The following is a 144,179-nucleotide window of genomic DNA, read 5'->3' as shown; positions in this document are numbered from 1 at the left end:
CAATCAAACCCATTCAAGCACCTAAAGGGAACTTACAAGAAAGTTGGAGAGAGACTTTTCATGAGGGCATATACTGATAGAACAAGGAAAAATGGCTTCAAACTGAGAGTAGGTTTAGATTAGATATTGAGGAGAAATTCTTTGCTATGAGAGTTGTGAGGCACTGGAACAGGTTGCCCAGAAAGGTTGTGGACTTCCCATCCCTGGAGGTATTCAAGGCCAGATTGGATGGGTTCTGGGTAACCTGGTCTAGGGAGAGGTATCCCTGCACATGACAGGAGGATTGCAATTAGGTGTTCTTTAAGATTGCTTCCAAACTAAACCTTTCTATGATTCTAAATCACAAATCCTGATTCTGAAATCCTTAACAAATGCCATCAATGTTTGATTGGATTTATGTACATGGGACAACACCAACTGATATTCATTGCTTACTAATATTTTTACACCTTTTAAGAATGGCACTCCTTCAATTCTCTGGAACTGCTCTCAATTTTTAGGATTTCTTAAAAGAACTACTACTGGTATACAAATATGTTTAAAATACTTTTTAACAAGTACAATTACCGATGATAATCTGTTTGTCCTGTCCATGGATGGCATATGAGCTGGATGCAGACTCCTACTTTGTTCAAATAATAAAACAGAACTAGCTAATGCACGCACTTTGGTTGTACCTGAATTATTGAAACTGTTACCATTTACTACAAGGAGCTGACCTTTGCATGGCCAAAATAGACTTTTTTGTTCTTAATCATATAAAAGAAATGTCTTTGATATTTCAGAGTTGTTTAGCACCAACATTTCAATGATTTCTTTAACCTCCTTTATTAGTCACATAGGTTTATTTTTGTCTGTTATCTATTTATCTATCTATTTTGTCCACCACTGACCTGTTTTTTCTGGTTCTCTCTGAAGCATTTTCTTTTTAAATTCTTTGTTTCTTCAGCATTTTTTTTTTGCTCAGCAGAACTGCTTGGCTGCAGTAAATTTTTCTGTTTGTTTGAAAGACATGATTTCACAGTTTTTCCTGGAATGGCTTCAGATAGTCCCCAGGTTTTGTTAACAATTCCCTTTATAGGTTTCCTCTCAGTTATGCTGACAATAGGTTTAAGCTAGTGGGGATGAAATCAAATTGTGGAATATCAAGATCCTCCATAAAATGGATTTATCTTTCTCAACAAAGCTCTAGTGTGAAACCAAGATTTTATTGGAAAACCGATGCATCAAAATCTTAGGCACAATTCTGAGCATAAGTTAAGGAGTAGCGGAGCCGTAGTTAATTCCTAGTTCAGTCTTATGACAATGCTTAACTTTTAAGTGAGTAACTTTCTTCAGAAGTCTGTGTTTGTAAGTAATTTGTGTTTTTAAAAATCCATTCATGGAATGTAGTGATAGCTAATATAACCATCAAAGATTTTGATGGGAATTTGCCTGAGGTCAGTGCCATACATATGTTTTGGCACCTGACCCAGTATAGTCATGTAATGATGTTTTTCAGCCAAGTGCATCCTGTATTGTCTGCTGGAGGTTTTCAACTTGAGAGTACAATTGATGCTGTGCAATACAAAGCTATCTCAGCATTCTGGTTGCTTTCCAGTATATGGTAGCATTTCAATGCTAACATAAAAAGAGAACAAGAAAACAAAACAAAAATGTTCTCATCAGCTTTGCTGAACTGCAGCGTTATGTTTGTGTTTTTTCCCAAGTAATGGACTTGGATTTTTGCTGGGTAGGGAAATTCAATAACTTACTATCATTCCATGATTATCAAAATGAGATAACACTCAGAAAATATGAAAACTTTTATAATTTCTTACATAATAAATCACTCTTGCCCTATAGCACTGCACTGTGCTGCATAGCATTTCCTTCATCTTTGTGATGATAAGCTGCTTGATAGAAGAGAAATCCATAAAGTGCTGAGAAAAGCACCTGGAGCATCCTGTATGCCTTGCTATTTATTCCTAGCATGAAAATTGTTTGCAGCCTAGGGCTTTGGCACCCAGATGTGTTACAGCTGCTAATCCTAAGCAAGTTCCTAGGAAAACCAATCAGCCAATAAGTTCCTTTAGTGGATTTAGTTCACAGCTTTATGTTGGAGGCCATCTGCTAGAAAACTGGAGGATGAATATGGAGAGGTTGGGATGGAACTTAAAAGTTTCAGGAACTCATAGGCAGAGGTGTCAAGGATTAAGTCATATAGCAGTGTGATTTCTCATGAAGTCCATTATTAAGACTGGTAGAGACTGGAGGATGACTGTGGGTTCTCTTGCTCATAATATGAATATTAATCATTATTGCAGGGACAAACTGGAAAAGAGAAAGTCCTTTCAGTGCTCTACTTATTGTTCTTCTGGCTGAGGTGGTTCTTCAGCCCACGAGATCAGAAATTTAGAATTTTCAGGCTTTTTCTGAACAATCAGTCAAAAGAACTCAGCTGCCAAAAATTCCATTTACCCCCTGCTTACCCCACCACAGAATAACATAATCTGGGTTATATGAATCTGTGTAGCTAAGAAGTCATTCTCTGTAATACATCTTGAATGGGATTTTGATTCTTTGCTGAGAACGGCCTGTTTTCTGCCCAGGAAAGTTCTGACTGAAAGAATGTGCAACAAACAAATGAACTCAGGGCACACAAGAACAGACATTTTGTACACCCAGAGTTTATTTTTAAAGCTGAAAAAATAATGTAGTGTAAAAAGTCTTTATCCTTTCCAAACCCCATCTTTCTTGTTCGTAGCGAAGCAACTGGTATCAAGCTGGAATGTACCTAGTCAGGAAAAAGCAGATAAGAACTTAGATGTCAGTACTACCTTTCTATGAGGTGGCATAAAAACAAGCCTCTGTGAGCCATGCAGAGCAAGCAAAATCACAAGACCGTTATAGTGTATGGTAATGAAGAAAAATTATCTAGTTGCCTCTTGGACTAGTTTATTTATCGGGACATATCATCTGTTATCTATGCCTCTTATCCTTCATGCAAAAGAAACCAAAACATAAACCAGCAATGGGCTAAAGGAGATGACTTCATCAGTTTCTGCTTTGTTTGTGTGACCTTTTTCGCTGTATGGCATTTCTGAGTGAGGACTTTTACTGGGTCAGGAGTCCCATTGCAATCTGCTTTTATGAGGGTTTTTTTGAGAAATAGACACGGAGTTCTTTTTCTGCAAAATTTAACATCTGAAACAGAAACATCACTAGTATTATTAATTGTGGAAAAACTTATAGAGGCTTCTAAATTTTAGGTGTATGATATAGTCTCAATTACCTTAAAGAGAGTAATTCTAAAGACCTAATTAGGACTGCTCACATATTCCTATATTTAAGAATGGCCATTAATCTCTGCAGGATTAGGACCTGCATTTGTTCCTGTGTTCAGTTTGTTTAGTGTTTAATTGCATTAAGAAATAAACAAATGTTTTAGCCATCTATAAGTTTTTTGTCCCTTAACTGAGGTAGTTGTTGCTGCATAGAGATGATAATTGTTACAAGAAAAAGAAATAAAACAATCTATTTTAAGCATGGTAAAGAAAAGAAAAAGTCTGTAGTATTTTGTGAATATTAGAGGGGCTGAAAAATCTCTCTCAAACAAATTGTTTATGTAGGTGGATATTTGCCATAGTGCTATACTTTTCCATATATGCACCTGTGTGTTGTCAGGCAACAGATGATTCAGATAGCACTGTGTTTTTTATTAACCCTCATCTGTGTATCTCAATTTCATCTTTTCAGCTTCCTTACAGTGTAATGTGGTGCTGTATGAAATTTGAAGAGCTTTGCTGCTAATTTTTTTTTAATCTAAATTGTTTGCATTACTAGACTACAACTAGTGATGACAGCATTTGAGTAATTTAAATTGTTTAACCATATGATTAGTGTTCTTGCTATTTTTTCCTCTATTTCTTTCTCTTTTTTTCTTCTTTTTAGCCACTTTTCTTATGGATTAGTAATAATTAGATATTGTAGGCAACAAAATGCTGCATTAACTCACCTTGCATCTTTGGGAGATGTTCGAGGTAAATATACCTCAAATGGTGGAGAAGAACTTGGGGGCTCACATGGATGAAAAGCTGAACACGACTCAGCAATGTGTGCTCGCAGCCCAGAAGGCCAACCACATACTGGGCTGCATCAAAAGCAGTGTGGTAACAGGTCAAGGCAGGGGGTTCTCCCTGTCTACTTCACCCCCACGAAACCCCACGTGGAGTGCTGCATCTAGTTCCGGGATCTTAAGCACAAGAAAGATCTGGACCTATTGGTGCAAGTCCAGAGGAGGCCATGAGGAAGATCAGAGGCCTGGAACAGAGGCTCCTACAGAGACAGGCTGAGAGAGCTGGGGTTGTTCAGTCCGGAGAAGGGAAGACTGGGGAGATCTCGTTGTGCCCTTCCAGTACCTTTAGGGAGCTTATGAAAAGGAGGGAGAGGGACTTTTTATATAGGCAGATAGCGATAGGACAAGGGGAATGATTTTAAACTGAAAGAGGGCAGGTTTGTATTAGTTGTTAGAAAGAAATTCTTTACTCAGATGGTGGTGAAGCACTGGAGCAGGTTTTCCAGTAAAGTGGTGGATGCCCCATTCTTGGAAAAGTTCAAGACCAGATTGTATTGGACCCTGACCAACCTGTTGTAGTGGGTGGCATCCCTGCCCACAGTGGGGAGATTAGAACTACATGATAGTTATGGTCCCTTCCAACCCAAACCATTCTATGATTCTGTGTCATTCACTGAGTTTCTATAATGAACTCTTTTGTGTAGACTGAACTGCACATCTGAAAACTTGGAATTTTAAAATCTTACATTGTCAAAATGTTACATTTTGACTGAATGTTTCCCGAAGCTCTGGAAGCACTAACAGATTTCATTGTCCGTGAGCTGCAAAGTTTGTGAATAGGGGGTGCAGGTGATTGAAAAATATGCCAGATTCAGGTGTGAAGTCAAGCAATTATTCTTGGAAAAAATCAAAGTCTTTGAGAGACAAAATATCATTTTCAAGAAACATAAGCTATTTAACATAATAGCTCAGTAGTCATAGGCAAGAGATTTAAAAAGATAAAAAAGAAATTGAGAATGGGAAATGTAGGAAATGGTCTTGCAGTAAGACAGAGTAGGTTTTGTGTGTTTGCATAATAGGCAACATGACTTCTCCAAAAAACAGAATAAAATGAAAAGAGCAACACCACCCTCAGCCCCCAAATTAATAGGTGAAGCTGATATTACAAATTTGATTTGCTGGAAAGGCAGACATCGCAAACAGAAATATCTACCTTTCAACCTAATTGATGAGAAAATTATACTCTCCTGGTGTGATATTGAAGTTCTATAATTTTGGAATATATCTTAATGAATAAACTGTTAATAAGCTAGAAAAAGCACAACCTCACATCCCCTTTCCTTGGGAAGGAAGTAAAAGAAAGAGATAAATGGAAATATTATAAAGGGGTAATTACACATAATGTTAATTTGAAGGTTATATTTGTTTAAGAGGAATTTCTCACACAGTCTCATGTTATTTGTATCTCACTTTCTGAATACAGGGATTCCATAAAGGGTTTTGGTGATTGACAGGTCAGGATGAGATGTACAGGTGTATACTTTATGTTGCTGTGAATTAGTGATGAGTGAGTGTTTTTGCTTCAGAGTGGCTGTGTTGGAAATATATAAACAGCCTACTCTTTGTGCAAGCTTCAGAGATCATAATTCCTGTAAGCTGATTGACGTATTTTTAATTGGTTTTTAATCTGAAAAAAACCATGTCAGATGTTCAGATACGCTCTCAAATTTTGAATTTTAGGGGAAGATAAAGTGCAGATGTTCTTAAATTCTGTGTACAGATACTGAATATTTTAAATACTAAAGTAATTAAGTTTTTTTTCCAAACTGGCTCTAGTTAAGGATTACATGCCTTGGGCATCAGTAAATACCACCTAAGGCTTCAAAATCCAGTCTTTCTCTTGTTTTATGTCTGAAGAATTTTGAATTACTTGAATGACTTGTAAACACAAAGTAAAGAGGGATAAGGGTAAGATTTCTTTTTGTCGTAACTAAACAGATATTTGAGTTTATCAGATTAGTACGTGCAAGCATTCTGCTATCCAATAATTTTGTTTGGTTTTTTTTTTTAAGTATCTTTCTGCTTTGAAAGTGCTTTCCAGTACTTTACTGGAAGAGAACTGATAGTTCCTTGTCCACCTTGGCTTGCATCAAAAGACCTAAGTTCAACTCAATACCTTGAATCAGTCATGGATTCTGGCTCACATATGTACTGACCCATTGGAATGCAGCTCTGAATTGGTGTTTAAGGTGGAGCAGTTTGAATATAGACTGTGGGCAGCATAGAAGTATGAAACTTGTGCTGGACTGAGAACCCTAGTTATTCGCAGAAGCTTTGTTATCTCAGCCGTACTCCAAATTCTTATGGAGTGTACTTATACAGTTTCTTATACAGGTTTCTGCAATTTCTCAGAAAACTAAAGATCTTTCATTTCTAACAGGTTACTCTGACAATAAGTTAGGACGGAGGAGAGCTGTTTAAGATATGCATGGCACTAATCGGCTCATTTGACCTAAAAATTTCATGCCTCACAGTCCTTTTTGGTGAGTCAATTCAGCAGCCAGATCTCCAAAATCATGCAGGAGAAATACATGTCACTTCCACAGAGACTTTCTGCACACTCTTGAGAAGACATAACAGTAGATCCCTTCCTTTTACCGTTTCCCTTCATCATTTTGTGAAAGAATTCATATTGTAAGAAAAATGAGAATTATTGGAGTTGACCAAGTTTTTAGGTTGAATTTGGACATCTAAGGTGCTTGTATTCTCAAAGGTTCTTGGTCCATGTTGCCTCCCAAAAAACTAGGGGTTTTGATATCGTGGGTGTCAAGGTCTGTGTATGCCTAGGAGCAAAATCTCATGGAATGACTGGCACACTGAATTCACCCTTGCCAGGGTGCAAATGCAACTGTAGTTAGCTGTTGCCAACATAGCTCTGAAGATTTAGACACTACATATTATCTTGTTCTGAAGTAAGATATTTGATCTACTTCAAATCCTGAATTTCATGAAGTTTGGTATAACATCTTCATTAAGACTTATGACCAATCAGGTGGCCATCCTTTTTACATCCGTTTAATGAAATCCTAATAGTATTTATTTTTCACATTAATTTAATTATTTAATTGATTTAAAGATGGAATTTTGTTTCAATTGTTGAAATTTCATCCCATTTTAACAGATGTGTTTTTCCTTCTCAGTCAAATGTTTAAATATAATTCAGATTGGATAATATTTTCTTTATGTCTTGGTTTTGCATGTTAGAATGTTTAGATTAAAAACTGCTAAATGGGGTGCATTATTTCAGTGAATGAGAAGAATAGAGTAAATATTTGTTGCTTACTTAAAATGCCTAATCACATTTCTATAATTGCCTTTGGGTTTCAAAACATAAGATTTTTGATATAATAAAAAATTAACCTTTGTGAATACTAAAAGGTGGTGTATGAATCTGTTTAACTTCTTTGTGTGCTTCAAGTTGATATTTATATTTAATATCGACTACGTGAATCCTTCTGAATGTAGTGTAAGGTTCCCCAACATTTGGGAACAGATCTCTGAATTTCTTTTTACCTGGTTGTCACCAAGCTTTGTTGTATTATTTCCTTTTGTACTGATCAAGGACAGTGGGAACATTTTATTTAGGCAAAGTGTCTAGAAAGGAGTAAATTTCTGTCGTAGGAAATTATTGCTCCTACCATAATATTCTCTTTGATCGATCTTACATTGATATATTTCTGACTAATGCAGTTCCTTTTATAAATTATAAAGCAATTTAAGAAAGCCTTTTGACCTTATGGAATTGTATCAAAGACTTTATTAGTATTATGTTTTAATGCCTGTCCATTAACAATCTTTAAGAAGAATTTAACATGTTGAGGGTGCAAGAATCTATACAGAATGATATTAAAGTGTCCAAAAATTAATCATGGAGATCTAGGAGTAAGTGCAGCATGTTCTTAAAACCTGTGTCTTGCATATTAATGGATTATACCTTGATGGCCTAGTAAAAATCAAAAGACACTGTGTTCAGCAACAGTGGTGACACATTCTCCATGCCACAAGTCCTGAGAAGATGTTGGTCATTTTCCAACAATACAAAATCATCATCAGAGGAGACAAGCTAGACCATCTCAATATCTCCATGAAGACCAAGAGAAGGTAGTGTTTTGTCCTAATCACTTGGCCTTCAGAATTATTTTGCGAAATCTTCCCAATCTGATTTTTTGAAAAGAGACATTCTTTTGCATTTCTTTTCTTTCAGGCCAAGTCAGAATTGTAGTGTCAGAAAAAATTTTCTTTTTCTTCTATTTCATAATCTTAGATTAATCATTAGTTGCAAATTTTTATACTCTGAATACTCTTTCAAATAGGGTTTTCTGAATGTTCATTGCATAGACTCATGAGGGAGTAAAGATGAAGACTGTAGTCTTATACATTTCTAAACTACTGCTATTTACTGAAAAAAATAGTTTATTATAATTGAAAGTAATGGAACCAAATTAAGAAGAAAGTTTTTTTTGAAATCATACAAGTGGGAAGTTTTGAAACAATATATTTGGATATTTTATTATTTTTATATTAAATAAACCAATAGGTATCTCTGCTCAATGAACTTAAAGGTACGAATAGCAGTGACTGATGCCTCTGAAGTTAAAAGCACTAAAGTAAAGTAAAAGCAAGTAAAGTAAAAAAAGTAAAGTACAAATTGCTGAGGAAAATCTAGTAACACTATAGGTGTGATTATGTATTACTGCAAATAGTGATGCTAGTCCCTCCTCTTTAACATTTACATTCACTGCATTCACAGTCAACTATCTCTCAAAAATAATTACCTGCAAAATCATGGATAAATCTCCCTGATGGCTGGGGTTTTTTTGGTTTGGTTTGGTTTGGTTTGTTTTTCTTTGGTTTCGTTTGTTTGTTTTGTTGGGTTTTGTTTGTTGGTTTTTGTTTTTTTTTTTTTTTAAATGTGAAGTTGTTCCATGTTGGCGATGAATGCAAAAGTATTTTTTTCTTCCTAAATATATGCATATGCCTTGTATAAAGCATTTTAATAAAAACATAAGGGCAGACTGAGTTTCCATTTGAAGATGGGTATTACCTTGACTGTACAAGGTTAACTACATCAGCATGGGGATCTGCTGAAACTACTGAGTAGCTTTGTTAGCTGCATTGATCCCAGGTTTTCTTTTTCTATAGTTCACTGTATAGCAAGAACTATTGATAATTTTGGTTTTTATGCAGGTTCCTTAATGCCTAGTTCACCAATAAGTACACTGATGCAGTCTCAGTCTGTGGTGATTTTTCAGTTAGGTTCGTACAAGCACAGCCAAAGCATAACACTCTATAACCTTCACTCAGTCTTATCGTTTTGACTTCAGCATTTTTCTTTTGCCTTCAGGTAATCCATTACCCATGGACATTATGCATGTGGATCTTAGACTCCTAATATCTAGGCATGGTGATTTAAAAAGAAGAGCATTAATTTGTGCTTGTCAGGTCTCTTCTGTGTTTCTATCTAGAGGGCACAAGCTAGCACAGTACCAATTCCAGCTTAATTTTTATAACAAAATTTCATTCTCAGAACTTAACATAGTTATCCTAGGTTGACAAAAAACTGAGATTAATAAACTTTACTGCTTCAAAGATTTTAGTTTTGTTTTATTGGAATTATTAAATTTTAGTCGACCTTGTGAGCCAGTTACCCCAAGCACTACTTTAGCAAAATGCTGCAAATGAGAAGTGTATGTGAAGCCTGTTCTCAGTGAAAATGATGAGAACACTGTAATATGATGGCTGTAATATGTGGGCATTTCTTTAAACAGACTGCAGTGAAATGTGGACTTTGGGAGCTGCCAGCACTTTATGGGGGTGATCTTGGCATGTGCCTGTGAGATCATAAGCCACACCAAAAGTTTCGTGAGAGGAAGCTCATGAGATTCTTATCTTGTATGAGTGTAGAATTCAAGAAAGATGATGATTCATTCTGATACCAAGGAGGAAGGAAGAAAAGACATCAATCATTGCTTTTTGCAACGTTTTCTATGGCGAGAAGTAGACCAAAAAATCCAATGCACAGCACAGGGAGAAGTAAGAGATTTGTTCATTACTTGATAATCAGGGGTTTTGTCAGGGTATTACACTAGCCTCATGCTCCTGGGCCTCTGCTGATCATCCAGAGAAGTATGAAAATAATTGCCTTTTCCTCCTCGCAGCTCAGAAGAATATTTCCAAACTGGTTTTCAAAATTTCCATAAGTTTTGGGAGAGAAAGCTAGGACATTTGGAAGACTACCTACAAATTAAATAAAAGCACAAATTCCTGGTAAACAAACCACACAATGAAAGGTTCATTTATAGTATTGCAACTTTTCTGAAGGCATTTGCCCATTCTTACAGCTTAGTTTCTGACCATTTTAGTGGAACTGAGCTAAAACCTCAGAGCTTAAAATCTCGTCTAAGAACTATTTGGAGATGTAACCTGCTTCTTTTTTTTTCTTTTTCTCTCCAATGAATGGAAGGAAAATACAGGTAAAATTAACAGGACATTTTGGATGTGTTAAATTCAGACCAACATATCGTGTCCTAGCTCTAGGAGTTCCTAAGAAGTCTTCACATTCAATAAAGTGGTCTTCATATTTGGGGTACCTTAAATCCATACTACTTTAAAAAATATGAGCAAGCTCCAGGAGAGCAACTGAAAAATTTTTGGTGTTAACTTAAATGTTTGGTAAGGGACTGTATAAATCTGTCCATGCTCTCCAGTAACCGCTCCTGGGACCCTGCACCTCCCTGTGGTTCCCCAGGGTGAGAAAGCCTCTGTCTGAAAGGATGCTCTGCACAAGCAGTGTCTCTCCCATTCCAGGTAACTGTTTTTTTTAGAAAGTTCCACATGTATTTTCTATTTCAAAAATAGAACCCCCTTTGATCAAGAGAAGAAATGAACTTCTAAGCACTATCTAAGATTCTACATGGTGTATTATATCTGACTGTCATTATTGACACTTTTTGGCATTGTAATTACTGTCTCACAGAGCCCTAGAGTTTGTCTCTGAGGAAGACAAAAGACTGTGCATAGGGTGATTCTGAGCTCATTTAAACTTGGAAACAAGAAAGCCTTTGTTTCTTGTTTTTCTTCAAATAATAGCCTTAGGGAAAATGTTCCTTCTACCACCTTCCATATGTCAAATGAAGTTTTTCATACCAGAGACTGTTCACTACATGTATTTAGTATAGCTAAAACAATACGTTTTGCAAAATTTGACAAACACTTTTTGCGAAGGTGATGACATTGGAGCTCATCATCCTCCTTGGTGATGCAGTCTTGCTTAAATTCTTCTTTGGATAACTACATCAGTGCTTTATTGATCATCAGAGTAGCTCTCCATATTTTATGAAGTATTGTTTGTTTTTTTCAAACAAAATTCCTTTAGAAATAATGTACTAAGCTTGCACTGAGGGAGAAGAATACCAGACAGATGTGCAGTGTGGTAAGCAAGAACTAAGATCAAATAAAAACTTGCAAATACACAGTGTTTCCAAACAGATTTATAAAGTGAAGCTGAAAGATGCTTGTGTTTTCCTTAGCAGAAGTTGAAACAATTTAGGCTAGAGTAATGGTTTATAAATAAGGATTAAAGAGGAAAATTAAAGAAGAAAAAATAAGGCATAAAATTATCAATCCAAGCTAATGAAGAAAGTCAGCTTTTTAGGCAACCAACTACACAAGTAACTGAAATGTAAACCCTGAATGGAAGGGTGGAAACCCCCAAATTTAGCAACCTATTGGACTTCAAACCAAATAAACCCGGGGTGCTTCATTCACCTCCAATTTTTTCTACTAGATTAAGAAATTTCTTTTCCACTTTTCTCAACTGAACATGGAGAATGACACTGATCTGGCAGTGAATCTGTTGTTCCTCCTATGCCCAAGGTTTAGAGATTTTAGAATTCCTTATAATTTGTGAATTTGTTGTTGTTTTACAGCCCTAGGGGATTTAGTGTTAACCCAGAAGGTTTTTCTTCATATTCATGAACTCTTCTCTCCCTGGAAAAAAAAGCAAAACTTTTCAAGAAGTAGCAAGCACTCAAGTTAGCCAAGTCTCTCTGTGATTACAAGCTTCTTTCAATGGATTAAAGTCCCTGAAATAGCACCACACCCTCAAAAGTGCTAAATAAGTGTCTACGTATGCCTATTTTCTCCTTGCGCTACTTCCCCTCTTCCACAGTCTCATGGCTGTGGAGGCTGATCTTTGTCTTTTGCTTTGTGTTTTGTTTTGTACAGCAGTGTATTCAGCTGCCTGCTGTCCATTTGGTTATATCATTCATCTGTATCCTGTGGCGTTTGTGTCTTGATGTGCTGCTTGCTCTCAGGCCAAAGAGTGCAGTCTTTAGAAAGTGGACATCATCCATTTGGCAGGTGCCTCCAAACAGATGGAATTCCCTTAGAATTCTTTTGGCAGTGCAAGACTCTTGCATCAATTTTTTTTCTGGATCATTTTGGTTTTGATGGGGTCTTGCCAGCTAACCTTAAGCAACTGCTGGTAGCAAGTGACTAGGTGTGTTTCTGCCTTTTTGAAAGTCCAGAGCAGGACTGAGAACCCTGAAGAATTACTTCTCTGGGAAAAAATTCGATGGGTCATAATGTGCAAGCATTAGAAATATAAGAATTTCTCTGGACTTGGTAAATTAATGAAATAGTCACAATCTGTTTGTGTCTTGATGTTCATTTGAGATCAGGACTCATCTGTGTTAGGATGTTACCCTAACACAAGCAGAACCTTTTGTACCAGAGGGATTAGGTACATTATGTAAGAAAGGGAAACCGAGGTTCAATGACTTATTCAAAGTACATAGCAATCACAAAGCTATGAAAATCTATCTTAACTGATACCAAATTAAGATCTGCTACTAATTCATTTGGGTTAGATATGTACTATCTATGTACTCTATGTACTCATGTCTTATTCTCGGTTCACTGGCCCTCAATGTAATATCACAGAATCCATCAATGGCAACCTGCCTGGAATGAAATTCAGCAGCTACTTAGCACTACCCGGTTTAACTCTGCATGTGGTTCATATTAGAAAGAAAGAAAATTCCCAGCCAACTGAAACTGGAGGGAGAAATTTAGCTAAAAAAATGTCATTATCTAAATTACAACTCTGGCAAGGATTACTAGACAAAGACTGTCAAGGGAAGCGTGACAAACAGAACCAGTCACAGCCTTGGTTTCACATTTTCACTGTGTCACTACCTCTAATATCAGCCAAATCCTTTCTACTTTTATTTTCTTTAAACCTTGTAAACTTTTCTAATTTTACCAAGACTGAGGTAATTGAAAGCTTCCCTTGCTAATTGCTTTCTCAAACAGGGCAGGCATCCTCCTGGGGTTACCATAACATCCTGTGAAGCAGAACAAGTACAGAAGACTGATTTTCTGGGGAAAAAAATGTCTTCTAGCTGCATCTAGAAGATATTGCTTTCTCAATAAGTCATTATACATGGGTGAGGGATTCATTGCTCCAGGCTATCTTTTGTTTATATTTATATTCCTGTTCTGGGGGTTATTTTTTCCCAAAAGACAAATGTTTAAAAATCAGCATCTTGCTTTTAGTTTTAAAGTTGATGGGAATGAAACTAAAAATTCTGCTAAATAAATGTTAAGAAAACATAGGTCTAGGAAGCTTTAATTATTCTATGACCAGTAGGTGACTATGGCTATGAAGTTTCATCTTTTGGTGCGTTGTTCCCCTACCTTTAGAATGACCATAAAGATAATGATCTTTGTAACATACTTTGAGAAAACATTTATACTAAAGCACTGTGTAGGAAGAAGTTATTATCATTGAATTCTAGATTTTTTTATCAGCAGGAGTAATGCAATATTTTGTTAAAAGCAACACATATGAAATTTTACATTTCTCCTGTAGGGATTAAATCTCAGTTTAAATAGAAAAAAATATATTTGTTTCCTCCATGCCCCACGTTAAGAAGGGTAGAATGGTGAGTACAATGATTGTACACTAATTTTTAGCATTAGCAATTTGGCTACATCAGTTCACCAAATACTGTTTCGCTTTTCTGTTACAGAAAACTCAGTACAGATACTGAGGACATGATATCTATTTCTTGCTCTATTTATCTGATATAGAATGCAATTTCAGCATCATGTATTGACCTTTCTAGACAGATGCCTCTTGAGTGATATCTTAATTGATACTCATGAACCCTATTCCATCTCAGAAAATTCATATAGTCCTCTCAGTGTTTTTTTTGCGTAATTAAGACAATTTGGTCACCGATTCAGTATTTTTAAACAAAAGTGTGGTTTAGGGCTGCTTCTACTCTACTTTCAAAGAGCAAAGTACAGTAAGAGTGTGCTATTGTTGCATGTATGGGAAACAAAGATGCTTAATGCAAAATAAGGGTTACAAAACCAGTATATCTGAATTTCAGTACTACAGTGCTTTGCAGGGAGAGTATGCAGCTGAAAATTAGGAGCAAAGCTGAGCTTCTGAAAGGTTATCATGCAAATAGATGAGTATGCAAAGCAGATTTGAGAACAGGCTTACTGGATTCTTCCTCTGTCCAACCTTGATATGTGTTCTTGTGCAGAGTGCTCCCCTCTCCTGATTCTGCCTACTTGTAATTACCTGCCCAACTTCATCTTCTGTTCTCTTTATGGACCTCTTCTGTGTGTACAAAGGACTTTGGTATTAACTAATAGTTGTCATGGTGTTGCACTGTTTTTCAGCAAGACCTGTTTATATTTTCAGCAAAAATTAGTACAAAACAGTTAGGTCAAAGATTTCAGACTTTCAGCTGCTGTAAATAAAATTATTCACAGTTTTAAAAAACAAAGCACAAACCAACACAAATGATACTGATCTAACCACTCACATACTGTCTCAGTATCCCTCATCCTGTTTTGCAAAGTTGTTTGTTTTCTTTTTCCATTTAACAAGAGCATTCCCTCATGAAAATACAATTACCTCCATCCAAGTGGCAAGTTTTTATTTAGCTGATCTTGGTATGATCAGAAATTCAGTATGTCTGTGAGAGGTCTGACTGAGCAGAACACTTTTGATCTGCACTGAATAGTGTGACATCTGACTTGGTGACATAATCTTAAAATTATTCCTCCATCACCTTTGTGAACACCAGAAATCACTGACTCGTTATGCAGAGGCCAACTTTCAGTCTTTGGTGACCTATAATGGACATGACCCAGCAACCAAGCAGGGAAAATTTTATCCAATTAAAAATCCCCTGAGTCATCCAGTCTCTTTAAAAAGAAGAATCTAAATAATAGATTACATGAAGATAGATAACATTCTCAGCATCCACTTTGTTTCACTCTTCAACACAAAGGGAGAAGAGAAAGAAGATTGGAGTCAGCTAAGTGAGATAGATGGGAATGAGGTTCTGGGAATATGAGGAAATAGACTTAATAAGCAGCAAGTAAAAGAATGCTTCAATAATTTAAAGTGTCTATAAATCAGTGAGGACCCAGTGACATTTAACCAACAGTTCATGAGGAAGACCAACAAGAACTGTGGTGATCCATCAGCTGTATTGGAGAACAGATAGAGTACAAGTGAGCTATGAAGGAAGAGTGAAGTAAATAGCAGTATGTTGTAAGATTTGTTTTTTTTAAGTGCAGGAGGTAAAAGGCTCCTCATGTTATAAGCTATTTCTTTCCCACTAAGAAATAATATGTTTTGTATATGTATGAAACTTCAATTGCTACATTGGTTATAGAAACAATCTCTAAGCCTCTCTTAGTACAGTCTAAAAGTTTTCTTCTATATACCTTTAAGTTTTTGTTGTGGTTGTTGGATGTTTTTCCTGGAGGAGTGACAAATATGCTCATGTAATTTTTTAGTGTCACTTCTACGTGCACCAATTGCAACTGTTTGTTTTTAATCTGTCTCTAATTTCCTGCTAGAATTTATATATCTGCAAGATGTTACACAATTTCCCCTTTCTCACTAGGAAAATCCTTAGACGAGTTTTTACTTGGTTTATTGAATGATGAGGAAAAATGATTCCCTTCTCCGGGGAAAATATCTGTTGCTGAGTGAGTTTGCTTCTATCTGAATATGCAGCCTTTGAAGAAAGTGAAATTGCAAATTGGGGAGAGAATTTCAGAAAGACAAGTTATTGTCTTATATACAGGTTACTGACTGGATATATGATAGATGGTGTTTTTGCACAGTTCAGCTGTAAAGGACTTCATATCCAGAATAAGCTGTCCTCTCCGCAAGAGAACACAGTATTTTTGATGAAGTAGAGAGTGACATATGAGTCTAAGAAACAAAATATTTGAAGCTGAGATATTTGGCCAATATTTTAAGTGGATAAGGTTTTGAATGTGGTAGTAGTTCTTTTCATGATCCTGGCATATCATGGCATAGATGAAATGAATGGAGCAGTTGGAATTGAATTGCTTCCTGGATATGGGAAAAGAGAGTAGAGCCAAATCTGCATGGGTCTGTTGTCTCTGGAAGTCTTTCCTCTTTTAACTGAAAACAGCCTCAATGTGATGATCTTAATGACATACTGCAGAAGACCACTACAGCATAAGGTTTCTGGGAAGAGTTTGGGACCTTCATTGAAATGATTTGATGCTCTTCTACGTCCATTAGATTAAATGTTACCCGTATTAGATTAAATTAAATAATAATTGCAATTATTTTTCTTTAAATGCAATTGGATTTCTAGAATAGTGGCTTAAGTCTGGGAGTGTATTCCAACATAAGAAAGTGAAATGAGTTTGAGATGTTAACTAAAAATATATATATAAAAATACTTATTTTATAATGAGATAAAAAGTATTGTTCTGGGAATTAGATGGAAATCTGCACAGTCATTTTAGGGATTTCTCAAAGAAGCATTAAATGTGAAAAATTTCATAAGATTAGAGTTGTATGTCTCTGGGCCCTACTAATTGTCATCATGATACTTATCATGTACATTAACTATATTGCTATTCTGAGTTATGTAGTTATAGCAGGACTATAATAGAAAGAAAGGTGAATGTACTTAATTTCCAAATGATCTGGTATGCTTTAGTTCAAATGGCTTTTAAACAGCTAAGTCTGTTTTTATAAATGTATATCTTTGAACCTGAAGGAAGAATTTCTTTCAGAGTATAAACCGTCTGTGAAGACATAGAAGACGAAATGGACTTAGGCTGGAGTCAGACAAAGAAACAGAATGAAACATACTGGAATTAGCTTTGTGCTCTGCTGAATTGGGAGATAGTGGTGTGCATATCCAAAATCAAGGTGGGTTCCAGTGCTTTGCTGAATTTGATCTTGATATATGGTCTGAGGTGCTGAACTATGTGTAGAGGGTTGTCTGTATTAAACAGTTGTCCAGTGCTTAGGACAATGGTCTCCTAGTCCCTGACTTACTCAATAAACTTGTAGTTTCCTGATGGTGATGAGTAACATGTAGAAATACACTTCTTGGTGTCAGTTTTATGAAAACCTTTTAAAGGTTATTATTTTTTTCACAGTAAAAAATCCTGTTTCAGGTAAATATATGAATTTCTAATACACAAATCTTAACTACATTCCACTAATGAAACAAAGTCTCAGTCAATCTCTTTCTTTTCCTCAAGTCCATCACAGTTCTCATTTAAACCTTTCAGCAAATGATTCATGATTACTTCAGTTTCAGGAGTATTCATTCTTTACCTTGCCCAGAATTATTATAATGAAACCTTTGGATTTTCTTTTTATATTAAGGATAAATTAATTTTTTTCCCATGGATCAAGTGCATTAAATTTTAAATCATTTATTGCAGTTGCTTTTACAAACTAAGGCACAGCTTCCATGACTCAATTTCTTAGACAAGGCAAATGATTATGGTATTAATTCATTCCATGTGTAGTATTTTCCCTAATAAATTTCTCCTATTTTGTCTTTTGATTACGAGTGACAAATTAGAGAGGGATAAATTTTTATTTATTTCTTTATTCATATTTGCTATAGAACAAAAGAACCTTTAAAGCTTTTGTATTTGTGATTCACTGCTAATTTAACAGGGCAGTGAGCTGTATAACAAGGTTAAAATTCCTCCTTAAGCAGTCAATATGTAATAATGAGCACTGACTTACAAACTGAAATATAAAGACCTGCAAACCTCTACCTGGCAGGTGATTCCTTCTTTTTTACTTAAGGTTAAAAAAAAGAAAGTTGTGGTGATGGGGGGAAAAGAGGAAAAGAGCCATTTTTATATATTGTTAGGATCCCAAATTGTACTCTTCATCTACTTTAAAATGGACTTTTCAACGTGGCCTCTGCCTGGATCATCTTGCTGCCTGAGCAGTAACAGCTTAAGGTATCCATAAAAGTGGCTTTGCTGTGATTCATGTGTTTCTCAGTCTTTGACTGCTCCTCTTAATGATTCCGTGACCTGGGTAGTATTCCCTCTAACACTGAAACATAAGGACCAAATAGAGCATATTTGCATGCTTGAATTAGTCCTTACTTGAAGCTTCTATCAAGACAGGAAAACATGGAGAAATGTTATTGCATGCTGAATGATATCTGGCGTGGAACTGACAGCAAAATTGTTTTGCTCAAGTGTGGGCTGCAGCTCTCCAGATGATCTTAAACACATCTCAAAGGCTGCAGCCTCATTGGGCAGGATTGAATCTTGCCAGTGCTATGTTTAAGTTTGTCAGATCCTCCTGTACTCCTCACTTCACCTCTTGCCATAGGAACATTTTCTATCCAGGGAGAATATGCTTAGAAAGCAAAGTTACAGCTGCATTTGCAATACTTGTCTTGGTACAAACATTTTCTGCTTAACATCAAACAAGCTTTTTAGGACCTTTTTTTTTCTAATGTGATTTTAAAATCCACAGGTCTGAGAATAAAAAAAATTATTGCGTGACATTCTGCTTCTATTTCCCTATTCCTTACTGAGAGAGAGTCTGCTTTAGTTCTTCTGTTTTCTTGCTTCTCTCCCTTGCTGTGATTCAGGCTCACTGGAATAGGAATTTCCATGCTGTAGACCTAATGACTGACTTGAGGCATCCTGTATGCACAGGACTGGAGTGCTCTCACTCTACTGGGCAACCCACCACACTTACTGTTGGCCTTGTACTTTGGCTCTGTTCTCAGAGCTGACTGGCTTTCCAGTCTGGGAGACTGCAGAAGGATGTGCCCTACTCAGACTCAAGATTTTCTCACAAGGCAGTATGAATGCATCAGAGTTGATTTTTGGAGCCGAAGTTTCAATTCAAGCCTGGCTAGGAAGGAGGAAGGTTAAATATAACCTTACAATCCCTTTTGTAACTTGGACACAAATAGCCAAATGCAGGATTAGAGAATATACATGTGATCTCTTCAGCAGTGCATATACACAGGAAAGAGCTGATGGTGGAATAATTATTTTGAGTATTCACATAGTGAATCAGAGTACTCACTTCTAGCCTGACCATGACCTCACTACCTGATGGAATAAGGGCATTACTTCATGCAGATGAAGACAGATTATTTGAATCTTCAGAGTCAGCTTGGCTTTAGCTTTTAATCTCCTCTGACTAGCACCCTTCAGCAACTTTAGCATATTTCTGTTCTCCCAAATCTTTAGCTTTTAAGAATTATTCTTCCAGGTGGAAATACTTCACCCATCATGTTAATTATTTATTACTCTTTAAGAACCAAGAGTATGCTTGAAGCTGGTCTCTCTACAGAGAACAGCAAAGGGAAGAACTTCAACAGTTCTCTGCAGCTCAGTGTGAGACCAGCTTAGTGAATATTTGATTAGCAGAGGGAAATAGAAGTGCTCTCTTGAATGTTTTAATTAGAGTTAGTACAGGCAGCCATGTCCGCATTTAAGGTTGCCCAGCAAATAAAGGTACATTTATAGAAACTTTTAATTCTTTTAAGAGTAATGGCAGATGTAGTGATTCTTTCTTAATCTGAGAGAAATGAGCTTCCAAGAGGGATAACAAGTCACGCTTTTTCATGCATTTCAGATACTCTTGGTCAGATCGTAACAGATTGACGAGCTAGATACGCACAAGACCTTGCATTCCCTAGAGACAGTAGTTCTCAACTAACAAAGTGGCAGCGCTAAAAGAATAGATGTTTCTATGTCAGTTGTGGCTTTGGTTCCCAGATCTGTAAGTACAGTAGAAACTCATAAATAAATTTTAAAACACACAAGGGCTTTGAACCCTGCAAGATTTCTTGTTCAGGTAGAATACTGAACTTATAAATTCCTATGAACAATTCAGAGATCCCAATGTCTCAGAATGAGATGTTTGACATGGCACTTGAATGTATTAGAAATCCCTGAAATGGCATTTTGCTGTGGGATTTAGGCCATTGTAGTGATAGAAAGTCCAGTGTATTCTGGAACATTGTTATATATGATTAGTATATAGTATCTAATCTTCTGAATGCTTGAGACTGGAAGGGACTTCTGGAGGTCATTTGGTCCAACCTTCCTGCTCAAGCAGGGCCACCTAGAGCTGATTGCCAAGGACTATGTTCAGGTGTTTTTTGAGCATCTCCCAGGAGGAAGACCTCACAATCTCTCTGGGCAACTTGTGCCAATGCTTCATCACATTCATAGTAAAAAATTGTTTCCTGATGTTCAGATGGGACCTCCTGTGTTTCAGGTTATGCTCATTGCTTCTGGTCCTGTCAGTGGACATCACTGAAAAGAGCCTGGCTCCATCCACTTTGCAGTTTCCCTTTGGGTATTTGTACACATTGATGAGATTCCCTCTGAACCTTCTTTTCTCCAGGCTGAACTCTGCCAGCTCTCTCAGCCTTTCCTTGCAAGATGTGTGCTCCAGTCCCTTTCTCAGCTTTGTGGCTGTTTGCTGGATCCTCTCTAGTATCATAGAATCAAAGGAAATCTTGAGTTAGAAAGGATTATCAAGTCTAACTCCCAAGAGCTCCATTTCTGTCTTGTACTGGGGACCCCAGAACTGGACACAGTACTCCAGGCATGGTGTTCCCAGTGCTGAGTAGATGGAAAGGATCACCCCCCCTTAGCCCAATGGCAACAATCCTCCTAATGAAGCCCGGGTTACTATTACCCTTCTCAGCCACAGGGGCACATCACTGGTTTCTATTCAGCTTGGTGTCCACCTGGAACCTCGGGTCATTTTCGTCCAAGTTCCTTTGCAGCTGAGTGGACCCCAGCGTGTGCTGTTGCTAGGGTTGTTCCTCCCCACGTACAGGACTTGACACTTTTCCTTGTTGAATTTCACAAGGTACCTGTCCTGTTTCCCCAACCTGTCAAGGTCAGTCATTTTTTCCAGTTCTGTATCATCCTCACACATTCGGAGGGTATGGTCTGCCTTTTTATCCAGATCATTAAGAAAGATGTCCAACAGGATCAGACCCAGTATTGATCCCTGGGGTACATTGCTAGTTGATGGTCTCCAACTAGAATTCAAACCACTGATCACCAAGCTCTGGGCCCAGCCATTCAGCCAGTTTTTAGTCCACCTCACTCAGTATGGGCTCATCCAGCCCATACTTCATCAGCTTCTGTGTGAGGATGTAATGGGAGACAGTGTCAGAAGCCTCACTGAAACTGAGGTGGACAGTATGTACTGCTCCCCCTTTTTCTACTAAGACAGTCATTGCAGAAGGTTATTGGGTGGGTCAAACATGAATGGCCACTATTTTCTAGACAGCTGTGCTTCCAACAGGTAGAATTATCAGCAGCATGTATGAGAAGAGACTTAGGGAGCCGTGGCAATAGGCTGAGACAAGATGTGACTTAGACCCTCCTGTCTCTTAATAAAGTTAAATGAAATAAGTGCCATTTCCTCCCATTAGTAGTCTCTTTTTTTTTTCTTTTTTCTTGATATTGATACCACTTAGATCAAGACAGCCCTTTCTTGAAAAAAATTTGAATGGAGAAAATACCTTTCTTATCTCTATCTTAAACATCCACTTATGTTGTAGGGTATCACGACTAACATTTTTGGCTAGTTTATAACGGAGGGATTAAACAACTGTTTTCTTAAACTGTTGTAGCTTTTGGGCCATGGGAGCTTTACAAGCAGGGTAGTTCAGCCCTTCTTGTTGGGGATATTCTGCTTTGGGTAAACAGTCAGCTAATTACCAGCCTGAAGAGATAATACTGCTGCAGTTGGTGATACAGGCAGTCGAGATACTTGGATACTCATATCAGTTCAAATGAATATTTAAGAATTTTATACAAAGTAGACAAGAATTAATAAGAGAGGGAAGTTCCTTAAATATTCATCAGGATAAGGATTAGGGCTTGGATCTCTCTGGCGAATGTCATAACAGCCACGCACCAGAATTCTCCTTTCTCTATTGGTCCCTGAGTAGCCAAGTCTTTCTTACAAAACAGAACAACTTCAGGGGCAGAGTGTGAGAGAGCGTTTCTTCAGTGCACCAACACAGACCTAAGTTCAGATTTCTGTCACAGATCAAACAGAAAAAGGAATTAGTACGTTGACCTCCTACATGACAGGCGAAGGGTCAGATCACTAGATTTCTGGATATGAAAGGGGGCATCTCTTTCTCAGGTCCTTTGTGTGGGATTATATGTAATTTGACAGTACTCTACAGTCAAATTGTGTCAGAAGTCCAGAACTGTATAGATTGTACATCCCATAGGGCTGGGGAATTACTAAGTCCTAGGTACTACTCAGCTGCTGAAGCACTAATAAAAGGGAAAGAAACAGTAGCTTGTCAGAAGTCATAGTTCCTAAATGATGGCTTTTAGCAACCAAAATGGTTTTGGGGCTTTATACCCTCCTTGGAAATTTGTCCCTAACATGTCAGGTCTCTTTAATGGAAGGCATTCTTAAGTAGAGTGTCATAACACTTTCATCTTTTGAGAAAAAAGAATAATGAAATGAAATTAAAAGGCTTTTTTTTTTCCTCTTAGTGACAAGTTTATCATATTTATAGGACAACTTTTGCATCATGTTTGCTCATTAAAAACAAGGTCTAGGACACAGAGCCCTTCCTGCATTTGTAAGGTTTCTCTTTTTTCAGGTTTGTAGCTAATTGTTATGATTTCTGAAGCAGAGTGATAAGCAGGAACTATCTGGATAAGGATGTTTTTAAAAGAGTGGTGACACTGAGTAGAAAATGAAATGTCAAATTGACCCAGCTCTTTTTTTATTTCATTAAATAGAGTTTACAGTCACATTAGTCAAGATATCATTGCTTACAAGAATTTGTATTAAAATTTGTTAAAAGCTCACACTTAGCAGACAATTTTGTTGAAGATTTAAGCAGTGAAATACCAAAGAGATTTTCCATAGCCTCTAAATTACTGCTTGCTATGTTTTACCTGTTTTTAATATCATGTGTTACTAATCCATTGATTTCACTGTCAAAAAGAAAAATCCCCAAAGTTTTACCTACGGCACTTTGTTTACATAAAGTATGAGGAAATGGAATTGACTCTTCTTTACTTGGACATCTTGTTATTCAACATATTTCTTCACCCTTGTCAAAATATCAGCAAAATAATTTTGAGTAGTCTGTTGAAAATAATAATAAAAAACCATTTAACTGTTAAAGTATAAACAAACCAAACACACTACAGACTCTCTTGTTATGGTTCTAAAATCATTTGGGCTTGAAATTAAGATTGGCAAGACATGACTGCATTTGTTAAAGTGAAAATGAAGTATTAATTGTTCTATTTTTCAGCATCTAGTCTGCAATTTAAATATCTAATCAGTTTCTTCTGTAATCTCTAAATGATATAAGACTTTACTGCCCTGGAATTGTTCACATGGAGTTCCAAACATGCCCCAGTTATTATGTATTTTATTTATTTTAACTGGCATTGAATATTCCAACTTGCTTTTCAACTTTGCTGCTCCTGTCATTGCCAGAGAAATAATATCAATAATCTGAAACTTTTAGTATTTCACTTCCTTTGAAGTTGTGAATAACTGATATTTTGAGACAAGCTGCTATTCAGGGACTTTGTAAAATGAAGCGCGATAAGACACAAATAAGGCTTTGAGTTGACTGGCCTACTTCCGAGATCAAGGGCCTGATTCTGCTCATTGTGTGAGCAGTAGAAGAGCTAAAATTGACGGTATTCCAGTGGTAGAAACTTACAGTGTTCCTTCTGATAAACCACCTTCTCACTTACTTAAAGCAATATTTACTACTTGTCAAATTAAGAATTTAACTGTGGAAGTCTATTGAGGCCCTTGTAACTGCACCGTTTTTCCATATGCCTGCTGTCTAACCAGATATCTCACATTTTTTTATTCTGAAAAGAAATTAAAAGCAATAAAATCAACACGGATCTATTTTGTACCTACTGACTGGCTTTTCCAGTGAAAGTCACTAGACAAAAAGGCAAAATGTAGGCTTTCTTAGTGAATAGATTCAGGTATCTGCACCACTGAATACTTAAATATAAACCTGTTCTCTGTAGTGATTCGTTAATTAATGATCTGACCAAGTAGGCACAAGGGGGAAGAAAACAGAGGTAGAACTCTTGGAAATGGAATTAATATTCAAATACTACAGACAGTTTTCAAGACAGCAGCCAAGTGACTGAAATGAATAATAAAGTGTGTCTTAAAATTGCACAGAAACTGATGAACCTGTGGATGAGTGCATCAAGACAGTTTCATTTCATGGAAATGAAATAATGCCTATATGAGAGGAAAGGGGAAGGGGATATTCATCTTTATGTATTTGTTACGTTATTACCCTTTTCCTCTATTTTCATAGTCTTATGTATACACTATTTGTAAGATACAATTTGATGACAATCTAGTGAAAATATGTTTTTAGACATATTTTGCTCAACATGTGTGGTAACCTAAGCCTAGGAAATGACAACCTGGAGCATTAATGGGAAGAAGGGGTGTTCTTGCTGTTGAAGCACCAGCAAAGGGGTCTTGAAAGATCTGGTTTCACCTGTCAAAGCTGTTGAGTGCTCTATGTGATGTTGAACAAATCACTCGAGCATGGGCTCTTTCATCAGAGTCTCTAATTTTTTGGGTGGTTTTGAAAATGACTTTCCATAAACTGTCAGTAGTACTTTTGTGTTTGTCATAGTTTACACTTATGTTTTTAAATTTCAACTCTATCATGAAAGAGATCTACGACTCCTGGTTGCGTTGTAGAGCATCTAGTGAACAAAACCCCTTCATGTGAGTTTCTAGGCACTGTGTGATGGTGAATGTGCATTTTCACATCCTGGAAGACCCAATTCTTAAACAATGATAACCTGAACTTGAATTGTACTCTGGCTTCCCACATTAAAGAAGTAATTCCTATACATATACTACTAATTTAGACTTAATGGTTCTTACTACATGCTTTCTTGAGTGAGTGGTGAGACTTGGGCCTTATACATCCATACTCTTGTCAGTCAGGAGAAGAAAGTATGTTTTATGAAATGAATTTGTGGAACCGTAAACTTTACCAGTCTTGTGCTGAGCTAGCTCAATGTTTTATATGCATCTCATGGTGAAACACCTGAAACCCATAAGAAACACTTCTGACACTTGAATTTATAACTTTATGTAATATGAATTTAAATGTTGCTTTCTCCAAGAATATAGGTGTTCTATAAGTGGAAAAGACCACATTCTCAAGACTATAGTACCTCTAACTTTGACTGCTGGCTGTCTAGTGGAATCTAAAGCTTGACTTAGGGCCTTCCTCCATATAGAATGCAAGGAGATAGGCACCAAAAAATAGAATGACTATAAACATTCTTATGGCTCTAGACATTTTGAGTGCACTTCAATTGCATGCAGCAAGGGGCTGCTGCAGGAGAGCTTCTCTGGTCTACAGTTGTCAAGAGAAGGTGCTTCTTTTATCTACCTGTTAAAGTGCAGGTCTGTGCACCTGTGTGAGGGTGCATCCTGTCTTTTTGAAACATTATAGAATTGCATTGGGAGAATGGAAATATAGGATTGCCTAGCAGTCTGCTCTTAAGGGTCTCCACAGCCATAGGGATTACATCTTCCTATATTGGTTACCCTGAAATCTTCCTTACCACAAAGAATTCTAGAAGTTTATTTATGAAAGTCAGAAGTAGGCAACAATGTTAGATACATGTGCCATAAAGGAAATATACACCCTGTTTCAAAAGTAAAAGCTCTTTCTGTTCTGTTACTCTCTGATAAGCACATTTTTGGTACTTAGAATGCATTTACACAAGAGGTATTTTTATTTGGAGAGATATATTGCCTTGATTCATCCCATAAACATAATTGGTTGTATAAGTTTGTGTTGGCTACCCGCCAAATTGCTGAGACCCAGCAAAAAAGCCTAATCCCCAGAGAGGGAAGAAGAAAAACCTGAACAACCAAAGCTATAGCAAAAATATATATTTGCAATTATATATACAATTTGAATATATTGTACACATGATAGGGAGCTCCCAAGCAGAGAAAAAAAGGGGAAAAGGGAAGAGGAAACAGGGATTATAAAAACCCCACTAAAACAAATATCCTCCAAATATACGCCGTTGCTATAGAGCTAGCAAATAAATACAAAAAACCCCTGAACTAAATACTTCCCTGAACGAGACAGCAGAACTGTGTGAAGCACCAACCAACTCCCCCACGCCTCCCAAAGAGGCTGGAGATAACAGCAGGTCAGAGCAGGCAGGCCCTGGCCTATACAAGCAAAGATCATCTGCAGAGACACCTGTCCCCTTCAGCCACCGGAAGAGAGAAGAGAGTGAGCTCTCTTATCTGCACCTTTCATCCTGACTTTAGTCTTAGTTCTGATTTCCAAAAAGAGGTAATTTCAGTTGGTCCTTTTACCTTGGCCTTTGACAACCTCTGACTGAGTATGCTTTCAGCAAATTGTTGTCCACCTTGAAAGACAGACCTCTTTCTTTCCGCAGGAAGTCATTCACAAATCGTGATGTCTTGATGTTTATTGGCTTATACAAAGATATGTATGCTTATGCAAGGGTTTGTAAATGTTGACACAAAGCTTTTGCCTGAGATCTGATATACTGTATGTCACAGTACACTGTATAGAAACGGCCAATAGAACACTTAACACAAATTATTTTAAGCAGTAGGTCAATAAAAATAAGTCTGTGCAATAAATCAGTAAGTTGTGGTGATATATACATATACATATATATATGTTAGAAGGACATTCTTTACAATGAGGGTGGTGAGGAACTGAAATAGGTTGCCTGGAGAAGTTGTGGATGTCCCATATCTGGAAGTGCTCAAGATCAGGTTGGAGGAGATTTAGAGCACCCTGGTCTAGTGGAAGGTGTCCCTGCCTATGGCATGGGGATTGGAACTTGATGTTCCTCCCAATCCAAACCATTTTATTATTCTATAACTTAGTCTTGCCATTCTTTGGAGCTCTTGTTCTTAAAACTACCTGTAGGGAAATACATGGTTTTGTATGAAGTATGAAATGATTGTCACCAAAGCATGTCCTGAATAGTTTGAGACAAAGTTTTCATGTGAACCTTACTCTGTGAACCCGGTTTCATGTGATGGTTAAGGGGTTGCTTTGTGCACCTGCTGCTTACTTCTATCTGACACCAACATTTAGTCTGTCACTGGCAAAACCCTCCACAGAGCCTGGCCTTCTGTAAGAAACTGCTCTGGTTAATAATAAACCACCCTTAAAGATCAAGGTCTACAGAAGGTTTAGCTGTTGAATTTTAATACTTTATATAATAAACAAATAATGTTTCTAGACATATTGTACAATGCATGCTGGCATTAAAAGATTTAAAGTTTTGTATAGGAATTAACATGGATTTTGTTTAGGCTCTGGTTGTAGGAATTGGATGTCTGCATTTTTGAGAGAATGGCCTACAGTTTTTTTCATGCTACTTCCTGAACCTCATCCTGCCCTCTTAGTTAAATGTAATTTTTTGTGTATATGGAGTACTAAGGACAATTCATAAAGGCTGTCTCTATGACTTCATTTTATGTAGTGCACATAATTCAAATGACAGATCTGTTGTCAGAATCCTAAAGTTGTGTTTCTGACACCACTATCAAGTAGCAGAGGAATGATTATATTGTCAAAAGACTGACATTATATTTCTCATGATCAAATACTCTGCTTAAAGGCTGGACTATGAGAGAAAGAAGTAAATTTTTTAAATATGCACTTGTATAATAGAGAAGTCAAGACAAAAAATGAAAATAGAATTTTGAATTTGATTGGTTTGTCTGGATTGATTTAGTACTCAGGCTTATCTAACCATTCTTGTTGAATTGTCTTATTTTCTGGATAGATTAGGATATCATATAACTTTTCTTATGTTCTCCCTATTTTAATCCATGGAATGAAAAAGTAAGAGAAATAAATTGGTCTTGCAATATCTTGCTGACTATTATTCTGAAATTTTATGAAGAAATGGAAAGCCAGTGATAATAATTCTTTTCATTCTCTTTCCTCTTCTCCCAGTAGAGTAAAATAAAAATCATGTCTTCAAAGTGAAATATTCTCATGAAAAAGTTAAATTAGCTAAATTATATCTATTTTTGCTCTGCAGGGAAAAACGCCAAGATGACTTCTCAGCAAATTATATCCCTCCAGAGCTGATTCTCTTACCAAACTTTTTATCTTTTTAATATAAGAAAAAAAATATGGATGACAACAATTCATACCCTATGCAAATATAATGTAAGAGAAGAGCTATGATGATTCATAATAATGGAATAATTTCAGCTGCTGAATTGTGAATGTCAGTGCAGTTACACATTTTTTCCCTATCATTGTTATGTGGGTGTTAGAGATTTTTGAATGTGTGGTAACTTCAGAAACAACTTGGCGTGGCTCTTAGTGCTATGGTTTAGTTGACAGCACAGTAGTTGGTCAAAGCTTGGACTCAACGATCATGAAGGTTTTTCCAACCTAGATGATACCGTGATTCAAGAATGGCTAGGTAAGATGGATATACACTGTAGTATCATATGCAACAATAGTGGTTTTAATATCTGGAAAGACAGGACTTCTGACTTGGGTGGTCTGCTGCGGGGTTGCTCCTGAGCAGGTGCAGCTTGGAACCCCATTTAACCCATTCACGAGTGATAGAACTTTAAAGTTCCCCAAAAACTGTGATTATAAAGAAATACCTTAAATCAGTTCACCAGACATTGAAGGAGATGGTATTTACACCTCCCATCCCCCATGCCTGCATTTTCTGTAGGTCTTTGGGAACTGTGAAGATTAAAGGGTTTCTGCACTGCCTTATGCAACTCTATTTTGGTAAGATGCTGTAAGTAAGATAGATACAGATCTGTTAGATACATCAGGAAAGTCTCAGGGAACCATGATGTAACCATTTTACCAGACTTTTTCAGCTTTATACTCTTGTATCTCCCATAATCTGTGAGCTCTTTTAAAAAAGATCAGAAATCCTCTTTCATTTTATAATTCAAAGTTCATTATCTAGAAGCTGACCTGATGGCCACATCTTTGTGATGTCTTCCCATACGCAAAATATAGGATCTCTTTTTAGCAACTTTTCTGAGTTAGGAATATAGGTGCATCACTTGCACAGCTATGAGTCAGAGAAACAGTTGGCACTGAATCTGTACCTTTCTTACTCTCTGGAAGTACTCTCAACTCTCACAGTGTTTTCTGGCCTGCTTTAGCATAGAACCATATCGTAGAAACAAGAGTTTTTTCCTGGTTGTACAGCATAAGTGGAGAGGTAAGGAAACATCTGCCTATTCTGGAGCTAAAGGACAAATATAACGTCTGTTGTCCTGCTCTTTGAGTATAAATTTTAAAGACATAATTAAACAGCTCTGAAGCAGAAAGGAAAGAAGGAATTTCTCAAAAATCAGTAGGCTTGTGAAATCCAAGGCAATTTAACATGAGAGTGAGCAATAAGTTAGGAAAATGAAAGTCATAAAATCTCATTGAACCATACTGTGACTACTTGCACCTTTTAAGAGAAACTTTATTACAAATCTTTGACGTTCTGCTGTGGTCTGTAGTAGTAATAAAAAAATCCTTGCCTGATTTTATTTCTAGTTTGCAAAGATTAGTCTCTCAGACATGCAAAACAAAAGTGTAAACCTGGGCAGCATAATTTTACATTTGGAGCAGAGAGAAATGTATTGAAGAAGTAAGATGTTGTATTGGAGATTGCTTTTTCTGAAACTTTCTAATCATCTAAGGGAAAGAGAGGAATAACATATTTATCTAAACCTACTGTTAAGCAGGTTAAGAAATACAGTAATCAGTTATCAGAGCAATGTGAGATAGACTTCCTTTTTTCCCCAAGAGAATTGTGCTGTGATCCATAATTCTCGTATAACCCCTGTTTATGTTTCACTGCCTCCAGGCATTAAATATGGGCTTAATAGAGTTTGTGGTAGGAAGAATGACTAATTACTTCAGCTTCTGACCCCTGTTCTGCTTTGGAATGATTCAGTATCTATTGACATGAGTGCACCCACCCCTGTGTTTGTGCTATTGATCATCTTTTGGCAGCCCCTCGCTGATGCAAGCACTACTGTAATTGTAAAAATTATGAAATTGTGTGTACAGGAATTGCACATCCATGAAGAATTGAACTAAATGCATATCTTTCAAAGAATCTTGGGATGTAAGTTTGTCCTTCATTTGGACTGCACATGTCTACACACTAATATTTCCCAAATCAATCTTCTCCATACAACCAGGACAGATGCACTGCTGAACTACCCCTCTCCCTTCCCCCCCCCCCCTTTATATTTTTATTCTTTATTAATAGTTAATTTTGTGTTTTATCATGAGTCTCCCCATCCGAGATGTCAGCAAACAGAATGAAATGAACACCACCTGTGGATTTTCATCATTTTTGGAAAAAAGACCCTGTTTTATCTCACTGCTTTTTATGAAAAAAAAAAAAAAGCCCCATCTAGATAAAAATGAAATCTTTCTGTACGTTAAAAAAAAGGTGTGTCTTCATTTCTTTGTATTACTTCATTACTGTCAACATCATAGAACTAGTCATGCCAGGTTGTTTTTGTAGGGTTGTCCATGACTAGCAGATTGTGTGGACCAGTGTATTATAGGTATTTTTGAAAGTTCCAATGAGTTTACAAAGATGCATTATATTGTTTCAATGCAAAAAGTGTTCAAGAGGATGCATAATTTTACTCCTATGTATATCTCCTTGACTGCTGATTTTTTTTTTGTCAGAAAAATGGCTATTTGAAAAGATGAAAACTTAATTTCATGTAAGACATATCTGTTTTGGATGAATATATGTGCTCTCTCTTAGAGTATGTAAGAATTGTCTGACATTGTTTTCAATAAGGGATTGCTACAATTCCCCAAGTAGTTACGGAACTGTCTGTGCATGCTTCCATAAGATTAGCAAACTATTCAAAAAGAAAGACAGGGGAAAAATATTTTGCAAATCCTCTTCTAATGAAGTCAGAGACAAATGGAGCAATGCTTGTTCCACTGCCAGCCTTGAAGGAGCAATAAAGGGATCATCAGCACCATGTCTAATTTTTTTCCTTTTTCTTTTTTAATTTTTTTTTTTAAATTTAAGTGTTTTCTGCACATTTTGGATAGCACTTGCATGATAAATCCTGAGTATACTCCTTCTATAACTACTGCCAGTGATTGCATTCTATATATTCTAGAGGACAGGGTTGCCATCTGGAGAGAGCCAAACAGGCTGGAAGGATGGGCTATCACTACCTTGTGAAATTCATGAAGTCCTGTATCTGGGAAGAAATAATACCTTGCACCAATACAGTCTAGAGACTGATTAGATGAGGAGCAGCTGAAAAGAACCTGGGAGTCTGGGTAGACAGCAAGCTGCACAATTTGGCGGGTAGTGAGAGACAGCACATTATGAGAAGACAAGGGAGATTATATCTGGATACAAAGAAAAACTTTTTCAATATGAAGAGAGAGTAACATTGAAAGAAATTGCCCAGAGACATTGTATGATCTCCATCCTTGGGCGTTTTCAATGTCAAACTGGATAAAGCCTCAAATAACTTGATCTAATCTCATAGCTGACCTTGCTATGAGCAGGGAGTTGGACTTCAGATTTCAGTGGTCCCTTCCAAGCTGAGTTATCTTGTGATTCTATTTTAAATATCAGTAAGTACCTGGATTCTAATGCATTATTTTCAGTTTTGTTATTTGCTTTCTTATTCTAGTAAATAAAATATTTTGCAGTAAACAATACTGTCACTAGTATGCTGAGTGTCTAGCAGTTACTCAAGATATGCAGTGACCAGTGCTGAGGGACCTTATGGTCTTTGGGTAGTTTTGTAAAGCTTTGTATATTCTTACCTTGCAAGAAGAATGAAATAAGTTGTTAAAATTCATTACCTTTCGCTGTTATTTTAAGAACTTAGATGTGTTTCAGCTTTCTTGAAGACATAGCTGAAGATTTGTTGTCTGTTTTATAGAAATCTTTACAAGACTTTAGGGATGTATTTCACACTGTGAAAAACATAAGTAAGAAAGCACAACTTGCAAGTAATAATTTTAAATGAATAGAATAAAATGAAAGACTGGTTTCTTCTGTGACGCAAAATTTATGCACAAATTTCAAATAAGGAGAATTATTTTCCACTCTTTGCCCATTTATACTGCTTTTACTCTTTTCAGCACTTCTCCTTTGCTCTCACATACTTTCATTTCATATTTTGGTGCGGAGTTCAGAGGAAAGGAATGGCCTCAGGTTCTCATGTAAACATGGGTCAAAAGAAAATTTGCCAATAGTCTGAAGCTGATGGCTTCTCTCAGGAAGAACACACGAGTTATTTTAGGAAAGAACCTTTTGTTTTAATAATTTCAGTTCAGAGAAGTTTCAGAAGTATGAATGGACAAATTTATTTTAAAATTATACAGGAAGTTATAAGATAATTACTTAATACAAATCACATTTCAAAATCTAGAAACACAGAACAGTTTGTAGTTGGGAGGGACCTTAAAGATAATTTTTTTCCAACCCCCTACCATGAGCAACCTGTCCTTGAACACAGGGATGGGGTATCAACTTCTGTGAGCAACCCATATCTTACCTCCGTCACAGTAAAGAATTTATTCCTCATATTTAAACTAAACCAATTGTCCTATCAGTTCTAGAATTGCCTTCAATTTAGTCCAGAAAATAATATTGCTCTACTGAAGTCCTCAGAGTTTTGTCCCACTACTTTAGTCTCATAATGGATGTAACTCCATTGTGTCCTTTAGAAATGATTTCTGCCGGTGAAAAAAAAATAGTAATTGGAACAACATCTGAATCTCAGACAATCTGTTTAAAAACTGTCTGTACTCATTTAGACTGCTTGTGTAGGACTTTTCATTAAAAAATGTTCACAGGAATTTTTTTGTCTAACTATGTGAGTCATCTTTAATAGATTGACATCTATTCACTTCCTGATTTAAAAGATTTTACTATCAGGAAATGTTCTTGTAATAAAGCTGAAAAAAAGATGAAGTTATCCTTTTGGTTCTTTTCCTGTGTTTTGCTTGTAGTTTTTGTTATATCTCTATTCTTTGTTATATCTCTGGAGTTTTTTTGTTCCTGTATGTATGTACACTAAGAGGGTTGCCTAACTGAATCAGGCCATAATTTTTTATTTACATTTCTGGTTTTTGAAGCTGACTTTCAGGTCCAAGAGTCTTTCTTCATAAATCAGACCTTCATGTTCTGAAAATTTTTCCCTTTTAGCATACTAAATACACTTAGCGACAGGGAATCTTGTGATGAAACATCTTCAAGGGATTTGGTTTGGGGATCTCAGAGGAAGGACAATTATTCTTAGACGAATAATTGTGTTATTTCCAAAATAATTTACTTATATTTCATTATTTCCATAGTACGAGAAAAAACTATTGTAAAAAACTTAATTTAGTTAAGAAATGCTCTATTAATATCCTATAACTTCCAAATAGACATGTGTGAGTTGAAATACTTCATTTCTTTTAATTCCTAGTAAAATATTTCTGTTTGTATAAAATACTCATATTGGTTCCTCTTGAATTACGATCCCTGTTTAAATGAAAGGTTGGTCTAACAATGCTGAAGGCCTGGAAGGCTCCGCACCATTAAGTTTAGTCCTCTGCTACAGAAGGAGACATGAAAAATGTACAGCTAGAATGGATTTATGGAACCTCTATTTCATAAGGCCCAAGACTTTCCAATAAACTTTTGGCTTTGACTATCACCCTGCCCCAAACTGCAAATATTTTATGTGTCAGGAAGAAACCGGGGAGTCATCACAGAAAGTATTTTGGTTCTCTGGAAGCTTTTCTTTATAGAAAACTCCAGAGGACCCAAGGAAGCAGTCTATGTGTTATTTTACAGTATTTATTAATGTCATATATGTGAAATATTTCTACTGGATGCTATGTGATATTATTTTAAAGTCACACCTGAGTAAAAAATAATCTTGACTCTGTTTTTAAGACTTTTAAGTCACTGGGCATCCCTTTTCGGTCCTCCTGGGGTATCAGAGGAAGCTTGAGGTATGGGATTAATTAAATTAATGATTGAATAATCTGTTTTCCCTGTTTATACAGTATCATGACCCCAAAAATTTCTATCACATTGCATGACTTGCACTTCTTGAGTAAATTCTTTTCTCTCACAGTTCAGTGTTGGAAACATTCAGAACCTCACTTCTCCTAGGAGCAGAGTAGATAGGGGTTTACCTCTTTTTAACAGCAAGTGACTAGTATTCATATTACAGGGATGTTTATTTAGGAAGAACTTAGCATGGTGGCTGAATTGTCGAAAACTACTTCTTGTGTGTTAATAATTTGAACCCACACTTTCCCAGATTTTGGTGGGTTGACCTTGGCTGGATGCCAGATGCCCACCCAGCCACTCTATCACTCCGCTTCCCAGTCAGACCCGGGAGAAAGAATAAGACGAAAAACAACCTGTAGGTTGAGATAAGCAGTTTACTAAAGCAAAAGTGAAAGTTTGCATGTGCACAAGTGAAGAAGAAAATAATAAGATTTATTTTCTACTTCCTATTAGCAAGCAGTGTTTGGCTACTTCCAGAGAAGCAGGGCTTCTGCATAACAGTTTCTCATCAGGCAAACATTGTAAACAACAAATACCCCCCTTCCTCTTCCTTTCCTTAGCTTTATATTTGAGCCGATGTCACATGGTATGGAATATTCCTTTGGTTAGTTTCAGTCAGCTGGCCTGCTTGTGTCCACTTCCAGGATCTTGCCCTTGATTGGAGAAGGAATGTTACAGTACTGATGCTGTGCTCAGCGGTAGCCAAAACACTGGTGTGTTATCAACACTTTTCTAGCTACCAATGCAAAGCACAGCACTGTGAGGGCTGCTCTGGGGAAATGAACTTCATCTCAGCCAAACTCAATACAGAGGGTTTTGTTAATGCTTCTGACATTTCAGTCAGTTCCAACCTGCATCCCACATTTGCCCTTTCCCTTTCTTTTGAGTTTCCCAAACTGTGTCTCCCTTTTTCTACTCCTCTTTTATTTTAATTGGGCCGCAGCTGTTCCTTCATGCTGTCAGTTCTTAAATGTACACCCACCTTTATTTGATGCTGCGCTAGATGTTTTCAGCCCTATCATATGCGCCTGACTGAGCAATAACTAATTCCTCTTCCCATGTAAGCTCTCTTGTGGGTATTATTTCTGGGATCTTCAGACATATTATGGAAGAGAAAATTACACCCTGGCTCTCCCTTTCATACTTAATAATACATTTCAAAAAGTGATTCTTAGAGTGAATGTAAAATTTCAGCCACATTAGTCTAAAACAAATAGCACTTACTAAAAAGTAATACTCCTAATGAAATAGAGAACCTATGGTCCTCTGAGTCTTTACCAGGTAAATCTTCCATTGATTTCAAAGTAAAAAATGTTTTTAAGAAATGAAGAGTGTTGTATATTCTCATTCTTGTTATTGCTAAAATGGTATAGCATTTTTTGCAAGTTACTAATTCATTGTAAATCCACACATTCATTGTAATTGAAGATATTGTGGTTTGTATCTGCTTACCACACTTAATTTAATTAGGGTAGTCCATTTTTTCTCTTTACTTCAGAGACATTAATAAGCTGTATAGCTCTACTCTTTAGCCAAACATTTTTTGGAACTCAGGATTTGAAAGTATCAGCCTTTGGCTTTATAGCTGTAAAAATCCTCAGAGTTGAATAGGGGAGAAAAACCCTCGATAAACCAAACACACATGGTATCTTTAGTAGTAATCTCCTTGAAAAAATCAGGCTATGAATAACAAAGAAATAGAAATAGACTTTTTTCCTTGAGAATCCGGTCCTGTGGATCAGACTGAAAAGTGTTAATGGTGCATTTTTGGAAGGCTGCATTACCACCATCTCTTTCTTACCTTTGCTGTGTCAAGGCTCCAGATTATTATGTCAAGTGGCTGTCAAATTAGCTATTTTCATAAGCAGTAAAACTAATTCATGCTATTAAAATATTCCTATAAATATAATATGAAGAATAGCAACACTCTTCTCTCATACAGTGTGCATGTTGAGCTACATCAACAATTAACAGATGATGGAATAAATATAAATAAATAGAATAGTAAAAAAGGTTTAGTAAATTTCTATAAAGAAAATGGTTTTCTACAGTGCTGTCTGTAGGAAGCAAAAGTATACAATTATTCTAACTAAAAGATTATGGCAAAGCACTCAAAAGCATTAGAGAAAAAAATGGCTTTGAGTACCTAAATTCATGTCTGACAGAGCTCAACAGTGCTGAGCCAGCAATGACTTTACCACATTGGATGTTTTGGCTTTGTAATTCTGAAGAAGGGTTTCTAAGTCTTCATTAAGAGTAAAGGGGGAAAGGAGTGCCAGAAGATGTGGTCGCATAGCTTGTTGCCTTTGGCAGAGGCCAGCCCAGGAGGCTCCTTCCCCAGTGACTGCTTCCAGCAGGTCTCCATGCAGGGCTGTGTGGCCACTACCTGAGTTGTGGTATTGCTGGGGCACCAAACAGGCCCTGGAGGTGGGAGCTTGCCACCAAAAAAACCCCTGCTATGTAGAATTATCTGAGAGTTGTGTAAAAGAAAAAGGAGCCCAAGATGAACTGCTTCAGTTATTAGTCTGGAAATACTTTTAATGGTAGTATTAGGAATAAATAGGTGTTCTCATAAAATTTGTAGTGTGATTGCTTTTGGTGGTGGGAAGTGACAAGTTACTGGTTATTCAGTTGTTAGTTATGGAAGAGTGAAGTTTGCCCAGAAACAAAGGGACTATGTAACGGGGGACACATTGTAGGCGTGTTGGGAAACCTGTAACCCTGGAGCACCTCAGCCAATGGGGAAATGGGGAGGGACCTGAGTTTCAGCCAAGGGGATAAAAGAGGCTGCGACCTCTATTGAGAAACTTCACAGGGGATTGTCCAGTGAACTCTCCCTCCTATTAGAACAAAAGTTTTAGTTAGCTCCTCTGTGTCTTGGACATTTTTGAGGCTCATAATAACAGAAACAGATATATATATATTTCAGAACAGTAGTATTAAACCTCACCATGTTCCAAACCTAAAGTGCTTGTGTTTACCTGAGGAGAGAGAGACCTCTCACATAGCTTGGGTGTTTTGTGTGAGGGGTCTGGAGATCAGTGTATATGCCAGGCCTGAGTCAAGCACATGGTCAGTGTTACCTTAGATACTAAGGAAAGTTTTTCAATCCAGAAGATGCTGAAAATTTAGGTGGTCTCACTGGAAGTTTGAATCAGCCTCTGATTCAAGACAGAAAGTGTTTGCAGATGCTGTATATGCTGTGGTACCTAGGCTATTTGGTAAAGTGCTATTGGTGGGCTGCTCCTTCCTTCAAATGTGCTCACAAAACCTACCCACCTGTGGGCAGGGAATATATATTAAGTTCACCTTTTTTTGAGTAGAACTTGGGTTTTTTTTTCAGTAAGTGTTTTGGTGTGATTCATTCTTCTGTTTCTGTGAGGGAGAGAGTGTTCTGGAGTTCCCAAGGGCATGGTCCCTTTTGTAGACACTCAATGTGCTTTCCATCTGGATTAGCAGACAAGATATTTAGTTACTTCTGGAGAAGAAAAGACTAATATAAAATATAGAGTTGGAATCTAGTACAGAAAGCGGACAATCTTTTTTTTTTCAGATCTGTAGTAGAGCATAGGTCATGTAAAAACCACACAAACCCAAAGAAAACTCAAAACTACCTATCAAACAAATCCATTTTGTACAATCACTCTTTTTTTCCCCCTATATTCATATTTAATCCAGTAAAACATTATTCCTATTAAGACAGTCAGGTGTGTGCACAAATATTTGTCAGCACTAGCAGGACTTCCCTGCCTTGTGGAAATCTGAAGCCTTCCTTTACTAATTTTTACTGATTAGAAATCCATCTCTATTAGTTTCAAAATCTATTTTTTTCCACTTCATTTTATTCATATTGTATTCAATGATTTGATGTACATTTTTTTCAGTACAGAAAGATGCCATTACTCAAAAACTGGTATTTCTTCAAGAGACTTAGTCATTCTCATATGTAACATCTTTATTGATAGCTTCTCTGAATGCTTTTATGTTTTTTAGAGAATGCTTTTTGAGCTTAAATGTCAATGATTTCCCAAAAAGTCACATCATTGAACTCCATATATTCTCCAAGAATTTACTATGGTCCCTGAGAGAAAAGAGGCTGCAAAAATAACACCTTTTTATAAATCACCTTGCATGGACATGTATGTCTTGGATTTGTATAATTTTTCTTTAATGACAAAAATAACATGAATATTAATAGAACATGCTAATTGCTATTATCATCAAAATTTCAAACTAATTTTGTGAAAGCATCCAGACTTTCTGTAGTCAAACTTATTTACAAATTTTCAAAATTAAATCAATCATATCGAGTTTTCTTACTGACATGTTCTGATCTTTCTGTTTTGTTGACACTGTACTCAGAATTAATTTTTAAAGAGATAGTGCTCTGTCCCGCCCCAGAATTTCTGAATTGCTTTGTTGAAGCAAGTAAGAAAGCTAAAAATCCTTTGAACTTATCCTGGACAGCTTGTCACTACCTTTGCTGTGTGTATGTCTCTGGACACAGTGCAATAACTGCTTAATAAATTTGACGGTCATGAATATTTGCTTTATTCATCTACACTGTAATCCCTAATTAATCTGTAATGGAATTTCTTCACAATTGCACTACCAAAGCATTATAAAAATATTGTCTCTCTTCTGAATGAATTAGTTGGGAAGAAAAGAGAGCTCGTTCAGCCTGTGAATCTCTGGAGGTGAAAAGTGGCAAAATTTTAAATCAGTCGAGGGGTTTGCTTGTTAAAATGGTAGAGCTGTGTTCCTTTTTATCATGAATTAATGAACTGTATTTTTCCATCATATTATATCAAGAAACCTCGTGTTATTTAGGTAAGTAATGAAGATAAACATTTTTAGCTCCACAGTAATGAAGTTACCATTCATGACCACAAATAGGTGCATGCTGTGGTTTAAACATATATCTCCTTAAGTAATTTGAATTTAGGTATGTGTCTGTTCTTAGCATTTATTGAAGGCAAGCCACTACACCATAGATCTTGCAGGTAAAATTCTGATGTCTGCGTGAGATGTGATGAGCACAAGTGGAACAGCAGACAAAATGAGTTCTGTGGGTGACTGTGGAGAGGTCCATCCAGATCTCACTAACAGAATAAGGTCAACAGATTTTTACCTTGTGCCCGTTTTTTCTACCTGTCTGTATCAGTACTGTAATTAGACAGAAATGCAGGTGAGCAAATCCTGTGTACTTCTGCTGTGAACAACAGGTGAGTTAACTTTTTTTTAATTTACTGCTACACAACTGATGCATTAGCTATCAAGGCATCTAAGGGGGGGTTTTTTGTATTTTTTTTTAAGACTTTTTCCTTTATCAAGTTTATTTTTGTTTGTTTTGGGTTTTTTGTGGGTTTTTTTTGGTGAGTCTTTTTTAGCTTTTACAGATCTTCACATAACACTGTAAGTAATTGCCCTATTCTAATTGAAATTACAAACAATAGAAAGTTAATTAGCAAAAAAAAGTCCACTGGTAAAGAAGTAAAGTCCACTGGTAAAGTAAAGAAGACTGGTAAAGAAGCCATGATTTACAGTATTTCTGCAACTTTCTTTATAAAGCAGTTGCTGTTCATTATAATAATGCCAGAAGAGCAAATAGAAAAAAAATATGTTGCATTAGCAAACAATTAATGAGCATTTGTAGCTGAATGGAATCCACTTTTATGTATTATTTCATTAAAAGTTTACAGGATCCATGAAACCTGAGAATAAATAAATGTAATGATTTCTAGGTGATGGCTTCCTAGGGAGCATGAATATTGAACAAATGTGTAAGTCTTACCTAAGACTTAAAACCAGGGACTTTTTATATCTTAATTTTTCTATTCAGTCTTTCATTGAAAGATCAAAGTGTGCTATTAGATAAAAGAGAAACGGGTACAGGTATTTCAAAATCGTCATTAGTGCTATATTCCCTATTGTAGCATAACAAGAGCTCCCCTTTTCTGTTAAATCCCCCATACTTTAAATCCTTTTTTCCATTGTGAAGGATAGCTCTTTGTGGCCTTGAAGAAAGCAGCAAGTCTTTTGTAGAGGCTGATAATTTCTGAAAGAGCGATCAGCATTTCCTTGGCTGAATAGCAACCCACACTTTTTATCTGGCAGTTTTCAATCAAGGCTGTACCATCAAACTCAATGTTTGCATGTACACTTAGGTGGTAGGCAGGCTTTTTGCCATCTTCATCATTGTTTCACATAATCGCATTAGTAGGCAGACCTAGTTAGCACCTTCTTCATTTCAGCTGCCAGACAGGTTTGATAATGGTTTCAACACAATACTGTTTTCTTGATTCCTTAAATCATGAAAATGTCATGTAACTAATGGGCACACAGACAGTCTGCAAGTACAGCTGGAGTTTGTGTAAAGAAATGTGTGTCCAGAATTTCAGGGTGTTCCTCAAATTCAATAGTTTAAATATGTACAGAAGCAGCCACTGATGTTAATTTTCTTGTTGTATCCCTTTATTCCTGGTTACCTGCCTGTATTGATGTGCCGGCTCTTGTCTCATATTTAGATTTTAAAACTTTTGGGAACAAAACTACCTCAGTTGTATATTGCTGTGGGGCCTAGTACAAAGGAGTGCCGGTTCTTGGGTGAACTTATCAGAAAAAAGCACATGAAAACAATTGTCAGGTTTCTAGTAAACTTCTGAAAATTCCATTATTGCTGCTGCTTTACCATCCCCTTTTCTAAGTACATCCTACGTGGTTTAAGAATTTTATTTTTTTTTTTAAATAAGCTTTATACTGTTCCTCACTTTTATCAGACTTTCACAAGAATTTGATAAAAATTTTTTTAATATGTGTGAGTGTGGTCACAGCAAGGGTTCAGGTGGGGTTCCCTGAACATATGAGTGGTGTTTGTGGCCTTACTGCCCAGATTAGGTGTCTTGCACATCTGTGAAATGAACACATACACATGTACTGGATTACTGAATAAGGAAATTCTAGGCTGAGCAGTCATCTTAAAGGTATGTGTTAAATTACTGTTATGCTATAGTTTTGGGGTTTTAGTAGTACTATAATTTTAGTTCAGGAAAAAAATCTAAGTAGCTTTTCCTGCATGCAGGCTGCCTGTATCTATTCTTTTCAGCTACACTGTACACCTTACCTCTCTTAAATTAATATTTAGTGGTGAATTAGTGTAGAATGGTGCAGATACCTGTTCCAGAACTGTGGCTCACATTTGTTGTGCTCTTAGGGTGGAATAGAAGACATGCTCTTTGAAACGTATCAGAGGAAGCAGCACTCAATCAATTAATGTGAGAGAATCACACAGCAGACCATGACTCCCCAGTGGCAGTGAGTACCAGCCTGCTCAACGCATTCACAGTGGCTGTTGCAACCATGTGGCTGAACAAGTGGCTGAGGCAACCTTGTTCATTCAATTGAATGCATTATCCTAATATATTCTCTCTGGTACACAGATAACTGTCCCCTGCTAACTAATACTGACCTCCAGTTTGTAGGATGTGGAGCCTGTAATTTTTGAGCAGAGGAGGGTGAGGCAGTGAGGAATGCATGTGCCTGAAACACACTGCATGATCCCAACGCATGTGTACTGCCTGACTGGAGATCACAGGGGAAGACCAAAAGTACAAGAAGCTCTGAGATTCTCCTGTCACTTTTGCCAGAAGGAGAATCAACACACTGGCCTGGAAGATGGAGAAAGATCGCAGATCACAGAGCCACTTCTGGGGCAATTCCTATGAGCCAAATTTGTTAGACCTGAAGATGAAGTCTTCTGCCTTTCTGTTTCAGTTTGCTATTGGTAAATGTTTGGTGGAGTAATTTTTAGAGTTATTTTTATGCATTCAAATTTTGAAGTCATGAATGTCAACACCCAGAATTTTATACTGTCTTAATTTTAGAAGCTCTTTACCCACAAATTTACTCATGTGTAAATGGTTACACAAGGCAAAGGAATAACAGTAGAGCTTTTGAATGCTTTTTTTTTTTACCTTGGTCTTTAATAATACTGATAGAACTTGGGCTACCCAGTCCCCTGAGTCAAAGGACCACTAGTGTGGAAACAGTGGCTTTTCTTTTGAAATTGTAAGGAATGAGCTCTATTAGTTGAACGTTCACAAGTCCATGGGGCCTGGTAGGATTCATCTCAGACTTCTGAAGAAACTAATAGATGTTATGGCAGGATCCCCTCTATCAACTACTACGGGTCTTGGGTGTCTGGGGAGATCTCTGCTGACTTAATGCTAGCCAATGGTATTCTCATCAAAAAAATTACATGAGGGAAGACCCAGGGAACTACAGACCTCTTAGTCTAGCCTCAGTTCCTGGAAAAATTATAGAGAAGATACTGAGTGATACTGAAAGACATTTAAAGAATAATGCAATCATCAGACACAGTCAATGTGAGTTCACAAAGGGAAAGTCCTGTTTAACCAGTTTGATATCCCTCTGTGATAAGATCACCTGCCTACTTGATGACAGGGAGGTAGTGGATGTAGTTTTACTGGATTTTGGTAAGGTTTTTGATATTGCCCCTCACAGCTTCCTTCTAAACAAGTTGTCCAACTGTGGGATGAGCAGTTTCATGGTGTACTGGGTGAAGAAGAGGTTGAAGGGCAAAACTCAAAGGGTTGTAGTGAATGAGGCTACATCTGACTGGTGACTGGTCGCCAGTGCTGTGCCTCAGGGTTCAATTCCGGGGCCAGTTCTGTTCAATATATTTGTCAATGATCTGGATGCAGGAACACACCATTAGCAGGTTTGCTGATGACACCAAACGGGGGTGCTATTGGCTCTCTTGAGGAACAGGAGACGTTGCAGAGGGATCTAGATTGGAGCTTTGGACAATAACTAATGGGATGAAATTTAACAGGCTGAAATGCCAAATTCTGCTCTAAGACAGAGTAATGCCAGGCACAAGCATGAATTGGGAGATGAGTGGCTGTAAAACAGCTCTGTAGAAAGGGATCTGGAAGGGCTGATTGACAGAAGCTCAGTGAGTCAGCCATGTCCCCGGGCAGCCAGGAGGGTGAACCACTGTGATTATCCCACTCTATTTGGCACTGGTATGACCTTGAATACTGTGTGCATTTCTGACCCCTACAATTTAGGAAGGATGTGAAGGTCCCTGAATGCATCCAGAGAAGGACAATGAAGCTGGTGTCAGGGCTGGAAGGGATGTCCTGTGGGGAGTGGCTAAGGACTTTGTGTTTGTCTGTTTTAGAGAAAAGACAGCTGAAGGTGACCACACTGCTCTCTACAGATTCCTGAAGAGGAAAGTACTGATTTCTTCTCCCTGGGATCCAGTGACAGGACATGTGAACGGTTCAAGGCTAAGCCAGAAGATGTTTATACTGGATGTTAGAAGCATTTCTTTACCAACAGGCTGGTTAAACACAGGAACAGGCTTCCTGGAGAGGTGGTTGATGTCCCAGGCCTATCTGTGTTTAGCAGACATTTGGACAATGCCCTTAGCAACATGCTTTTGGCTTGCCCTGAATTGGTCAGATAGCTGGACTAGATGACCATTGTAGGTCCCTTCAAATATTCTATTCTAGTCTAGGCTATTCTATTTCTTCTGCAGAAGTACTGTTTGCTTTTTGTAGTGTGTATAATTGTGATGGATGGAAATACCAGTGAACGATTTAGGATTTTGTCATGCTGTACATTCATGAAGATTTTAAATATACTCATTGTATAGTTAGGCATTGTTATTTTTAATTACTCAAATAAAATAAAGAGACAATTAATTACAAGGAAGAATTTAAAATGTCCAGTGTTAGTAAGAACTACATTTTGTTATTGAGATAAACAGTGCTATTATCTCTTCTTCAGTTTACATATTTCAGTTCTGTACAAAGTACTTGAGACCATCCAAACTGCAAAAACAAATATGAATAAATTTATGAGTACAATGTGGCCTGGCAGCTAATAATTTTTTATGAGCTTGTATTGGGTCTGGCTGAGCTAGAGATAATTTTCCCCATAGCAGTTCTCATGGTGCTATGTTTTGTATTGGTGACTAGAAAGGTGTATGGTAACACACCACTGTTTTGGCTACTGCTGAGCAGTGTTCAGATAGCACTAACATTGTCTTTCCAGCATTCCACTCCCTCAACAGTAATCTAAGGGTGACCAAGATCTTTGGAGGGGATGTACCCTATGATACCTGCTCACGAGTAAAAGGTAAGAGAAAGGAGGAGGAGGGGGAATGATAGAGCAGCTTTGGTAGGCACCTGACACCCAGCCAAGGTTGACCTATCAGAGAGTTAGAAAAATGGCCTGGAAGTCTCATTCAAAGAAGAATAACCCTGAGTTTCTTCCTTTTGGTCCCTCACTGACCAGGAGAAAGTGGCCAAAATGACTGAGTGGAGAGAGATGTTACCCTCATTTAGTTGAGGGTATTAAATGTTGATTCCTTACTTTGTAGGTTCATGTTAATTTTAATTATTAAAAAGTTGCATTTGTCTTCCTTTAAAGACAAATACAAATAATATTTAATGAACAATCTCTACTAGGTACCTACAGTGCTGGTATTTTGTGTTGGTATTTCATATTTGTATCATAGTCCTCATTTGGAAAAAGGATGTGTAGTAGAACAGTTTTTTCTAGTAGTCAGTTGATTCTGAGGTTCTTCAGTAACACTCACTTTCATTTTATTTCTGTCTGTCTCATTGTACTGATTTAAGGGTTGGCACTTAAATCATGTGATTCATGAAAGACGAATTTGGAAGTTTGAACAAGGGCTGTGAAAGGTCTCAACAATCCTTTGAATAATCAGAGTGGAAATGCCAGTAATAACTGAAGGTTAATTCAAATCTAACCCAAACTTCTGGGTGGACTAAGATGAGTTGGAGTCTTTGTGTAAGTCTGAATTGTTGCATTTTTCTCAAGACAGATCCTTCAGAAAAAGATCTGATAAATTATAAACATAAAAGGAGACTAACGGGGAGGTGATGAACTTCTCAAAACCACTTATCAAAGTGGCCTTTAATATTGTTTTGAATTACAGAATCACCTTATGCATACTGATTCATTTTGTATAATCTGGTTTGCATTTTATTTTCAGTTTAGCGGTTAGATGAATTTAAAAGGGCAGTTCTTTTCACAGCCTCTGACACATTGAGAGTTGCATTCAAAGAAGATGAATGTAAATTTTTTTTTATTAAAAAAATAGTTCTTGAGAGGAGCTGTACACAAATGCTGTTCATCTGAAATGCTAGAATCTTGACAAAAATGTAGCTTTAATTCTAGAGAGTTTAGGGGATTTTCATTTGTGTTTAGGCAGAGAAACTGAATTCCTTGTGGGGAAGCAAGGCAGTATTCCTTTGCAGACTTGTCTATCTGATTACTTTTCCCAACTGGCAGTATGACTAGCTTGTTACCTAGAAGAAAGAGTAATGGAATTGGAAAGGCATGAATGAGATTAAGTATCTTTGTTTTATCTAAAATTGAAGTCCTCTGATATTTCCTGATGAAGCATATGATAGTATAGAGTAAATTAAAACAGCAACCAACTTGGACAAATGTCCGACAGGCATCTTTTGATGGTTCTCCTTAAGGAGGAGTAACAGCTCGCTCTTTTCTTTCTTTTACCCAATTCATCAGGGTAAACCAGCCCACAGGTATTTGCAATAACATACAAAACAATTTCTAACCCCAAAGACTGTGTCAATTTAAAGAGCATTTTTACAAGCACAGTGACAGTCTATTGCACCTCTTTAGAGAGTTCATTTTTGGTGTCAGTTATAGCATCATAATGTGCACTGTATTATTGTTCTACTTAGCGAATTGCTGATGTGTATAATGATGCACCTGTTAGTCAAGAAATCCCTCAAAAGCCAACCAGTGCTATAAAATTGACATACTCACACAGAGCCAGAACTGTCAGGATGTTTCCTCTGCATTAGACAATATTTTCTGCTTTATGGCCATTAAAGACTACAATAAAACAGCTGTTGCTGAGTGGTATGTTGTCAAATATCAGTGAGAAGCATTGAGATGATGATAGCAATGTGATGCACAGTGGAACAGCTAAGGATGGTCAGTGTTTTTGTTTTCAACCCTCTTTGTTTTTCTTTTCTTTTCTGTGTGTGTATGTCTTTGCCCTAGGCAGGAACTTTCCAGACATCAGACAAGCTAGGTCTACCACTGCATTCTGACTTCTTTGTCTCTCTGATTGTTCAGCTGGACTGCCTTTATTACCATGGAGAATAGGTGAAAAGAGAAATACAACTTCAATAACGAGCTTATTTAATGCATATTTTTCCAGGAGCACTTTTAATAATAGGGAGCCCTGGAGCCTTCACCTACACTCCTGCATATCTCTTGTCCACCTATGTTTGGGAATAAGGCTGCCTGCCATTTTAAGGAAGATCTCAGGATCTCCTCCAGCTTTCTGGCTCTGTTTGGAAGCTTTTTTACTGATAGAGCAGGGGGGATAGATGAACATCTGAGACCTGTTCACTGCACAGGTCCCTATATCCTGGAGGGTGTGCTTCAAGCACCAGAGGTGTGAAAGCCCGGTCCCACAGATGGTCCAGGAACACTCCTATGGAGAAGAAATGTAAGTGAAAATTACCATGACCTTGAATGTCGTTCTTTGGAACCATGTAGTGTTTATCACCAGCATAATTTGAGGATCACATTTTAAGATAACCTAAAGAGATAGAAAAACATTTTTTTCTTTACTTAGCTACTGCTAGTAACAATTTTTCAAATAGCAAACACATACAAAAGATACTGCCCTTCAGAAATGTCTTAGTACTTTCTCCTACAATTGCAGATATGTCATAAAGATACACAGTTTGTTACAAAAGATTGGTGAGAACCAGTCATGTTAAGTTCCACTTCAGTTCTGTGGAACAGGACCATGCCTCTCCCTTTAGATCATGAGCCAGCACCCTGGTCAAGTTTAAGGATCTCTTAAGATAAGGAACATATTATAATCAGAATAAGACAAGAGAGAGGAGACGAACAAATTATTAGATACATTTTGATAAAAAGATGACTTTCACTTGTTTTAAAAAAATAAACCAGAGAGGGAAAAACTGAATTAGGTCAACATGAAAGCCCATTGGAGATATTATTTTCTAGCTAAACAAAACTGAGGTCTGTTTCAACTGTTTCAACTGCCCTCAGATTAGAAAAATGTGGTCTGTGAAATACAAAACAACCTGATCATGAGAGGCACCAGAACAGCATGATCTTTGAATACTATTCAGCAACAAAAATTGTCTGTTAAATTATTGAAAAAGGGTAACTAACATTCCAATTCAGTAATTAAATTATTTCTTCTGAAGACAAATTATTCCCTATTTCTTAGGTAATAAACTGCATCTAGTTTTCACAGGCTAGGCCTATAGTGCCCCCTCAACTTCTATGGTTTAACATTTGTTTCATAGAAGGTGGGTAAGTAACAGTCTGGAGGCTATTGAAATCAGAGGCTCTTCATTTACCACAGAATCTGTAGAACAAGAGAGTAAAGAGTCACAGTGCATTCTCTCAGGCAAGAGTTCTCTGAAATATATGGAACTCAGAGTTCCAAATCTCTCAAAATTATAAGTTAAAATAGGATATTTTTCTTTTGTTTCTAACCTTCCAGGGCCCTGCTCTCCTATATTCCTATTTTATTTCTCTCTATCCCTGCACGGAAATTTATTCGACTCAGTAGTATTTTGAGAAAATTTCCTTAACAATTTTATATCAAAGTTGCAATGTACTCTGGAAACTTATTTTACAATGTTTATAACAGCATTGATTACTCAGCATGAGGGTATTTGCATTTCTGATAAAACAAAATAGTACATCTAGAAAGATATTTGCTGGTATGAACAGCATGATTCCTATGTATGTTGGGTAATAGGAACCTTGAATCTAATTTTGGCTCTCTTGGTTTCTCTAAAATGGATATGTCCTAAATTCTCTATTCAGTTATTCAGTTATTATTATGTGCATTTGAAATGTATGCATTGCTATGAGTAATAAATAAAGAGATGACACAGAACAAGGAGAAAAGTTTTTAATTTCTTTGCTTCCAAATAAATTCATTTGGTTTAAACTGCTAATTAAGAGAACAGATATTTGAGAATACTATTTGAGAATTTAATCTCAGCTAAATCTAAATTTGCAGTCCATGTCTCAGAACAATTATAATTATTTTTGTTTAATCTCAATTAATTAATTTAATTAATTTAAATTTATTATTATTAGTTGAAATGCAGGTAGTATCATGGGATCAGCAACCACAATTCCCATCTTGAAATCAAACAGTCTAAATGTATTGTGCACAGATTTAAACTCAAACTGCAGTCAAACTCTTTTTTTTTTTTGATCCTGCCCTCTGAAAGGACTCAATCACCATCCATCCTGATCTTGCGGTCCAGGGATTGGGACATTCCATCTCAACAAACAAGAGGTAACTGGATCCTCTTATACCACAGAGCAGATGAACCCCAACCCTCCCACTGTCTGGTTACAAGCTCAGAATGCTGTTGTATGATCACCATTGCTGAGATTTTAAAGGAAATGATTCATAAGCTTATTAGATGCTGTGTGTCAAAGTATTTTAACATTTTGTATGGTTTTCTATTTCTATTTCAGTTTATTGTATTCCTTTTTCTATAAAGACTAAAAGGAATATTTTATTGGCATTACTTTTCCTTTACTTCTAATATTTCTCTCTTATAATTTTAAGGAATTCTTTCTCATGGCTTGTTTCAACTGAACTGGTAACAGAATGTTTCAGAATACTATTAAAAAGATCAAGACCTGGAAATAACTTAATTTCTGGTAAACCTGCTGTAGCTCTTGTACACTTACAAAGGCATAAATTTTAAATGATGGTTCATGTTCCTCAGGAAAAGAGGTTTTTTTGTTACCTTAAAACTTTACCATAAAAATATCTACATTTCCTTTTTTCTCACCCAGAGAAATGAAAATTATATTAAACCCCAAGTATACTGCTTTGATACTCTTTCAACATCTCATGACCTTCATTGATTTTTCAGTGAATAGTTTATTACAGATATAACAAACATGGCTAATTCACCTGACTGTCAGTATCTGTCTCAAGCTAATCCATGACAGATAACCCAAATGATATTTTAATGTTTATCAAGGAAAAGAGACGAAGAGCACAACAGGAGTTCCATTATCCGTCAGAAAACACAGTCATAAGTGGAGATGTGCTGTGTTATAATTTGTGAAGTTAGCTGGGATGATTGGTGAAGCCAAGAGGCCACTGTGATAAGCTCCTCTCTTGAACTATATGTCACAGTTCAGCTGTATTTAAGAGTTTGAAATTAGATTTCATGTTTCATGAAAATATTAGAAAGATACCATTGCAGTGATTGCTTTGAACATACTGTAAAATAAGGAAAGGGTGCTTAACTTCCAGGGAAAAGAAATTCAGGGTAAATTATTTCAGTTCCACTATACTTTGCATAATGAAGTGGCCAGTTATACATAACACTGAATCCTCTCCTTTCTTGCATCTCCAAAATAGGCTAAACACTCTCTGGAAATATGAGCTCAGATTTGTTTAAATATTTGGTGTTAACTCTTAAATGAGTTGTCTGTGGTGAATAAGCCGATTAAATGGTTAGAAAATTTTTTCATGAATTTTGTGTTAGAACATATATATACATACATATATATATATATGTATATATATTAGAATATCTCTTCTTATTTCCTCAATTTTGCAGCTTTAGTTTTCAGAAAATTTCATTTAGATAATCTAACATTTTCCAGCTCTAATCTCTGCTTGAAGAGGAATGGCTAAAATTTATTAGTAAGGAGATATTGCCAGCAACAAAAAACCCACAAGAGAACAAACAACAGAACAACCAAAGCAACAACCTACAGTCTTCTCATAAACCTTTAGTCAAGGATTTATGGACTTAAGAGGATGTTATTGGGGAAAAGAGTCTTGAACTTTAGAAACTCAAGAAAATCCCAAAGGCAGAATAAGACTCATAGAGATATTGTTTGAAGCAGTAAATGATGATGACCTGAGCAGTGACAGCTGGGCATTTGTAGAAATCAGGTACCATCCTGAGTGGTAGGAAATTTGTTTGGTCATCTCTGACTCAGGTTCCGTATTACTCTGATAAATTAAAACTTATCCTTCATGTACGTGTTCTGCAGTATTTGGTGCAGAGGGTGATATTCTGCAATGACAGAGAATTACTCTTCTATTTTTGGTTTTATTTCAACCACTTGTAAATGGATAAGTTGCTGAATGCATGCTTCTTGCTGTCAACCTTTAATTAAGTGTGAAACCATCTTATAGAGTGAGTTTTCTTTGCCTTTAGAGGCTTGCTTCCTTTCACTTTGAAGTACCTCTGGCAAGATATGTCCCTTTCAATAGCTTCTGTTCTCATATGCCTCTCAAAATGCCTGGCAACCTAATTTTTTATCCTCACAGCTTGATATTGCCTTTATATTCCATTGCATCCTACAGTGAAATATTTGTTATTGAGCAAACTGTTCTCTGAATCTGTGGATACTGTTTATATGACTTGAACTACTGCCACCACATGCCATAACAATAGGATGGGAACAACGGAGCTGATGCCAGAAATGTGGACAAAAGCAAACCTGAACTTGCTTTCAACCCTACGATGTAGACCTGGTTTCGGAAAGTGGAACAACATCCAGTCCATCTCTCAGCTTTTAGTTCACCACCTAAAAGCTGTAAGGACTGCAAGATCAGGGGACTACAACAAATATCTACCCCCAGAAGCTGTATTACTCTCTCCATGGCAAAACATAGACACAGGAAAGATCTAAATCAGCTAACAGTACCGCTGTGGCTGGTAAACGGTATCTCATCACAGCTCCTTGATATAGTATAAAAGGACAATTTTTTATGGCAAGAAATATGGTTACAGCCTAGGGAAGTGCTTCCCACCATACCCATTTGGTATTTGCAGCTGTAACAGAATCAGACACACTCTGGCATGGTCTAGCCTGTGGGCTGCTGCTAAAAGGAAACTTTACAAGATGAAACTATTACACTGGTAACTGAGGAATCAGGATGTTCCGTATCAGTTGAGGTAAGATGAATTGAATCTTTACACCTGTGAAAGTAAAAGTACTGAAGTGTAAAAAGAATGCAGAAAAAAGACCCTGAAATGAGTTTTGCTGCTCCACCTGTAGTCATTTAGCACCTTCTGAAATAAATATTCTGAACATGCAGGATATATACATTTTAACTAAATCAGGTAGAAGAAATGGTGAAATTAAGAGCACATCAGCTCTTTATTAGAGGAATAACATGCCATTGCAGAGAATATATAAACCACAAAATTACTGAGGCTGTTAATATTAGGGTTTTTTTTAAATACTAAAAAGAGTCACAACACATTTTGAAAATCCCTTTTACCATTTACCGCAGTATCAAGATTTTCCTACCTTCTGGTCTTGCATGTGTCTTATACTCGCCCTTGAGTTAGAAACAGCATGTGATTACACCTCCAGAGGGGCAGAACAGTGACAGGGTTGTGATTCTTGATTGTGAGGTTTGATTTAAGATAGTGATTTGCAAATGTTAGTCAAGTTTTATGATATACAATTTGGGAGCCAAGGGGTTAATAAGAGAAAACATTCTGATGATCTGTTCTTACTAGTATAATCATGGTGTGAGAATTATAATGTGAAGTCCAAAGTCTTATCTCAAATTATACAGTGAGTCAGACTGCTAGGATGAGAAATCTTCAAAGCTATCATAATAGATGAGATTATTACATGTTAGAGCTGAGTGAAACACGTGGTCTTAATTTAAAATCTGAACTGTCACCTTATTTTTATTTTATGTAAGCTTCACTGTGATTTCAATAGGTCTTGTAGAAAGTTTTTACAACCACATATTATTAATTATACATTAGCTTTAAAACCATAAAACAAGAGTGATTTGAATCATAGTTTTCAAGAGAATTACCTCTTTACTGGTTTATTTGCTGCTAAATAAATAGATAATCTGTCTTGATACAGACATATTCTTGTTGACTCGCACTCTTTTCTAAATAGAAGTGAGTGGTTCAGCTGATTGATATTATTTGGTATTACTATTATAAGTACCCAGAGATATCAACAGAAAATAGACCTGTTGCTTTAGGGCAGGTGTAGTGCCTATTAAGAGAAGACTTAAAGCTTGCTATCAGATCAAAACTGCAGTGTTTGCTGTGATTCAGCTGTTTTATGCCACGAGAAGATGAATTCTGGACATTGCCTCACCTTTGGGGGAAGCCCATGTGGCTTGTGTCAGGCAGGCGAGATGATCTGGGGCCCTTCCTCAAAGAACTGTGATCTTACTTGCTGCAAGTAACAGGCTGAGCCAGGCTCATGGTAGCTCCAAGAGCTGACAGTTTCTGTCCATTGCCAGCTGAGTATCATTTCTCTGTAGATCTCTCAACTGTTATAAATTAGAAAACCAAAGGCTGGAGGGTAAAAAAAAAATAAACTCCATTCAAGAGTGTTGAAACGACAGATGGAGCCAAAAGCAGAACGAGGAATTGAATTCACTCAGTCCTATTTCCATGCCGATTATATACCTGAACTGCCTTTTCCAGTTTTGAACTTCCAAAGTAGTTTATTTCTTTCTTTGTGTTATAAATTTGCTCACATCTTTATTTTGCAGAACAAAACCTTGAATGGTGATTGGTATATTACAAACTCATCAGCTGCCAGAAGTTTAGTCTTGATAATACTTGTTTAAGCAAAATTTATATACCAATTTTATTTCTTACATAGAAATGTGATTCTTTGTCACTTAAGAATTATGTCAAGCAGGGAAAGTCTTAAAAGCCAGCTTGCTAACCTTCTATAAACAATGGTGTTAAGAAGTACATCACAGACCTTTGTGAACAGTTCTTCTACTGGTACTCAGATTTGTGTAGCCCTTTGAAAGCTAGAGTTGGCAAGACCTGATAGATTAATTTCCTGAGTGCTCTCCTGAATTGACTCCCTCTTACTGCTGATAGCAAAATACAGATGCCAAATAGGAAATTTTTCTTCTGAAGAAATCATTCAGTGAAAAGAGTGTCAATGGTTCATATACAATAAAAATGTTTGCCCTGTAGGCAGCTCCAGAGTTATTATGTTAAGAATAAGACCTGCATTTACTTTATGCAATTATGCCAACAAAACAAACAATGTGAGCAAGATGTATAGAGTTTAGAGTATGTGTAGAGTTTAGGAGTGTGTTAGGCTTCCAGAAAATGAGCTGATGAAAAGAAGCCATGCCCTTATGGACAAAGGTAAACAAGAAGAAGGGTGTTCAGTGCCCTTATGCTCTCAATACTGAGCTTCAGAGGGTTTAATGTAACTTTTTACTTCTGTAGGAGATCTGCAAAATGTTGCCACTCTATTTAACTTCTTAAATATTTCTGAACAGAGATGTTATGGGATGCTTCAAAAGGCAGTTGATGAAACTGAGCTCAGCCTGTGATCCTGAATGTGCCTTGGGTTTTTTGTTTGCATAATCAGCTGTCTTCTGCATGGAAGTTTGACCATTACACAGGAAGAGACTAGGGAAAAGGAGAGAGGCTCAAATGTCCTCATGTGTCACTGTAATGTACTGTATTCAACGCATGTTTGATTCTGTGGACAATGAATTAGATCTGAGTGTGAGTCAGCTAGATATCAGAATATAGCCTGGAAATCATGAAAAACTGCAATTATGAAATTATATGAGGAAGAAGGATGGGAGTCTGAGATCCTTTCATTATTTTTTTGGTGATTATATAAATCACAAACCTGAGATAGTTTTTGCATGCTCTGGAATTGGAAGAGAGCCTCATGCTGGAGTACTGCCTAAATATGCAGCTCCAGATGTGAGTTTTTAAAAGCAGAGTTGAAATATCCAGATTTTTAAAGCAAATAAGTTAGATATTATTAAAACTATTGATAAACCAAAAGTTTCAGAGCTTGAATTCCATTCAGATTGTACCTAAAAACACACTCAATAAATATCGGAAAGATATAGCTTATTACTTTTACAAGAAAAATATGACAAAATATTGAGCAGAACAAACAGGACTCAACCTTGCAAGTACTGACCAAACACATCTATAACTACTTTGATAAGGGTTTGTTTATCACGCTGTGAAAACAACGACTAGTTGAACTCATGGCTTGTGCTTTCCTGGCCACAAGGTCGGCTACCAAAATCATTTAGTCCCTTATTATAAGCCATTTTTAGGCTATTTGTCAAATGCAAAGTCAAAATCTTAATCTCCATATGGGTAATTTATAATATTTTCTGCTTTACAATACAAAGTGTTCTTTTTAAGAAAAAAAATTAAACAAGTCAGAAGTTGAGAAATATCCTAGTTTTAACCCTTTAAGCATCTAGAATTATCTATTCCCTCATCAGGTAAATTCACAGGCCTCTATAATGCATGAAAGGCTGATCCATATGTATGGCATATAAAATATACCCTAGCAATTTATATGTGTAGAATGGGCTTTTATGATTTTTATCTTATAAAAAGTGAATAGTTGTGAAATTCCACATTACCTTTTCCAAATTTTCTTTTTTTCCCCCACATATAGTACTTTTAAATTGGTTGGAAAGGCATTTTATTTTTGTGGCTCCTAAATACAGACATAACTTCCATAAGTTAAAAATCACCTGCGGGGAAACTAGCTCTGTCTTTCGATAAAATGATATTATAATTATCTTCAGTGAGAACCCTTTACAAAAATCTGTAGCAGCAATTAGAAAGAATTTTCAGTCAGAATGGATTCAGCAGTGGTGTGCCAAAGCTTCTTCTTGTGTTGTTGCTCTGAAGGGCTGTCTGATGCCTTCAACACAGATACAGAAGTCTTGCAAGTCTAAGGCTTGAAGTTTAGAAGTCTAAGACACCTTCTCCTCTCCTATTGAGGTCATGTAACGGGGAACATTTGTCCCATGCTGATACTTGTGTCATGGGCATGTGTCAGTCAAAGGTCATATAATACACACAAGTCCACAAGTAGGGACAATAAATTTCCCAGACATTCAGTAACTTGCCAGCGATTCTCTGCTGATTGACTCTGTTCCACAGAGGAAGGAACTGGAAAAGAGCTAGTTATGAGGAAAATATGACTTCCAGCACTTATTTCAGGAGCATAGAAAGGCTGAGAAAGAGGAGAGAGTAAAAATAAATTTAGGGGAAGTCTCCTTTCCCTTACTGCATACCCTAGTAAATCTATGCAGGACATAACTACATATGTATTATACATATATATATATATGTATATAATATATATATATATGTACACATATGTATAAATATATATAGTTAAATATATCTTCAATACAAAATTATTAACATCTGTCTTTGCAGATACAGTGTATATACTGAGTATTCATTGCATTTTAGTCCATTCTTGAAACCATTTTCTTCTTGCTGACTGCTAGGTTCATGACTCTGATTGTTTTATAGCAGTTGCTCACCACTTTTACTTCACTGACAAAAGCAAAGTTTTCGTAATTTCCTCTTAGCTGGGTCAGGTTCTGATATGCCTCTATGCAAGGTTAGAGTCATGCCTATATTAAGTGGGAAATCTTACTCTTTCTTGTGCTAATAAGTAATATATTAGTCTGTAATAAATGGAAAATTGTTACCTATTGTTAACCTTAAATATTAAAAAATAATAAATTAGAGAATAAATGTTAGACTAGCTTAAATAAAAGCACAAATGCTAGCTCTGGTACTTTTATTTAAAGAGAAAAGGTCAAGAGCTATTTTAGGTCTTAAAATGCATATGAATTATGTTTTTTACATGTTACTGAATGCTCTAAGTTAAATTTTGTTCCTTAAAAATGATGTATGAAGGATTCAGCTACAGCATCACTAGAGAAAATGCTGGAAATTTCTGTATTTTGCAGGGAAATATGCATGACAGTCAATTGCCCTGCTCTTTTGCACGTTTCTACCCAGTTCTTTCTAAAGTTATAGGATAGGATGAGAAGTGAGTAACTGACAGATGTTTATCAACAGTATTTTGTTTGGAATGGGTGATAGTTAAAATACCTCATCAAATAATCTAGGCAGTACAGTGGTATTTATTACCAGAGAGGGTGTCTACACATCAGACCAGGTTGCTCTATATAACTGTTCTATATATCTGCAGATGACTGAAATCTGGAGCAGTGGAAAAGTATCAAGGACTTAGAGAGGACAAGAAGTGCTGGAAGGATAAAAGCGGGAATGAGGAAGAGAAGAACAAGTTAATGTAGTGCTGCAGATGGATATAGACAGCTTAACTCAGTACTGTGAAGATGAACAGTGGTTTCTCTGTACAGAGATTTTTTTTTTCTAAAAACTTGGTAAAAAAAGATGAAATAGACTGTGCAACGTCAAAGTCAGGATTTTTTAAATTATTTTTTTATTTTCTGATAACATTTTATTTTAAAAGTATATTCAGAGGCATTGCAAAGCCTACTTCTAGCCTATCAGTCGTGAGACTGTAAAACAGAAGACAATACACACAAGAAGGGATCTGGCTTTCACTCATGCTACATGTCCTACACTGCCAGTGGTCCAGTGCCAGAGTTTCCCGAAAGTAGCCTAGTTAGTGGATCAGTCTTGTTCTGCTCCAGTAATATATCTCAAGATTAAAGATGAAACTGTAAGCGTTGACAACCGTATAGTTTTATCTTTCTGCTGTGACACGTAATTTGATAAAGATTCTTGGCAGGTCACTTCTCATTCTTCTTAGCTTGGCTTACTGACTCTTATCTCTGTTAGGCAATCACAGTAGTACTTGGCTTCTGAAAATGGAAAGGATCGGATATAGATTATTTCAATAGTTGTTTGTGTTTATGCAAATCTTTTATTCTCACTGGCACCTAAAAAATGTAGAAAAGATTTATTCCCATTTTGGAGTTCACAAGTTATATTTGATCACATCTACATAAGATCTGGGAGACAACTTTAAAAACTTTTAAAATGTATTTCGGTGAAGTACGTCAGTAATATTTTTACCTTGCTTTGCTTTTGCTGCTAGCAACAAGTTATATCAGTTGTTAGTGCCAAGGAGACAGATACTGAGTTAATTTTTCATTTCAACATAGTCTTATTAATAGTTTGTCTGCTCAAGTAACATGGGTCTTTTTGCTCCCAGGCAACTGAAAACATTCATAAGGTCAAATCTAGTGTAAACAGAACTCTGTATTCTAAAGAACAGAGAAAATACACAACATTTTTTCAACCTGTTGTGACTACTGTTTTTTCCTCACAGCTTTATATGGTCTATATAGGAAAGCCTCCTACTACTGCTGCTATTCCTGCTGGCAAGTGCAGTTGTTTCAAGTCCCTTTCCCTCACAGGGTTTGCTGTTTAGAGAAAAGCCTGGTGCAATGGAGTTCAATAGCTGCCCTTTCCTTCAAACAATGGAGCTTTCTCTGCTGACAAGTGTGCTGGGAACTCTTTGACCTCATCTCTCACATTCCCTGTTGCACGAATAACTGAGTTGTGACTTCCACATATAACACAGTGGCTGACTTTACCGGTTGCTGAAGCTTCTATTATGCCTTTCAGGCAAAACTGAAAAGCACTGTGACTCACAATCATGGAAATTACAAATCTAATTTTCAGCTGTAAAGGCTGGCACAACTTTGCTAAAGCTGATGCCAGTTTACAGCAGCTGAGATTCTCAACCTGCAGGGGAAGAAAGGAATTTAGATCTTTGCAATCCATCTTAAAAAAAAGGATGTAACTAAGGATGAAATAATATAATCTAGTTTCTTTTAGAGGAGGACTCTGACAGAATTTAAATTCTATGTTGATGAGATTCAAAAAATACTCTTGTGTTTTTCCTTCTTTTTCTGCATTTGAGCCATAGCATATCTCTAGTGTTTGTGGTGTTGGAGAGATAGAAAGACTTGCAACAGGTCTAGTTTAAGTTTGAGTCATATTTTGGGGAAGCATTGTTTTTTATTGATCTGCACCAGTTGCATCTTCATTTTGAATGCAATTTTATTTCCAGATGGAAAATATTATAACCTTGTAGTTAATATACTACTACTATATATATGTAGTTAATATACTACTATAATATAGTAGTTTCCAGCTACTTTTGAGCTAGTAAATGTTGAGCTTATATAATCTAGTACAGTTTTGCATTCTAGTGAAAATGAGAGTGTAGGATCTCTATTTCTCCCCCGAATTCCACAGGACAGGAACCTAGAAATAGCTGTTAGCCTTATGAGAGGGGCACTAGTCTGATGTGTAAGAAACTGCTCTCCTGATACTTAGGTGTGCATCCTAATGACCTTCTTTTAATATTACAAAGAATCTAAAGGGCTTTGAAGCCAGAAGGTGGGAGCCTTGCTCTGTAGACTGCCGAAGTTCTACCACAGAGGCCCAGCAGTATCTAATCAAATGTCTAGTTATGCAGCTTTATTGTAGAATTGTAACTCTCTTCATCCCAAAACTGACATGTTTTTGCATTCAGGTCTTATTTCACAACCTACTGCAAAATGTTTATTCCCAGGAATACATACGGAAGTATGTGTCTTGCTATCAATATATTGTAATGGTCATCTAATTTCCTTATAAGTTGGAGCACCAGAAAATAATACAGCTGTAACAAGATTAATAGGACAGCTATCCCTATGCTCCTTCCTGTATGAAATGAAAGGAATTTGATGTGTGTACTTTGGATGGTGCATTGAACCTGAAAAAAATGCTGTGCTACAACTGGCTTATGTATGATGGATGTTAACATATGTAGAGATGAAACCTTGGATTACCACAGGGTCAAATTGCTGTCTCTGGTAGCATCAGAGGACCTGGAGTTATGAATTTGATGAGTGTGCTTTTCTCATGTAAGAGTAACAGGAAAAAAAAGTGAATATTTGGAGCATATTCCAACCATAGCTCTTAAGAAACTTGTCCCTGCTACATTCAGAAACTACCATTGCTCAAGTGTGTCATTAGACAATGAGGTTTCGTAGTCTTGAGTTGCTTCCTACTGAAAGCAAGACTGAAATGAACAGGTAGAGAGGAGCTGGGGGACCATCAGAGACCATAGTTAGAGCTCTTTGTTCAGTTACTTGCCTGCTATGATGTTTCTCTATGAGATTTAGCAAACTCTTAATTTACAGTCTTTTTGGCCGGCTATACCTTTAAAGTTAACCTGCAATAAGTTGCTAGGGAGCATAGAAGGGAAAAAAAAATGCCAATCCAAAACCTCTTAGCCAAGGTATGAGTGCTGTGCAGAGTTAATAATGACCATTCTGACCACAGAGAGTGAAAATTATTCTAATAGAAAGAAGAAATAAAACTATTAATGTAATTTTGAAAGACTGAGATCTAGAATAAAAATAAAAATGAAGTGGCTGAACACACCAACAGCTAAAATGTGAGGGATAACCAGAAGCTGAAGACATGGCTAAAGTGGTGAATAATGGCTAACAAGTTGAATTCCTTTTGATGTTTCTAGTGTTCTGCTTTAGTTCCCAATAATCACTAAGATTACTGGTGTATGATTACTGCAAATTTTAAGACAATATGTCTGTTAAGAACTTACTCTCTTTTTCATGGCCTTTATTTAAGCATGTAAACTGTACTGAAAAACAGAGCATTGTCCAAAATGTAAGAAGAAATAAAGAAAAAAAAAACCCCTATAGACAAAAAAAGGTTGAAAATATCAGAGAACTGATGATGAAAGTTCAGATTACATCTCACTGGAGAGGTTCAGCTGTGTTATTTCTGAGGTCTCTCTCTCCAAAGAAGCAGGTTGTGGTAATTTGCTTATGGTCTGCCAGTGGCTTTGGTGGCATTTTGGTACTGCACTGGCACAGGTTGTGAGTTTCCTGTGAACTTAAATAGGGCAATCCAGCACAGAGGGAAAGAATAGTTTTGTCAAAAGGCAAATTGTGATACTTAGCTTATCATTCTAGTTCACTTCATTTGTTCCAGTGACACACACCTGTCTGACCCAAGCATATGTGAGCAGCTGTTCACCCAGATGATACAGGAACAACTTTTATTCTGAAGACGTAGGATATGCAATTATGTAACATTTTAGATCTGATTTAAGATGGTTTTGGTCATTTAGATGCTTTAGAAACCAGTAGAAGTTCTAGTCTGTGTTTTTATTAAGGCCTAGGAATCAAGGTCTTCACATTTGTTCAATGATTTTCAAAGTGTAAAAGTGAGTGGGTATTAGGAGGCTGATGGCTCTGTCACTTGATAGGTTGGATCAGTTATTCTGCTGCTTTCAATTACTTTTATATTTCTGATTATGGGCAGCTGTCCCACAACTTTCATTCATTTCTAAGGGCATGATCCATACTTGCATGTAGGTTTCCTGTGTTTGTCTCATGTCTGAGAATTGGGTACTTTTTATGTCAGGAATAAAATATCCATTTAACTTTGAGAATAAAAATGAACCCTTCTAGATTGTGACTAGCATTTCTATGTGTTTATGATCTTGGACAGTAGGTGAAATACAGTTCCTACTGGATTGTTTTTGATTTTTTCTCAGTTTCTCATTGTTTTAAGTGTTGAGTGGTTCCATGTTGATATTGGATTTCTTTAATACAAGGGATTATCATGGACTTTTCCCTGCACAAGTAGCTGTGTCTCAGGCTTGAGCCTCCAAAGACTTGAGAATTGTTTAAGCCAATCTTCTGACTTTGTGGTTTCACTGGCTATTTATTTACTTGAATAATAGTTCTCAATCTTGCTTTCAGTTTTATGAGTGGTTAAAGATATGTACATACAAGAGAACCGAAAGGGGTCTAAGGCTTGCAGTAAACAGAAGCAGGTAAATTTATAAAAATATAGGCCTGTGATTTGTGAGAAGAGCCCTTTTCTACATACATAAACTTTGATTTAAAACTAACAATTTAGAGATTAATAATTTTTCTCTGATTTTTGAATGCTTAATTACAGAAACCCTGGAATTTAGACAACTGTTTCCTGATCAGGATCTTGGCTTTGCTGTGCATTACTGACATTTGTATCAAACTCTACTACATCAATATTTCACTTTTTTGACAATGCAGCAGGTGGAATATATGAACATCTGCCCATCAGCCATGGAATTACACCTCATTTATTGAGGGAACTTGTCCCATTAATTTGGGCTTGTCCTTTTATACACTGTGCTGGGACTTGATTTAAGTCTTTTGTTTATCAAAATTTGCACCACTGAATGCTTTTACAGTGCAGCTTTCACTAACCTGGTTTTATAAATGTCACTATACTAGGAAATTCATTCATTGCCTTGACTTGGAAAATTAGTTTTTAGGACCAGGTGCATATAATGCGTACCAAATTGAGCACTGTTAGACAACTTTGTTGATAACTGCTATTGTTACTGAGCAACTACAAGTATAAAAGTGGTGTTGAGGTATGAGGCTACTGACTTATGAAACCAGCAAACATGAACTATAGAAACTAGGATGTGTAGGTAGAGTGAAGAACTGGTTTTTTTTCAACAAGAAACAGCTATGTATACTGTCCTGAATGGCTCTGACTGACTCCTGACTCCATGTATGCTCCAGAAACTGGATTTCCTAATTAAAGATATGTCTTCTGATGTATTATGAACCCACCTAAAACAAGATTATATTACAGGCTTCAAATAAAGAACTTTAACAGAAATGTAGGAACTCAGGTAAAGAAATGTTTTTAATTCTAGTTAAAGTTTGGAAAGCAAGCAGGACATTCCTATGTAGATACAAATAAAAACAGAACAGAATTAAGGGGCAATAGTAAATTTAGCACATTGTGTCCAGATCTATAGTATTTCTCTTAGTTATAATATAATGCTGTGAAATAAATTAATATAAAAAGAAGTATAAGAAAAATTTTAAGGTAATGAACTGTTGCATCAGTATCTTTTTAAATCTCATTTGGAGTTAGATGAACACATTAAGGTATGGTCTCCTCAAAAATTTTTCAGTTCTGGGGTATCTTTCTTGCACCACTCCTTTCAAAATTGCTTTTTCTGTTTCTTTTGGCCCCTCACACTGGTAGATCAGATTACAAGGCAATTCACATATTCATCCTCATCTTATGCAGTAGAGTTCAGGGAAGAAGAAAAAGACATCTTCTACCTATAGAATGTGAAGGTGATTCAAATGCAAAAAGGAAAATGTGGCATCTTGTCTCTTACTGAGTCTGGTTAAGATCTTACTTTTTTCCTACCTCAGCTAGTGCCTTGGGTATCATTTAGGGATCATTCTTGGTGAAAACAGCTGGATAGAAACAATGGCAACCACTGCAAGACAGAAACTGGATTCTGAATTTGATGTTACCCTATACATTTGGGTAGTGAAATAACACTTCTAACCCTGCTATTTCATAGACTCTTAGAGCATAATTGATGCAAAAACATGCAAAGTCAGTGCAAACGATAGCCCCACACTATTTTTGTGGTTTGGGTTAGGAAGAAGGTGTAGGTGCACAGAGGCGTGTATGCTCCATTCTTGTAAGTGAGAGAGGGGATGTGATTTTTCTGGGCTCCCCAGTGTGTGCCTGTATGAGATGCAGCAGCTGGAAGCCCAGTGCTTAACTGAGAGGCCCAGCCCATAAGCAGGGATCATTGTTCCTCCTCCTTTGTGAACACTGCATAAATTTGCATGATTGCAAGTACCCTCGCTGTGGGGTTCACATGCTATGAGATTTTAATGCTTTACTAAAATCAGAACATTAATTCTGATACTGGTTCGATGCTTTTAAATGATTCTTCTTTGAGCCAATAGCATGTAACTCTATCAATCTGTAATTTGAAACTATTTTGAAGTAAATAGTTTCAAATTTGCTTTAAATTTTGAAGAAAAATTTAGCTTTCAGGGATTTCCTATTTTGTATATTTTAGGGACAAAAGTCCTCATTAGATCACAGACTTTGTATTCCCTCTGCTGTGGATCCAGTTACGTTTGCACAGAGTTCAGCCTGACTGAAGTATCTCTTTCTAAAGATCCTGATCCTGATCACAAGAAAAAAAGATGGAGAACCCATACCTGCACTTAGTAATCTGTTACAATGATCATTCATTTTTGCTGTTAAAAATACAAGTCCAGTTTAAAATGAGAACTTGCCTGGCTCCATCTACCTCTTGAATTTTTTCCTATGTTTTTCCAATAACTTACTAAGATCACTTTATATGTTTGTGAAAGCAATAAATGTGCTTCCATATTATAAATAAAGTATTCTTTTAAACCAAGACACTTGTAATGTAGCAGAGGCATAACACCTGTGACTTAACTGGCAAACTAAACTTCTGTGTTGCTGGTGGAACCGTGGAAAAAACCAAACAACAACTTGACAGATTTAATATCAGTGACTTGGACATCTCCTTTGTCATCTCTTAAAGGTCCATTGGTTCATGTTACTTGGACCTGCTGGATATATAAAGACGTTCTCTTTTGTTACTTTTACACTGAAAACTTTTCACCCAAACCTGTGAGAGCAGGACAACCTTCTGAATAAAGTTGTGAAAAAAACTGACAGTTACACTCTCTGTCTTCTAATAAGGCTGCACAATGGGCTTTTGTTCTTTGTTTTTCATATTGTTTTTTTTGAAAATTTTTATTTTTAATCATGCCAGCCAGGATTCCTCTAACTCTCTCAAGTTTCTCTGCCAACTGCACGTACATTGAAATGTCCAGCTGATTGATTACCAATCTCTTCTTCCCAATGTGCCCTTTTTGTTGAACAATTTCCCTCCCCTCCCTATTCTGTTTTGTTTGGGTTTTTTTCTATTCATTTTGCCACTAAACCAGAATAGGATTTTTATCCATTTTTCTTTCTCAATCTGCATAATTTTCCTTAAAAATGTCACATTTTTCTGCCTAATCTTTTCTGTCAAAGAATTTTGGCTGAAGCTTTATCTTCAGCTTTGAGGAAGTTTAAGTATATCCATTAACAACCGTTTCTGCCTTCTTCTCTCTTCTCAAAATACTCTTGAATATGCAAGATCTTTGAAAGTGCTTTTCATAGACTCCTCCATCAGTTCCTATGCATACAGATTGATTAGCAACAAAACTGGTTATTTTTTCTGAGATTTTATCTGGTTTTTCTCTTGACTTTGACTTAACTTGAAGGGACCCTCATTCAAAGATGCAATGTTTTACTAAATAATGAACAATAACATGCATTTTAAAGTGTATATATACATATACTTATTCATACAAGACAATAAAGTATATGTAAAACAATACAGAATTTGCAAATAGGAGTAATTCTCTGATTTGAAATTTTCTGCAGTTGCCGAATTGTCAACTGCGAGAGCAACCAGAAGGAAAATCCACTGTCGCTATGGAATCTGAAACAAAAGCACTAAAAATAAATTAACTTACAAATTTCATTCAAAGAAGCCAAGGAGAATGTTGCAATAAATTAAACAATTCATGTTCTGTGGGGCTTATTCATGCTTTCTACTGATTGTTAAACTGGTATAGACCAGCTATAATGCACAACCTAAGCCAACTCTTTCTCTACTCAAAGTTGCCCTCTGCAGTCCATTTACAAGTGTTTTGACTAATAAATTTTCAAGTGAATCCCTGCTGGTACTTCTGTATCTCCTCCTGGGAATCTAAAAACTGCCGTCATTGACCTACTTCCATCCTTTTCTTAAGTCATTCTCTCTTCTACATTTCTCATTTTTCCATCTTTGTTACAGAATATATCCCCTCCTTTAAATATTCATGTCTAAAAGTTTTACATGCAACATCTTCATTATGAAGATTCATTGATAGCAATTTTCTCAGAAAAAAATGGTATTTTTTATGCTCTGAAATTTCTGGCTCTGTAGATCAATTTTGGCCAAAATTGATGCAATATACACACAGCCTTTTGTTTATTTATTTATTTAAATGAAACTTTGAAGAACTGAGTTCATATTTATTCTTTTTCATGTGTTTCTCACATTTATCTCAAGTTATAATCTCAAACAAGCAGCACTAGTCTCTCTCATTATTTATTGTTTTGATGCAGAGAGTAATTAAATATAATTAACTGGCTGATTATCATTTACCAGTAGAATTTGCTAAGAATGCATATGCTCCTGCAGGGAGTTGTTTGCTATTTCCTGCACCACTGATCTGATGCTGTTTGGAAAGAGCCTTTTTTTCCCCTGTCTATTTGCTGCTTCACTGATCTGAGGAAGGAAGAAAGTAAGAGTATGAAAATAAGTATGCCTTAGCTTTTGAATAGCTATCTCACAGAGAGCTAAGGGATAGATTTTCACTTTGGCTTTGTTGCAGTGCTGAGATGCAGAAGCACTAAAATATTTGTAATTGGACCATAAAAAACCAGTAAGGATATAAGCTTTTGTAGTGCCCATATGATGCTAGGGAACACATTCAAGCCAAAAGGTGTTGGTTTATTTTTGATTTATTTTCCAAAATACCTTTTCAGATGTGAGATTCAATGCCAGTAAGATGTTCTTTGTGTGTAGAACTGATAAATTTCCTGCACTAGAAATGAAATTCATCGTTTTTCATAAGGCCAGTCTGGATAGCATGCCACTAGATCTTATTCGAGCCTTAAAACATTCTATACACGAATTTAAGTGATGGTTGGTGGAGAAATAAGTATTCTGCACTATTGGTTTTGTAACTGCCACTATTAAACTGATCCTTTAAAACTGATATTTATATGCTGTTGTTTGCTATCACATAAGGTGGTAATTTGAGCTTCTGATCTTGAGATATTCAGGGGCTCATCTCATCTGAAGGTAAAATTCCTTTCATTAACTTGCCACTGGGTCCTCCCTATTGGAATTCATACCTAGGTCCCATTTAACACTTCATGCTTTGCCTTGTTTTTTAAGTATTTTAAAGCATTTTCTGTGCAGATAAGATGTGGCCTGATGCAAAAAAAAGTGTTTTTTTAGCCAAACTTTGTTTTGATAATTAGTGACTAAATGGTCCTTTTTACTGTAATCCAGAAATGCATTCAATTAATTTTTTTTACATTTAGGACTTTGAAGAACTGCTGTTCTACCAAGATTCAGCTCGTTAGATTGGCATTTCCATTAAAAAATAAACTTTTTTCTCCCCTGTGTTAGAAGCCCATCCACCTCTTTCCTTAGTGCATTTGAGTGAGATTTCTCTGATTGATTCTCACACTTGTGAAATGCAACCCGACCTGTAAAATATTTTTTCCCATCTTTGCTTTCGAGAATGTCAAACCCCTTTCTTGCAAACTTTCAGATCTTTTTAAACTTCTGTATATTTCTGTTCCTTTATATTGAACAATGTTCTCTAATTGAACAATGTTCTCTCTTTGGACTGGCAAGCACCACACTCAGGCAGAAAGAGCTTTCAGATGACTACGCAAATGTTAGCTAATTATGTCTCCTGTCATTCTATGAGACAGACTAGTTTTATCATCTACATTTGCACAGATGGGCAATGCAAATCGAGAGGTTTTCAGGTGATTTGCCCTTGACCAAGCCAGACCAGCCAAACAGTCTCAGAGCAGAAAATGGAGCCTGGGAATTGTTGCCTCCCACAAATCAGAGCAATTCACCTAGATTTTGGACACTAACTGATTCTGAATAAATATATCTGTTGAAAGTGCAGCAAGTTTCGTACAAAATAGTCTGTATTTCTGGCACCCCATCAATAGGTATCCTGTAAAGAACTTGAGGTGCATCTGTCTTAATGCTGTAAAGGACAGCTATGATAACCCACGTTGCTATTTAACATAGCCTTTGCATTTCACCCAAATTATTCATGGTCCCCAATATGGAAGCTGAGTCACAGTTCAAATCAGATATTTTTTGGTATAAAGGTTATATGGGGCTACTTGCAATGCTTTCTCAGTGTTATTGTATGTCAATACACAAACACACAGTAGTTTTCTAAGGAAAAGTTAATGAGAGAAATTTTCTTGCTACTTTTCTGTGTTGTTTTAGTAAATATAAGTACACAACATTATATCTGCATATTATATATAGTATAGTCAATGTATACATGTAAAGAATTTTAATAGCCTTTAACTTGTGTTGCAGGTAAGAACCATGTGACCATGAGAAGTCTCACGGGGAACCTCATTACAGGATTCCAGTACTGAAAGGGTGTCAACAAAGAGGACGGAGGCTCTTTCTTGACAAGGAGCCACAGAGAGAAGACAAGGGTCAGTGGGTACCAGTTGTACTGTGAGAGGTTTTATCTTGATATAAGAAGGATATTTTTACAGTGAGAACAATCATTCACTGGAACAACCTCCCCAGACATGTGACAGAGGAGTGGTTTTCAGAATGCCATTGGAGAGGGTGCTAAATAATCCCATCTAGGCTCCCATGAAAGAGATCTTTTGAGGGTTGTTCTATGATTCTGTGGGCAGGCTGAAGAGTCAGAATTTCATGGGGAATTGTACCAATTCATAAAGGCTGAGTTTTACCACACTTATTGTTCAGACACCAGATTTAAATGGACCAGATGTGCTAGTCACCTCTTGTTGAGTTCTGTCAGAGATATTTTCAGCTTTGTTTCACAGAAAGTTGCTTAAGGTCTTTTGTTCATCAAAATATTACACTAGAACCAAATTTCAAAATGTGCTAAACATTTTATGTCAACAGACTACTTAGTATTTTGCTATATTTTACCCAGAGAAGTTGTGGGTGCCCCATCCCTGGCATTGCTCAGTCCAGGCTGGATGGGACCTTGAGCAACTTGGCTTAGTGGGAGATGTCCCTGCCCATGACAGAGGAGTTGAAACTAGGTGATGTTTAATGTCCTTTCCAACCCAAACAATTCTACAATTCTATAACTTCTAGCTGGTCTGCTCTATTTCTTAAGGTTAACTTGGGTCAGACAATGTGTTTCAAAATCAAGAGTAGGATTTAAAATTTTTGAGTTAAAATACCTGTAGCCAAATTTAATTATACAAATTGCAAGAGCAGACATAACACTCATAGAGTCTACCAGTTCGAAGGTGATCCATTTTTCATCTGTGTTTGTTTTATTTTGTAGAGTTTTCTAAAACTGAATTCCCAAGTCACTCTGACAGGCTGCAAGAAACCAAATCTGATCTGTGTGCTCTCATACTGACTTGTTCACCAGTTTCACAATGCTGTTGAATTATTGTCTTCATGGCCAACCTACACAAAATGTCTGCCAATGCAACTGCTGGTTTAGATATGCAGCCAGCTAAAACTAATGCTTTTCCGTATTTATTTTTTTTCCATTTGACATCTCTGTGTTATTTTTTAGCACCTTTTGCTGCTTCCTTGCCTTGTCTGCTCCTTTTCTGTTCTGACCACATCTTACTCTCTGTAATTACCCACACTAATAGTGTTGTAAAAGAGGTAGACAGAAGTAGATCTATTATATATAAGACAATAAAGCAACTCTTCATTTGCTGACCTCAAAAATCTTTAATTTGCTATTTTTTTCCTGATATCATCCTGATATTTATCTTGGGAGGTGTATTCATGCTTTGTAATGAAAAATGCACTTTCAGTTCAAGCAATTGAGGAAAGCAGTTTGTTCTCATTACTTGAGGGAATTAATTAAATTCAAGTTTGAGATGTGCCTGTCAATGCCTTCATGAGGGATCTGCTATTCTAAGAGGAAATATAAGGTAAAGTTATAAAATTTTCATTTAGAGCCCTCTGGTTTCTTAGAGTTACACTTTTAAAAGACACACAAAAGCTATGCTCCATGTGTTTAAAAACTCCTAATCTGCTTATAAATGTGATGGTGGGCATTGTTAGATGGACTAGCTCCATGGGCAACAATTTAATAAAATTTTACCCATTTGTTGTGGTTTCACCCCAGCCATTAACCTAGCACCATGCCGCAGCTCACTCACACTACGCCACCAGTGAGAGCAAGACTGGGGAGAGAATTGGAGGGTAAAAGCCAGAAAACTTGTGGATTGAGATAAAGACAGTTTAATAGGTAAAACAAAAGCCACATACACAAGCAAAGAAAAACAAGGAATTAATTCACAGCTTCCCATGGGCAGACAGGTGTTCAGACATCTCCAGGACAGCAGGACCTTATCACACGTCACGGTTACTAGAAAAGATAAATGGCATCTCTGCAAATGTTCCCCTTTCCTCCTTCTTGTCCCCACTTCATATACTGAGCATGATGTCATGTGGTCTGGAATATCCCTTTGGTCAGTTTGGGTCACATGTCCCAGCTGTGTCCATGCAGCCCCGGTGTCCTCACCAGTGTGGCAGTATGAAAAGCAGGAAAGGCTTTGGCTCTGTGTAAGCCGCACTCAGCAATAACAAAAATATCCCTACATTATCAACAATTGTTCAGCACAAATCCAAAACACAGTCTCACACTAGCCACTGTGAAGAAAATTAACTCGACCCCAACCTAAACCAGCACATCATTTGAATCTTATTTTAGCTGTGAGGATTATTCTTTCTTTCTCTCTTTTATCTTTCCTGTCCTTTTTCTACTTTGACAGGTAAGTTGTGAAATCTTAAAGGCACTTTCTGAAAGAGATCTACTGGCAGCCTGACTCCTGTAGGAGCTACTCAGAGCAGACTTATAGATTAACCTGACAAAAATGATTCTTTAAAGATTACATGTTGAGATAGGAATGGTGCACATTCTCTGTCCATTAAAATGTAAGAGTTTTGAAAAATATTCCTATACTGAATCCTAATTCAGTACATGAAATATTGGCATTTATTAATTAAAATAAAATCATTCCAGTACAGAATAATAGTTTTGTTCATAGAAGTTTCCAGGTTTTATTAAAAATTAAAATTGGAGCTTTGTTGTTTGAGAGTATCAGGTGAAGCCTCTACAAGCACTTTGAGACTGTATTTTAAAAGATGACTGATTAAATTTGAAGTTCAAAGAACTTGCAAGAAGTTAAACAGTGTTTTCCAGGGAAAAACACATTTTCGTGAAACTTTTCCAAACCAGTTATATCCCAAACAGAGTTTTCAGCTCTCTGTTTCCTTATGCAGCATAGGTACTCTAATTTTATAATAATGTCTGTTGAAAGAACCATCAGAAAGAAAATTTGTGAGAAAAAGTGAAAAAAGAACATGAGGAAGTAATATTATAATCCTATTAATCATGCTTATCCTGGGAGGAGCTCCCAAGTAGCAATTTAGTTGCTATCACTATTAAAAAATATTTTACTTCTACATTATTAAGCATTCATTTGTAAGGCCTCCATTATGTAAAGTAGCTGTCAGCTCTGGTGAAATCTATTACCATTGTCTTTATAGCTTACTTCTCTCTTATATGTGCACGGTTTTGATCTAAAAAACTACATTATTGCAAGAGAATATTCTAAATAAATTTTTCAATTTTTCACATTTATAAACCAACTTAATATAAATACAGCATATGTAATACATACATGACTTCAAATCATTCCAGAAAATATTGGACTTGGAAAAATTACAGCTTCATATACTACTCAGTGTTCTTCATGTTATCAGACTGCTCATGGCCTGCAACAATCTCTGTCTGTCTACCTATCTATCTTTCTATCATCTATCTATCTATCTATCTATCTATCTATCTATCTATCTATCTATCTATCTATTTATCTATCTATCTATTTATCTATCTATCTGTCTATGTCATTGCACCTGCTGCTCTGCCATTTCTGATAAAGGGCTTTGAAATTTCAGGACATAATCAGATAACTATTTCAAACCACTGCATTAGCTGCTTTAGTACAAGGTGTCAGATATGGATCTTAATGCTATCCATTTGTTAAAAGGAGAAGGTTTTGAGTTAGCCTCCTTCATTGGACACAGCTGCAGTGGAGAATTTTCAGTATCACACTATAGTCAAAATTGAAAGCTAAAAAAACTGTAGGAGGCAAAATACCATATGTGGGATAGCTATTTTCATATGTTGTTTTACTAATAATCACTACACATCTATCACTTTTTTTTCCCTTCATAAATGTTATTATATCTTCTAGTGGTTTTTAGTACTGTGTAGATGATGATATTGTTCAGGAAAATTAAATTTCCCAGCTGACAGTGACACTGCAGCCATTTTCCATTCTATGCAGCAAGACATTACCTGATCTTTGAAAGTTCTTTTACTTCTGTGTGCTTCTGTGTATGTTCTCTGTAGACTTAAAATCAAATCTATACCTTTTCAATATATTTGCAATATCAGCACATGCTTACTTCCTAAGGGTGATTTCTTTCTGAAAAAATAAAACCTTTCTCTCTCCCGTGTATGAACACTTGCCAAAATGCACAGTGAATTACTTACTGCTGTTTTAAGTGAGTAGCAGAGCACGCCAGGATTTTGCAGGCACCCATCCACTGGTCCAGCCAGGGCCCCTGCCTGCCCAGAGCACTGATGGCAGAAACCTCCAGGGCAAGTGGGGACTGACTGGTGTGCAGTGTTTGCTATTGGATGGGCACTGTGCACTCCACATTCATGAATAATGGGGCAAGAAGTAGCCTACCTTTGCATACAGTCGGTTTCTTACCCAGGAAACAAAAGGCCATGAGGGAATAAAGCACTCCTGTGTGGTGCCTCATTAGTTTGTGCTCCCTCCCTTCTTGCACAGTGATATCCCACTGATACTTGGAGTCCCTTTATGTCTGTAGCATTTAGGGCAGGAGTTGCACCTCTCTGAACATAACAAACTCCCAAATAGGAAAATATATGCTCACTTCTCAAACCATCTGTACTCATATGTGAATAGAGATACATTCAAGAGATTTGTAATACATTCACGCATAAAAGTGCAGAATAGCTAATTCTGATGTGCTAGAGGAAACTGCTGCAGGATTATTACATTCCTAGGAAAAATTATCGAATTTGTGCAGCCTGCATTCAATATTTACAAAGGTAATGGAGGTGAAACTTTTGATCATCTGGCAGTGGACCAAAAGCACTCCCCCCGGAACTGTGAGGACGGATATCTTCAGGACAACAAAAATATGTCAGAAACTTACAGGAGGGATTACAGTAAATGAAATTATATGGACATATGAAGTGAGCTTTGCCTACAAAAACATTAAGTAAAAGCCATAAGAGTATAACAATCAGGGAAAACCAATTGGCCTTTTTTTTCAGGTAGTACAGTGAAAATGAAATTAAAAGACTGTTGGGTAAATAATAAAAATCTAGATGCAAAAAACCCTTTTGCCATATGTTTTACTAAGTATGAAAGGTTTGCAAACAATCATGAACCTGTTTGTAGAAGATTAACAAAATGTGGTCTTTGAGGTGGGTGGGGAGCTGGCTGACAGCTGGTACCCAGAGTGGAGGGGTAAGGATGTCCTTTTCAAACTGTCAACCTGTCACATGTGGGGTCCCCCAGCGACTGATATGAGGCCCAGCGTTGTTTAATATCTTAATAAGTAATTTGGATGATGTGATCAAGTGTACCCTGAAAAAGTTTGTCAGTGATACCCAACCTAATGGGGAAATAGACACTTCAGATGTGAGATTCATCCTGCAAGAAGGCCTAGATTGGCGGGAAGAGTAGACGTTCAACAAGGAAAAGTGTAAGGTCATGCACCTGGAAAAACATAATAAAGGAGTGCAGCACAGGCTGGGATCTACCCAGCTGGAGAGCAACAGGAGGTCCTGGTGGACAGGCATGTCAGTGTGAGTGAGCAGTGCACTGCTGTGGCAAAGGGAACCAAAAGGATGCTGGGTCGCATCCACAACAGCATCACCAACAGAGATAAATATGTCATTATCCCACTTTTTTCAGTGCTTGTCAGGCCACAGCTGAAATATTGTCTTCAGTTTTGGTTGCCACTATACAAAAAATATGTACATAGGCTGGAGGAGGTCCAGAGAAGGATGACCCAAGGACTGGGAAACCTGTCACATAAGGAAAGGCGGAGAGAACTGGGTTTGTTCGGCATAGATAAAAGAAGGCTTGCAGAGAACATTATCACCATGTTCCAGTATTCAAAGGTTGGCTGCAAAGAAGATGGAGTTGCCTTTTTCATGGGAAGCCACATGGAAAAGATATGGGGTAATGGGTACAAGTCACTTCTGGGGAGATTCCATTGGACACAAAAGAAAACATTCTTACAATGAGAACAAGCAGGCATTGAAATAATCTGCCCAGAGAAGTAGTCAATTCCCCAGTGTTGGATACTTTTAAGATCCAGAAAGACAGGGTTCCAGACCATCTTGTCAAGACCAAAAAAGGTTGGATCAGATGATCCTAATCAGATGATCCTAGAGGTTTCTTCCATCTTGGTCTTCTATGATTTTATGAAAATAAGAGATCACAGCATTAAAAGTCAAGAATGTACAAGAAGTGTCAGCTAGACATGCAAAAAATCTGTAGAATGAGAGACATGCAGAAGGCAGTATGTTTATAGATAATAAAAGACTGAGTGAAATAAAGAACTTTATATTCAGATTCAATTGATTCAGCATGATTTATAGGGGAAGATGTATTTGTGAGCAAGAATAAAATATGCGTACAGTTGATCATAAAGAAACCTTTATACAGTGTTTGTTCCAAGATATATTTGACAATTAATTTTGCATAACGTTTTCCATTTTAATTATTGTTTTTCCTTATATTCTGACAGTAGGCTAATGACTTGTAGGATAATGAAAACTGTCAGGAAGAACAAAAATAACGCCTACAAAGGAGTTTGCTGCATATCTTTGTCTCCAGCAGCACTTGACAACAATATTTGCATATAATTGTACTTTTGGAAAATACAGAGATTTTTGGTGGTGGTCTGAGGCACTGCCTGAAAGCTGGTTAATCACTGGTTGTTTTGCAATGGTGGGATGAATAGAAAAGGGTTTCATTGATAGTAAAGCCTACCTTTCTCCCTCCACTTTCAACGTATCATCAGTCTTTCCCTTTTTCAGTTTATGATGGTATTTAGGGTCTTGAATCAGTTGGCTCAGAGTGAACACAGGGGAGTGGAGAAGGCAGTGTAGAAGGTGAGTTCTGAGGCAAACAGACCAAGAAAACAGCCATGCATTCAGAGCAATATATCTACTGCTAGCACTGAGAATTGAGACACTCGCAGCCATTTCAGCTGTCCAGCATTAAATCTGTCAGACGTATTCTCTCTTCTGAGTCAGACTTCTCTCTATTTCCTATGTTAGAGTCTAAGAGGAAAAAAAAAGGAAGAAAGGATTCAGTGATTGTTTTGTCCTGCTTCAGTTAAGGTAGGATTTTAAAAATTGACAAAGGGTATTATTAGTCACAAGAACATGCTATTTGAGAAACAGTTTATGCCAATGCAATTAAAGCCATTGAAAGCACTCAAGACATTTTCAAAACTGTTTTTTGACATGCACCTTACTCAAGGTCAACTGGTCCTGTGACGGTAGCACTCAGAGTTTCATTTTTTTCTTTGCCCCATAGCTCTTACTTTGTTTTTAAGCTACTATCCTGGAATTAACTCACACTGGAGTAAAAGGGAATCTTCTCCCATGCCTCTTCATTTCTATGGCTCACTGTACTTGATTTGTCCTTAAATGTTTTCTTTATGGCATCCGTAGGTTTGCCTTTGCCAGAAGTGGGATTTGGGTCTAAATAGATCAACGCTGTCAATAATAAATTCAGAATATCTCAAAAGAACTAATCACTGGAAATTGACGTCAATGGCATTTTTTCCTAATAGGAATATTGATTTCACCCTGCTGTAATGATAAGACTATGAAAATTTTAAAGGTCAAGAAAATTGCAACCTATTAAATCTGTGTGTTATAAATATGTGTATTAAATGCAAGAGCTTTGTGCTTCAGATTCCAAGATTGAAATTAAAATTTCCATTCTTTATGGCATTTATCTTGTTGTAAACCACAGGTTTATTGGATCTTTACAACTTTTTATACAGGATGAGACAACAACAGCATTTAATATATGACATGAAAAGTTATGACAGTGCATAAATATTTCCAGTCAAGAAGTGAAAACTTCTAGCGTAGTGCATGGTCTCCAAACAAAAAATACAGACGTGCAAGTACAGCTGCAAGTTAAACAGTGATAGTTGGCTAACTTTATGTTATTTTGTGAATGACAATTTGGGCTAGAAAGACATATTAGCCCAAACTGAGGAATATAACAAACTGAGCAAAAAGATAAGAAGGGCAGTGTTTATATAGATATGTCAATGTGTGATCCAGCTGAACAAAGCATGGCTTTGCAGAGCATTTATAATTTTACCAAAAACCCTTCTACTTAACTCTGAAAGAGGAGAAAAAAATTGCTTTCTGGGATGGTTCTTTAAAGAGCCAATTTTTTATAATATCTTTGTTTCTTTGATTTCTGCATGTATATTCCAACCCTATATACCTGAGGAGGCCTGGGTGATGCCCTACCAGTGGTGAAACAAAGTCCCAGCTTGTTGCATGTTGATCAGGTTGAGGACGTGCAGATGATGTGATTTCCTTTTGTAGGTAATCCCTTGTGGCCCCCCAAAGGACCTTTTTAATATTCAAGCCATTGTTATCTGGCAGTTACAGTAAAACAGGAGGGATAATTTAAACACATTTCTAATACTACATCTCACTTACTATTTTCTCTTTATGCAGCCAGATATCCACATATGTCAAACTTTGATTCATTATAATCATATCAGCTGAAATTAAGTGGCAATTAATATTTATAGGGAGATCTAAAACTTCATGATTTATCATCACTGAAAAGTATCATGGCAATCCCATAATTTCATGTAATAAAGAAACATCTGTCTTTTGTTTTGGTAAGTCCAAAAGGTTTGTCCTGTCTGTTCCGCTGATCAGTCCACATGAAGTTGGCTTTTCACCAGCAGGACACGCTCACCACCAACAAGACACAATAGGATTAAACAACAAAGTTTAAACATCTTTCTTGTGTCGGAGGTATTTGTTAGGTCAAAAAAACCCCCAAAATGTGTAAGGTCCAACGAATGAACAAAAGTAATCAATGAACACAAGTGAATAACTGATTTCTGAGACCATGCCCTGATTGTCAAAAGCTGGGAGCATAACACTACAAGGAAGTAAAAAACTCTGTAAGGTATAATACGTGCTTCTTGTTACCTCTGGACTAGTCTAACTCATGGTATGTCATGTCTGTAGTTTCCCAAATCTAACAGTGGGCCTATAAGAACCTAATGAAGTCCAACAAGTCCAAGTGCAAGGTGCTGCACCTGGGTCAGGGCAATCTCAAACATAGATACGGGCTGGGAGAACTCACTGCGAGCAGTCCTATGGAGGAATATTTTGGGGTTCTGGTAGATGAAAAGCTGGACATGAGCCAACAATGTGTGCTTGCAACCCAGAAGGACAATTGTATCCTGGACTGCATCAAAAGAGGAGTGGCCAGCATGTCAAGGGAGATGATTCTCCCACTCTATTCTGCTCTCTGGTGAGCCTCCAGCTGGAGTGCTGCATCCAGATATGGAGTTTCCAATGTGAGAAGAATGCGGACCTGCTGGAGTGAGTCCAGAGAGAGCAACAAAGATTATCAGAGGGCGAGAGCATCTCTTCTGTAAAGATAGGCTGAAAGAGCTGGAGTTGTTCAGCGTGGAGAAGACTCCAGGGAAACTTATCTGTACTTACAGGGGTCTTATAAAAAAGAGGAAGAGTGGCTTTTATCATGAGCAGATAGAGATAGGACAAAGGGGATTCATTTTAAACTAAAAGAGGAGAGATTTAGATTAGATATTAGGAAAATACTCTTTACTGTGAGGGTGGTGAGGTACTGGAACAGATTTCCCTGGGAAATTGTGGATGCCTCATCCTTGGAAGTGTTCAAGTCCAGGTTGGATGGGCCCCTGAGCAACCTGAATTTAGTGGGTGGCATCCTTGCCCATGGTAGAGGGGTTGGAATGAGGTGATCTTTTAGGTCCCTTTTAATCAAACCATTCTATGATTCTATGATAATAGGTTCATAATTAATTCAACAAAAATGTGGCTTCCACTGTTATGAAATGTGTAAATTGTTTAAAAAGCATACTTGAGTTGCTAAAATTAATTTACATTAAAACAAGACTGATAAATTTGATCAGATGCATCAGTATTTTTCCTTCAGTACAAGATAGAGTAACAAATAACATATAATTATTAAAATATGCTGTTGAGAGCTTTCCCAAGAGCCGATCTCCATAGATTTATATATGCACATCTGCCGGTTTATTTGGTACAGGGTGCATAAGTAAAGGTGCATAAATGTGCAAAGGGATATAATGTAAGTGAAAAGAAGGATTCTCACAGGTAAAGCTTCCTCCTTTGATTCTGCAGTGTTCTGTGTATTTCCTCTGGGCTGCATACATCTGTCTTACATAGGCATCTTCCATGGAGTCATACCATATGAGGCCTTCAGAAGGAAAAAATTTTTCCAGAGAAGGAAATTAGAGAAGGAAATTTCGCAATGAATAATTTTCAGCCATCTGCATTGTAGAATGAAGCACACTTTATTAGAGGTAATAAAATACTGTACTATGTATACTATATATATATATATATATATATATATATATATATATATATATATATGAAATCCAACACCTAAATAAACCTGGAACTTCTTTTTATGCTTATCTCATTTTCATGCAAGGGAATAGACTTAAATCATGCTGGTAATTAAAACTCATTGTGGCGCTAGCAGTGGCTGACTTTTGGGTAGGTGACTGTCAAAGGCATTTAGAGCAGTAGACTGAGTTACTTGTTTCTTGTGTGATTTGTTAGTGAGACAACTCTTCATAACAAAATACTTATTAAAAATCAGAGAAAGTTATTTTCACTTGTGTACTTTCGAGGATGGATGTGCAACTTGTAAAACACAGTTCATACAACCCATTTTACTGCAAGTATGAGTGCTGAAAAATTAGCTTCTGTCTTTCACAGTGACTTTCTAAATTTTACTGCTGCAGTATCACAGGTACAAAGCATGGCTTTTTCATTCAGTCTGAAACATGGCAAATCTGTGCTCATCAGTCATTTAAGTTGTTGTCTTCATTTGACATGTTTTCTCACAGGAAAGCTGCAGAAGATATAATACCGGTCAGTTCAATCAAACCTTTATTAAAGTGCAGGGGAAACTGAAGACAGAGACAAGAGGTAAGGCAAGACAGTCAGAAAGTTAGTATCAGGCAGAAAAGGCTACAGATTTACTTGCTTGGTGGTACTGAGGATTTAGTCAAAAACAGGACTGGTGGTGAAGTCGTTTAAGCCTGACTCCTTTGCTCTTCTGCTCAGGCCACCACCAAGAGGATGATAAAAGTCCACCAAGATTACAGTGGATTGTGGTATCTCAGAATAAGTTTGCTGACAGCTGTCACAGAGGAACCAGTTCCTTTATACTTCTTTCTGGCAACAGGGTGAGAGTATAATATCTCCTGCTTGCTGGCTGGTTGAACTAAAGAGCCTCCAAAGTAATGGTGGGTGGATTCACAAACTTCCTCTGCTTTTTCTGTGATGCTAGAATAAAGCGACCTCCCTTTGCATTTGCTATTCATGTGTTTAACTGGCAAATGTCTTGCAAAATATCTTCTCACTATAGGTACTGAATTTTGGAGTATATTTACTGGTTTCTAAACATTGAAGGAACATAAATCTTGTAAGCTACAGAAAAGTGTTTGCACCATGGCACGTACTTGTATTCTATTAGTATTCTTTGAGCTAGAGGAGGAGGTTTTATAATTTTTATGCCAAATGAAAATTAACTTAGCAAAACTCAAATGAACAGAAAATGACATACTAAAGACATCACAAGCAGAGGGCTAGATCAGAACTTTAAATTAATTAAAAGAAACTCAGTAAGGTGAATGAAGAGGACTATCAATATAAAATCAATGTAAAAAGAAATTGGTTTTATAATGCCTTTCATGGTATACTCTTTAATATGTGATAACCATATTGGAAATTCATTAGTATGCAGAAAACCATGGGAGCCATATGGAAATACATCTTACAAAAGACTAGCACACAATAAATTTTACAAAAGGCATAAAATATCTTTAGGATGAATGATCACTATGATAGTAATGTGCGCTAAAATTGTAGGAGTGGTATTCACTCATTAGTTGTATGAAGCCATTAACTGCACAAAATCATTCTATTTTGCATAACCATTTGTCATATAAAATCATTAGCTCCCTCATAAAAATGTTAGAAATGTGAAATGATTTTTCAAAAAAATCATTAGTTACAGGGTATTACATTATAAAAATCAGTGGCATATTACTTCATCATTTTCTGCATAAAAATGTGTCGGTTATGCAAAATCATTTATGTTGATAAATAACTTTTTAAGTAGCTTTATTGTTTGATAGTCAGGCTGTTAGCTGTTCAGTTTTAATAGTAATTTTTATGGCCAAGACATTTATTAGTTATGAAAAACTCTGAAATGAACTAGAACAAACATTACTTTCTACCCTGCTAAAACTGACAGTTTTAAAAAGCAATCTTGTTCCTTGTAATTGTGCTCTTAGAGTTCTAAATAGTGGCAGCTGTTCCTATTTATTTACCATCATTTTGTCACTGTTTGAATTCTATTCATTACAGCTTTCAGGTTCTCATTCTCACATCCTAAGCTAAATTCAGGTAAAAGCTTTCTTAGCAGTGCTTTTGGTCATATTATAGATAGTTTTATACAGAACCCAGCTGCACTAGGAAGAGTGATTTACACATCAAAATGGAACACATTGTCCCACTCTCTCACACAGTAATCAGAAAACTTTTAAGCACATTGGGATCAATTACTTTCTGAAGGTGAGAAATTTGAAATTTGGAAGTTGTGCTTTAACAGGAATAGGCCCCTGTGAGAGCCACATGAAGATGTTCTGTGCTGTAGAGGAAAACCCACAGATTTCTAACTCATTAGACCTCTGTTGGGGAAAACAGGGTTCTTGAGCAATGTTTGTTAAAGGCCAATTATTTTTATTATTGACTTGTCCAGTTATAACTTCAAACAGCATTTTGTACAGTTCTATAGAAGCAAGATTATTTTTCTTCCATGGAGTCTATAGGCTAAGATATACTACTGTGAACCTATGTATAAGGGATAAGAGAGAAACAGGTAACGTAATGGATACTGATCTCCGTGTAACAGAAGCAATCCACACCTTTTCAAAAACACTAACATTCTTTGAATATCACTTATGATGTGTTTGTCCTGGTCAGAAATTAGGCACCCACCCAGCTACTTGCTCAATCCCTTCTCCAGTTGGATGGGAAAGAAAATCAGAAGTCTGAACATGAAAAACAACTCCCAGGTTAATATAAAGACAGCTTAATAAATGAACTTCATTCAGGGCTGCCCCACCTGCCCTCCCACCCGCCCCATGGCCCCCCATAGGCCCCCCCATAGCCCGCCCGGCACCCTTCCCCTCCCCCAAACCAGGCTGGCAAACCTCTGTGTGCTGCGAGGCTTCCTCTCTCCTCTCCCACGAGGGCACAAAGCCACACCAGCGAGGCTCCCCCTCACCTTTCCCACGCTGGGGGCAGCCAACAACAGGTTAGCAAAGGCATATAGTGCTTTCGGAAAACTCTGTAAAAGAGTCTGGCGAAATAAACACTTGAAGAAAAGTACAAAGATCAGTGTTTACAAAACCATTGTACTGTCTACTCTTTTATATGGTTCCGAATCATGGGTCATCTGCCACCACCACCTGAGTCTCCTAGAAGGCTTCCATCAACACTGTCTCCGCACAATCCTAAACATTCACTGGTCAGTTTATGTGACTAATACATCTGTTTTAGAACAAGCAGCAGTCACAGGTATTGAGGCCATGTTGCTGAGAACACAGCTGCATTGAGCAGGACACGTCTCAAGGATGAAGGATCACCGCCTCCCTAAGACCTTGCTTTATGGTGAACTTGCCACTGGCTGCTGCATGAGACGAGCCCCGAAGAAAAGATACAAGGACTCCCTGAAACAACATCTCAGCCTTGGTCATATTGATCAACATAACTGGTCTTCTCTGGCCTCCAGTCGGGAGGCCTGGAAACACACCATCTGTAATGTTGCTGCTTCCTTTGAGAACACACGCAGGATCAATCTTGAGGAGAAAAGACAATGCAGAAAGTACTGTGCCTTGCAGAATATACCACCTAAGGAGTCTTTCTGCTGTGCCTTTTGCAATCGGACATGCCTATCTTGCATTGGCCTTATTAGCCACCAGTGTGCTTGTAACAAATGTGGATAGAGACTTTCCCAAATCTTCATTCGCGAAGCCCATAATAAATGAAAGAAGGAGAGGAGAAAAGTCATGCAAAGGCAATCATTTATCATGTCCCACAAGCAAGATCAATGCTCAGATGTTCTCTGAGCAACGACTACTTTGGAGAAGCTAAATCCACAGTTTTTATTGCTGGGCATGACATTAAATGAAGACAAATACCTCTTTGGTCAGTTTAAGTCAGCTGTTCTGGCAGTGTCTCTTCCCAAAGTCTTACTCATCTCTGGCCTCCTCACTATGGGGTCGGAGTAACCAACTTGGTCAGAGAAAGACTTATCCCTGTGCAAGCGCTGTTCAGCAATAGCTAAACCTTTGGTATGTTATTAACACTTTTATTCAGAAATCCAAAATATGACAAAACATGGGCTGCTATGAAGAAAGTTAACTCCTTCTCAGCCAGACATAGTACATCACTGCATCAGCTATCTAGTAAAACTGTATGTAAAGAGACAGTAAACAGACTAACAAAGAAATAAAACACCCCTCAAACCCAGGAAACTTGCTCCAAATCCCCACTCCCAAAGCTGTGCTGCAGTATTTTCAGAAGGCATGGACACTGACTGAGTAATACATTGTATTTATGGCAAAAATGAAGAGTTTAAGACAGTTTTTTGCTCCATATAATTTGGTGTAGTCTTTAAAGTAGAAGATAGTAATGTCAGCTGAAAGTTAATCTTCCAGAAATATTTAAAGTGCCCATAGAAGTACTGGTAGTTTACTCTAGGTGGATAACTTCTGGTTAAGGCCTATGATGTGGCTCAGCTTTAGTTTCCAAAGTTAAGAAAGAAGGAATATAACTGAAGTGACTAACAAGTGATCGCTAAACTGATCAAAACAACATTTCCTTTCAAAAGCTATAGTATATGTTCTCTTCCATCCCTATCTCACTCTTTTCCTGTCAAAAAATTTGTTATTTTATTTAGGTCTTGAAGCTGTATCCATTCAGTGGGATTTCTGGATTGGTGGAATTAGGCTCAAGAGCCAAAATGATGATAGAATATTTCTTCACTGAAATCATCTGTCTACACAAAAGTGGAACACAGATGGCCTCTAGCCTTTCATACGTATCTGTTTAGGTGACTTTTCACTTCTGCATGTGCTTTTGTGAGTTATTCTGTTCTAAGTCCTCCAGCCCTGAATTGCTGATTCTGTGAACAATCCACCCATACATTGTGAAGGGACTGATATACTTGTCACAGCATGACTCTGGTCCTTCCAACTGTGCAAATTCTTCATAACAGAAAAAATCAGATCCTGAAAATCAGTCTTGAGGCAAAGTTTTCCTCTTATGATAACAACTAACTGGAACTTAAATTTTCTTATTGTTATGATTATTTCCAGTGTAAGAAGGATTTCAGTCACATACAGATATGTGCATCTCTGCTTACACAATTGCTTCAGAAACTGAAGGGGATAAAACATGGGGGAGAGCAAGAGAGTGAGAGAGAAGGAGACAGAAAGAATGAGAGAAGGCATGCAGTTCCTCACAGGCTCTCAACAGTTTATGCTGAACAGGTAAATGACTCCAGTGTGCAGAGTAGCTGAGCAACCCCACTTAAAGTAGAAAACATAAAAATCAGTATGTCTTCCCTAAGCTATTAAAAAGTGCTGCGGTTATCCACATCATTATGTAGCAAACAGGAAATGCATTTTTCAATAAGAAACCTGTATTTCTGAACAAACGGATTCTCTTATTTCAGTGCTTGGAAAAATCTCTTGCTGTTTTAACTTGTGTGGTAGGTGTCTAGCCAAACACTTGACTCTTGGAATGAATAGATACATATGCTATTACATTCTCTGGGTGGGCTTACCTCTTTCACCTTGGTATTGGTCTTAGTGATATATTTTACAATCATCATAGTCTCTCTCATTCTCATTCCAAAGGGCTATGTCTTTACAGAGACTTTAAAGTGACACTAATAATTGTAGTTTTTGTCCTCCAACTGCGATCTATACTGTTTACAATCTATTATCAATCAAATTATTTTCCTCACTTGAAACCTGAAGCTAATATTATAAATGCGATTTGAGCTCCATTAGGTCTTCAGTTTTCCTGAATTTTTACAATCTATAACTTGACCAGGCTATAATTTATATACTTTCAGAAGGCCCCTAATGATGTCCATGAGGACAGAAAACATTTTGAAAGAATACCTGAAATAAGTTCCTCAGAACTAGCAAATTATAAATAGTACAGAACAACCTTAATTGTGATTTCATAAAGAATACAGGGTTACAAAAGATCTTAAAAGGACATTGTAGTTCATTCACCACTATTGGTGGTAGATATTTGTCTAACTTGTTGCTAACAAAAAAATTTCTTCACAAAAAGTGTTGTAAAGCATTGGTACAGGATGACCAGGGAAGTGCTTGAGTCACCATCCTGGGGGATATTTGAAAGAGGTGTAGATGTGGCACTTGGGGACATGGTTTAGTGGTTTCACATGGAAGTATTAGGTTAATGATTCAACTTGAAGACCTTAAGGGTGTTTTCCTAAATCATTCTATGACTCTATGATTCTAGCAGCCTCTCTCCCTTTCCAATGGTTATTCTATAACATTCTCACACAGTTTGAATTTTCCAGGGTTTGAATTTTTAATATTAGTAAATTCCCCCTTTTTGTGCAATTTAAATCTGTCATTTTTTTACCTTGTCATAAATGATCCACGGTCTCTACGTTCTTACTCTTTTGTCATACAAAGTGACTGTTCCACATGGTTATTCAGAGTAGCGCAACAACAGTTAAAGATTTGGAAACATCACATTTCAATTCTTTCTTTTTATTTTTTTCCCTCCACATTTTCTGATGCTTATCATAAAATAGTTACAACTCAGCTGGACAAGGCTGCTTGTAGCGGAGTGTCTGCTCTAAGCTGGCCCTTCTTTGAACAAGGGATTGAAGTTCATGACCTTTGGAGGCCCTGTCCAGCCAAAGTTACTGGGTTTTTTTATAGGATCAGCACATCCCTGACACGGATGGCAGACACAAGTCAAATTCAAAGATCTTGCTACAAAACACAAGGGTACTGAAGTTTTTCAGAGTCAACCCCTTGAGTATTTGTGCCTTTGCACTGTGGAAAAACTGTTGTCTGGGATTTTTTTTCCCTTGAAAAGCTATTTCAAAACAGACACATGTACTCTGTTTAAACATAAACCCCAGAAAAATAATTAATTTCTCTCTTAGACAGGTACTCAGAATGAAAAGTTCAGCTCAAATGCTCACAGGCTTGAAAAATTACAAGAAGCTAAATACTGGTGCCTATAAAGAGAAAATGATGGACAACTTGAGAAATAAATAACACAAAGCCCCACCTCTATTATGAACACATTATTTTAATGAGGAAAAAGCTTTTCCCAAATCAAAAGAAAGTCCAATATCTTTCCTGCCCTCCCACTCATTAAAATAATCAGAACATGTAACATCTTATTTTAAATGCAAGTTTCCCTGTCTATGTGGAGGTTAGCAACTGAATTGTGCATTATTCTCAGTATCTTAGGTTGAACTAAATGACTGTCTAATATTGCTATAGTTGAATGCCCCAATGTCATAACTATGTATTTGGTAGAAGCAGTGATAAATAAGATATATTTTCATTGCACTGAATGTTCTATGTATCAATGTTCTACGTGCATTTTTAATGGTGGAAGAGGGTTCTGTAATGAGCCAGGAGAGTAACACCTAGCTCTGCCAGGCTTCCCATCCAGGCCAGAGGAGAGGGCCATCAATCACATCTGATGGAATCAAGTGTAGATAGCTCATTGCTTGTAGGATGTTATTTATTGTTAATATCTTACGAGTTATATTTAAAAATAAATGTCAATAGCTTTTCAGTCACTTTTATTTTGGGAATTGTGCTGTGATTATAATCAGCCTAGTACACAACACAACCATCCTTTGTAATGCTTTGTCATCCTGCAGTAGTACACTGATTGATGATTGATCTAGGTGAAATGTAAATCCTTTCCCAAAATCCAGATTTTGGTAAATTAACTGTACCTTGACGGGAAAACCAGACATTGACATGTGGGCAAAGATCAGTACAACATTCTGTAATACACTCAGATTTTCCGAGAGGCTGTACATATGGTTATATACATTGCATGCATTTTAAGGATCTGTAGAACATGACTATGTGTATATTCTACAACTTTTTCTGTAGGCTTTCTCTGATTAAATTTTAGCTTTTCCTTCCATCAGTCCTGGATCTATAATGCAAAAACCCAGGATACTAGAACTATACTTTTATACATCCTTATGAGCTTTAAAGGGCTCTCATCTCCTGCTGTGGTAATCTAACATTTGTTTCTCATTGTTAATTGATCTAGGTTAATACCACTTAGCTAGTTAGGGATTTGGTTAGTAGTATTCATGTGTGGAATAAAATTTTTTGCCATACCTTAGGCATCCACATCAAAGAATTAGTCCAATGACTGTTCTTGTAAGCTGTAATTCTTGTAATTCTTTTCTCTTGGTGAAGTAGGCCATGGTGAAACCACTGTGAAAAGACATGAGAATCTTCCTGACTTTAAAATCAAATTCCCAGAGGCAATGCTATAAGGTCTTCAACTGCAGGCCTCTCATGACTTTCTTGTATCTGTGTAATGATTCAATGTACATTTAGATTCTGAGGGTCAGTGTCCCAGGTTCTTGAGATATTGAGTGCTTTTACTGGCATCAGATGCAAAGTATTAAAATAGATTTCCATTCAGTTAAGGTTCAGTCTCATCCCAAGTTAACTTGACACTTTTTGGAGTAATGTGGTTTGAAGACAGTGAAGGTCAATCTTGTAGAGAGCAGAAGTGGTATGTTTGAGAGAGATAAACAGTACTATTCGTGGGAGAGTCGATTAAAATACTAAGAAAGGGAAGGTCAATGACGGTTTCAATGAGACTTGAAGTTTTGCTTCATGTTCAATGTGTGAGAGATGCATGTATTTACATTTTTAGGCCCAGTTGCACATGGACGGTGATTTAGATGATTTTTTTTCAGAATGTGTAGTCTCCTTTCAGTAAAGAACTTGGACATCATTGTGCTTATATAGATGGCAGTGAAAGATTTAGAGTTCTTAGAAAATGATGGTGTGCTTAAAGAAATAATATTTTAGAGGTCCATGTTATATATTTGGGCTCTGATCCAGCCTGTAATCTGATGGGAGGCTGTGATGTCAGTCATATTAATTGAATACCAGGACCTACTTGGTTACTTTTAAATCCGAGTGGGTTAGGGGCCCTCAGTAAAAAGGAAAGGTCATGAATACCTCTTCCAAAGGTTTCAGTTACTTATCTCTGCTTGACTTTTAATCAGATATGTGGTTGCCTGACATTTGATTAAGCTTCTGTTAAATTGCAAATTATGACATTGTCCTGCAATAGCTGACTATTTGGCTATAGACAACTCCACTGTGGCCAAATGCAGATGCTAATATTTGGCTTGGAGATGTGAGCACATGGAACAGCTAGTAATGTCAGTATGCAGTCATGCATAATAGCTTGTTTGCCATGCAAATCAAGGGTTACCAAATACCCCACTTTGGTTTATGTGAGTTGGCTGCCAGGAAGATGTGGCAATTACCTTAGCAAAGGTTCTTTAGCCTTAATCAAAAGACATTTTAGATATTTATTAGAAAATCCTGGATCCAGGATCCCTGCTCAGCTATCAGGGTTACTTTCTTTTGATAGCATAATGCAGGAAGCCCATAGGTCATCTCTTTAAATTTATTCTTGGGAAAAGTAGATCTGCAGCCAGAGATGAAGCATTAGGGGTACATTAACTCCTAGAAACCCATCTCAAAGTTTGCAAAACAAATATACTTGCTCTAGGGTGGTAAGATTTAACAGTACGAACAACATTTTTCACATTTGGAAGGATATACTTGCTTCGTACACATACTTTTAACATACAGTGAATATATATGAGGTCACTGAACATAATTGCAGAAAGATCTGCAAAACTTGTCAGTACAAGCGAAAAGGATTTTAAGCAGGAATATTGATTGCTGTGTTTTGTTTACAAATGCACAGTGTCAGCAATTAGTGTTTAATGCTTCTGATGTTTAACTGTCCTCTGTCATGTGACTCTTGACTCATACAGTAGAAACCTGCCACTTCAAGATCTATGAGGTCCATTTGGGACCAGAATGTTGGATAATGATATTTGTTCCTAGTGTTTGTCGCTGTCTGTAAGCCTGCTTGAGCAATTTCTCTGGGACTACAAATTATATTGCTAGTGCAGTTTGCCAGAGCATTCCATGCATAGTAATGATATGCAAAAAAACTTTATAAAGATACAAACCCAAAATTTTAATAGCTCTTGTTTGCAAAACACGTTCTCTGTATCAGAGCACTTGCAGTCCTATATGTCCAAATCATGACAGGTATTTTCTAGCCTTCTCTGTGTAATGTAAAACACACGATTTTATTCACCAAAAAAAAAAATAAATCTTTGAATAACATAGTGTTTTCTTTCAGAGACACTTTACAGATTTTGGGCAAAAAATATATAATTATATAGAAGACAGTATATTCACCCATTTTCAAATAACTGGTGGGAGGAGAATGTTTTGCTTGGTGATATTAACAAGGAGAACCAATACCTAAAAACAAGAAAGAAGAAAAAAATTAAATGTTGCTGGTTTGCCAACTTTAAGCACTAAATTTTGTTAAGGAAATATTCATTCTAATAATGAATATATGCAGTGACAAGCCAAAGGTACTGTGGATAGGCAGTGATTCCAGCTTCTTCCAGCTCTTTCTTACCTTATACTATGCCACATTTCTCAGAAGAAAAGTTAAAAACCTGCCACTGAATCCATTCTTTCAAGAAGATTGTGAAAGGATAGCAAGCTTCCCATAGCTCTAGACAACAGTCAATACTATGACAAGGTATTACAAGTGTAGTAATTATAATTTCCTTCCATTTAAAAATTAATTGAGTTCTGTTACCCCTGTTCACAAGACCATGTGTTGACTGTTTAGTTCAGCTATGCTTTCAAGTCCATATAAATGGTATTTTTTGTAGCTGGTTTAGAAAATTGGTAGAGGTTAACTTTAAATTTAAGTGCTACAATCTGTGCAGTTAATAATGGTAATCAAAGTGTTTTCATCTGCAGCTTGGGCTATGAGGTTCATTTGCAGAAATATTTTTCTAATTTACTTAGATGTTATAGCTATAAATAATCAGATGGATATAGTTTATGCCCTCACTCCATTAACAGATTTATCCTGCAATTGTGCCCATGTTTTATTCCACCTGGCAAAGGAAATAGCAGGAATTGCAGGACTGGTGATGAAAAATATTAGTGACTGGAAATACGTCTGCATGGGGAAATTGAAAAGTTTGGCACTGTTTCTTACAAAGAAAGTAAATTGAAGGAGTATAGAAAATAATAAATTAAAAGGTGAGTTGTTCTTTCTCATGGAAATTCCCATTCTCTCTCCGGATTAGCCCAACACACTGTTTAGTCAGAATGCATGGAGGTTTACAACGAATATTTCTATGAATTAGAGTAGTGAGTCTATAAATTTCCAGTATAATTTCCACAGAAACTGCTTGTTTTTATCCCTGTGCTCTTCAACTGGACCTTCCATAAAGATTATTGAAGAGGTAAAGTATCGTGCTATTCATGTGGAAAAACAATGCAGTCTTTCCATAACTTCCTGAACCTTGCTTTTCATGTTTTCTCCCTACTACTCTTTCCCTTCCATTGACCAAACTAAGACAACCCTTGGAGTGCACTGACCATTCTTGCCTGCCTGACTCATCTTTTTTTTCCCAGTAGAAAAGGCCCTAATGGAGGTCTTGACTACTAGTGGTTGACTACGTGACATTCCTGAACATCAGGCAGCTCTCAGTGGCAAATCACCATGCAAAAATAATTTTCATTTTATGTTTTGCAACAGCACAAAGTGAGCTGGGGGCAAGGAAACTCCTCTATGATTTCAGATACAATATGTTTGAGTCTTCTCTACCTATGATCTGATGACTAAGCGTAGCCTAAAATTTGCCCAGTGTCTGAATGGACCAATGATACCTGTATTGTTTCTGGGAGAGTGCACCAAAACCAAAGGGGAATGTCAGGGAAGCACAAGAGACTGTCAGAAGATCAAGTAGCCCTGGCCAGCGTTCAGCGGTTCCTCTTGGCTCTCTCCAGAAATAATAAGTATGTGAGTCAGTGCTTGGGCAATGTGGATGACTGGAATTCACCTCCCAAATTAAAAAAAATGATAAATATATATAACTCTCAGTACTCATTTTTCATAGTTTTCAGCCTGTAAGTGAAACATTTCTTTTTATACTGCAGAGAAAAAAAGAGAAGGATGTTACCAGGTTTATTTTAAGATGAAAAACATTTACCAACTAGTTTGGAAAAAAACCCATAAAATAGTGTAAAGTTGCAGTTGTGTTTCTCTTTTACAATGAGTTGCTAATTGCTAATTCTTCCCTTTGTTGCTTCCCCCCCTTGGAATCTCGTGCCTTTGCCTCATTTCCCTCTTCTACTCTTCAATTTTCACTGCTTCCTTCTCTCATCTTTCTGTGAATCATGTTCTTTCAGCTGATTAGTGTCAGTCTTTTCTATTCCTGAGACATTGCTTTTGTAGTTATATTACAGGTATGAAGTCCACAGTTGTTTTTGAGTCCTTACATTCTCTTTTTAACACAGCCATATTCATCTTCAACCTCAGACTCAAACATGCCTAGGGAAAGTAAAAATTTCTAAAAGAAAGTAACTTTTAAGCGACAAACCCAAACAAATTTACATTAGTAGCAGACAGCTTGTGCCCCAGAATAAGAAAACAACAAACTAAGGAAGGAAATACTAATAACACACAAGTTAATCAACCATAACAAGAAAAGAAAAAATACCTGGAAATAATGATCAGTTTTTGAAGAGCTTTGATCCCTCTGTCTCCATCTGCAGCTTGCAACATAAACAGTCTTCATGTTTAAAAACATGGTGCATCAAAGGCAAAAATTCTCACCTAGATATATTGATTTGCTCTGTCAATGGTCCAAAATGCCAAGATGTTCTCTTTTCTTTGTAGGTCACATCTGTGGATCTTGAAAAGCTTTTTAATTTTATTTTTTTTTTAAATTTTGTGATGTCTATGTAGTTTCTTTTAAAAAGTTATTCCTTTGGAGTAAAGCAGCTGCTCAAGACTTTTTTATATTAGTTTTGGAATTTACTGGACCGTATTTAAAAAAAAATAAATAAAAAGCTTTAAACCTGTTCTTAGTCACAGGTACTCCAAGAAAAGACATTGATGGTTTTGTAACACTTTACATTATTGAATACTGTATTATTAACAACAAACTTGTGCCTTACCACAGAAACATGTGAGAAAAAAAGTACTTGAAATAATTTATGAAAATAAGCAGAAGTCAAAGATCCTGGCAGTAGGAGTCTCGAATCTAGTATCATAACAAAACCAAGATTTATGAATTCATAACATGTTTAAACACAACTCTTGTGTGAGAGTAGCTATTTATTTTAGGCACTCACCAGTCTGGGATATTAATCAGAATGAATTAATTTGCATATTCATTGTTAACACTATCTGTGTTCTATTGCCTCATTAGCCTAAAAATTATATTTGGCTGCCTTACCAGGAAGGGCAACATCTCTTAACACCCCAAGTTCTGTTTCTCTGGTGGAAACATAGAGAAAATAAACAGAGTTCTAAGGTCTGGTTTGAGCCTGAAAGTTTTTGGATTTGGAGCTTTAATTCTGCTTGTCATGAAGACTGTGGGTAAATCAGCCCTAATTAGCTGAGTGTTCTCCAGAACCTGCAAAGCAGCAGCCCTAATTAGCTGAGTGTTCTCCAGAACCTGCAAAGCAGCAGGATAGCCACACCAAAGCTTTTGTGTGAAAGAACAATTTTAAGTTAATCTCTAAAAGAGGAATGAAATTCATTAATAACATGATGAATTTTAAAAAAAATTTACTTATACAATCGGTGTGAAAGTAGTAAGTCTAGTTTAAAACAAAGACCTGTTGTTTTAAGCCTTTAGTTTAAGGTGTAATAACTTCTGTCAGGAGTTTGCAATTTAAATAAATAGAACAGAATAAGGGAGGCTGAAAGGACCCAAGTATCCTGAGTTTTATTGATGGAAAATGCACAGACATTAAAGTATTTGCCTAAGGATATATATTAGGAAAGGATGCTTGTTAGTTTAATGAATGCTTTTGCTTTTGTGTACCTCAGTCTTCTTACTCTTCAGTCTGCTTTGATCAGTGGATATCAACATCACTTTTTAAGACATTTGAAAATAACGTATACAGGAGAATTTCTGAGAACATCTGGCATGTGTGATGAAGGAATACAAAAGTCTTAGCTTGAAGTGTGTCATGGTTCACAGTGCTAAGAATAAGTTTTTCAGTTTTGTCCCTTTTACATTGAAGTATTGCAGTCATTAGTGTGATGCCCAGGAAGATGTGTGGATTTAGTAGTTAGGTATTTTGCCTCCTAGTCCATCTAAACAATAATGCACTCAACAGGTATTTCCTGCATAATTTCGTGTTTGAGGAAGAACTGAGATACAGTCCTTAATATATTTCTTTCACACTCTTTGATAGGCATAGGAGAACATGGCAGGGAAAAGGAGATAGACCTGCAGCAGGCAGTGGTAAGGCAGAGGCCGTCACTGCTTCCAGTGATGTGAACCCAACATGAAGGCATGCACTGGTCTGTGCCAGCAGGGGGCTTATTCTTTTACCTTCTCTCTGGGAATCTGTACCTGCCTATGACTGTCTTCATGCTGTCTCATGATGCCTGTAAAATATGATGTCTCTTTCTTTTACAGATTCTATTAAAGTTCCTCTTTTCTTCTCATCTCCTCTTCTCCATTACCCCAACACCTGAAGAGTGGCTTTTGAAATGAATAAACAAATGGGCCAAATTTTCAAATAACCAATTGCTCACACATGGCAAGTGTTCAGGTGTTCAGATGCTGCATATATGCAGCTGTGATCTGCTGCAGAGTGAGAAGTGCACAAAATTCATTTGCGAATGCATGGCATCTTACTAAACAATCTGTTGATTGTCAGCTGCAAATGACTTCTTCCTGCTTTACAACTTCCCATCCATAATTTTGTAATCTTGTGATTTGGTAGGACTGCAATGGCCAGATATGTCATGTGCTCAGAGATAGTAGTGATTTGAAGAATGTAGGCAGTCATATCCTATCCAAGAGCCTAGTTGACCCATGACCCTCCTGTACTATCTGGCAGTGTGTAGCACACGCTTTCACACACAAAACTTTTCCTTGAAATATGGTATTTCTTGACTGAAAAGGAAGAAAAGAACACCAGAATGTTCACTGGTGAGCACAAGAATGTTGTTGTAGCTGATGCAGAATATACTGCTATGTACTCCTGAAGGAAAAGAAGGAAAATTCAGAATTCCTGAAATTTTTCTTTTTTACCTGCATGAATAGAAAAGAGTAGTAATTGAATAAGCTTGTTAAAAGATCTCCATCTTCTTTGTACATTTCACAAGGAGTTATATCTGTTGGAAGAAATTGCAGGTGTCTGCTCTGTCTTAGTTTGTCGGAGGCAAGATTGCAGTGAAGTGACTTCACTTCCATCGGGAAATCCAGTGGATTTCAAGACACAAAGAAATCAGTAAATTTGAGGTTGAAACTAAATCAATTTAGTTTCATCTAAGCTCCTTTTTGGGCTAGGAACAGCTATTTCCACACAGATACTGCTTCTCCAAATCCCAAATATTTTTTTCTGGCCTACTGTAGAAGTTATTTGAAGAGTTTACATCTGTCACCTGGAAATATTCAACCTGTAGTAGATCATGGGAATATCCTCTTGTTTTGCACTAGAAATAGCAGCTTTTTGAAATGCAACACTATCAGGGCTTTGTGAACACTTTGTGAGCAGTTTGACTGTATTGATACTGATTTCTGGTGTCAAACTAAGAAACAAAGAATTTTCAAGGAGTAGTCCAAACCTTAAAAATTCAGTTCCGTTTCAGGAGCAAAAGCATAACAGAGAGCTGTAGAACTAGAAACATCTCAAAAAGGCCTACAGACCTGTAATAGCCCCAGGCAGCTCAACTCCACCAGCTTGTGAAGTTGTCTTATTAGTCAGTGGAAAATGATGGCATTTCTACTCTAGGTCTACCGTCAAACTGTCAGCAGGCTGACATCTTAACTTCATGAGAAAAACAAACATAAAGTTAAAAAAATAATTCTCACTTATTCTTGTAGGTTTTACAGACTTAAAGGTTACAGAAGTGATTGAAGTTAAAATGAAGCAAACGATTACAAAAACCCAGAGTTCAATCAAATTGAAAGAGGTCCACAAGAAAACAACTGAAAAGACTTATTTAAAATGAGAGGTTTTTGAAAGGCTCTCAGTGACTTTACCTATGTAGGAAAAATGTACAGTATATAAGACAGATATGTTTTTGTACATTGTAGTTTGTTATGTAAAAGTGCTTTTTACTAAGATTGCTGTTAAAAAGCAGAGCAGAGACTGAGCTACATTAAGAGATAACTAAAAGACATAAACATCAGAAATAGAGAACAATTGTCTAGTCTGGCAAATGTGATATAGCTAAGCATAGTACATTGAATTTGACAGGTAGAAGTGAAAACTGGGTTGAAAAGTCTAGCAATCAAACAGGTAAGGTTGTGAAAGAGAATGACTTTTTTTTTTTTTTAAGGAGCTAGAGTTGTAACTTATGACATGAGGTATCCATTTCTGAGTCTTTAGCAAATTTCTTTGGAGAAGGGACATATTTCCTCAGGTCTTCTCTCTGTCTTGAGTTTTTGTAGTAATCTCTCCACAAAGGCAGTTATTTACAATGCATGTCCCTAAAGAGCCCATAAACCTTCTTTTTTTTTATCCTGCTGTTTTTATTTGTCTTGAAATAATAATAATAAAAATAAACACTGTGTCATACCTTGGTTTTGAGGGAAGTTCTGGGAAGTAGCTTTTAACAGCTGAGGCAGAGTGAGAAATAATTACCTCCTGTTGTATTTTATGTCTTCCTCTGTAGTTGTAGGCTAACAAATTTCAGACTTTCTCTTCTGAATTGTAGTAGATAGATCAGTTTGTAGTCTGCCACACTGTAATATTTTTACTGTTTTGAACAGAGCAGACTGAAACAGAGCTATTAGGTGTTTTAAAAAAATCTAAATATTCTTTATGTTTTACCAAAGGAGCTTAAAAAGTGAGAGCAGTTCTTCCAGCTATAAAAGGAATTATTTTTTCCTGTTACCATTTTTTAAACACTTCTGTAAAGAAAAAATAAGGCTTTCATATCATAAAGGAGTCATCACTTGGTTAGAGAGCTACCAAAAGTCAAAATAATGTTTGCTGAAAGCATTTCAGTATTCTGATAAAGAAACTAGGAATTATAGTCAAAACTAACCGAGGGGTGATCAGTTGTAGAAATTTCTGGACTACCCATTCCCTTCAGTTGCTATTTCAGACTTTGTTTTGGACAGTAATTAACCCTTATTAGATCCATAAAATACTTCCATGCTCAGGATTTCACTCACTAGGAAGTTTGTTTTTTCCCCAAATTTCCCATTCTGAATTAAGCTGAAGCTAAGACCTCCCAAAGACCAAGTTCTTGGGTAGAGTGTTCATCTGGCTGGGGAAAAAGTCAATATTTTTGATAACTTTCGAGTAGGAACACTGACCTATTTCCCCCACACTCGATGTCCCTTGACAGGTAGAGCACCAGGGGAGAGTGGCTTTTTATTTCTTTTGATGGACCATAATTCTTTTCTGGATTTGTGACACCTTCATGATGAAAGATTTGTTAAAACTGATAGAAGCCTGTGAAAAGACTTTGGTTTCTAGCATTTGTTCTTTTCCTGATAAAAAGACTATTTTGTAAAAAAATCTCAACCTTCCCTAGATAAAGCTTTTTACAGTGTGACAAAAGTTTTATATACCTTATTTAAAAAGAGGATAAAATTTTCTCATTTGTTAGCATCAAATATGATTTCTTCCTTAATTCTATTAGCTTCTGCTAATCAGCAAAATCATAGTTTACTAATTGAATTTAAGAATGCCTGGGGTCAGCAGGACTGTATTGTATTATTATCTGTGAAAACAGAACAGAAATATGAATTATTTTGGGGGCAGTTTAGGTAGGTTTTTTGTTGTTTTTTTTTCTTTTCCTTCTTTCACCATAGCCAATCTCATAGCATCCGGTTCTTGGATTTATTTATTCACTGAATGTGGCTTGCAATATGAACAAATACAACCTCATACACACATACCTGCACGCAGATACAGATGAATCCTGTAACTGTGGAGAAGATGGTATTCCTGCGCTTTCAAAACAAGAAAGACATTCCTCCTAGTGTTTATTTTGTTTGAATCTCCTAAGCTTCTATCTATCGGAGTATCTCAGCATGTAGTAAGAGGAAATAACAGGACAGGCCCATATTTTTCTTCCTCAGAAGAGACTTTTTTTTTAGACAGAGAGTCTGATGATACTCTTCTTACACATCTGAAATTACCTGAAATAGATGCAGAGATTTAAGAATCAAAATAAATTCAACCTCCTTCAATTTGCTGGCATTCACAGAGCAGTACCAACAAATCACTTCCAGGAAAATCCATTCCTTCAAAGGAGAAGGTTGCCTTTCTCTTTGGATGTCTGACAGCCAGAGGCAACCAACGTGGATTCCACCATGGATATGTCACTCATAGCTATGCACTATCAGCTTGTAGATCCTCTACCTCTGCAATCACCACACTCACCAAGCATTCTTCACCCTCAGGAAGGCACTTGGCGAAAAAAAAATTCTCTAATCTTCTCTATTTTAAAATTACTAAAAAATCTACTTGTGTGACAAGGGCCAAAATTGTCATAATTTTCTCTTTTTTGGTATAATTGGTTGTTGTTACTACTCACCTAAGCAACAGTTTATTTAATTCAAAAGGAGGCTCACTGGCTTTTAAAATGTCTTTTAAAGGGTTTGAGAAATGATACCAAGTTGGGTTTACTTGTTTATAAAACTTTAACGCTAACTGAAGTACATTTATATTCATTCTAAATCAACTGAAATTGAACAAAATTTTTATTTTCTTCAAACTGTGACAATAGTGTAGGGATGCATTATGATCTCATAAATATACAAATATATTTAAATAGTACACATTGGGGTTTTGTGGAAAGTCTATCATGCCTAAATCTTTATTCAATCAAAATATCCTGTTTTGAGATATAAAGGGAAAAATGACTGATAGCAGTGCTACTGATTCCAATCTCACTCGCAACTGTTAGTTCTATTTAAAATTCCATGAATTCTCCAGATTTATGTTAGAAAAAGCTAGCAGAAGGGAGATGAGACCTAGCCCCAGCTGGTGCTCAGTACCTCAGCAGTAATATTTTGATTCATAAGTGCATTTGTAACTTCCATATTATCCTTTCTTTCAGCATGATGCTCCAAAGGGCCATGGCAGACCTCGATGAAGAAGATGGTATCTACATTCGATACTGATGGAAGCCTTTTCAACCTCAGGCGTCTGAAGGCCCACACCAAGACCTTAAACCATCTTGTCCAGGAGTTGCTTTATGCTGATGACGCCGCCCTTGTGGCCCACACAGAAACAGCTCTGCAGCGTTTAACATCCTGCTTTGCAGACACTGATGAGCTCTTTGGGCTGGAAGTCAGCTTACAGAAGACAGAAGTTCTCTATCAACCTGCACCTCAGGAAGTCTTCCATCATCCCCATATCACCATTGGCGAATCAGAGCTCAAATCAGTCCAGTAGTTTAATTACCTAGGTAGCCTCATCTCCTCAGATGGTAAGACTGGCGGAGAGATAGACAACAGGTTAGCAAAGGCATAGAGTGCCTTCGGAAAACTCCATAAAAGAGTCTGGCAAAATAAACACCTGAAGAAAAGTACAAAGATCAGTGTTTACAGAACCATAGTGCTGTCTACTCTCTTATATGGGTCCGAATCATGGGTCATCTACCGCCACCACCTGCGACTCCTAGAATGCTTCCATCAGCGCTATTTTACAATCCTAGATGTCCACTGGTCAGATTATGTGACTAATATGTCTGTTCTAGAACAGGTAGCAGTTACAAGCATTGAGGCCATGTTGCTGAGAACAGAGCTGCGTTGGGCAGGGCACGTCTCCAGGATGAAGGACCACCATCTCCCTAAGATCTTGCTCTATGGTGAACTTGCCACTGGCTGCTGCAAGAGAGGAGCCCCAAAGAGAAGATACAAGGAATCCTTGAAACAACATCTCAGCCTTGGCCACATTGATCTCCATCACTGGTCTACTCTGGCCTCCAATCGGGAGGTCTGGAGACACACTGCCCATAACACTGCTACTTCTTTTGAGAACGCATGCAGGATCACAATCAAAGAGAAAAGACAATACAGAAAGAACCGTGTCTTGCCGATACCATCCAAGGAGTCTTTCTGCTGTGCCTTTTGCAACCGGACTTGTCTATCTCGCATTGGCCTCTTTAGCCATCAGCGCGCTTGTAGCAAATGTGGGTAGAGCCCTTCCCAAATCTTCATTCATGAAGCCCAGCCATGATTATCCTTTCTCTACAACAGGGATATTCTAAATCATCTACCTGTGTTTCTTTATAAATAAATTAGTCCTCTCCCCCACCTTACAGAAACCCAGTGGGGGGAAAGGAAAACCAAAACCTACCACAGTCAACAGAATTGCAAAGTCACAGAATGGACCATGTCCACACTGTTTCTGATTATCTCCAAAGACAGATACTCCCCAACATCTCTAGACAATTTTTGCCAGTGCTCCTTATGTTCAAACAGAGCTTTCCATGTTTCAGTTTGTGCCCATTGTGTGTTACCCTTTCGCTGGACACTGGAACAAACCTGACTCCATCTTTGCAACTTCCCTTCAGATATTAGTATGCATTGATGTGATGCGCCTAAGCCATCTTATTCCTAAGCTGAACAGTCTCCGCTCTCTCAGCTTCCCCTGATATGAAAGATGGTCTAATGCCTTAATCATCTTAGTGGCCCTTAACATCCTCAGGCCTCTTATGAACTTTCAAAATATCACTACTTTAATTCTTTAAGCACTGAGTTCAACTGTCCTCTAAGATAGAACAATGCTTTGTTTTGATACATTTGATAAATTGAGGAGAAAAAATAGTCATAATTTAGGATATGTTTTGCAGTGATGAAGTGTAACATTTTAAGAAAATAATATTGTTTTTTAATTATTTTGTACAATGCAACAGAAGGAATCTCAGAGGGGCAAATGCTATTTTTTAGTATTATCATCTTATTATTCCCATTATTTTTCATCATAATTGCATTATATTGACCCTCAACTTACAAGTTTTTCAGATAAATCATTGTCACAAAATACAGAGACATATGTGAGTGTTTACATCCTGATAGTACTTGGAAGGATAAGGAATGTGTAAGGAGAGGTTCCTCATCAGTGGGAAATATTCAGAAGGTCTCTTATACATGTGTGTATAACCTTTTAGGCAACAATTAAGTGCTCAGATTTATAAATGACATCCTGCTCTGAAGGCTGCTTTTCTGCTTATGGTCCTGACTAGCTTTTAATCCACATCCCCTCAACAGTGAGATTATGGAAGTCTACGCAGTTTCCATCAACAGACTCTGCTGTAAGTAGTAGACCATGCTACTTCTCAGGACTGAATTGACATCAGACAGTATAAAAGCATACTGAGGGAAGGAAAAGCCAACAGTAGAAACTGCTCTTGTACTTTTTTTTGTTAATAGCCATGTTGCAGTTCTCTTCCCCTCTGATATCTTCCATCAGCACTAAAGTTACCTGTTCAGAAAAGTTTAAGGCCAGATGTACTGGGTTTCTGTGGCCAGGTTTTGGGAGCTGGAGGCTACAAGGATTGCTTGTGTGAGAAACTGCAAGAAGCTTCCCCCATGTCCAACAGAGCCCATGTCAGCCTGCTCCAGGATGGACTTGTTGCTGGCCAAGGCCAAGCCAATCAGGAATGATAGCAATGCCTCTGTGATAACATATTTAAGAAGGAAAAAAACTGTTATTGGGCAGATAAAAATTGCAGTGAGAGAAGAACAAAGTGAGAACATGTGAACAACTCTGAAGACACCAGGGTCAGTGCAGAAGGAGGTGGAGGAGGTGCTCCAGATGCCAGAGCTGATGTTCCCCTGCAGCCCAGGGTGCAGACCCATGTTGAGGTAGCTCTACCCCTGCAGCCTGTGAAAGTCCACAGGGATTCCAATATCCACCTGAAGACCATGGAGGAGACCCACATCAGAGCAGGTGGATGCTCAAAGGAGGCTGTGACCCTGTGGGGGGCCTATTGGAGCAGGGTCCTGGCAGGGACCTGCTGACCCATGGAGAGCAAAGCCCAGCTGGAGCAAGTTTTCCTGGGAAAGTGTGACCCTGTGGAGGATCCATGCTGGAGCAACCTGTGCCTGAAGGATTGTACCCTGTGGAAATGGATCCATGCTGTAGCAGTTTGTGAAGAAATGTAGCCCATGGGAAGGACTCACGCTGGAGAAGTTCACAGAGAACTGTCTCTTGTGGAAGAAACCCCATGCTGGAGCAGAGGAAAGATGCCTCTCCCTGAGCAGTGGCAGAAACAACCTGTGATGAACACACTATAACCCCATTCCCTGTCTCTCTGTGACTCTAGGGGGAGGAGGTAGAACTTGGGAAGGAGAAAGGGAAGGGGGAAGGTGATTTTAAGATTTATTTTACTTCTAACTATCCTTCTCTGATTCCGTTAGTAATAAAATTAATTAATATCTCCTCTTTGAGTCTGTTTTTCCCATGATGGTAAATGGTGAATGATCTCTCTCAGTCCTTATCTCAACTCATGAATCCTATGTTATATTTTTTCTCCTCTGACCAGTTGCAGAGAGGAGTGATAGAGTGGCTTTGGTGGGTACCTGGGATCCAACCAGTGTCAACCCATTATACCAGAGAATGATCTTAGCCTAATATGAATTCTGAACTATGCATTCTTTCAACTAGAACAACTGAGAATAAAAACAAATCTTTATATATCCTAAATATTTCTTCCTGAGTGTGTCACATTGTTGTAAAACAGAACTGGCTTTTAAAAACACACTAATCACCTTAAATACAAATATTATGTGAAATTGTGACATTAACTGTCTCTTTACATAAGCCTCAAAATAGACTTCCATTAGCAAATTGAAACTTGATTGCAGAAATAGTGAACAATCAGTCTCTTTAATTTATAAATAAAAAAGAATAATTCATTTTTATTTTAATAGACATAATTATGGAAGATAAGGAAGAAAAGGCTTTAAAATTAGCAAAATATAAACCACAAGTTTTGTATAAATATGTAAATGACACATTAATATTGTTAAAGGAAGACATGAATAAATCTAACAAATTCACAAGGGAGATGTGAAAGGATGCCATGTTACCATTTCTTGGTCCAATGATCATTAAGAAAGATGATTGTCTTTCACAGTTCAGAGAAAGGATACCAATTCAGATGCCAATTTAAATTATAAATCAAATCTTCGTCCTACAGTTCCAATGTATAGTAGTAAAAACACTCGTTGATTAAGTACTTAAGCATTGTGAAGCAGAATTCTGGAAGAAGGGAAACTTAATCATGTTTAGAACTACATTGCTAAACAACAGATTTCGTTTGCAACTCATTAACAAAAAAAGAAAATAGAAAAAAATGTTCAACCTGAGGCCACAAAGGAAAAGTAGTCTCCACATGAAAAATGAAAACAAACGATACCTAGTACACAATAGACAACAGCAGATGTTCAGAAATATTCAGTGTTACCTAAGCCTGCCATCCCTGGAGGGTATGGGTGGTCCTCAGTTTAGAAGTTCTGGTTCAATTTGTGAAGGTTTAGTTCCTCTACAAAGTCTTAAGTTAGTTATATTTAAAAATGAAGAAAATGTTTTGAGTAAAGATAAAAGTAGTGTTGCATGTGGGAAGATGGAAACAAAAAGACTTTTACCACATATTAAGGTTTGTATTAAGGTTGTGCCAGAAAGACAGGAAGTTCTCTACAAATCCAAGGATTCTTTTTTTTAAAAAAAAATTTCTGTAGTTACTATTAAAATCTTGTGTTCTCCTTAGTTTTTCCTGTAGGCTTACTGTGGGACCACACTAATACAGAAAGTCAGACAAGAAGGGCAAGTCTTGGATCTAGTGTCCTAGTAAAATTCTAACGTTCCATAAAAACTAGAAAGAAGCATATCAATCACAGCCAGTGTCTGTTGGAAGCCTTGCAGCAAGGCACAGTCCCTGTCCTTTTAATAGGACTTTATGTTGTATTTTTATTGAATTTAATTAAACTTTGTCTTTCAAAAGTACACAAAAACTCCACTGAAAGTCATGCAATACAATGACTTTTGAGGCTATATTTCAGGCAAGAGTACTGCATCAGCTTCAGACAGTAACAAAATTTAGGGTTTGTTTTTTTTTCCTTTTTTCCCTCTTGTTTTTTTGCAGTTAGAGGTCCAGGGCCAAAACAAGCCTCCTCTAACTTCCTTTCATGTTCCCCGGTAATAAGACCCATTATCACAAGTGACAGATGAGAACATGTTCTCACATTGTCATTTGCTTTTTTTTTTACTCTGGGTAACTGATCAACCTTAGAACAACCTCAGAGTGCTGCGAAGACATCTAGGTTTTATGTTATTTGGCAAAATTAGTGTTGGGTTACCTGTTTCTAGAACAAATCACAGTTGTAAGAGAAAGTGCTTTGTTTGTTGAATATTGCTAGTCTGAAATCTAGTCAAAGTTTAGGTTTAGGCTAGAATTCTGGGCCAGTATTTCTGTCTTGTGTAACATACTGATATGTTTTTTCATCAGTGAATTGCATGCTTGCTTTGGTGTCCTGAGCAGCAGATGTCTTGTTAGCACCTGAGCTATGCCAGCTTCTGTAGAAGGCTGCAAACTGATTAAACACATGCTCCACTTTTATCTCTTTATGAGTCATTACTTAAAGGTTTTATCACCAGATTGCCACACTTAATAACATGTAGCCATAATTAAATATGAATATCTGCAGATCTGGATTTTTATTTTTGCTATAACGTCAATAAAATATTTTCCTGTTTGCTAATGAAATGTATAGAGAAGGAGAGAAAGAAAAAGGGAAAGAAGAATCCAAAAAGAATTATTAAGTATAGATAAAATATCTATCAACTATTCTTGTGAACTGCTTAGAAAAGGCACTTTTTCTAAACAAGGATGACATCGTGTGATAAAGATATGAAGCAAAAGCAATGTTTTGGTATTTTAAAGTTTCATCTATTATCCACCACACAGATGTAAGCATGGAGAAGTCAATCAATTCCTTGGGAAACTCACAGAGTGAGTCCTTTTGAAACATAGTTTTGAGCACACAAAGAAGTCGTCTTTGGGAACTGTTAGCATGTATTTACCAAGAATAAACAATATCTAACAAGTGTCTTCATCTTCTATGATAAAATGAATCAGTGGGTGGATGGGTAGAGAGCAATAGGACTTCTGCAAGCTTTTGATGCTGTCTCCCTCAATATTCCTATATTCAAGTTGAGATGCTATGTTTGGCTGAGTAGACAAGTAACTGAGTAAAAAAGCTTTGAAAGATTTGCCTTAGAGAGTTAATTGGTTGTGCTGAACTCGGTTGCATGTGACAAATGGAGTACCAGAATCTGGGGGCTGTCCTGGGACCTGTACCCTTCAACAAATATGGACATGATCTGGAACACCAGCCTAATGAGGAGGAGGAGCCAGAGTTCTTTCAGTCAGGAGAAGACCTGGCAGCAGCTCCCTGCCCAGTACCTAGGAAGAGGTTACTGTGAAGAGGAAGCCATACTTTTCATCCAGGTAGATGGAGGGAGTACAAGATAAAGTAGGCATAAGGTAAAACAAAAGACCTTCAAATTGTGTATAAGGAAAACTTTTTTTCACCATGAATACAGTCAAGCAGTAGTACAGGTTGCCTGGGAAGTCTGGGTACTCTCCATCCTTGGAAGTTTTTAAGAACGGACAGGATAAAATCCTGAACAACCTGATCTGATCTTATAGCTGACCCTGTTTAAAGCAAGAAATTAAACTAGAGCCCTTCTAAGGTTGCTTCCAATCTGAATTTGACCTTTTAGGAACGTGCAAGGGTCTGTACTGATGCAGGATTTTGTCCGTAGAAATCCATGGGACTAGACTTTACGTTACCTTAAAAATGTTATTCACAGAAGATTGTGAATTAAAAATACATATATATTCAGGTTATATTTTGGGATGTGAAAAATTGTGCAATTCAAATGACTTTACAATGGTACATTATGGATACATAATGACTGTCAAGTATATTAAAAAGTGTTTCTTTAAATATTATGGAAAAGAAAAGGCATCTATAGAGTGTTTCCAATTTTCAGAAGTTCCACAGGCAGATACCTTACCTAAAAAATAATTATTTAATTGTTAAGGTAAGAGCACATTATTTTGTTGAGTTTATTTCATGAAGACCATTGGTATGGCAAGAGCTGTACCAATGTTTTATGAATGCTTATAGGCTCAGAAGGCACTAACTGAGCTCAGTGTTGCGCAGTTCATTAAAAGTGCCCTGTTGCCTTTTTTAGCTGACCTGACTCCTGAGTAGTTTCCAAACATACTGATAACATTGCTTTTATTTTTATTAATCAGGCTCTTTTTCTAGCCAATAATACCTCTTTTGGTAATATAATATGCCAGTTGCATGTCATTTGTTGAGTGTGTCCTTATTCCTTACTCTTTATGTAGGTCATGGTCTGAGAAACTTTTTCTCTGAGCTTTAGACCAACTTCTGCTCCATAAAGATGAATTAGGTTTACAGATAAAACAGTTTCTGCTTTTTCAAATTCTACTCCTAGTCCATGAAAGCTGTCTTTCTAATCACAATGCATTCCCTTTCCCATCTTCTCTTGTTATGTGGGTTAAAATAAACCATCAGTCTCAGAATTGTGTATTAGCTTTGAATTGCCTCATTATAGCAATGCCAAAATGGGATATTCAAAAAAGAAAAAGAAAAAAAACATGAAAACCTTTCCATCACTGTTCAGTAATGATTTAGACAGACCTTTAATCTAAAGCCTCTAGACAGGCTCTAAACTACAGGAGGGTTTTGCAATGGATGGAATAATATAATGCATGATGGGATGTCAAAGTATAAAAAAGCTGGAGTTTGGGGGGAACTGGAAGGAAAGTTAAAATTACGTTAAATCTGTCTCTGTTGAAAGCAATGGGAAATTTGTCCCTGAGATTTCATTCATCGTGGGTTAATTTTTTTTTACTTTTGAGTTAGCTAGTGGTTTTAAGTTGGTATTTTGAGTGAAGAAGTATATCCAGGTTCCCATGGCCTGGAATGCTTTGGCAGAAGCAAGACTGCAATTTGATGGTAGATGCAGACCCGGACGAGTAGCGTTGTGTAAATTGGACTGTGTCAGGAGAGGGGTGAAGACTGCTAGGCACCGACTCACAGAGTTCATGTCCTCACTAAAGCAAGGAAATGTTTGCTGCTGGTGGTCTTATTATCAACAGGAATGCTCACTCGTGTTTTTGAATGTAGGAAACTTGACCTGACAAGAACAAATTGTTGAAACCACTGCTAATAATCTACATCGATATGTTTAAGAAAGAAAGCAAAAATCCTTTTCATTACTTCACAAGATATTTGAGACCTCATATTGACTAATACATGCTGGTTACCTAGAAGATAACAAGGATTGTATACATGGTGAAACCTGTAATTATTTGCCAAAATTATTTCAGTACTATGTAAATAAAAAAAACAAAAAAACAAAAGAAAATAGACTTCTGTGCAGTGAATAGATGAAGATATTGTTAGATACAAAATGATTTAATTTAGTCTCATTTTTAAATTCTAGCAAAAAAAAAAATTTCTTTTTAGTGTGATAATTTTCATTATATACTGTTCTGCACAATGGGTTTGAATTCAGAAATTTAGAAGAGCATCTTTGAACTGGTAGCATCAGTTAATGTGAGTAAATTAATTTGTAAACTGGTGTTTTATAGGGAACTCTTAAATAAATATCTTTGACATCTTTACAAACTTTCCCTGGAAAACACCAGTGTTTAAGATGACATTGATACAGGTTGTTGAAGATAGATTGAGTATAATTAAGACACCTGATGGCATTTCCTCATTTAAGTGTTTGAAGCTGGGAAGGAAAGAGCTGGTTCAAAACACCTGGGAAAATGGAATGGAAAGAAATAAAAACAGAGAAAGTGCAAAGCAAACAGTATCACACTTCATGGAGATTGGCTGCTTGAATGGTAGCATGTGGTCCCAGGGAGTCTGGGAGTTGCAGCCTTCCACTACTTCCCGTAGGGAACCTGGATTTCAGAAAGTAAGGCGAGTTCTGTTTCCTGGATCTTTGCCTTTCTGTGCATATGAAACATTTTTTTTCTCCAAACCACAGAATCATCAGTGATGTCTTTGAAAGGAGGGCTAAAAGCTATTTCCCTGTTTTTATTACACTGGGACTTCTTAGCAGAGTGTATTGATTTTATATAGCACTTTTATAGACACAGAGAGTGGCTTTACTCCGTACTTACTCAGATTGTTGCAAAAAGAGACAACTGAATAATCACAATAAGAATGGGGGAAGGATCTTTGAACAAGTTGTGTCAATACTAAGCATCTTAGTTTCCACTGCTATTAAATGGAAATAATAAAACTACCCCCCTTTGTGAATACTGTGAAATCTACTGATGAAAAGAATACATTGGGCTAATAGTAATAATATCAGTAGACTGATTTCAGAACCTGTGGTTGTGGCAGTAATGGATTCAAATAGTTAAATTTATGCATTTTCAAATACTATACTAAAGAGTGCTTTACATAACATTATAGATTGGCAAATGCATTAGTAATTGTTCTAGGAGTGGTTCTGCTTCATCAACATCTCTTCATAAAGTATTCTAGGTGATTAACTGACCCATTCACAATCAAACACTTGCTTTCATTCTGTACATTAAAAAAACCCCAAACAAACATAAAGATGTTTGTCATGTTGATTCAATCAACCAGCACATTCAATAATGTTTTCATGTGCCTCTGGCTATTTGGCAACAGAGTACAAGAATAAATAGATTATTCAATGAGAATTTCTCAGCTCTAAGGGAAATTTGTGGGAAAAATTACAACTAAATAAACTTGAAGCACAAGTGATATTGAAATATGTAGGAAAAATGCTGAGAATACATTATGTGTTTATGAGGCAGAAAGGAAAAATATACTTTCACTAGTTTGCAAAATAGGCCCAAAATTGACCCCCACACTCATATACCTAAGTATAGGGTACAGGGGCAAAATCTGTGTAAGGGAAGACTTGTTACTGTATCACAATTATCATCAAGAAAGGAACAGATCTCTTACCAAATTTTAGCAATGTCCACAATTTACTACTACTCTTTGGTCATTCGGGCTTTTTTGATTGGAAAGAAAGGAAATGAAATGATTTTGTGACAAGGATTCCTGCTATTCATTAACTTTTCCCTTGTCCTTATTTAACTTCAGTGAAGCACAAAAGAAAAAAATAAAAAAGAAACAAGAAAATGAAATATTAGAACATCTAAAATGACTGTTTAGAAATAGAAGTGTTTTGGAAGTGATGCAATAAATATCAAGACATAACAGGGTTTAGAGTTTTATAAAGGTTGTCAAATGTCATTGTTATATCAGAAGTCTCATAAAAAATGATGCCTTTTCTTAAAATCACATTGATATGTGTACTGTGATTTTGTGAGGATCCTAGATTTTCTTGTTTCCACATTAAATTCAAAAGATACAAATTTTAATACATAAATATTTTGTACAGCAGATGACTAAGCATTCAAAAAAAAAGAAAAATAAACAAACATATCAAGATTTTTAAAGCACTATTGTTATCTTTTCTAAAATCTGATGATTTCCTCAAAATCTGTGAATTAACAATATTAATTTCAGTCGTTACTGAAAATTATCTATTTCTATAAAAATTTAGACTTGATTTTATGTAGCCAAAGGATGCATAATTTCTCAGTGAATGGCATTAGCTGAATCCAAAGATTCTGGGGGTAAAATGCAGTTTAATGATGTTTTAAGTAGCCTCTTAATTGTCTTGTTGAGAATTGTCATTTGTCCATGAAAAATTGTAAATCTTTACATAAAACCACTGGAGTTAATTGGACTCAAAACAATAATTCTTTTTTACAGTGAGGAAGACCCCAAGGAAGCAGATACAGTAAAACAAAGTTCTGCTCAGACAAATCTCTTACAATCCCTGCATCTGCATGGCTACAGAAGCAGAATTTCAGACCTTTGGGGGACTTAGATTTTGATACAGGTGGTTCTATAGTGTGCAGCAATTCACATTGATACCTTGAGTTTTGTCTCTTCTTGCATTGTGGTGTCCTGGTTTCAGTTGGGATTGAGTTAATTTCTTCCTAGTATTTGGCACAGAGCTGTATTTTGAATTTAAGGGGGGAGCAATGCTAATAACACACTGATGGTTTTATTGCTGCTGTGCAGTGCTTACCCTAAGTCAAGGACTTGTCAACTTTTCATGCTGTCCTGCCAGTGAGGAAGCTGAGGGGACACAAGAAGCTGGGAGGGGACGCAGGCAGGGCAGTTGACCCCAACTGGCCTAAGGGATATTCCATACTGTATAGCATCATGCTAAACAATAAAACTGAGAGGAGTTAGTTGAGAGAGGCTGATTGCTGCTCAGGGACTGGCTGGGCATCAGTCAGTGGATGATGAGCAATTGCACTCTGCATTACTTGTTTTGTATATTCTTTTATCATAAATATTATTTTCTTTTCTTTTTCTGTATTGTTGATTGTCTTTTCCTCAACCCAAAAATTCTACTTTTTTTCCAACTCTCTCCCATATCCCATGGGTGGGGAGTAAGTGAACAGCTGTGTGGTGTTTGGCTGTCTGGTGAGTTAAACCACAACATCTAGACATATCCAAAACCAGAATGTGATTTCCTCAAACATAAGCATTGTCTCAAAGAGTTGGACATTTTATTTCAAGAAGACACCGAAGTTTGCAAATATTGCACTGCTGGATTCCTGTCTGAACTCTACTCTTCTGTTGCTAACTAAACCACACTATACAACACCTCTTTCTGGATTGGAATGGGCACACACTCTTCTGCTGATGTAAATACATAGAATAAGTAATTTAGATATATGCTCTCTGAATTTGAGTGCACTAAAACTTCGTCTCTTCCATATACAAAGGACAAATTTATAAATGTAGATTTCATACAAAAAACCCCAAACCCAATAAAATCAAAACACACCCTCCTACAGTCTTTTATTTTACTTTGCTTTGTTTATGTTTTCGCAACCATATGTCTGGGTGTGGTATTTTTTTTTTAGCGTTCTTAGCAGAGAAGCAAACATAAAGCAGATCTAGGATGTGATAGTACTTGACACATGATTCATCAAGAATAGACAGTGGTAGATGGAAGCTTATGGACAAACTTTCATTGCCTAAAATATGCTGCCTGGACTCTCACATATCCGCTAGAAGTCACACAGGAAGGTTACAGAGAGTTCAATGTCCAGAAGATATACATATCCATGAGATGATTGAGATTCTGCTCTGGCCAGGTCTAACAACTGGTGCTTTCTGTAGGACTGTACTGTGAATCTCACATACGTATGACGTTTTTATAATAGGGCTAACATTTTTTTAACAGGATTCCTCCATTTCTGAGTTTACTAACCTGATCCTAAGGTTGTGCAGATTAAAAGAAAATGCTTCTTGACATTGTGGTACTGCCTTAATTGTGAAATGGTAGAAGGATCTTGTTATCCTGACTATAGTCCCTCTCTCCAGCCCTTTACATGAGTCTGATACTATGGTGCTTAGCAGGTGAGCTCAGAAGCAGCTTTCAGGGCAGCTGCTTGAGTCTATGAGCAGCTGTGCATGATAAACCATTGTGCCTCTCTAAAGGTTTGTTTTAAAGTCCTTTCTACACAACAGGAATACCTTTCTGGATCAGGTCCAACATCCAAATTCTGCAGTTCCCATTCAGGCTAATACCATAAATGGGATGACATACCTGAGTAAAAGTAGCAGGGTCAGGACCCCAGACAATATATTTTGAACTGTACCAAAACATCCCCTGATGTTTTGGAAACAGTGAAGGGAAACTTCCAAATAACCAAACCAGATGTTGCAGCTTGACTTCAGATTAATTTACTACCTGGCATTTCTGTAGGAGGATATGGATTCATCCTTTTTTAATGTCATCTAGCAGTGATTGTATTTAGTCAGTAAATTTAATCAGAATCTACACGTGTTTATCACAAGTTGAGATCCAATCTTATAAAGTATAAAAAATTCATTACATTTAAATATTCATTGTTAGAAGAAGCTAGATTTCTATTTATGATAACAGAAATCAGTATGAGAAGGTAGACAAAATGTATCAGGAAGCTAATTCAGAAGCAAAAAGAAAAGTAATGCAAAGTCTTTACATGTATCTGATTTACTAAAAAATGCATAAGGACACGGATATGAATCTGGCTTTGAGAAAATATGTTAGTTCACTGCATAAATCAGTCATACCTAATGAGAAACACCTTCCTTTTAAGCACAAAGGTCACCAGCTTGTAAATGAATCCTTGGTGGCGTTTCCTCAATGAATGAACATCTGTCAGTTGTTGTCTCTGCAGTGCCCCCACAAAGACTGCAGCAATGCTCTGGGACAGCTTTATTCCCTGCAGCATTCCATATTCCTGGTTCTCCACTGCTGGAGCACAACATAGATCCCTCCTTTCCAGACACTTGAGTTTCCTTTCATGGGAAATCAGGGCAAATGGGGGGATTGGGAACATCCCCTTTTCTTCCCATTGTGTAGTTGGGACACAGCTAAAAGGCGCACCTGGGTACCAGAGCCACAGAGGAGAGTCCACAGTGTCAACCCAGCTGTAATTGTTGCTAGTGTAGGAAGTGGCATAAATATATTCTAATATCTTAAGAAGTCTGATTTAAATGCCTGCATACAAGATTATAAAGATATAATTTATCTCATAAAGGAAGACTGAAACTCCAGAGACTCAGGATGTGAGAATGAGATATAAAGACTTTCACCATTCTGCACTCAAATTTATGCTTATTGATAAAGTCAAACGTCTCAGTAACTGATGATTTTGGAGTGACCACAGACCAGACTCCAGCAGAAGCACAGGAACATCCTCTAGTCTTCTCATGGTTCAGAACCTAGGATAGCCATATAAGAGAGAATTACAGGATGGAGAGAGGCATGAAAAATAAGATGTATTTCCAATGATGTCCCTCCAGAACAATACTGACCTGTATTTGGAGGGCAATATCAGGAAACTTGTACAGCTCCAATTTCTATATTTTGTAGATAAAGCCACAGCACTAGCCCGGTGTTTTTCAGTAGTGCTAGAATAACACTGTTTATTACATTTAACATTAAAATCCTCATATAATTTCCTAATCTATTTGTAAAATAGATGAATAATTATCTCTGCAACTTATTAATAACATTTTTACAGGCTACCTCAATTAAAAAAGGTGATTCTAGTAAGCTGGTGTCATCAACACTGATTAGCGTACTTTATTGATTAATCACTTACTAAAAAGAATCCATCTCTAATGAATTTAAAACTCTTTTTAGATAGACTCAGAAAATCGATAACAAGACAGAAAATGTCATGAGACATGAAGCTCCTGTCTGTCTTCTTGAAATATAGATACTGGTTCCTGTCTGTAGACTTTTATTTACTGTTGGTTTAATATTACATTTACCAAAAAGTAGATGGATGAAAAGGAGACTATAAGAAAATTAAAGGTTTTGTAAAATGGGAATAAATGGAAGAAACTTTATTGTGTTCTAATAATGCATGTTAGACACTTAAGAAATGACTGTAAGGAGAGCTGAGCAGACCAAGACAAGAAACTTTATTCCTCAGAGGGAAGCTGTTCAACTCGTGCTTAAGATCACTATCAGGACTCATGATTACAGTTTGTCCAGAATTGTCAAGTAAACAGTGATATCTCTGACAACACATCAGGCATCTCCCAATGATACCCCCAGTGTGTTGTGGCAAAGAACTTATATTTCTGCCTTTCTTCCCTCTCTCTACCAGATCCAGCAGTAGGCATCCATCCAGTAGAGGTCTTGGGGATGCAAGTAGACAAAGTAAAATAATATCATCAAGTCAAATTATTTTTCATCTCATATACCCTCCCTCATTTTTCTTGCAACCTGTATTTAGGTTTTTCCACCCATTTTTAAGGTCTGTAATGATTCTGCTGTAGTTAATCTGTCATTCTCTCCACAGTCTAACTGGGGCACCCATGTTCTAAACCCCTCTTTTAATAAACATTTTTATTTACTTTTACATCATCTCACAATCTTTCTTTCACCTCTGAACCTACTTAAACTTTGCCACTGCTCTCTCCCTTAGATGATAGCAGGATGGTTATGGAAGACACAGCATAAATCATTGCATATCTGTTGAGCCTTAGCCCATGAGACCACCACCAAGGACTACTTAAGCTTAGCAGAGTCCACTTTCATTATCAGCTAAACTTGTCTTAGTCACAGTGGCCTTTTGAGTTTAAAATCACCATTGTTCAGGCATGTTTCAAACACTGTAAATACCGTATTTTAATGAACACTGTTGATGCACAATTAATGATATTTCAGAATACAGCCTAAGTTAAACCAAAATATGACAGGGCTGATAAATGCCTTTCAAATATTTCTTGAAATGCAAATGGAACAAGGAAATATTTACACCTCCTTCTTAGAGGAATTCACACCCAAGTGGTGAGGTATCATTATTTTTCAACCTAGAATCTTAACTGGAAAAACATAGAGGAAAAAATTCAGTCTATGATGATAAGAGGGATACAAAGTTAACTAAGGAAATGTTACTATATTGCAGCTGTAATTGAAAATGCCAGTAATCAAGGACGACACATGAAAGAACTTTCTCTGCCAAGAAAGTCCAACTGTCTTCTCTGTCCTCGCTAACATTCATACTTTTATCTTTAAACAAAATTAATTTCTATTCAGGATATTAATAGGGAGATTGACAGGAATATTTTTACCCCAGAAAAAAAAAAAGACAGAAAGAATAGATCACCAACTGAAATATAAGCAAAAATTATTTTTTTTCATTAATGAGGCACACTTTTTTTTTAACATCTGAATATCAAAACCATTTATTTACACACTGGTAATTTGAAAGAGACCTAGTATCATGGTGAGGCATTGGAACAGGTTGCCCAGAAAAGCTCTGGATGCCCCACCCCTAGAAGTGTTCAAGACGAGGCTAGATAAGGCTTTGAGCAACCTGGTCTGGTGGAAGGCGTCCCTGTCCTTTTCCAAGGTGTCTAGAACTAGATCTTTAGGATCCCTTTGAACACCTTAATATTCTATGATTCTATGAGTTTATGATTCTATGATTCTAGGATATGATCTTGGTATTGAAAAACAATTGAAAGGCCTTGAGGCAAGGAGTATGTAACACTAAACAGTATAGAGGTTAGAGATATCTGAAAGGGAAGGGGAGAAGGTCTGGGCAAATGGCTGAGGAAAAAGGCCACATATTATTTCACCAGAATTGAATATTTCAGCAAATCTCCACAGGTGGTGTTTAGAGGTGTTTCTTTCTTTGTTTTGCAGGTCAGTTGTTTTGCAGGGTTTTTCAGGTTTTGTTGTTGTTTTTGTTTCAGTGGGGGTTTTTTTGTTGTTTGTTTTGTTTGTTTGTTTTGTTTGTTTGTTTACTTTTAGTTCAATCTTTACATAGATTTGATATTTATGGAAGTTTTGGGCTTTTTTTTTTTTTTTTAATTTTGTTGGTTTTTGTTTATTTTTATTCTGTTGAGTTTTTTTTTCCAGGCAACATGAGTATCATTTTTTTCCCCTTGTTGAATGAAAGCAGGCTGAACATCATCCATATATGTAAAATCCCATGCTAACAGGTAAGGTTACTGATGCAACACAGCAAACCAACTCCCAAGACTGCATATTGAACCCAAGGCTATGCCACAGAGCCCAGCTACTCTCAAGGTCACATGTGGCAACAGGGGAGATGATAACACTTAGGTTTTTGATGCATAAAAGTTATCATCACTAATATGACCAATACCTGCTTTCTAAAGCACCTATCTCATGAATAATCAATGAGGGAGCTGTGAATAAGCAAATGTATTGTAGCTGATGAGTTCCCTGTGGGCAGGCAGAACAGAGTTAGCAGTTCTGTATAACAAGTAACATACAATATAAGAATCCCACACTACAGACACATCACTAAACAAATGGATAATACCAACGCCAGATCTGCATGGATTAGTGTATAAAAAAGAAGGGTGATTCAGAAATGTGAAACCCAGATGTGAATTTATTTGTGTGTTTATCTATGTGTACTTTAAAGAAATAATGCACTATGCATAGAAAAGGGGAGAAATACTCCCTCACCAGTGAAGGAACCTGAGAACACATAGTATTAAGTACTATAAATGTATAAGGAAACAGACAATTACTAGTTTCTGCAAGGATAGCAGGTATTAAAGTAGCTGATATGTATTTGTTTGACAAGCTTTTCAAATTAAAAGACAAAATTAAAAAACAGAGGTGATTTGCTTCATTCATTGTATCCTCCTCAGTGAATATACATGTCCTGTGGCATTCATTTAAATAAATACAAATACTTCTTTCATATATTTTTTTAAGGGTCACGTGAAGAAATCATAGTTAAAGTGTTCAGACATGACTCAAGCATCGACTTCAGTTTTTATAGTCTTCCCCTGTGATATTTGACAGGTCATTTAATGTGGGATTTCATTTTAGCCATCAAAAGTTCGGCTGAATGGTGGATGCAGCTCTTCCTGTTAGACACTGTTAGTCGCTTGCAGAGGGTGATTCACCCTATGGATTTTAAGCTATTTAGATCATCACAAATGTCTTTTTTAGATCCCACCATATGGTGTCTTGGTATTTACACAGGAGTGACAAACATGTTTATTTGAAGACCTGTAAAAGGGAATAACAGCGAGAACACAATTATAACAACAACAAAAATTTTTGCTGTCACACTATGTCTAAATTGTTAACTTTCTGTATATTAAGGTTATCTCTTAATTAAAAGGTCCAGTCTAGATTGAAACATTGAATTATTGTTGTCACACATACACATAAACAGAGACATATATATGTATAAATTTAAACATTTTGTTCCACAGCAGCCAGGATGGCCCTAGCTATTTTAATAAACTAACTGATTAGTCTTTTTTAAGACTGATATAATCAACAAGAAAAAATTTATAAGTGGAGAGGCCCTTTGATTGCAGGATCTAAAATGTTCATTAAAACTGATTTACTCTTCACATCTTCTGCTGAAGTAGATGGAGACTGTATCAGACCAAATCAATCTGCCTACTGAACAGTCATGGATTGAGAGGAAGAGAGAAATGGTTTAAGGACATATAGTATTAATTAGTTCAGGAATAAAAATGTGAGACTAATTTACCTAAATTGAAAAGAAGAAATTTTACACAGACAATAATTACATAAGGTGGACTTTGGTAAAAATACTTGGTTCACACCAAGTTTTAAAGGAAATCACCACAGAATTGCTAATGATCAGAACTAATTAAGAAGGGAAGTTTAGAAATGATGGATACATGGAGTACCTCTTGAGAGAATGGCATTACTGGATGCAGAGAGCTGATCAAGACCTAATTTTTCTAGTTATAGGCAATTTCATTTTTCAAAAATGCTGTAAGAAAAAATTATGAACTCTATCCACTAGTGAACAATGTTTTCTGTGACATGATTTTATTCATCATAGCTCTCTCAGTACAGTAGTGACCTGATCCAATTTTATAAAATACAAAATGACTCCCAAGGTATAGGGTGTTCTGTAGTCTTCATGTACTTTACAAGTAGTATGGCATATTTTTCATCTTGTAATAGCTAGACATCATGAAACTACTATATCATAATGATAACAGTAGTATGTCACAAATACAATCTCCTTACACATCTTTGGTGGGACAGGAGAGAGTTGGTTTTTTTATAAATGAATCAAACATAGTAAGCATAAGAATAATAATGAAATTCCAGAGTTATACAAAGACTATCTACTTAGAAAACCCTTGGTTCTTATAAAATAATAATCTTATGTGAATCCATGCTGAATTTTATTATTTATCTCTAGCATTGGTTATGGTTTTCATTTTCGATTTCTGTGTTATCGTTGAAAATATGTAATACCAAATGACCCAGCCTGGCCAACCACTACCCCTGTCTCTCATATATAAAGAAGATATATTAAATGCTATCCTTGTAGGAGGCTCAAAAATGTTACCAGTAAACAGTGCTATATGGCTTAACGTGATTGGCTCAAGTTAAGGCACATTTAACCTTTTTTTCTAGCGCTGCTGCTGGCTTAAGTGCTCCATCTCTCTCATGACATATGCACAAGGACAAGGAAGAGTGTCTGTCCTTCTCAGAGGGCAAAGATGAAAGCTCCTTTTATCTTCCCTTCAGATTTCCTTCATCTGTTTTTAGAGTGCTAGGCAAATACACAGTTTAGAAAACTCTGCAGATTGAATGCAGTGAGATACTGCATGTCACCTTCATTACTGGAAAAAATAGAGAGAAATATAAATTCATTTGTTGTTGCCCAGATGAATGGGAAATTATCTGGGTCAGAAGCCGCTGTGAGTGTAAGACTCCATAATCATCCTAAAACAAAGAACTTCAGAAAGGAAATTACAGCTGAATGTAACAAAAGAGAAGAATAAACATGCAGAGAAGAAACATGGAAGTAAGTATCCATAAATGGTTCTTTTAAACAAATTAATAATTAATATGACTCTTAATTTTAAACACTGAGGGTTTTTTTATTTTTTGGAAGAAATGCTACCTGGGAGATTATGTGATGATAAGAATAATCCAAATGTTTCCAGCAGACGGTTGAAATACTATCTGACATGTTCCTGTCTGCTAAAAAATGATACAAGGTGCTGCAGTCATTGTTTTCATTTTAAAGTTATTTCCTTACTATCTCTTTCCCCCTCCTCACTCCATTTTCTCATACATTTTGAATAGTTTATAAATACAAGAACAATGCTGAGGTCTCTGTGGAAAATGTAATTGCTGGTAAATGGCCTCACTCAGTAAGGGCCATACTTAGACACACAAAAGCACACAGGCATATTTTTATACATATACACAGCTTGGGCTTCAACAGACATAATCTTGGTAGCTTTTGCTATACCATTTTTTGCATTTTGTCAAAATTATGATCTCTACCAATAAGGCCGATTTGCTATGACTAAATTGTTTTAACAAATGAAACAAAAAGTCTTTGGGCTGGCTTCAAAGACCTCCTCCAAACTCTGCAAATTTTAATGTCCTTTAATTAGAGGTCACACGCTAAAACTGGAATGCAATTATTATGAGCCAGCTCCAGTTCTGAGTGACAGTAAACAGAGACTTTTTTTTGCCCACCTTATATGCAGAATAAACCATTGTCCACTGAATTGTTTTAAAAAGCTGTTTTTTCATAGACTGAATTAATTCTTTGTGTACAATGGAAAACTAAACTGCTAGTTTATTTGTCAGTGCTTTATTTTTACCTTCTTTTTTTCTGATAAATTTTAACTGTGATAGTTTAAAATGCATTTCATTAAGAACTAACATACCATTTGTATGAGTTCTACATGGGAAATTTGGTCCTTAAAAAGTGAAATTCATTCCTTCAAGTATGAGAGTTCCTGCTCTAATACTGTAGGAGACTCTGTACTGAACCCTTGTAGGACATACTGATAATCCGATTTTTTTGATGTGATAGACATGCACACGACATGGCTGGTGATTTTCAGTTTTGAAGACGAGTTTAAAATGCAGCTTGACTTAAAATTCATTATTAGTTGTTGAACATATTAAAAATTCCAAACTATGAAACTTCCCATTGGTGCACCTAAGGTACACGAGTGAGTCTTGCAAATCACCAATCACAGAGAGTGCGTCTTCTTGAGTCAGCACTTCCATTTGTATTGATAAAGGTGCTTTTGCCATTGAAAGCTTGCCATAATGAAGTGTAATCTCTAAATACAGCTGAAATGATACAGAATGGTATATGAAACAGTCTTTTTCCACAGTCGAGCCAATCTCTCAGAGAGCCCTGACATGGATATGCCATCACCATTGCATACAGTGGGACATCTGGGTTTGCAACTCTGTTGTGATTGGCCTTTGCACACACCCAGGTGCTGGGGAGATCATCACCATCCATGGGAACCCTCACAGTGCTATGCTGTCCTCAGCCCAGCACCACTGCAGAGGCAAACTGTGTTTGTGTCTTCCCACCTACAACAGCTGAGGCAAATTTAGCCCTAAACACTGATGAGGGAAGAGTGGGTATTAGCCTTTTGCACTTATGGGTTCTAAAATGTGAATATTTGGTCAAGTTGTAAAAAGCTACCTTTTATAGGATTTATAGAGCAGTGGCAAAATAAACAGACTATTCATTACAGGCCAGATGTTCCTGTGTCTGCAGCAGATGTGTTAATCTCACAGCTTTCATGGAGTAATGCATGACCATTTAAAACATTCCTGCACAGGCTCTGCTGACCACCTGTCATTTCTTTGTGCAGCTATTAATGGGAGTGACATTACAGTTCATGAGAAATCAAATTATAAAACAGTCAGGAAATTAATGCTTCAGCACTTCATTATAGGAGCAAAGGGTAACAGCCTATACATTCTTTCAATTAGTTATTCACCTGGACCTATTTCATGTCTCAGACCAGTGTGTAATACTGATGATAACTTTACTTGCAGCTATCTACAATATAAGAATGACTTGAAGTCCCTGAAAAAAAAAAAAATACTAGAAATGTTTATGGCTGACTTCTAGAAGCAGAAATCCTCTAGATGTTCATATAGCAGGTACTGTATTGCTTTTACTAGATGTCTAAAAGAGCAGCATACTCATTGCCTGAGCAGAAGAGGTCATTACAGTATTATAAATGCCTTAATTGGAAGTTAAGGAGAGGCAGATCAACGCATCAGGATTCACGTGGAGGAGAAAAAGCAGGAGTCAAACACAGATGAAAATGATTGCTTTTGGTGTGCTAAGACATTTGGTGCCTGTTGGAAGATGAAGCTTTCTGGTGCCCAGGGCAGAAGGGCACCAACTGAAGGGTGCAGCTGAGCAGCCTGAGGAGGGTGCGTTTGGAGAAGACGTGATGGGATGGTTTGCTGAATCTAAAATTGTATCTGAGCAATAAAGAGACCTGAAGGTAATACCAACATCGATGAGTTGAACATTGAATATCTAATGTTGTCATGTTACCTGCATTGTAACAGAATGAAAATTGCAGTAATGACAGAAGAGATATAAATGGACATAATACAGAAAGAGTTTGGTTGAGTTCCTTTTCCAGAGAGGAAAATAATTTTATGGCTAAGAATAATCTTTTCATAAAGAACTGGACATTTACTTTTGAATGCAAATTAAGACAGGCCATTGAGCCATTCCATTTGAAAAGAGAACAGTGTGTCACCCTCTGTTCTGTTTAAATATGTGAGGAGAGAGATATGAATTGGACATGGCATTATAACACTACCTAGGGAAGGTTATAGAATGTACAGAGAAGTTAGATTTTATTAGGTTTCTGCAACTTCACTTTTCAGGTAATGACTTTCCTCATTACAACCATCAGGATGATTATACTAATATTACATAATTTAGGTATGGTCAGCTTCTCTTAGTACGGACATGACCAGAAGCTGTGCCTGTGTCCATTGTGGTATTTTTCTTCCACCTTAAAACTTCATACATGTTTTATATACATATGACATTTTTTCTAGCATGTTTTTTTTTTCTGATCATAAGTAGAATTTTACAGTTATAATTTGCTGTTTTAATAAAAGAAGACATTTATACCAACCCCATTTTCATCCCCAGCACTGTCATGATCATTTGCTGTCATCATTTCCTGTCATTCATGATCAGGTGTGGAAAATGAACTCCCTACTGTGTGCCTTAAGTATTTGAAAAGAAAGTCACTTATTTTAAGATAACTCTGAACATTTCTCTCCAGGATATAACATTGACATGAGTTAAAGAGAAGATAAAATAAAACCACAACAAAGTTCTGCTGCATGATTCTGGAAGATTTCCAAGCAAATTTATGGAGGGATTTTTGTTATAGTTGCTGCTATCAGGTAAATATATCGTTATTCTTGCACAGAGTATTGAGTAGCAAATTGTCAAATATATATCCATATCCATATATATATATATATATGTATATATCAGCTGAATCTTTTACATTTAGAAGAACATGGATGAGAGCTTCATAGATTTTTCATGTTGCTTTAGGTTTTTATTTCATTTGGAAACATTTTCAATCCTTATGCTCCAAAATCTATCTTCATATTCTTGTTGTGGTGCCAGGTAGGTTGAGGCCCCTTGGTTAGATGTAGTGTACAAAGAAAAGCTGTTCAATACCCTACAGTTTAAGCCTGGATACTGTCAGCAATTAGAACAGAAAGTCTCCTAATATGATAATCTTGATATTTAAGGATGTGTCTTGCCTTGTGTGTTGTTTACTTAGTAGCCCAGAACCACAGCAGCATGAGCAGAAATGAGGAATACCAGGGCATTTGGCCTTATGTTCATTTTTAGCCTTCATGTACAATCCTGTGTTATGCTAAAACACATACCCACTTCTGCAAGGCTTTCAATGTTTTCTGCTTATAATACAGAGGGATCCTTTCCCTGGTAGAACTAGTTCTTAGGAGACTCTCTGAGGCTCTCTGGGAAATGTGGTTACTCAACAGACACAACATTTCTTCTTGTACCACCGTGTTTCAAATTATAAACCAAAAGAACAGGCATGTTTCAGAGAAAACAGATCTTCTGCATATGGGAATCTACAACCTGATTTGCCTGGTGCAAGCCTAAAGTCTAAAGAACTTTATATTTTCTTCAGAACTTTTTGCACAATCATATTTAAAGTAGATCTAAGGAAAGACATTGAATTTCCTGCTTTCTTCACAAGCTGATTTATTTTGTATCTATTTTTAATTTTTAATAGTCAGGAGTCCACATTATATTCCCATGTTCCCACTTAGATGTGAGATTCAATGAATAAGATAAAGAGGTCTAATATACTTCACACAGTTTTGTCAATATACATCATCCTGTTGTATCTTCGTATATAAAGTTAATTTTTTTTTTCTTTAGAGTGGAGTGATTACTTTATTAATTTCTCTGAACACTTTTTTATGAGTGTCATGTATACAGAAGGTTGTCAACTGGTATTTTTTAGGAAAATCTCAAAGACATTTGTGAAACTACTTTGGAGATAGTATTTGCAACTTTGTTTTCAGTAAGTGGACTAAAAGTTATGCAGTTCTTTTGTTCTCTCCAAAAATTTCTTATCTTTTTCCTGCTCTGTATTCTTTAAATATTTTTCCCATTTAGAGAGATTTGGGAGCATAGCCCTTTCCTTGCAGTGCTAATTAAGTTTGCTCATTCATTCATTGTAGCAATAGCAGCAAAGAAAGATGAAAAACCTGAAATAAATTGTCCCCTGGCATAGAAACTAAAATGTTGTTATGCCTAAAAATAACTCTTTGCCGCATCTCCCCCATTCTTTCTTATTGTAAGAGTTTAAATCTGCTTTCTGAAAGAAATACAATTCTATCGATACTACAATTGATACAGCATGTAGACCATTAACAGCACTGTGTAGTATTTTCCTATGTTAAATTCATATTCACAAAAGCTTTCCCTGACTTAATAATTAGATTAAAATTATATCAGCAAAACCCCTCTTTTTACCTATTAATACATGAAATTTAATTTTTCTGCTGGAAATCCATCAGTTCCAGGACACAGCCCTTGTATACCTTTTGACAGTAAAATTAAAGACATGGAAAATTTCTGCAACTTTATTTCTTGTTACTTGAAAGACTGCTGTGATTTAAGAAACCATCAGTTTTGCAATCCATTTATGGTGAGCTGCATGGCTAATGGGTTGTTGTTTCAGGGACTAGGGATAGTTAGGAAAAATATTACTCCCCAACCTCCATTTTATGTTCCAATGGAGACAGGAGAATGAATATATTCTGAAATAACTAAACTTCATTTTCTTTCAATTTCTATATAAATTACTTGGTTTAATATTGGAAAATAAGCATGTCGGTTTATCTTTTCACTAGCAAACTGTTACTCCCTTAAGACCATGTTTTCTACCAGTATTTTGAGTAAGTATGGGGTTTTTTTTGGTTCTGCTTATAAAACGGTATGAGACTAATAGCTTTGAGATTGCCCAGTTGAAGACAGGTACTGTACAAGTCACTCTCCAGATTATTCTGTAACATCTCTGAAGGCAATGATCTGGAATTTTAAAGTCTTTTAAAGTCTATTAAAGTTCTATTAAAGCAGAGCATTCATTAGTTCATTTTCTTTCCTCCAGATGCTTTTAGAAATCTTATAGCATATGTGCAGATATTCAATAGGATTCTTTCTACTCCTTTGCTTACCCAACATTCTTCTCAGTGTTCTGTACTCCTCAATGATAAGTAATCCATGCCAAGTCTGGGTTTGATATTCCACAGAGATTCCTTGCTGGTTACCTTGAACAATTCTGTGTCATGAAAAGCTTTCTGTGTTTAAACACTTCTCTAATCTAAGCAGAAGTACGTGGTAAAAAATGACATACATTGATGTAAAAATTTTCCAAATTTTATTATCAAAACTCTATAAAGAATGTTTTTCTTTACTGGTACCTGCACTTTTCTGTGATAATTCCAGCAGTGAGTGAAAAAAAATAGCTTGACTGGAATATGAGTCATATGCGTACATAATCTAAGGGATGAACCTCATGGGTACGTAATCTAAGGGATACTACAATACTGATTTTTGTGCAATGGTAGCCTCTCCAAATGACTGAATCCAGTTTAATTTTACAGTCAGAATTTTACCTGAGTCCTGATAAATAGCTAGAATCTTTCCAATCACCCATGGAAGAAATGAACAGCAAAAAAAAAAAAAAAAAAAAAAAAATTCTAAAACTGATCACTTTTCCCTCAAAAAGAAATTTTTTTTCTCTGAAGGAAAAAAAATGTAATCATATTCTTTTACTCAAGACTTTGACTTAAACCAGATGTCTTGGAGATAGTGATGGCTAATAGTGTGTCACCAGCTGAAAAAAAACAAGCAAGGGTTAAGAGAAGTTATGTTTAAAGGCATGTAAATGAAAAAAAAGATAAAATTGAAGAAATAAGAAATTTATCTAGGACAGTATGGAATAAAAATGATAATACAACCCAGAAATCTGAATATGGTCTTTGTGCATCTTCCAAAAGACACTCATTCAACAGAACAAACTGTTTGATAGATGTTCAGTAATGACTGGTCTTATAAGTTATCTCCAGACTTCATATATTGGCCAATAGCTGTGCAGGCTGAGGCTTGTCCTGTTGAAGTTACAAGACATAATTCATAGGACTGATAAACATCTGGTGCAGCAAAACTTTCTCTTGCAGACTTTTGAACTTTGTTTTCTTAGCTTTATCTCTGAAGTGTTTCCAAATACTTTTTGTTAGTTTCTATATTATTTCATTCTTCTTTTATGAGGCAGATTATTTTTAGATTTCCTATATTTAGCCTAAATTTGAACTGAACTGTTTAAAATAGTAACAGACAAAATGGACTCAAAAATGCAGACAATCCAGAGGTCTGAAAATTAGCCCGCTAAATAGCTATCTATATGCAGACACAGTAACACTGTATCATAGCGAACCTCGGTGAATAAACACTCAGCAATTTGAGACCTGTAAAGCAATCTGTAGAATTAAAAGTATATGACTGTTTTGGTTTTAAAACTTTGTGAAAAGAAATCTCCTTTCAAAGAGTTACAGCACAATTGCCACTTAGCTGTGAACTATCCTTCCCTTACTCCACTTAGTAATTTACATTATAAAGGTGGCAGTTTGCATAAAAAGGCAGTTTGCATCAGAACTATTCCTGTGAAGTTAAATCTGAAATAAACCTTACCTAGAAATTTAGAGCTAACAGTGAAAAGCCAGCTTTCAGTCAGTGATGGCGGATATTCAGAATAAACAATGTTAGACTAGGTTGCTATTGATATCTGAACAAAAGCGGACCAGATTCTAAAAGTTAGACAGGTTTATGTTCTGTTATTCAGAGGGCTCAAACAGAAATAAGCAGAAAGATGAAGGATGTGTGCTAATATCAGTTTATTGTAGCAAAAATAATGGCTCTAGTCCCATAAGAAGCTCAGCATACACACATCTCTGCATTTATGGAAACATCTACCAAGGTGAGTGAGTTAGCCTGGGGAGTCTTCCTCCCAGGATCAGAACAAGAATGAACTGCTGGTGAGAACAGGTGGTATAAATACAAGGATGCAAAAGATGGAAAATAAGAGAATCAATAATGCTAATTTATCTTACAGAAAATACTGGCAAATCTTTTGACTGTAATTAATGCTATCAGGGTGTCAGTAACAGCATCTTTGCAGTTACATTCAGATGTGTTATGCAAAAAGGAGAAAAATATTTGAATTATGTCTGGTGACAGCACTGAAGAATTTATAAGCTTGAGTCAGATGCGGGAGTGGGGGAGAATGTTATGTGGAGCAGGGAAGGATGCTCTTGAGGCTAGATATATGCAGATTGCTTTGTGTTCTTTGCTAAATTCTGCCAGATGTGCAGTGCATTAAAAGAACTGTTTTGGTGCAGATGGGAATCTTCTGTATTATTGTCGTCTGTTCTTTGTCATAGTAGAAACTTTTTGCTTTGGCAAGGCCACAACACCCATCAAAGGAGGATGGCTATGCTGTATACTACTCATCTATCCAGCTGAAGACAAGTGTTTCTCTTGCCTTTCTTTCAGCAGAACGAACCACTACAGTCCTACCTCTATAATATTGAATTTATAGCTCTCCTGTGACATAGGCTATGTTTTAGGTAAGCTGACAGCTGTCGAGTATAGCTTCCAAAAGAGGTATATTCCCTCTTTTCCAGTGCTGTTTTTGTACTGCTTACAGGCAGTACCTGTGCAATGAAGCCCACCTAAGTGGGAACCCTGCAGAGCTATTCCCATGCACCTACACACCATTCTCTGAGAGGTGACAGATTTCTTCTCACCATAGTATTTTGTCATAGTGTCTAGAAAGATCTCCATAAGATCAAGTCCCCTTACAGGGGAATGAGAGAAACACTGGGTCAAAGGCAGGAGTTACAGCCTGCTGCAGTGGTGGAGGCAAGCCCCTCACCTGCTGCTGAGAGAGAGCAAGACCAGAGGAGACAGGGACATACCAAATTTGAACAGACTGTAATATTATCCTGAGTGGATTTGATGCATCTCTGAAAAATGCTTGAGGCACTCTGTCGTTTTAGATGCTTTGGGAAGGTTTGCACATGCTGACTACACTGCAGCAGGGTCTGGTTTGAATGCTCCTTCTCCAGTCTGGTTCAGCACTCTGAGAAGCATCTCTGGCTATAGGGAAATGGGAGGGAGAGGAAGAAAGGTATGGGAGAAATCAATGAATGGTCTCTATCTCATTCCCTCTTCTCCCAGCAGCAGATCAAGGGGTCAGTGTCAGATGAATACAGTCAAGCTGCTCTCAGCACAGAGCACAGTGTTGAGGTGGGGAAACTGAAGCAGATCAGGTACCACTTTGTTTTCCAACCCAACACTGCTGTGTGTGCATGTGAGACAGACGAGTGAGGACAATGAGAGTGGGACAGAGCTTTTTGGCTTTCCTACTTTCCAGTAGGGGAAAAGAAAGAAAAACAGGCAGATAGAGTACAATGTATCCTCATCCATTCTGATTTCTTGTTATTACAGGATACTTTTCTTCCCCTCTTCTTATGATTTCTATTCTTTCTGTTTGTGTGGCATAAATACTGCATGTGGTTTTTGGGAAAATCTCTTTCTATAAACTAGTAGTTACAAATCTGAAAAGCGTGAACAATTACATCTCTGCCCTATATCTGAGGTTCTTGAACAAAAAAAGATTGTCTGTGCAAACAAAATAGGTTGGAAGCTGAATGTGTGATAGCCTTGTGTAGAGAAAGAGGAGGTAAGGAGGAAACAGAAAAGGTAAGGGTGTGCTCTAGGTCCCAGTCTGAAATGCCTCAATATACAGATTCAGTTTTTCTCCTGGACTTCTCAAAGATCATGTAATTTGCACATCTGGTGCCAGTGACAACCTCAAAGTAAGAAGTGGATGAAACACTGTGTAAATTAAGCATGTCAAGAAAGTTAACTCAGAAACCTTAAAAAGGATTTGATGAGGAAATTTGATGGGCAAATCCAGGCACACCACCTGTTACTTAATCCTCAGGAACTGTTCTATGGGAAATTTCACAGGAGTCTTTCATTGTGGGTCTAACTGGTAATGTAATTTGTAATGGGATAGGTTTTTTGTCACCTATTGAACTTGAAATGTGCTATCTAATGACTATAGCTCTGCAAACGGATAATTTTCCTTTTAAAATAAAATAGGGTGCATAGTCTCACATTCTTGCAAGTAATTCCTTGCAAGAGAAGACAAGAGAAAATGCCGTTCAGACCTTTCTGATGAGATTAGTCACACAGAAATACCTTTGTTTAAACTTCAGACAATTCCATTTATGTGATTAGTTTATACAGCCTGAGTGTATCAGGATGGGAGCAACATTTGTGGTTAGAGGAGAGTGTACAGCTGGAAGGTGGTGATATTTGCCAAAAATCCCAGGATACTAGGCTTATTGATTTTAAATGAAAGAGGATGAAGGAACGTACAAGCAGAAAACCATGGTAAAAGGAATAAATCACTGTAAAATTCTCTTTCTAGAAACACTAGTCACTTCACTGGAGTCACAAGTTCTGGAATAGGTTATGTAGCTCAGTGACGTACAATTTCAAGATGCCTATGTTTGGTGGGATGACAACTTATAATAATTATCACAGTACAGAAATTAGATCAGTTGTCAAAGACTGCAGGAAGTATGTGGCAGGCAGGAACAGTCCAAAATTCAACCAGCAGAAAAGTTTCATGCCTCCCAGGATTTTGGTCCAAGCAGGAGACACTGCTCTTTCTCAGATTTACTTTCTGTTAACTTACTAAGTGCAGCAAAAATAACCAGGACATTGGCTTCTTACTTACAAATAAAATAGTTTTCCAAAATAGACGAAGACTTACAAAGCCTATCTGGCTTCTCAATACCTTCTGAATTCAAAGTATGAATGGTATCAAAGTAAGGTCCCCAAAGAGTCACTGGTAGCCCTTGTTTGGCCATTTATTAAATTAATTTTCAGGTGATAGAAATCATTGATTACATATAAAGTCCATGATATCCTATATAAAAGGCTTGATTGCAAGAATTTTATGTAAGATATTTTAAGGTTCTCTCATCTCTAATGCATTCATTTGTAATAGAAGAGGAAAATAAGTTAAAAGTATTAATAAATGAATTTGGTTGTCATGGGAACAAATTGTCTCAGGTGCTCTGTTCCAATACAGCCATTAACCCCTAGTCCATATTTATTATTCAAGGGAAATAACTGACTCAAAAAAACGAAGATTGGTAGTCACAAAAAAGAGAAGCCACTCTGCTAAATTTAAGTCATTTGCATGCAATAAAAATGAATTAAGGAGGATGAATTTTCTTCAGCCCTACAATGATTTACATTTGGGTTAGTGCTCTATTTTTCTCGGTTCTCAATATTATAGGACATCAAACAAAACTAGGAATAGCAGATCTAGAATGAAATACAGTACCCTACAGATACCGTGTTCTGACTTTATCACGCTGTTTAAGACTTTCATCCTACACCTACAGCTTATTCCAGTGCATGTCAGGTGGTAAAATCCATAGGAAGAGCTCATATTATTAAAAATCTGATGGTTTTTTTTGTGACAGCCACTATTTATTCAATTTTGTAATTTCGATGTTACCCCACTTAACTTGACTAAACAGACTGAAGGGGATTGCTCAATGGACATTTTAAAAGAATTTGCATAAAGGTATTTCTTTGATGCAATAAAATGTATTTCCAAGGAATCTACGCATTAAATTTTATTCTTAAAATATCAGCAATAGAAGAATGGAAAGCAATTTCTTTTTAAATCATTCTATTTATTATTTACTGAAAATTGTGATGTATTCTCTCAGGAATGTACTCTAGGAATTCTCTTCTAGAAAGTATTTGCCTTCCTTTACTTTCCTGTTTTTCTCAGTACCCAATATGTTCTAAGACCAAATTCCACATCTATAGTAACCAATTTTTTTACTGGTTTCCTTACTGAATCTATGTCTATGTAGATTATCGTGCAATTTAAGTTTTGGATTATGGCTCCTGATGTGCTGATCTTTTTTTCAAGGTAATAATTATAATAAAAAAGAACATTAGGAATTGTTAATAAAAAGGAAAAAAACCCCAAACTTCTCAGTGTTGGTTTCTGCTTTCTTTTTCTCTAATATTAGACTAAAGCAAAGTATGTTACTTGCCCATATCAGTGATGTTTTAACAAAATAACCATAAAGTATGCTTTTACATAGGTTACCAGAAATTGGGATGAAATTATCTGATTGATTGAAATAGGGGATTTTCAAGTGATACAGTCAGGAGCTTCATTTTTTTTACTTTAATCGTTGTTAATGGAATTCTTTAGTGGATCAAAATCAGGACTTGGTTATCTCATGTTTATAAATATTGAAACCTCTGAGTATTGTGATTATTTTTAAGAAGCTGTCAAACTTTCCCTGTAGGTATCTAGTCAGAAAATAACTACAACGAATAAAACTATATATAACTTATACAAATGTAACAAATAAAACCCAGAAATCCTTACTTACTGAAGTCCTCTAGTGCACTTGAAGTCTAGGGATGATATAAGTAAGAGTAGTGGCTAAAGGAAGATGAAGAAGAATCCGGCACTTAGCCTTTGTTAACACATTTCTCTGTCTTTTACTGTTCCCAGTCGTATGTGTGTTGGATAACCTTTAACATGAACTTGCTCTTTCTGAGAGAAGACAAAAATCACATCCCTAAAATGTGATCTCCTCTCCTTTTTCTCTGTTTGTATTTACTCTTTTCCTATTGCACATTATTACTGCTATTACCTAGTGGTATCTACCATTGACATGGCAGGAAGATTCATTTATCAACCTGAGAACTGATAACACTTTGTACAGTATTCCCAGTACAGTAGTTAGCCACTAATCTTTTCTACCACAGAAGGTCCCTATAGTAGTGGTACTCCTTCCCTTGCAATGTTTTTTAAACATCATATCTGCTTGCAAATATTACGGTTGATCCATAGGTGGCAGCAGACTTTTGCTGTAAGGCCAGAGCTAGATTTGTCAATTACTTTCAATTACTTGTGCATAATCACTTTATCTTTGCAAAGATGGTATACAGGACAAAAGGCATGTGGAGACAAATACATTGGTAGATTAGGCCATAATTTTAGCAGCTGAGAAAAAAAATAGAAAAAGAACAAGAGAGAAAGATATTCGAAAGGAGGGAGAACGTTCATGCAATAATAAAGTTTACTTTGCAGAGGATAATAATTTACTGTCTCCTTTTTACAGATCTATCATTTGGGAATTAAGCTACGTATTTGAATACCATCTTTTTGCAACAGCATTCTACATAATCTGAACAGAGCCCTGCTGTTGATAATCTGTATTGTTTTTTCATTGTAACATAGTTAAGGCAAAGCCTTTCTTAATCCAACCACTAGGAAACCACTATGAGAATATTTATGATGGGTTATCTTGTGCATATATCATAGAATAAGTGGGCATGCTTCAAGGGACGAGTTAGCCACTGTATTAGGTTTCAGTGGCTGAAAATGATCATTGAATGTCCTATTGTCATGGTCTTATTATCTTCTGGTCCTTCCTAAGAATCATAAAAGAGATTAAATTCAATTTATTGAAAGGCAGACCATTAAACCCTTGATACATGCTGCATTGCGTGCATCAGATATCATAGTAGAAAATGGATTTCTTATGGGAGATAATAGAAGATAATGAAGGTAAAAGCAATTATAAAAGGTAGGGTCCAGTGATTATCAGCACCATCAATATTTACATATTAGACCCTGAGGACTTATTCATAGCACATCTGGTTTATTACTGAACTTAAAAGAACCAAAGAGAGTTTTGCTATATATTTGTCATTGCTTTTACAAACCTATATAAAAGAGGCAAAGTGCACCCTGAAATTTTTAGGCTTCTTGGACTTCAACAAAAAGTGATATCAGGTGTCTGGCAGGATGAAAATAACCAATACACCAAAAGATATCTGAGACAGGAACAGCATATGAATAAAATGCTCACCTTTGCTTTCTCAGGTGATTTATTGACAGTGAATTGTCACCAAGAATTAGAAAGCCTCAGTTTTGATTGGGCATTTGTGCATAAATAAGGGAAAGATCAGAGGCATAATCAGTCTAATTTGCACTTTCAAAATAGTTTAAACGATAGTTTTACAGTGGCAAAGATTTGTCATTCAAAATCACAGCTATCTTAGTATTCATTACTCCAGGCAGTTGTCATCTCTATTTTTCTCACAGTTCGTGTGGAGAAGTTCAGTTTGCTGATACAAACACACTCACTGGCTTGGGTTTGGTCAAGCTCTTGATTTGCTCACATCATCCATTATCCTGCTTGTACAAACAGGCCAGGCCCGTTCCACATGGAGGTATTTGAGGCCAGAAGACAGGGAACAATAAGGTAGGATCACTTAAGTGAGAATTACACACTTGCTTAATAACTGACACACCTTGTGGACATACAGAAGCCAAATCTGAAGGCGCTGGGAGCCTTGAATGTCACAGCAAAAAGGTAACAGCTGATAGTGAGGACTCTGTGTAGTTAACCAAATTCTCACTTTAGAAACCTAAGTCTATTTATGTTTGCAATCCTAGGTTACCTACTTGACACTAGATTTGCTAAGGTTGAGTTCTTCAGTTTTCTCTAAGTGAAGAATTCATTTACAAGATTGAAATTTTTTGTTTGGACATCTTGGGTAACTATGTGGCCCAGGTATAAGATATTATATACCTTATCAAATATATTGTACTTTAACAATAGCAACAGGAGACTTTGTAGGCCTTGAACCTGCCGCTAAAGGTATGCATGTAAACATACATAGGTATTTTTGTTCCTTTTTGAACAAGTTTTTGTCTTGAGTGTCATAACCAGAGCAGAAAAAGTAAAGTGGCTTAGAGGTTAACAGATCAGCTAACAACATCTACAGGTCTTCCTGGACTGGTGTTTCAACTCTTTCCCGCACTTGTATTTCTATGTCTTTCTGTGTGTTAGTTCCTAAGTTGACAAAAAAAAAGGGTGATCTACTTCCAATACCACTTTTTTCATGATTTTGTATGACATTCATTCAATTTAAACTACAGTGATAGGACAGATATACTTCTAACATCCTCCACTGGAAAGAAATTTTTCTTTTGAGAAATCTAAGAAATGTCATGGTCTGCACAGATGGAACTTCTCAGAGTAATGTACTTGGTATCATTTTATGGCTGTTATGTAAGAAAAAATGAAATAAACTTTATCCAAGACCATGAATCCATTGAAAACTTCTACTTTACCCTGAGAGGTATCTTGGTTCAGTGGCTGAAGTCCTTGGAGCAAGCCAGGGAATAAATCTCCGTCATGGAGATGGTAATGGAATTTTAATACTTTAATACTTAGAAAACCTACACTTTTATGGGATAGGCATAAATGGTTGTAGTGGTTAGAGAGGGTTCTGAGTAATCATTAACACTGGGAAATGCTGACTGTAGCCAGTAGAGTGTAGCTTCTTTAGATGACGTAGTGTGCTTGCCACATAGCATATGCCTTGGAGACGTAACATATGTTTGCAAGATTTCGCCCTTTCCCTCCTGATAGCTTTCTCCATTTCAATCTTTTCTGGGAACATCCAGAAACTTCAGAGGAATAAAAAATAGGGATTTAAAAACCAGATAAAATAAAGATATTAAGCTCTTGGAATTTAGCTGCTGAGATACCTCATCTTTAAGTGTTTTGAGCCCAAGATGCTCTGTAGAAGAACCACGAGTCTGCTGTATGCATTTTTTTACTGTACAAAAGAGCTCAGATACAGCTTCCCTGCTGTCTAAGATTCCCAGAAGACTATTAGAGACAGGGAAAAATCAAGTTCAGTTTTCTACTCAGGCCAAAAAATTTCAGCTTACACTCTCATTTCTAAAGGAGTACCTTAACTACCATACTAGGTTTTCAGCTGTCTTCTGCACAAGCCATGCTCAATGCCCTGGTACTGCTGGGAGTGAGCTTCGAGTTAGAGCCAGCAGACAGATATGACATCTGCAGCCCAGTGGGAAATGCTGACGATGCCTCTAGAAGTTCCTTGCTTCTTTCCACTTGGATGTCACCTCAGCCAGTTCATTTGAAGCATCAATTCAAATGTATAATATACAGCTGATTTTAATTGAAGGCACTCATGCAAATTTGCTTACAACAGGCTCTGTGGGGGATAACCTTTGGAAGACAGGAGATACAGCAAATTAGTGGCTGACTGTAATGTTATGAAGTTGTGCAGCTGTTTCCTAGGTGAATGTCTGGCTTAAGCCTTAGCTCTCCTCTCCTAACAGAGAGAGGACTTCAGCAGTTCCATAGGCAGATTCAGTTTTTTTGCACTGCTGTACTCCAATAAGACTGAAAAATATCACCTGCCATCCTCAAGGCAATCAGCTTCTTCTTGCGAAATCTGATAGTTCCGGTTGGATTGATCTAAACTCTCCTACCAGAACTAGGTGATGGTGCCTAAAAAGAAAACAGCTGAAAAAAAATTGTTCAGCAAGGGGAAGAAAAACCTGGGAACAGAGCAGGTAAAATAGAAGAGAAGGCACACTAATGTAGCTGTTTGTAGATGGAGTTTTATCAGGTAAGTGTTTTGGCAAGTAAGTATCTGAAATCCGTGCTATTCGTGTATCATAAAAAAAAAAAATTCTTTTAGGGACTTTCATTAGTTTCATAATAATAAAATGAAGAGTACTTTACAGGAAGAAGTGTTTTAGTATATTAAATGACAATATGTTCCTCAGTGACCTCTTCCTGTGTGAAATCCACAGGATATGTTTCTTGCATGGCTGACTTTGCTACTGTGGAATAACTAGTAGAATGTAAGGCAAAATCATAAAAAAAAATAAAGACATACAGTATTTTTGTTGATACTTTTGACTTTCATAAAAATCCTTTGGTAATATTTTTCACATTTCATAAGTAAAGTTGGTTGCTTTTTGGTAACTCTTCATCTCCAAAGGAAAACAGAAGAAAGTGTTTCCAGAGCCAGAGATAAGAACATTTTTTGTACTTACAGAGACATTAAAAAGAAAAGTTAATTCCTTGTTTCTTCTGTCAGGTTTTTGCTTTAATTTTCATGCCATTTGGGAGCGAAGAAAATCTCTATTAAGATGATCAGGAGTCTTGGGAGAAGAAGAATTAGAAGACTTGATTTCATTATTCAAAAATACATTTCTTTCTTTAAATATTCAAGTAAGCTTTGGAGTGCTGTTACCAGGGATGAAGAGTAAAGGATGTGAAATCTCAGGAATAAATAGGGTGAAATATAAGCATATGAAATCAGACAGTAAATTTTCATGTCACCTCAGATAATCAGTTCCTTCTTTCTCCAAGTACAGGGTAAAAAGAGATTCCAGAGAAACAGAAAAGCTGCATTTCAAATGCAGATCATGCAGATCAGCTTTCACAGGAGATTCAGAGATTTCAGACACCACTCTTATCATTAGAGCCTCTCTTGAGTAGTGAGGCTGTCCCATCACCTGTCAGCATACTGGTTTGAGTTTATCTCCACAATTTAACAGAGTGCTCTTTTGTCTTTCTCAGCACATTGATGAAACAAAAATTGTAGAGTCAGTGAGCTGTGGAATCAATAAGTGCTCACTTTCTTAAAGAGCATGGCTTGGAGTAAATGCAAATACTCTGATGTAAAGAGCATAGGAGTGAAAAAAGGAACACTCTGATTAGCAAGGCCTGTCCTATGGCCAAGTATGAGCTTTCATAACATGCACAGCATTTCATAAGCATGTTGGTTTTTTTCAGGAGCAATGCAAAAATTTGAGGCCCAGGATGCAAAGAAGTTGCAGCGAAGCATGTGAACAATCCCAGAGAAATCAGCACAACTAAGCATTCCCTCAGACTTTCACAATTAGGTTGATAATAGCAAAGCAACATATCTCTTATAATCCATGGAGCCTACTGAAATCAGAAATATTTCTGAAACCTAAATGAAATCTAAACCTCATTTGTAAGATTCCATCTAGATTTCATCTATCAAACAAATATTGAATTGTTTTTTAATCACATTTCTTGGTGCTAAACAGTCACTACTAAAATTCATTAGCTTATATAGTGTGTGCACTAGAAAGCTTTTCTAAGTATTTGGAAAGCATGTTAAAGTAAAAAATTCCCTAGATAAACAATTCATAGAATCAAACCCACAACATATTCTGAACCAGCCAAAATTATTAGGTAGAAACTGAGGTCTTACTGAGCATTTATTTCAGTTATTATTGGAATCTTAAATTAAACAGTTTTTGAAGTGCTTGAAATATTTTTCATATTGAAATGAGACACACAGAGTACTGGAATTTGAGACAGGACCATTGCCTTTCTCTTCTGGCTTAATTTCATCATGTCAAAGACTGTAATAATTGACAGAGTAACAGTGAAGGACAGATATCCTATGTAGGATTTTCATCTCTCACAATTTGAACTGTATCAGCAAACTACTATGTTCTCTGTCCTCTCATATATTTCATTATCAAACCTTTCTTAGCTTTCAAGTTTGTTCTCTCTCTAAAAAGCTGCTTCTAGTCCATCTATATTACACAGGAACCCTGATCCTTCTATGTCCTGAGTCACAGACTTCTAAAACAAAATCCCTTAAGTTGTTTCATTAAGAAAATACCCTTCTATTCTTGTATATACCTGGAGTGACCTATTTTAGAGAACTAATTTTAAATCAGTGGATATGAATCCTCTACGTCATTGCTATTCAGAATCGTGAGTCATACCCCTAAACCAATAATTGTTTAAGACAATTGTATTCCTCTTTAATGAAGACTGAGAAAGTCTAGATCCTGTAAAAGGACCAGAATGGTTATTTGAGAGACTTGTTTGAAGATGCAGTATTTTATTTTTCCTCTGAAAATTTTTTGAGAGTTCTCTAAAACAAGTCATAGATAACTGGGAATTGAACTAACTCTAAATTGCACACCTATTAGAGGAAGATAGAAAGGCCCAAACCATAATGAGTTTCACCCTCTTCTTTTTCATTAAAAAACAAAATGAAAACATAAAAACTGTAAGAATGGCCATACGACCTTGATCAAGGAAAACAAACTGACAAACAAACCAACTCAAAACCACCACAAAATATAATCCAGTCTCTTTAACTTGATAATGAACAAAGGTAGATGGCTAGAGAAGAGTACAAAAGCACAGCAGGCACAGATGATCCATCCATTTAATATTTTCTAGACTCCAACTACTAATAGAAGATACATCTCCTTTCTCTAATACTAATGCAGTGCTTGAAAAAACTTGTCCTTAAAAGAATCACTTGTCCAGGAATTCCACTTTGATGGAACCATAAGTGCTTTGATACTAATTTTAATATGGGTTGTGTAGTGGAACAGGTTCCCCAGAGAAGTGGTCACAGCCCCAAGCCTGACAGAGTTCAAGAAGCCTTTGGATGATACTCTCAGGCACATGGTGTGACTCTTGGGGATGGTCCTGTGCAGGGCTAAGAGTTGGACTCTGATCCTTGTGGGTCCTTTCCAACTCAGCATATTCTGGGATTCTGTGATTTTCAGTTCTGAGGCTCTCTGAGTTCTAGCACAACTATTATGCTCAAAACCCTTTAACAAAGCAGATGTGCTTTCTATGTGTTACCAAAATAGACCTTTAGTTCCCAACACATTTTTTGGAAAGGAGCTAAATAGCTCAATGACCTGTTATATGGAGAATCATTCCCATTTGAAATTGCCTCCCATCAGCTTCATACAATGCTCCACTGCTCCAGATTTGCAGGAGAGTACTAACAGTTGATTATTATCATCTATTATCTTGCATCAGTCATGATTCTGAAGATTTATACCACATCCCTTTCAGTTACTTAATTTACTTACTTAAAAAAACCTTTTTTTGACTGTCAATACTGTTCCTCTTTAAACTTTCTTCAATTCTACCATCTTTATGAGATGGAGAAGAGCAACAGAAAGTATTCAAAATGCTGTGAATTGATGCAGTAGTGAAAGAAAGGCACAACAAACAAACACTGCTGGAGAAAAAGATATGCCAGAAGGTATTAGAAACAATTTTACTGTCTTAGCACTGCATCTTTATTCCTTTCTCATATGTGGGTATACCTCTTTGGTGTCCTGAGGATCAAAACGCATGGATCAGTTTCTCTGTCAGTCAAATAACTTAACCTTTGAACATATTTTTTTTTTTTTTAATTAACAGGACTGGAATTGTTTTCTCTACCTCAGAGGTCATAAGAAATTACTTCCTTTGCATACCATCTGTGAAGGAGTAGTCACACATGTAACAAGCTGCACCTCCGTCCCACTGGCCATTTCCTCATATCGTTTCCACCTGAATAGGCTCAGATGGCCTGTTGAGAGGTTACTTAGGTGTGCTCAGCTGCAGCAGTAGGATGTAAACAGAGCTAAAGCACTTTATACTACAATGATTCCAGCAGTAATAGTCAAGAAAATGCGTAGGACTTTAAACTGTGTCAAAAAAAACCAGTGTCTTTTCATTAGTATCAGTTGAGAGTGTGTACACCTGATGTCTAAAGATTCACTGGATATTTTGTTTTCACTGAAAATATTCCTGGAAAATGGACTAAGATAAGTATACCTGGGTTTTTTTTGTTATTTCTCTATATGTGAAAACATTTGCCTATTGTCTTACTACTAGCATCTTTGCTGCTCTTGGTTTTGACAAATATCCTTTTGTAGGTTTGATGAATAGAAATGTCTGACAATGCTGTCATATGGCCTAAAAGTGGAGTAACATCAGGCTGTAAATAATAGCATAAAGTGCCATTTAGTCTGTAGAGCGAACACACACAACATGACAAAATAAGCCAACTGATAATGTTTCACAGATTTATACTAGCTGAAGTGAACTGATTCTCCTCCCAAGTCAATTGATCACAGTTGTTTTTGGAGCTGTTTATAACATTACTAAGTTCTAAAAAATACAGATAAAAGTCTGATTTATGTTTTCAAGTCAGTAGTATCTCTTTAAAATAAAACTGAAATATAATAACATGTATTTTCAAAACCAAGCATAATGAGGTTTGAAATTAAATGGTAATTGTAGGGCTGTTCAGAATGCCACTAAAATAACAGCAAAATATATTATAAGAGTTTGTAATTATAAAACACTCATCAGCATGGTGAAGATTTTTACACATAGGTTTAGTTGAATGGTGATGGATATATAAATGCTTTATAATGTTTATTGAATACAGTCTGTTTAGCTCAATAAATTATAGATGGGAGATATATTTTTAGTAATTATCATCATATTATTTGATTACAAGAAATGTGTTTTATATGAAAGACAAACGCAGTAATCTGTAGAGAAAAACCTACATGAAGGAAGAATTGATTGTGATTTTCTCTCTTGAAGAGAATTGGGTTATTATGATCATTTTATGCAGAAACTAGGCCATAACTGGCTAAACCAAGGAACTGTGCCTTACTTATTAGTGTGATCTGATTTTCTAAAAGCTTCCTGAAGCGTAAATGTTCATGAATTTGCAGAAGTATAAATTGAACAATTTTTGCTGCAGTGACTATAAATATGAACTGGCTATTAAGATAACTGGGGCAGAGAATTTAATCTAAAAGTCCCTTATTAATATGTCTTGATCTCAGAGTGAAGTACTTGTTTGAATTCATCATTTTAATGAAAGTTTTCTGTCATTGCATAGGAAGACAATCACATTGGTCCTTCTTATTCAGTGTAAAAGTGTAGAACCTCCCAATATTCTGATGATGTTTCAATAACACAAGAAAGAAAAAACAGTGAGTTATTAGATACATTGTAAATAAGAGTAAAAATGTTATTTACTGTTTTCATTCTATTTTCTTGGTGGTCCTTTTAATAATGTGAACTTTGAACATACCATTAATGATGGATTAATGACTTTGCAAGGTCTGCTTACAAGCAAAAGACTGATGGGTGAAGGTAGTATAATTTGATTTTCTTTTTTCCTTTTGAGGAAGAAGTTAAATTTTCATTAAAAAATTAACATCTAGACTAAGTTTTTAAACTTCTATTTTAAAAAAATCAATATGGTTTTACAATTTTTCTAGAGAGGACAAAAAACTAGTTTAAAAGTAATTTTCATCATTGAATGTCTTCTGCTAATCCACCTAACTCCATGGGACAAAATCTGAATATCTTCTTGCCATCTCATCCACAAAAAACTTACACTGTTTCTGTCAGCTGCAGATAAGTGCTATGATAAACCAATACTTTTTCCCATGCACGGAGCAGTTTTTTCACCTTACGGATGGCAGCATTTAATTTACTTTCTACTGTGGTTTTTTCTGCTTTGTTTTGAGTTTATAGGTAAATCCCAAGTCAGAATACCAGCCAATAGACATGAAATCCTATAAGCATAGCTTTCCACATCAAGACATACTGTATGTATCGTTTACCTGACATTCCCTATTCATCAAGGTATTGTCTGTAGTGACTAAAGAGGAATATGTGCTTCTACAATGAGACTTATATCCCAGGGGGACTAAATTGCTCTTTGTAGGTACCTGTCTGATTTCATTAGTAAAGATGAAAGAGAGGGCAAGTAAGTTCTGAATTTATGCATTACATATTTTACAGGAGATTAACCTTGTTTTTTATAAAACAGACTTTAGGCTCTGGATGTCATCATGAGACTGAAGAAATGGACTACTTACTCAAGTTAACTTTTAAGTATTAAATATGGTATTGGATTTGGTCTCAGGACAGCTATATGAAAATTACTCCTAAGGTACTCAGGCAGATTGGTTTATTTTGTTTTTAGTAAACAGCTATGATAGAGTCTGAGCCAAATATTTCACTGTGGCAGTCAATTCAGTGTCAAATGAATGGCAATGCACTCTGTTTCTCTCCTTGTCTCTGATACCTCAAGCCAAGCATATTTGACTTTCACACCTCATACCTCCAACACCTGGCACTGGTAGCGCAAACACATCTAATATACAAAGAAATGCATGATTATCACTTTGCACTAGCACATTTTGTCCCTTGTATTTTTCTGTTTCTCTCCCAAAAGTGAAGCAGTTCATTCTGATTTTCTAAGACATTTATTAAGATCCTTAAAAGATGAGAGATGGGAGGCATCGGGATAAGTACTGTAGACTTCATGGCCAGAAATGCAATGAGGCTCTTGAGAATATTTCAGGGCATTACTTTATTCATGAGCTAAAGACAGTGACTGCTGAGTGAACAGTGATCATCATAGTATACCCAATGGGTTTGAAGCTTCTTACAAGACTATGCTAAAAGGTTTTAATATTCTCTCAGCTTGTAGCAAATCCCTCCATTATTTGGTGTGTTAAATGAATGCAAAGTGCACTCATCTAAAAATCTGTCTGTCTAAAAATAATATTTTTTGGGAGAGTTACTTGGAGAATAGAAAAGAGGAAGAAAAAAAACCTCATGCTTTGGCAGAAAGTTATTTTTTTTTCATACGCATTAGCAAAACTGGAGTCAGCATAGGGTTTGGTGGTTTTTTTTTTCTTTCTTTCTTTTTAGCATGAGGGAATAGCATTTCAAGTTAGAGATGCTGTCAGTGAATATGGTGAAATAGAAATAGAAGAGCAGTTACCACGGTACAGCATGTACGAAAGGAAACTACTGAGAATGGTATCTCACAGTAACCTCCTTCTAGTGTGAGTTACCAATGCCAAAGTGGGATACTACCTGGAAATTTATGCACTTTAAAATACTTCCACACAGTAAGTTTCTTCAACTGACCTCAGAGGACTTTGCTACTTCACTTTAATGCAGACAAAATTAAACTGAAGAGAAGCGTGCTTCCTTAAACCTTCAAAAGATCATTCATTAACAATCAGGTTACTGGAGCAAATCTGGACAAGTGGTTTAGTTTTCAGTTCTTTCAAAATCTTCCAGGAGACCTCAGCTTTAGGCTACTTCTGAATGCAAAGGGCAGTTGTAATGATCTATCTGTGCAGTAGATTTGCAGAGTGTTAGGATGCATTTACAGGTCACTTTGCATTGCTGAGTCTGTACAGTGGTAGCAGCATGCTGACCGCTGCTCTGATGTGTGTTGGTATGGCCTCTCTGCAGCTGGCTGGGTGCCTCTGGCACAGCAAAAGGCAACCAGGCTTGTGCTTGGAACAAGCTCCTGGCTCTTTAGTAATGTGTATTATTGCCTGCTCTGATGCTAAACTTAGGCTTGGGAGGAGGGCTGTATACTAAAATGCAAGATCATACAATAACCTTATACTAATATAGGAAATTAGATGGGGGAAGAATGATGCAAAAAGGTTGATTTCAGTCCAAGGAAAGGAGGTAGTGTTAAGTCCATGTATACATGGAAGGGGTTGTGGTTTTGTTCCAGAGTTCCATGTGGCCGTCTGCAGCATAGTAAGCTGTGCTGTATGTTCCAGCATGTTCCAGAATAATTTTTGCATTGATGGGGTGTGACGTACTTCAAAACCAGCACATGTATGAATTTAGACTCAGATCATCAAAGACATTCAAGTAACACATTTCCACCAAAATATACTCTAGTTGGGTGCCTCAGTGCCATGGTTCATTCCTACCTTTGATACACCTTTCTATCAGTTTCAAGGAGGACAGCATTTAAATACAGTATCAATGTTCAATTTACATTGTTTATAGAATGGGTCTTGATACGCCAGGCTATTAATAATGGAAACTATAAATACGCAGTGTAAGGGTTATTTACCTACAATGTCTTTATACAACTGTAGTTACAAAGAATGAAAATAATGGATGCTGTGAATTTCAGCTTGACTACATAAAATATCAGTGCTGACTTGTAACTCAAATAACTAGAACACTGGAGAGAGAGTTTTATATGCTTGCTTGAGATTATCAAGAAATGCGATTCCCATCTCATAGAAAATTCCATAATTTACAAAAAATTTTGTATGAACCCAAATCAAACCCAAACCTTAACATTTCAGTAACAGAGAAAAGTGATTATTTCTGTTTTGAGTACTTCTAAACCTTTTAAATGTGTTAAGTACTTTGTGAAATTAACCCATCCTCATCAAAAGGAAATTTTTTTTAATATCAATAAAATGAAGGATTTTCAGAGTGTATTATTGAAACCCAGGAAGAATTTGAATTTGATGTGGGAAAAAAACATGGACTGGGATTAGGATAAAAATATTATTTTTGATCTCTGATGTCACAATTTGGAACCCCATGTGAGATACTGGATTATTATATTAATTATTGGCTCAGACCTACTCAAGTGTGTGTGAAGGGGAAGGGACAGGTCGAATCTCACATAGGTGAGGTAATGCCTTGTCCCACAACCCCTGCAGCCTCACCAGGTGACTCTGAAGCAGCTGTCAGTCAAAGGCAGCCCAGGATCACACCCACACTGTACCCCCCGGAGCTGCTAACCCAGCCTCTGACTGGCTGGTACAGTGGGAGCATTGGTCCTCATCCCACTCCATAGCCCTGGAGTGGCCAGGGGGCTAGAAGTCCCACCTGGGAGGAGTGGCCACAGATGGCCCAAAGCAATAAAACAGCAACATGTGGGCTCCATCTTTGTTTGACCTCTACCACCTGGCCACATGGAAGATGGACTTGCATAGGACTCTCTGGTCATGGTTATATAATTTTCTCTTTTTCTCTTTCTTTCTTTACTCCTTCGTCTTCTCTTAGTCTCCTTTTTTAATATTTTGGGTAATTTGGGACCAAATGGGTTGGATTTTGCTAAATTTTATGGGTTAGCATGTGCTAAGTCAATGCTTTGTGGAATGGTTTATTTTGGTTGAATGTTACCTTTCAAACTTTTGCCAAGATCTCTTATTTCCTAAAGTTTACCGGTAAAGGTACTGTCTGAGAAAATGTGTGCAACTTTTCTCCCATGTGCTTTCTCTTAAGGTGTTAAAAGAACCAGGGGATCTTCTAAAAATTCAGCAGGTGAATTTTTGGAGCCTCATATGTTTTTTAAGTAAAATTCCATTGGTGAGCTTGTAGCTCCAAAACCTGTGGTCTTACACCCCACTGTTGAAAATGTCTTTGACTAAAAGAGACATCTTCAGTTAGTTATTGTTAAAAAAGAATTTTTCAGTTAATTATGCTTATATCCTTGAAGTCAGTTTCCAATAGCATTGGTTTGTTGGGTTTTTTTTTTAAAGCATAATATATTATATTTTATGCAAGCCTTTAAAGTGAAGACAAATAAGACCAAATCTTATGCCCTTATCCCCTTTTCTTCATTGTCATCAGATTTCTGACGGGACAATTAGCTCTAGAAATGTCCACTCATATGCATTTATGTTGGATTGTTACAAATATGGGCCTACCAATGTTAGATAAGTCCTCAACATTTATTATTGGCCAGAACATGAATGAAAACTTAGCAAAAAAAAAGTCCTGATTTGGCAGTGAAGAACGGAGAAACAGTGATGTTATTCACTTCCTCATCATAGCAGAAGTCTGAGAACATACGGAAAAAAGAGTTTTAAATATATGAAGAAGTCAAAGGTGCATCTTCTAGGAAAACACTTGACTTTTCATCTTACCCCATAATTACTTAGTGTACATCTAGGAAAAACCATCTCTTCTTTCTAAAATTTCCAGAGGACATCCGTATTTTATTGGAACAGATTTGTCACCGGCTAAACAAACTCACCTAAAGCAAGTCTCTGTGTTCTTAGCCTCTAATAATATGACGGAAGTATAAAATATTAAATGCACCCCACAATTAATCTACAAGTGAATGAGTATTTCCAACCGATGTTTAAATGTTAAAAACATGCATTAAACAATGATTACTTATTGAAATTTGAATGCATTCTTTACTTAATAAAATACTTCTCAGTGTCAATCGCTGGTTTCAAAACGTCTCTTAAATAAGTAATAACAGTATCTAGCTTGACGAACTTAAAGGATAACTTTCAAAACCAGTGTTCCCATTAGCTGTCAACATTTGTTTTAGGCTTTGGAGTAATCTATGTTGCTTGGGATATTATATAAAGGGAAACAAGAATAAATTTTTTTACAAGCTTACTGAAAAGTAAAGAAGGTTCTCTTGACATTACAGGCAAAAATACAAATACAATAAAATTAAAGTAAATATGAAAGACCAAGCTAGTTTTATTTAGATCAATCTGGATGTAAACTTGGTATTTGCAAAAATGAATATGGAGATTTTAGAAAACTGATGGAACAAAAAAAATCTAAAACCTTTGTGCTGAAGAAGTGATGCAGAAACATAAGGGTTCCCGTGCCCTAACTGAGGAATGGAAGTAACCACACAGTGCCACAAAACTACCTGACACTTAGGAGCATTAACATTTTGGTACTTCTGCTGTTGCTCACAAGTCCATATAAAAAATGGTAATGCATTATCCATAGGTTTCTTTTTCTTCAAGAAAATTTGGATCAGTTTTCTGAAAACAGAAGACATTACACAGGTCTTTTCAGTGACCTTCTGTAGTGCAAACTTTTTGTTTGGAAGGGCATTTAGAAGAGCATTTTATACTGACTTAAGCTGAAACAGCTTTTTCAAGAGCTCAATAAACTAATGTTTTACTTTTTAAGACTGCCACAGTTTCATACCTTCTCTTTCTAACCCTGATAAGTGCTGTATATGTTAACAATTTGTAAAGAAAACTTTCCCACATGGAACACCTTAGAAATTCATGAAGTCTAGTTGTGTGTGACTGTTTCATTACTCTTTCGATTTCAGAGAATCTCCAGGTATTTTGTATGAGTATAGGACTACGAGGTTCCCATTTATAAAGGCTTAAAGGCAGTCATGAAGAAAGTAGCAAAATTAATGTTTTATTTTTTTAAAAAGAGCAAGGTACCAATAGTAGAACTGTAACTAAAAAAAAAAAAAAAAGGAGAAAAAACCTATATACTTTGCTTACTTTGTCTATTCTTTTGATTTCATGGGTTTTATAGTATTCAGTGAATTAATTATATTGATATGATTTGCTAAGTGTGTTTTTTTCTGACAAAAATATTTGAAGGAGGAGACTATACAATTGTAAGGTCATCATTGTCATGATGGCTACTACTACTTCAGTTATAATACACAATATAAAGCAAATCTTTCTTCTTAATAATTTTAATTAAGTAGATCTCATGATCCAAATAAAAAGGTTGTCAGAAAATGCTGAAACAGGAAGTATGTAATACCTGGACTGTCCACAAGTTTCAGGTTTGGAGATCTTTGCAC

The sequence above is a fragment of the Chiroxiphia lanceolata genome, chromosome 6 (assembly GCF_009829145.1).
Source record: "Chiroxiphia lanceolata isolate bChiLan1 chromosome 6, bChiLan1.pri, whole genome shotgun sequence".
Lineage (NCBI taxonomy): Eukaryota > Metazoa > Chordata > Aves > Passeriformes > Pipridae > Chiroxiphia > Chiroxiphia lanceolata.
Note: the sequence above shows the minus strand (reverse complement) of the source record.